The sequence below is a fragment of the Rana temporaria genome, chromosome 3, assembly GCF_905171775.1.
Source record: "Rana temporaria chromosome 3, aRanTem1.1, whole genome shotgun sequence".
NCBI classification, from domain to species: Eukaryota; Metazoa; Chordata; class Amphibia; order Anura; family Ranidae; genus Rana; species Rana temporaria.
The window spans coordinates 94631944-94776122 of NC_053491.1; the positions used below are offsets into that span (position 1 = coordinate 94631944).

The window sequence follows — 144179 nt, forward strand, 5'->3', positions numbered from 1 at the left end:
TTGCCTCATGGCCTAAGGCATTGACCTGGGCAGTCACTTTCCTAAGGATCTCCTCCTTTTTGGTTTTACTTGTGCTGCCACTGTCAGCACCATGGAGTCTTGAATCGTATCTCTCCATGGCAGAGACTACGATGGCCCTCTCATCTAGGCTGAAATTTTTTTTTCTCCTTTCCTTCCTGGGTCCAGGCATTGCAAAGCTAAAGAGCAAAATCTCCACCAACAGAATAAATGGAGTCACTTTGCACTCGTTGGGCGCATGTGGTGACGCTTTTATACACTGGGCCGGCCCAACTCAGCAGGGATTTGCGCCTACTGTTTTGCGCATGCGCAGAGGGCGGGGCACGTCCGGCGCATGCTTCGTTCGGTCTGGACATCATTTGCATGGGGTCACGGTTCATTAGCATTCTTCACGCCCACATCCCTCCTACCGTCACTTGCGCCTACTTACGCCGACACATTTCAGCTCCGCGAGCGCAACGTAGGACGCATGTGGTACGGGAATATGGGAGAGCTCTCTCCAAGTTAAGCCGGCGTAGCGCAACTATGATGCGCTACACCTGAGTAAATATGCGCCGATCTACGAGAATATGGCCCAGTGTCATGCATACATGAATATAAACATTCCAATAATATTTTCTGCCTTCACTATCCCAGATTTGCAGGCAATCTGCAAGGTTTTGCCATTCTAGGCAAATCTAGCTAGGAATGGCCTCATCCATTCACAGCACGAGCTGATAGAGAGCCAGAAGGATACACAGCAAAAAAATTAAATACAAATCTTACTGTGCTCCGACGACTGGCGCGCAGCACAAGCATCTCAACAAAGAGCGTATGAACATGGAAACCTGTATCATGATGTATATTTTGTAGGGCTGTTACTGATTAAAATTTTCGTGATGGATTAATCAATTTTTTTTTTATTGATTAATCACCTAATTTCGATTAATTATAACGCACATACATTTTTCGGATCACCACCATACAGTGGGGCAAAAAAGTTCTCCCACTTAGCCCTTGTTCACACTGGGTACGATTTGGAACGATTTGAGATGCGATTTGACATGTCAAATCGCATTTCAAATCGGCGGCATTTGCCGGCAATGGCACTGTCCTAATCAGTGCGACGCCGCATCTGCGATTTCAAAAAGTAGTTCCTGTACTACTTTTTGCGATTTCGGGCCGCGATTTACATTAAATTGCGGCCGAAATCGTGGCAAAATCGCGGTAAAATCGCGCATTTTACCGCGATTTTGAATTTGCAGCAGTGTGAACCTAGGCTCAAACAGATGAGATAGGCCTGTAATTGTCATCATAGGTATACCTCAACTATGAGAGACAAAATGTGGAAACAAATCCAGACAATCACATTGTCTGATGTGGAAAGAATTTATTTGCAAATTATGGTGGAAAATAAGTATTTAGTCACCTACAAACAAGCAAGATTTCTGGCTCTCACAGATCTGTATCTTCTTCTTTCAGGCCCCGTACACACGAGAGGATCTATCCGCTGGTATTTATCCGCGGATCAGTTCCAGCGGATAGATCCTGTGGTGTGTACGGCCCAGCGGATATTTACCCGCGGATATTTTTCGGGCCGATGGATTTCTAGCGGATAAAAATTTCTTAGCATGCTAAGAAATCTATCCGCTGGAATCCTGTCCAGCGGATTGATCCGGTGGTCTGTACAGACTCACCGGATCAATCCGTCCGATCCCCTCCCTCGCATGCGTCGTAATGATTCGACGCATGCGTGGGAAGTCTTTACCTTCCAGCGTCGCGCACGTCGCCGCGACATCATCGCGGCGACGGCGCGACACGTCACCGCAGATGGATTCCGCGCGGATTTCGATCTGATGGTTAGTACAACCATCAGATCAAAATCCGCCAGAGGATTTATCCGCGGGAACGGTCCGGAGGACCGTTTTCTAGCGGATAATCCTCTCGTGTGTACTAGGCCTAAGAGGCTCCTCTGTCCTCCACTCATTACCTGTATTAATGGCACCTGTTTGAACTTGTTATCAGTATAAAAGACACCTGTCCACAACCTCAAACAGTCACACTCCAAACTCCACTATGGTGAAGACCAAAGAGCTGTCGTAGGACACCAGAAACACAATTGTAGACCTGCACCAGGCTGGGAAGACTGAATCTGCAATAGGCAAGCAGCTTGGTGTGAAGGAATCAACTATGGGAGCAATAATTAGAAAATGGAAGACATACAAGACCACTGATAATCTCCCTCGATCTGGGGCTCCACGCAAGATCTCACCCCGTGGGGTCAAACTGATCACAAAAACGGTGAGCAAAAATCCCAGAACCACACGGGGGGACCTAGTGAATGACCTGCAGAGAGCTGGGACCAACGTAACAAAGGCTACCATCAGTAACGCACTACGCCGCCAGGGACTCAGATCCTGCAGTGCCAGAAGTGTCCCCCTGCTTAAGCTAGTACATGTCCGGGCCCGTCTGAGGTTTATTAGAGAGCATTTGGATGATCCAGAAGAGGATTGGGAGAATATCATATGGTCAGATGAAACCAAAGTAGAACTGTTTGGTAGAAACACAACTCGTCGTGTTTGGAGGGGAGAGAAAGCTGAGTTGCAACCAAAGAACACCATACCTACTGTGAAGCATGGGGGTGGCAACATCATGCTTTGGGGTTGTTTCTCTGCAAAGGGAACAGGATGACTCCCATCAGCAAGGGCATTGAAGATGAAATGTGGCTGGGTCTTTCAGCACGACAATGATGCCAAACACACCACCCGGGCAACAAAGGAGTGGCTTCGTAAGAAGCATTTCAAGCTCCTGGAGTGGCCTAGCCAGTCTCCAGATCTCAACCCCATGGAAAACCTTTGGAGGGAGTTGAAAGTCCGTGTTGCCCAACGACAGCCCCAAAACATCACTGCTCTAGAGGAGATCTGCATGGAGAAATGGGCCAACATACCAGCAACAGTGTGTGACAACCTTGTGAAGACTTACAGAAAATGTTTGTCCTCTGTCTTTGCCAACAAAGGATATATAACAAAGTATTGAAATTAACTTTTGATATTGACCAAATACTCATTTTCCACCATAATTTGCAAATAAATTCTTTCCAAATCAGACAATGTGATTGTCTGGATTTGTTTCCACATTTTGTCTCTCATAGTTGAGTTATACCTATGATGACAATTACAGGCCTCTCTCATCTTTTTAAGTGGGAGAACTTGTACAATTGGTGGCTGACTAAATACTTTTTTGCCCCACTGTATATAGTCCCCACTGTAATATCCACAGATATCTCCCCCACTGTAATATCCACAATCACCCCCACTGTAATATCCACAGACATCTCCCTGACTGTAATATCCACAGACATCTCCCCCACTGTAATATCCACAGACATCTCCCCGATTGTAATATCCACAGACATCTCCCTCACTGTAATATCCACAGACATCTCCCCACTGTAATATCCACAGACATCTCTCCACTGTAATCCACAGTCATCTCCCCCACTGTAATCCACAGATATCTCCCCCACTGTAATATGGTCCACATCTCCCCCACTGTATAGGAAGATTAGTGCTTGCTTAGTCTTACCAGAGAAGCCGGCCGAACAGGAGCAGTTGAGGCCAGGTGATGACACCAGCGTGGCACTTTAGGCTCACCTAGGCCACAGCCGATGATCCCGGACGAGCCCCTACCTGTAGCACTACCCCCACAGGAGCCGCTGTTTGATTCAGGATCGGCTTTCTAAGTTACCTTCTTGACTTGGTCTAGGGGTGAGTCGACTTCTGTGAGTGTGGGAGAAAAGCTAATGTCCAGACACAAATTCAGTTTCAAAACTTTATTCCAAGGCCCAAACTGGCCAACATCAAAAGGCACACGACAGGAAAAAAAGCTGATGAGAGTAGAGGAACTTTAGTATCAGGCCTCCGGATGTTAGGAGAGAGCAAGCCTGCTTTCAGCAATGATGCAAAACAATTTGTCGCCACCCGATCAGGGTGGGTAAAGTGCCCCCGGACAGGCAGTTATCTCAGGCCTGGCAACCAGAGCGCCACTTGCAAAAAGTCACTGGGAGGATACAGGCCTCTGCCACAGGCTGAACAATTTAGGATTTAGAAAGGTCAGGTTGATTAGATCCTCCCAGTTAGTTCAATCAATGTCACCCACTGACAGTCTGAGCATACCTGTCCTACGGTGCGGTGACCGGATCCCCGTGGTTCGCCTAGGTCCTCTGGTTCTAGGTTCTCCCGAGCCAACTTCCACCGCACAGCTCCTAGCTTGGGATCCCTCCAGCAACAGTTTGGAACCCAGCAAGACGCTAGGGTCCCTCTTTAATTAGGGTGCATGGTGCTTGACCTCGCGGCATGGCAGGACGTGGTGGCGGGGCCCATGGATGCGCGTACCCTGAAGGTGGGTACCGCACCTGGAACGAGGGCAAGAATGACCCACCAAAAACGACCTCGCCAGATATATCCCCATTCCCAGCATGCCCAACGAGGGAAAAACCCTCCCGATTGGCTGCTGAAAAAATAGGTGGATTCCCCAGAACCCCTCTAGCGCCAACTGCCGCCCAGGGGTGTCAACACACCCCCTTTGTGCAGACTGACCTACAGGACGATTCTGGAATTGGCAGCAGCCTAAATTCCAAAATTCGTGAATGGGAGTGATTAAGCCTATCATTCCCCACTAATTTTAGTGTAGCGCCCGTACCAAAAGTAGGGGAGTGCTACATAGTGTTCCACCCTAAAAATGAACTTTCTATTAACAGCCTGCCTTTATTCAAAAAAAAAAAAATACAAATTTTACTCACTTCTATCTGGCTGTTACTAGGCAGATTTCGTAATCTGCCTAGTTCCTGGTCCTAGGTTGTTCAACTTCCTGTCCTAAGACCCCATTGCCTCCTGGGAAATTAAGACAGCCGCCGAGGGACCCCAGAAGACCAGGTTCGGGGACACCCTATGCAAAACGAGCTGCACAGTGGAGGTAAGTATAACATGTTTGTTATTTTACCCCAAAACATTTTTTGCCTTTAGTGTTCCTTTAATAAAGCTGTAGGTAATTTTTTTAAATGATAGTAGAAATATGGGCAAAACTTTGTTTTTAATTTTGGGAGGACTATAGCCCCTGTCAGATTTTTCATCTCTATTTCATTGCAGAGATTCCTCTGTCTACTTCCTGTGCCATAATCAAACAGGAAGTGAGAGGAAATCCCTGCAAATTAAGGGAATTTCTTGAGGACCCCCAGGTGACCAGAGCTAGTGTCCCATTGGAAGATTTCCCCTCTATTACTTTTCTGGGGACAACCCAAAATGTGGGATTTTCAATGATAGTAGTAAACAGAGTAAATAGAGAGGGTGAATATCCCTAATGGGGGCACAAAAAGCAATCATTTACATGTATCCACCCCCCCCCCCCCAAAAAAAATGCCTTTAGTTGTACTTTAAATTTCAGCTTTAAACTGAGGACAAACAGCATGCCAAAGTTAGAAGTAATCTTCCCAAACATAATTGATATAAAAGATCCTTGAGTCTGTGTCTGACTCAGCTATGTCCTTGAAAATATAGATTGCTTTGTCTTGCTGGTGTAAGACTGATCACTGTTATTTTGTATACATGCTCATTGTTGGTGTAGCACTACCCCAGGAGGAGCTTCTGGTTTGTTTTGGGTGGCACATTTACCTCGTGGCTCTTCCGAATTCCTAGGGGTAAATGGTGCGTATAGCAGTAGTAAAGGAATGTCCGCAACAAGTGTCTTTGCTGTGCTCTTTATTACCCAGCCGGGTAAAAACAATGAACCTGTGATGAAAGGATAGAGTTTGGAAGAAAAAGGAGAACAGCAGATTCAGGTGTAGTATTTGGAACAGTCCTGCTCCCATATGTAACACTTTCCGTACCACTCCTGCCTGAGTGGGAATAGCGTATCCGGACAGGCCTCTCTCACTGACCTGGCAGCCGGAGTATCACTCGAACCTTTTTAGGACAAAGTCTCTGCCACAGACCCTCCTTTGAAATGAACTTGGTTTTGAGGAAAAGTCTCTGCCACAGACCCTCCTGGAAATGGACTTCAGGGAGACATGTAGCTGGCCAGCTAGAACCTGTCCTAGGTTGCTAATATAACCTACATGTATATACAGCTAAACCTGCTAAGAACCTAAATGTAGTGGACATGTTTATATGTGAGAGACAAAAGGAAAGTTATTCACTGTGATTTTATACTTGAATGTCATATAACAGTTGTATGTTGTGTTCACAGAAGCAAAAGAAAAAAAATATGCCATTAAGAATCATTTATTTATTTTTTCAAATATTTTATTGAGAATTTTCATAGGTAAATACAGAAAATAATACATGCACAAATCGTAAAATATGCATATTATACAAAACATTACTCAGAAGACAAAATTGTGTGTTAAATAGATATACATGAAGTCATCAGAGGACAAATGTAAGGAAAGAACAAGGAGAGGGGAGCGCAAGAAGGGAGGGGAAGGGGAGGGAGAGGGGAGAAAAAAAAAAGGGGGGGAAAGAAGGGGGAAAATTTCAAATGAGATGGAAAATGTATGCAAAGAATCATTTATTTATATGACAGTGAAGGTAAGCTCAAATTACACAGTAGAACTCATACCAGAAAGCATAGAGTTAAGCTTTTGTGACTCATCAGTAGCCTTGCCCAATCACAGCTAATCTCACATTGAGCAGAGTCTTGACCTATCACAGCCACCTTTGCATCCATTCTGTCTGGGAGGTTCCTAATACTGTACATGTGCTGCAAATTCATTCCACATGAAGACAGAGAGCAGAGCAGACATACAGGGCCAGATTCAGATAGGTGAGCGGATCTCCCAGCGTGCATTGCTCTAAATGACGTCGCTAGGACGTCATTGGTTTCGACGTGAACGTAAATTATGCCCATCCGTATTCAAGAACGACTTACGCAAACGACGTAAAAAATGCAAAACTCGGCGCGGGAACGATGGACATACTTAACATAGGATACGCCGCATATAGCAGGGGTAACTATACGCCGGAAAAAGCCGAACGCAAACGACGTAAAAAAAAAGCCCTGGGCGGTCGTTTGTTTCTGAATCGGCGTAACTCCTCATTTGCATATTCGTCAAGTAAAAAAAACGAAACGCCACCTAGCGGCCGGCCTGGAATTGCAGCCTATGATCCGACGGTGTAAGACACTTACACCTGGCGAATCTTAGAGATATCTATGCGTAACTGATTCTCTGAATCAGTCGCATAGATACGACCGGCAGAACTCAGAGATACGACGGCGTATCAGGAGATGCATCGTCGTATCTCTTTCTGAATCTGCCCCACAGAGTTCAGTTTTATAGAAGCAAGGGCCTAAATAGGTACGTTACACAGTTATTATATGTTCTTATTGTAAATAGTGTGATCAGAACTGAATACTGTAGTTCCACCAAACAAAGTCATCTAACCGCCCTAACTGTAGTTCCATCGAACTAAGTCACATCCATCCATCCACTTTAACAAGCTAACCGAACTAAAGCAACCCTGCATACCAAGTTGCAAACCACAGTTATACCTTTCAGAGAAATCCGAGAATGCTTTAATAACTTACACAGAGAGAGAGAGAGTATAAATACTGAAGAAAGAAATATATCCACCATTTTATGTTGAATGACAAGATTGAATATTTAAACCACCATTTTGTGATACTTATTCAACACGTGTTTGTACATGGATTGTCTTCTGCAAAGCAGCAGTGTTATCTATGAAGAAAAGTAAAGTTAATAAAGAAGTTACTTTAAGCATTTGGTGTAAATATTTGTTCGTAGATAATCTATGCATTCTCCATTGGATTTTGTATTTTGTTTTTGTCTATCCTTTGTTGATGTTTTCCGGGTATTCCAACTGGGAGCTTAGGGCATCAGATCCCTTGGTATTGAAATTCCATATGCTGTTATGACTGTACAATGACCAGATATGCTTCTTGTATGTTTATACCATTTTATCCTTTCTAATAAAAACATTGGAACATAAGCATTTGGTGTGCTCTTTAAACCTTACTGCTTCCATAGAACGGCAATAGAGGAATTTCAGAGTAATAGACAGTCTTGTTGGACTGAAAAGTCAGAGATATCACAATTCTTCTAATGCCACAGCGCATGAGGCACTTTATAGTGTTGCGCCTGCCACAAGACACCTCTGCCACAGGCCCTCTCTGGTTGCAAATGCGGAGGCAATCCTCCTCAGAAGAATTACGCCTGGATCTTCTTCTTAACCACTTGAGACCCGCGCTATTGACAAAAGATGTCAACAGCGCGGTTCTCAGGTGCCAACTGGATGTCTTTGGACGTCATTTGAAATGCATTACCCGGGTAACCACTGTGCCGCCGCATCGCTGGGGAGCTGATGCGTGTACCTGGTGGCCGCGATGTCCGCCGGGTACACGCGATCGTCGGTGACACAGCCGGTAACAGCAGGGACGTGGAGCTCTGTGTGTAAACACAGAGCTCCACGTGCTGTTAGAGGAGTGGAGACCGATCTGTGTCTCTTGTACATAGAGACACAGCATCGGTCACCTCCCCCAGTCACCCCCCACACAGTTAGAACACACCCAGGCTACACATTTAACCCCTTCCTCACCCCCTAGTGTTAACCCCTTCCCTGCCAGTCACATTTATACAGTAATTAGTGCATTTTTATAGCACTGATCGCTGTATAAATGTGAATGGTCCCAAATTTGTGTCGAAAGTGTCCGATACGTCCGCCGCAATATCGCAGTCCCAATAAAAATCGCAGATCGCCGCCATTACTAGTAAAAAAAAAAATAATGAAAAAAAAATCATAATTCTGTTCCCCATTTTGTAGGCGCTATAACTTTTGCGCAAACCAGTCGCTTATTGCGTTTTTTTTTTTTTTACAAAAATACGTTGAAAAATACGTATCGGCCTTAACTGAGAAAAAAAATAGTTTTTTTAAAAATAAAATTGGGATATTTATTATAGCAACAAGTTAAAAAAATATATATATTTTTTAAATTGTCGCTCTTTTTTTGTTTATTAAAAATAAAAACCGCAGAGGTGATCAAATACCACCAAAATAAAGCTCTATTTGTGGGAAAAAAAGGACGTCAATTTTGTTTGGGAGCCACGTCGCACGACCGCGCAAATGTCAGTTAAAGCGACGCAGTGCCAGAAGCTGAAATTTCACCTGGGAACGAAGGGAGTTTATGTGCCCAGTAAGCAAGTGGTTAATGTCGCCCAGGTACCGACTGACAGGTGATCAATCCTTCAGTGTCCGCCTACCTTGATCCCTGGTGGTTTGTCGAAATCCTTTTGGATCGCCAGCCTCTCATTGGCGCTCCTCAGACGGACTCCCCACCGAAAAGCTATACCGCTTGGGATCCTCAAAAGTGGGAACCCAGTCGATCACTGGTCCCCGACGTTGCTCAAAAGTTCCGGAACCAACATGGTCCCGGAATCAGGAACACCGCGTGGCACGCACGCCCCGGCCAGGTAGGCCATAACGCCGGGGCGTTGTGATGTGGTCACCCTAAAGGTGGGTGCCACACTGGAAGAAGACCCAGACTCAATGGTGTCTGTCTCATAAGTACCCTCTCCCAGCATGCCCAGCGAGGAAACTCCCTCCTGATTGGCTGCTGGAAAAGAACACCCAAATCTCAGCTCCGCTGCTGCCACCTGTCGCCCCGGGGATGAAATGGCACCCCAGCAACAACAGAATGAGCCCACAGCACAGCCAAGCTGAAACAGAGACCCTATTTGAACATTGTAATTTGGATCAGAGTCATTAGTACTCTGATCACCCTCTAAATTTCAAGAGCACCAGTACCTGGAAGTAACCAGGCGCTACATTGGCATTCTAGGGAATTTTATACACCGAGATGTTCTGAAAGCGGAGTTCCACCCACTTTATAAACTTTTTCTCAATACAAATATTGCTGGCCATATTTTCAGTAATGGGCATTTCTTTATTTATTTTCTGTCAGCTTACCTAGATTGTAAGCTTTTCTATGTCGCTTCCACCTTCTCCCACCCGCGGATATCTCCGTCATATCCGGCGGTGCACTATCTCCTGGGAGCTTTGTGTTATAATTCCCAGGAGTCAGCGTGGATTGCCGCCGATCATCATCGCAAGATTACGCCGACACCTGTTGTGATGGCAACCCGAGAAGGAATACTTCATATTCCAATCACACATGTTCCTGGATGAGCTCTCGGATTGGGTGCTGCAGCAACAACCAGCTGGACACTGGTTCAAGTCACAATAAAGATATTTGCCAGCACACCATGGAACGACATAAATAGAGTCCAAACAGATGATTTATTGCATGATCACAACACAAGGAGAGTGCAACGTTTCGGAGTCACGCAGGACCCCTACGTCAGGCATGTGTTGACGATGCCTGACAAAGGGGTCCTGCGTGACTCCGAAACGTTGTACTGTCCTTGTGTTGTTATCATGTAATAAATTATCCGTTTGGACACTATTTATGTTGTTCCATGGTGTGCTGGCAAATATCTTTACGGCAACCTGAGAAGGTTGCTGTGCTTTTGCGTTTTGCATACTGCGCATGCGCAAGAACAGGGTGGTGCATGCTGGTCATTCAGCAGAACCGTATCCCTGAAGATTATGCTTGTGGGCTTCACATGCCCACAAGCAAAATGGGAACTGCCAACAAAGAAAAATATAGGTAATTTTTTATATAAAATATTAAATGTAGCGGCGCAATTTATAAGAATCATCAGTGCCATTAGTGTATATTATGTTGCTAAGATATGCATTTAAAAATTTTATATATATATATATATATATATATATATATATATATATATATATATATATATATATTGTTGGAACTCCACTTTAAAGACCATTATGTTTCCCAGCAATCTGTCAGCATTTTTATCATCCTTGGCTACAAAATACTGTATAACTGTACCTCAGTCATCTTTAGCACCATACAATAACTATTTTCCAAGCAATTCTAGCAGGGATGATAATTCTTCTATGGGCGGATGGAAAATGTTTCAGTTTCCCACAGTTAGTTGTGGGAAAGCTGGAAATGGAAACCTGTTTTTTCCCTATAAAGCATACGATTATAGATGATACAGATAACTTATGTAGCACTACCCCCAAAGGAGCTGCTGGTTTGTTTTGGGTGGCATGTTACCTCTATTCCTTCGCCGTCTAGGGTATACGATAAGAGTTGAGAAGAACTGCAATGTCCACACTTTAGGTGTCCTTTTCTGTGCTTTATTACCCAACGGGGTAGAAGAATAAAAGTAGTAGCTGAAGAGGTAGAAGGGTAACAGGTAGTAAGTTCAGGTATAAAACTTTGTTCAGAAACAATCCTGCTTCCAGCAATGTAACTTTTGTCGCCACTCTAGCCAGAGTGGGTACTGTGCACCTGTATGGGCCTCTCTCATCAGCCTAGCAGCCAGAATGTCACACGGAAACTTTAGCAAAATCTCTGTCACAGACCTTCCCAAAGGTGGAGATGTATTCGGTCCAGAATCCTTCTCAACACAGGATTAACCACCCGGATCTCTCTAGAATAAACTTGTGAACTCAAAACTGACAGGCGACCATCATCAAGCCTTTCAGCAATCGCGCGTCCTTCGATGAAGTTCAAGATCTCTCCTGAGATACCAGCCTCATGCTCGGTGCTCTCCAAGACAGGTGCTTCATCGGGTGGCTTCCTCCCTCAGGACGGACAGCACAGGACCACTCTGCAATTGTACACCCAGTCTGACTACCAGGCCTACATAGTAGATCACAACCCCGGACCAACGTGGTCCCGGAGCCAGGAACACTTGAACACGCAACCCCGGCCATGAGGGCCACACACGGGGGTTGGTGGGACGACAGACCAACGATCGACGACCACAAACTGATGACGTTGGGCCCTTAAGTACTCTCCCCCAGCATGCACAGCGAGGTGATCAACCCCCACTGATTGGCTGCTGAGGAAAAGCACCCAATACACCCTGACTCAACTGCTGCCACCCTTGGCCTGGGGTGGGACCAACACCCCAGACGACAATAGTGGTCACTCACAGTACAGCCATGGCTGGAACAGAGGCCCAAATTTGGTAAAACAATACAGTCAGAGGTAGTTAAATCTCTGACCACCCTCTAAATTTAAAGCAGTGCCAGCTATGAAAGTAGCAGGCCGCTACACTTACATAACTCAGCCAAACATTCTAGTCTTTAATGACCTTGGGGTAGATTTAGATAGATTAGCGGATCTTTAGATCTGCGTAATCTATCTGATTTACGATCCGCCGGCGCAAGTTTTAGAGGCTAGTGCTGTATTCAGAAAGCACTTACCTCAAAACTTGCGGCGGCGTATAGTAAATCCCCCGGCGGAATTCTAATTCCGCGGCTAGGGGGAGTGTACTATTTAAATCAGGCGAGTCCTCGCCCCGATTTAACTGCGCATGCGCCGCCGGCTAAATTTCCTAGCGTGCATTGCTCCAAATGACGTCGCTAGGACGTCATTGGTTTTGGCGTGAGCGTAACTTGCGTCCGGCCGTATTCTGAATCGACTTATGCAAACGACGTAAAAATTCAAAACTCGGTGCGGGAACGACGGCCATACTTAACATAGGATACGCCTCACATAGCAGGGGTAACTATACGCTGGAAAAAGCCGAACGCAAGTGACGTAAAAAAAAAGCGACGGGCGGGCGTTCGTTTCTGAATCGGCGTAAATGCTCATTAGCATATTTGACGCGTAAAAGACACGGAAGCGCCACCTAGCGGCCGGCCTGGAATTGCAGCCTAAGATCCGACGGTGTAAGTCACTTACACCTGTCGGATCTTAGGCATATCTATGCGTAACTGATTCGTCATATCTCCTATCTGAATCTGGGCCCTTGTTCAAATGTAGATAGGTGGATCTGATAACCTGGCTTAAAAAAATATATCTCAGATGTACAAAATTGTACAAAAAAAAAGCAAGTGCTTAAGCGTAGCTAACCTGCAGTTTTCATGTGGGTTAGCTGCACTTCTATGAAGTCCTATGGTTTGGTGCGATTTCAGAAAGTTTCCAAAACTCCTGCATGCTGCATCTTTGGTGTGCCTTCTGAAACCTCAACAAAACCGGGGGACATCGTAGAAGTCCATGGGAAAGCACAGCTAACCGACATAAAAACCCACGGGTTAACTGCACTTCGCACAAAGCACAGCGCGATCACACTGGGGGAGTGTGAAGCTGCCCTTATATGTCAGAGGTTTCGTAAGCTGTGGTCCAGTTTAGAAAAGTGGAAGCAAAAGAGTATACTTGTGCACGTGACACCATGCTGCTTACATGCTGAAAGTCATGTGAGAAGCACCATATTAAACTGTAATTGACATACTGCCTTTTATTGGACCCTGTGAGTGAACTGCCTTTGGACGCGTTGGAGATTTTATACACATGTATACTCTTTTGCCTTCCCTCTCCTTTCAGCAGGATTGAACAAGCCTTGGTTTACTGTAAGTTTTGTCACCTGCAGCACCAACTAAGTGTAGTATTGAGGCAAGACAAGTTTATTCAGGAATTAATTAACTCACATGTTAAATATCTTGAGTATAGCATGTCATAATAATATCATCCCGCTGTGTCCTTGGTCAGCTTCAGACAAGCCAGCAAAAGGTGCCACGGCTGCGCCAGTGGTTCCCAGCACTTCCCAGCCCGATAGACAGCTGAACGCTGACACTCCAGTGACAGCTCAGACATGGACAAGGAGGGACGTCAGGGGGCGTGACGGGCTCCTTTCTCAGGCCGTCCATCTCTGCCTCCTGAAGAATTGGCTCATATCGCGCAACATGTATGATCATAATTGTAGCGCTACCCCCTCAGGAGCCGCTGGTTAGATTTGGGATCGGCAATTATGTTACCTCTGTGATGTGTCTAGGGGTGATGACGATGATGAGAGCAATGACGGAATGTCCAGACGATTGGTTGACGTTTTATGTGCCTTTATTTTGGGTCAAACATGACCAACAGTCAACATAAGGTAGATAGGATTGGTTGGTGAAAAGGAGAGAACTTTGCAGATTCAGGCTATGGATAAGAGAAGCAATCCTGCCTCTAATGATTAATCTTGCTTCGTCGCCACTCCAGCCTGAGTGGGTATAGTGCCCCTGGACAGGTCCCTCTCACAGACCTGGCAGCCAGGGCATCACTCAGAACCACTGAGAAGGAACAAGTCTCTGCCACCGACTTGGCTGTAATAGAGTTAGGATTAGTAAAGAGCCTCTGCCACCGGCCCAATACTCAGGAACATGGATAGTAGAGCGAATCCTTTCAGTCAATAATTTTCCTGAATCTCCCTCAGGTAGATTTCCTATATTTGGGGCCCACCGACTGGCAGTTTGCAGCATACAACCTGCCAGTGTACGGTCACCCAGATCCCCGATGGTTTTGTCTGAGTCCTATTGGATCACGTGCCTCCGGGGTCACCTCAGACCGACTCCCCACTGAACAGCACAACTTGCTTGGGATCTTCTTAATAAGAGATGGGGGACCCAGTAAGTCACTGGGGCCCCTTTGTAGCATCAGTTGCTCCGGGCCATGAGGGCCCAGAGTAAGGAACTCCGCGTAGCATGTGTGCCCTGGCCTGGTAGGCCATATCGCAGGGGCCCGTGATGTGCGCACACCCTAAAGGTGGGTGCCGCACCTGGAACCAGGAACCCGCAAAGAACCCAAAAAAATGGCGTCTGCCACATAAATACCCTTCCCCAGCACGCCCCGCGAGGGAAACACCTCTCTGATTGGCCGCTGGGAAAAAGGCGCCTCCGCCTGGACCCCTCTGGTGCCACCTGCCACCCAGAGATGGAACTACATCTGTGGAGCACAGAATGACCCACAGGACAGTTCAGGGCTGGCAACAGCCGAATTTAAACAAATCAAACTGGATTAGAGCAAATAACTCTCTCATCCCACTAAATTTGACATAGCACCTGTACTGAAAAGTACACAGGCGCTACACAATATTGTTGGAGTCTGTGTTCTAGGTTTGCCACCTCATCCCTTTAAAGTGGGGGTTCACCCTAAAAAAAATGTCTAACATTACATTAAGCTCCATTCTGACATTGACTTACGCTGATCTTTTTTTTTTTTTGCCGTACATATCGTTTATATTTTTATTTTCCTCCCCGGCTCCCGGGTATGAATCCGTATGGCATAAGTTTCCCCCCAGCGCATACGGCCGCGCCACAAGTTGCCGAAAGAAGCCGGACTGCGAGTCGGCTCTATACGGTGCTATACGGCGCCTGCACCGACGTTCGGATTCTTTTGGCAACTCGTGTTGCGGCTGTAGGTGCCGGGGGGGAAGCCTATGTCAAACGTCAATCAATTTGCCTGTGCATAGGAGCGCCCACTCCCGCGGGATTCATACCTGGAAATCGGGGGGGGGGGGGGGGGAAATAAAGATATAACAGTATGTATGGCAAAAAAAAAAAAAAGATCAGTGTACAGTCAATGTCAGAATGGAGCTTAATGTAATGTTAGAATTTTTTTTTAGGGTGAACCCCCGCTTTAAGCCTGAACACATATTAATTACACAGGTTTTGTGGCCGATTACACTCACTAATTGCTTAGGTTCTAGACTGGGGGTAGCTTTCATGCAAAAATCAGCATTAAGGCATAACTCCAGACTAGAAGCAAGCCACACTGAGCACAGGTAACCCTATAGCACTCCCAAGCTAACTGTACTGTTACACTAAGCACTACAAACACTACCATAATTAAAGAACACCAACTCCCAGGTGCACAGCATTTAGAAACCAGTGTTGCAGGGCTAGCATCGGCATCCACCAACCCAGCAATACCTGTTACTTCATTCCCAGCCAGGGCCGGCCCTATGATGGGATCGGGTGGTACCATGGGTACCAGGCGGCACTTTTAGGGGGCAGCATACGCCCGTTCAGCCCGCTCCGCTGCCTGTGACCAGCGCGGCGCCGGGCTGCCTGAGAGGACACTTGCAGAGGGGAGCAGTCAGCCAGTGAGCGGTGCAGTGAGGAGCCTGGCGCCGCTGCTGTTAGTGGTGACAGGAGCAGGCAGGCAGAAGTGAGCGGCGCAGTAAGGAACCCGGCGCCGCTGCTGTTAGTGATGACAGGAGCGGGCGGGCAGAAGCGAGCGGGGCAGTGAGGAGCCCGGCACCGCTGCTTTAAGTGGTGACAGAAGCGGGCGGGCAGAACACTGAAGGGGGGGGGGCGGGGTGAGAAGCAGTCAGCAAGTGAGCGGCAGAGGAGCAGAGAGATGATGTCATCTCTCACTGCCCGCCCTGCATCACGGCAGTTCTGCCCTCACTGTGCACTGCAGCTGCAGGCAGCAGAGAGATTACAACATCTCTCTGCTGCCTACCTTTATACTGGGACACAGCAAGTGCCAACCCACAACATGTGGCAGGTGATGTCATGGCAATCCGCAGCGTGTGGCAGGTGGCAATCCGCAGCGTGTGGCAGGTGGCAATCCGCAGCGTGTGGCAAATGACAACCCGCAACGTGTGGCAGTTGACGTAAGTGACCATCTGCAACATGTGGCAAGTGACAACCCGCAACGTGTGGCAGGTGACGTAAGTGACCATCCGCAACATGTGGCAAGTGACAACCCGCAACGTGTGGCAGGTGACGTAAGTGACCATCCGCAACATGTGGCAAGTGACAACCCGCAACGTGTGGCAGGTGACGTAAGTGACCATCCACAATGTGGCAAGTGACAACCCGCAACATGTGGCAAGTGACAATCCGCAATGCGTGGCAGGTGACCATCCGCAACATGTGGCAAGTGACAACCCGCAGCGTGTGGCAGGTGGCAATCCGCAGCGTGTGGCAGGTGGCAATCCGCAGCGTGTGGCAGGTGGCAATCCGCAGCGTGTGGCAGGTGACGTGGCAAATGACAACCCGCAACGTGTGGCACTTGACGTAAGTGACCATCTGCAACATGTGGCAAGTGACAACCCGCAACGTGTGGCAGGTGACGTAAGTGACCATCCGCAACATGTGGCAAGTGACAACCCGCAACGTGTGGCAGGTGATGTAAGTGACCATCCGCAACATGTGGCAAGTGACAACCTGCGAAGTGTGGCAGGTGACGTAAGTGACCATTCACAACATGTGGCAAGTGACAACCCGCAACATGTGGCAAGTGACAACTCGCAACGTGTGGCAGGTGACGTAAGTAACCATCCGTAACATGTGGCAAGTGACAATCTGCAATGTGTGGCAGGTGACAACCCACATCTGGTGGTGGAGTCTGAAGCAAAACTTTAAGTACAAACACACATCACAAGTTATATGAGGCATGAGAGCCTGAGAGGAACTTGCCTTGCTCAGCCCTGATTAACCACTTAAGGACCGAAAAGATTTTCCCACAAAAGATTGAAAGCCCTTTATCATTTTCCTTCCACTGCACAATTATGTGCCACTTACTGTTGGTCTATCACATAAAATCTCAATAAAATACATTTATGCAACATTACAAAATGTATGGGGTATGAATAATTTTTCAAGGCACTGTAATCACCTGATAAATGGCTGTTTACAGCCCTAAATTACTATCAGGTTAATTTTTTGGTTTGTTTTCGTCCCCAAAAAATTTGAGCACCAGCCATCACTGCAATGGAGGATATGAGGTACAGATGATTACAGTTACCATTTACCAATTATTTAGCTGAATGTACTAAGGCTAAGTTGGGGACCACTTTTGATGTGTTTTCTTTTTATAAATAATTTTATTAAAACATTTTCAAAACATATTTAGCGCCCCCTTACTTTCTATGCGGGCGCTACACTAAAGTTAGTGGGGAATGGAAGGCTTAGTTTTACTCCCATTCGTGATTTATGGAAACTCAGGCTGCTGCACATTTCAGAATCGGTCCTGTAGGTCAGTCTGCGCTCCAGGGGTATGTTATCACCCCTGGACGGCAGTTGGCGCTAGAGGGGTTCTGACGGACCCACCTTCTCCCAGCAGCCAATCAGAGGAGTTCTTCCCTCGTTGGGCATGCTGGGAGGGGGATATATCTGGGGCAGCCGCTTTTGGCGGTTTGTTCTATGCGGGCTCGAGTTCCAGGTGCGGTACCAACCTTCAGGGTACGCGCATCCATGGGCCCCGCCACTGCGGCCTGCTTCGCTGAGGTTGTGCACCATGCAGAGCCTCATCCTGACATTGAGAGGGGCCCAAGCGACTTGCTGGGTCCCAATCTTCTGTTGAGAGGATCCTAAGCTGGAGGCTGTGCGATGGGGGATCGGCTCAGGGGGAACCTAGAACTAGAGGTTGTCCAGGAGGCCTAGATGAACCATCAGGGATCCGGTCACCACACCATATGACAGGTATGCTCAAGCTATCAGTGGGTGACACTGATTGAACTAACTGGGAGGATTTGCTCAAATTGATCTCACAAATCCCAAGGTGTCCGGCCTGTGGCAGAGGCTCTGAGTCAGGCCTGTGGCAGAGGTCTGTTTCCTCCCAGTGATCTGCAAGTGACGCTCCGGCTGCCAGGCCTGAGATAACCGTCTGTCCGGGGGCACTTTAACCACCCTGATTGGGGTGGCGACGTATTGAGCTATATCATAGCGGAGAGCAGGCTTGCTCTCTCTTCATATCCAAGGCCTGATACTAAAGTTTTCTCTACGCTCATCAACCTTTCTCTGTCGTGTGCCATGTTGATGTTGGCCGTGTTGGGCCTTGGAATAAAGCATTGAAAACTGAATTGAAGTCTGGACACTTGCTCTTTATTCACACTCACAGAAATCACCCCTAGTCAAAAAGGTAATTCAGTAAGCCGATCCCAAACTAATCAGCGGCTCCTTCGGGGGTGAGCGCTACACATACATTACTTTTTTACAACATTCTGCTTAAAAAGTAATGAGAAACATCACATAGGCGGATTACAGAAACTATAGCTTGTGAAAATTATTAAACTGTCTCCCACAACTAGTGGGAGAGGTCATATGTACTTCATAAGAGAAAAGAAAAACAATGATCAGCTTTGTCAGCCTGTACCGGTATGTCGTTAAGAACATTGGGCCAGATCCACAAAAACCTGGCGTAACTTAAAAAATCCCATTTAAGTTACACTGCCTTAAAATTTCTACCCAAGTGCCCGATCCACAAAGCACTTATCTAGAAATTTCAGGCCGTGTAACTAAAATTCCGCCGGCGCAAGGTGTTCCTATTCAAATGGGGCGAGTCCCATTTAAATGAGGCGCGCTCCCGCGCCGGCCGTACTGCGCATGCGCGAAGTTACGTTACGCCGAGTTTTGTGGATCACGCCGGCTTAAAAAAGTTGCGTCGGGAAAAAAAAAAAAATGACAGCGTCGCTCGGCATGCATTCCTGAGGGAGAACTCCATGCCAATTTTCAAAGAAAAAAACGGCATGGGTTCACCCCCCAGGAGCATACCAGGCCCTTAGGTCTGGTATAGGTTGTAAGGAGACCCCCCCTACGCCGAAAAATCGACGTAGGGGGTCCCCCTACAATCCATACCAGACCCGTATCCAAAGCACGCTACCCGGACGGTCAGGAAGGGAGTGGGGATGAGCGAGCGCCCCCCCCCTCCTGAGCCGTGCCAGGCCGCATGCCCTCAACATGGGGGGGTTGGGTGCTCTGGGGCAGGGGGGCCCACTGCGGCCCCCCCACCCCAGAGCACACTGTCCCCATGTTGATGAGGACAGGACCTCTTCCCGACAACCCTTGCCGTTGGTTGTCGGGGTCTTATCGGAATCTGGGAGTCCCCTCAAATAAGGGGGCCCCCAGATACCGGCCCCCCACCCTAAGTGAATGGATATGGGGTACATCGTACCCCTACCCATTCACCTGGAGGCAAAAAGTAAAAGTTAGTAAACACACAACACAAGGGTTTTTAAAATAATTTATTATTCTGCTCCGGAGGCCCCCCTGTCTTCTTTATAAGCTCTATTACCAGGGGGGGCTTCTTCTTCCACTCTCCGGGGGTCTTCTTCCACTCTCCGGGGGGGGGGGTTTCTTCTTCCGCTCTCCGGGGGGGTCTTCTCCGCTCTCCGGGGGTCTTCTTCTCTCTTCGCCGCTCTCCGCTGTTGACTCGGCGAACCCCGGTTCTTCTGCAGATGTCCGGTGCCTTCTTCTTCAGCGCTGGCTGCCTGCTATCTTTGTGTGTTAGCTCAATTAGTAACAGGCAGCCAGCGTGGTCTTCTGTGACGTCATCTTCTTCTCCCCTCTTCCGATGTTGACTCGTCGCCTCTTGTCACTGTAATGATGGAAGCGCGCCTTGCATCCCATTTATATAGGCATCACCGTCCCATCATGCTCCGGTAGGTACCCACGTGGTGGGTGCACGTGGGTAGGCACCCACCACGTGGGTACCTGCCGGAGCATGATGGGACGGTGATGCCTATATAAATGGGATGCAAGGCGCGCTTCCATCATTACAGTGACAAGAGGCGACGAGTCAACATCGGAAGAGGGGAGAAGAAGATGACGTCACAGAAGACCGCGCTGGCTGCCTGTTACTAATTGAGCTAACACACAAAGATAGCAGGCAGCCAGCGCTGAAGAAGAAGGCACCGGACATCTGCAGAAGAACCGGGGTTCGCCGAGTCAACAGCGGAGAGCGGCGAAGAGAGAAGAAGACCCCTGGAGAGCGGAGAAGACCCCCCCGGAGAGCGGAAGAAGAAACCCCCCCGGAGAGTGGAAGAAGACCCCCGGAGAGTGGAAGAAGAAGCCCCCCCTGGTAATAGAGCTAATAAAGAAGACAGGGGGGCCTCCGGAGCAGAATAATAAATTATTTTAAAAACCCTTGTGTTGTGTGTTTACTAACTTTTACTTTTTGCCTCCAGGTGAATGGGTAGCGGTACGATGTACCCCATATCCATTCACTTACGGTGGGGGGCCGGTATCTGGGGGCCCCCTTATTTGAGGGGACTCCCAGATTCCGATAAGCCCCCGCCCGCAGACCCCGACAACCAACGGCAAGGGTTGTCGGGAAGAGGTCCTGTCCTCATCAACATGGGGACAGGGTGCTCTGGGGTGGGGGGGCCGCAGTGCGCCCCCCTGCCCCAGAGCACCCAACCCCCCCATGTTGAGGGCATGCGGCCTGGCACGGCTCAGGGGGGGGGGGGGGCGCTCGCTCGTCCCCACTCCCTTCCTGACCGGCCGGGTAGCGTGCTTTGGATACGGGTCTGGTATGGATTGTAGGGGGACCCCTACGTCGAATTTTCGGCGTAGGGGGGGTCTCCTTACAACCCATACCAGACCTAAGGGCCTGGTATGCTCCTGGGGGGGAACCCATGCCGGTTTTGTTTTTACAAATTGCCGTGGAGTTCTCCCTCGGGAATGCATACCAAATGCCGTCGCTGGAATGGGCTTTTACATGGTGTTACTAGTTTACACTTTGTAACACCAGCCCTAGTTTTACACTTGCAAACTAAAACTTACGGCGAAAAAACGAAGCTGGAAAGCTTTGTGGATCGCCTTAAGTGCTAATTTGCATACTAGAAGCGGCATTTCGACTCGAAATGCCCCCAGCGGCGGATGCGGTACTGCATCCTAAGATTCGGCAGTGTAATTCAATTACACATGCCGGATCTTCTGCCTAACTTTGGAAAACTGCTTCTGTGGATCAGTTCCAAAGTTAGGACAAGGGATACGATGGAGTAACAGCAGTTACTCCGTCGTATCTCTTTTGTGGATCTGGCCCATTATATTAGAACTTATCCACCCAAGAGACTGTTCTCTAATCTAAAAAAGTAGACACACAGATAAAACAGCACATAACTTAACTAATTTTAAACCGCAGAGAATGTGTTACAAAGTAGACAGAACATAACTAAAAAGAAGTAGAAGAAAAGAAGATGTGAAAGGAAAAACAATGATACCACAAAGCTTTCTAGTTCACTATAACAGGACAGTACAAATACTCCCCAAATGACCCCTTTTTGAAAAGTAACCATTCTGAGGTATTTAGTAATGGGCATGGTGGGTTACACAGTTAGTCAGGTTGAAATAAGACACAAGCCCATCCAGTTCAACCAATAAACAAATAAAAAAATATCATACAATCACATATACACAATCCTTCACCCACAGTTGATCCAGAGGAAGGCGAAAAACCCCAGCAAGGCATGATCGAATAAGCTACAGCAGGAGAAAAAATTCCTTCCTGATCCCCCGAGAGGCAATTGTATTTTCCTTTAAATGTCAGTACCCAGTTATATTATGTACATTTAGGAAATAATCCAGGCTTTTTTAAAGCAATCTACTGAGATGGCCAGAATCAAATCTGGAGGGAGTTTTTTTGTCATCATTTTTTGGACAGTGAATTTAAAATGTTTGCCAGTATGTTAAAGAAAAAATAATAATAATTGTTTCTTCAATTTTAAAATTGATTTTCTTTTTTACATAATTTCATCAGAGTAGTGTCACCATAGTGACACTGTACAACTCTTGGTGGGGGTGTAGGTTGGTGATCAGGTGATCAGGTTTTTTTTTCACATGGCACAGGGTCCTGTGATTGGCCCAGGTACCATGTGATCGCTGTGGGCCAATCATTGTATCACTATAGGAATCACAGCTGTTATGAATGAAATTCAATCATAACAGCTTTATTAACATGGTAATCACGATCAAAGCGGTTGGGTACCAGGATATAACAATTTACATTCTTCATATAAAGAGATCACCCATGGTATACATGAGTGAATTCAGCAGTTTATGTAGCGCCCCCCCCCCCCTTTAAAATTAGTGGGGTGTTACGCTAAAGTTAGTGGGGAATGGGAGATTTCAGTTGCTCCCATTCACTAATTGTTAGTTTGTGCTGTTGCCAGTTCAGAACTGCCTCCTGGGTCAGTCTGTGTGTCCAGGGGTGCGCTGCCACCCCTGGGCGACAGTTGGCGCTATAGGGGTTCTGACAGAACCATCCTTCCCCAGCAGCCAATCAGAGGAGTTTCCCTCTTTGGGCATGCTGGCGGAGGTGTATATCTGGGGCACCGGAAATTTTTCTGGGTTAGTCTGCGGGGCCCGAGATCCAGGTGCGGCATCCACCTTCAGGGTGCGTGCATCCGCGGGCCCCATCCTCATGGCCTGCCCGGTTGAGGCTGTGCACCTTGCGGAGCCTTCTTTTGATGAAGAGAGGGACCCCAGCAGCTTGCTGGGTACCAGATCCTAAGCTGGAGGCTGAACGGTGGGGGATTGGCTGAGTGCAGAGGTTGTCTGCAAGGCCTGGATGAACCACCAGGGATCCGATCACCACGCTACATGGCAGTCATATTTGCTGTCAGTGGGTGATCCTACAGAATAAGACTTACTGGGAGGATTCGCTATCCTTATACTCTGATTATACTAAGAAAATTTACTACGCCTGTGGCAGAGGCATTGTTTCCTCCCAGTGATCTGATTATTGAGAGCGACCCTTTGGCTGCCGGGTCCGAGTTAATTGCCTGTCCAAAGGGCACTTACCCACCCTGGCGAGGGTGGCGACTTGTTAAATTATCTGTGCTGAGAGCAGGCTTGCTCTCTATGCTTCTGATATCCAAGGCCTGATGCTACAAGTTCTTCCTATTCATCAACCTTTTTCTCTACTGTGTGTCCTGTTGATGTTGGCCTTGTTGGCTTTGGAATAAAGCATTGGAAACTCACGCTACCGGCTGGACACTTGTTCTTTCATCCACTCTCACAAGTATCACCCCTAGACAGAAGAACTTGGTAACTCAATACGCCGATCCCAAATCAACCAGCAGCTCCTTCGGGGGTAGTGCTACATTTACATTTACAAATATGACAGATAAAGGTCTCCACATTCAACGTGTATCACAGGCCAACGCATGCTTCTTCAGGAAAACAAATATTCTTCACTTATGTGTAACATAAACAGATAAGATGTACACAGCGGCAGGTCCGTTTTTAAGGCAGGGCAAAAGGGGAAGCTGCCCTGGGCCCCATCATGGTTGTGGGGCCCAAAGCAGCTGCCTCATACTTGCCAACTATCTGTCACAAGAGCAACGTACCTATGGTGAGACCGAAGTGGTGGGGAGGCCTCCCTTGCACCTCGGGTCCTTGAAGCCTCTGGAGAAGGAGACAGAGACTTGGTGGACACTGAGTGGCACAAGGGGCAGGGTTGCGGACCACCGTGTAAGCCTTAATCCGAGATCCGAGCCGAGGTCAAGTCCACTCTGGCAACGAAGTACAAAAGGGTTAATCAGAAGAAGAATGGCCGCGATCCAATGCGTGGTCGGTTCCTATCTGGCAGCTGAGTATAAAAGGGGCAAAGAAGTAGAATGATCAAGGTACAAATCCGAGGTCAAAGGCAGGCAGCAATCAAAAGTAGTCAAATAGGTTTCCAGGTCAAAACAAGTTCAGACAGATCACACACTAGCACAGGAACAAGGGGGATCTGAAGATAATCCAGCAATTTGGCAGTGTCTGGGCTGGGTGTATATAGGGAAGTTTGAGGTCACTTCTTGTGCACCTTCTGGGCATTTTACCGCCCTTTTTCCATCAGGTTAAGGCCACTTCCTATGCGCCTCCTGGGTATTTTCCTGCCTTTTTCCATCAGGTTGAGGTCACTTACGGTGTGCCTCCTGGGCATTTTCTTGCCTTTTTCCATTAGGTCTTCTGCACAGGTGTGGGTTTGTGGACTGAGGCGTCTTTGGCGCATGCTCAGTTGGCACGGATTTCCTCTTTGGGCAACGCACCATTGGTGCATGCGTAGTAAGCCCTGAACTCTTACACTATCTCAGTTTATATTCCCTTTTCCCTTGGAGTTTTAGACCCGTGCTGTGTCCCCATATTTCAGTGCCCTATTGTCATGTACAGATGGGATAGACGCAGGGATATGCAATTAGCGGACCTCCAGCTGTTGCAAAACTACAAGTCCCATCATGCTTCTGCCTCTGAGTGTTATGCTTGTGGCTGTCAGAGTCTTGCTATGCCTCATGGGATTTGTAGTTCTGCAACATCTGGAGGTCCGCTAATTGCATATCCCCGGGATAGAGGATTGGGGCCAGGACACCCTTAAGTAAGGCAATGTTAATTTGCAGACTCCAAGACTTCTATAGGCAGACAGCTATACAGGTGAAGGCCTCCAGCCAAACACTACTTCTGTATAGGTAGGACCGCTGTCTCCTATGGCAACAATCTTGTAGCTGTTACTAAAGTTAAAGGTATTCAACTATCTACAACACAAACAGTTCTCTTTACCTCACACTCACTCACTGTGGGTCTTCACTCAACAAGCTCCCAGTCTCTCTCACTACACTTCAGATCCACTAACTACTGGATCCCCTGAGCTCTTTTCACTGTAGCACTCAGTATCTTCCTCAAGCGTCACCCCCGCTTCACTGCTGGCTTGGCACTTACAGATACTCTTCAAGCTTCACCCCTGACGCTTGGCACTCCACAAGCATTACCTCTGCTGTCCTGCTAGGTCCCTGACTTGGCACTTGTTGATGCTTTCCCACTTCTTCACCGTCCCTGGTTGGTGAGAAGTCTGCTCTGGTACTGGCCTCACCTCACTCACTGTGGTCTCCGATAGCAAGGTGGATGGTCTCTTTGTAGCGTCAGCTTCCCATCTACTTCCGACCACGACGGGTTCCCCGGCCGACGGAACCGTCACTTCTGGTTGGACTACAAGCCCACATTCCCAACCCTGCACTACTTTTTGATAAGCTCTTAGATAGCCTAGAAGCCAGATGTCACCAGGATAGGCCTTAGGTTCCAGACCTAGCAGCCGGGAGCAACACGACACATATCAACCCAGACAGCCGTCCAGGTGGCACAGCATCCTGATCACCTGACTACACCCAAATAAATAAGCTCTTCCAGCAGGCCAAGGGTCCCAAGAAAACACCTGCCCATTGGCTGAGACACCCCATTCATTCCTAATCTGTTCTTGCAGCATTCTTGTCTTATCTAATGACACCAGATACCCAGCCATCTAGTGACAAAAGAGAGAAGTACAGCAATTCCAGAATTAGGGTAAAATCAATTGACCTCCTAACAATTAGCCAAAGCAACTATCACTTGGCAAGTAGATGTAATAGGAACCCTGCCTAAACATCAGGGTGCTACACACTACATGATCGGTGAATTGACAGAAAATGAAAGCCTGAACTGCTTTGATGAGCTCAATTGTTCAGCGATCCATGGTCCCCCATTCTCTCCCCTCAGCTCCTACATTCCATTTGCGGGATACCGCACAGTCTCTCTTAGATCTTTGATCAGGAACATTGCTGTATACCACAGAAGTATAATGCCGCGTACACATGGTCGGAATTTCCGTCAACAAATGTTCAATGTGAACTTCCGACAACAAAAATTTGAGAGCTGGTTCAAAAGTTGTTGTCGGAAATTCCGACCATGTGTACACAATTCAATGCACAAAAATCCTACGCATGCTCTGAATCAATTCGACGCATGCTTGGAATAATTGAACTTCATTTTTCTCGGCTCGTTGTAGTGTTGTACGTCACCGCGTTCTTGATGTTCGCAATTTCCGACAACATTTGTGTGACCGTGTGTATGCAAGACAAGTTTGAGCGAACATCCGTCTGAAAAAAATCCACGGTTTTGTTGTCAGAATGTCCGATCATGTGTACGCTGTATAAGAGTTTATTATTAGTGGTAGCGCAAATAAAATTTGTTGATGAACATCTTCCTTCAGTATAGGCTGCATATCCACATTACTACTCCATGGACATTATTCTTTTCATTAACAGCCATCATACACCTACAGCTCATCTTCCTATCCCTCTTATACCATCACCCATCCATCCTTCAGTGGCTCGAGTCCCCAGGGACCTCTGCACAGGCAGTCAAGCCATACATTTTATCTTTTATTGCTATATACAGCGGGTAGCCCTGGCATGACCACCTGGGCAAAGATTATCTGGCGTCCAGACAATTGTATACATGTTTTATGTGTTATTGTTTTTGTGGTGTGTGTTGCCCTATCCATTGATTATTTAGCACAGTAGCCACTGGATTTACATTTTGCTTCTGTGCTTATCAATTTACGGTACCTTCAATGGAGGATGTTATATGTATTTTAATCATACAATAAATAAATAGTTCCTTTCTTAAATCCCTACATTGTATGCCGTGTTGCTCATTTGGTCATTCATTTTTTCACTACTACAGTGGGAACAACTTTTTGGTCTATCTACATAAAGATGGCCTAGGCTATAAGAAGATTGACAAGACCCTGAAACTGAGCTGCAGCACAGTGGCCAAGACCATACAGCGGTTTAACAGTACAGGTTCCACTCAGAACAGGCCTCGCCATGGTCGACCAAAGAAGTTGAGTGGACGTGCTCAGCGTCATATGCAGAGGTTGTCTTTGGGAAATAGACGTACAAGTGCTGCCAGCATTGCTGCAGAGGTTGAAGGGGTGTGGGGGGGGGGGGGGTCAGCCTGTCAGTGCTCAGACCATATGCTGCACACTGCATTAAATTGGTCTGCATGGTTTTCATCCAAGAAGAAAGCCTCTTCTAAAGATGATGCACAAGAAAGCCTGCAAACAGTTTGCTGAAGACAAGCAGACTAAGGACATGGATTACTGGGACCATGTCCTGTGGTCTGATGAGACCAAGATAAACTTGTTTGGTTCAGATGGTTTCAAGTGTGTGTGACGGAAACCAGGTAAGGAGTACAAAGACAAGTGTGTCTTGCCTACAGTCAAGCATAGTGGTGGGAGTATATGGTCTGGGGCTGCATGAGTGCTGCCGCCACTAGGAGCTACAGTTCATTGAGGGAACCATGAATGCCAACATGTACTGTGACATACTGAAGCCAAGCATGATCCCCTCCCTACAGGGACTGGACCGCAGGGCAGTATTCCAACCTAGAAGACAACTACTGCCTTGCTAAAGAAGCTGAGGATAAAGTTGATGGACTGGCCAATTATGTCTCCAGACCTAAACCCTATTGAGCATCTGTGGGTCATTCTCAAACAGAAGCTGGAGGAGCGAAAGGTCTCTAACATCCACCAGCTCTGTGATGTCATCATGGAGGAGTGAAAGAGGACTCCAGTGGCAACCTATGAAGCTCTGTGAACTCCATGTCCAAGAGTGTTAAGGCAAATAATGGTGGTCACACAAAATATTGACATTTTGCGCCCAATTCAGACATTTTCACTTAGAGGTGTACTCACTTTTGTTGCCAGCGGTTTAGACATTAATTGCTGTGTGTTGAGTTATTTTGAGGGGACAACACATTTGCACTGTTATACAAGCTGTACACTCACTACTTTACATTTTAGCAAAGTGTCATTTCTTCAGTGTTAAAGGAAGTAATGTCACCAGCACAACAGGATCTCCAAAAATGGGTCCAAAACTTTAATCAGCAATCACATAATTACAGCAGAAATCGACGTTTAGGAGCTACGCAGGACCCCTTCATCAGGCATGTGACCTACACACTGTGTGAAAAGCATACAAATTGTATAATCGTAAAGGTAGTATGTATATGAACTACATTCCTATTTTGTTTTCTATATAATTTTTTTTAATTAGTTCATGATTTTTTCTTTTCATTTATATATTTTTTAACCATCAACAAAATTGTTAGTTATAAAAAGTTATCTATAATTATAGGAAGAGAATGTTGGTTGACCAAGAGTTGTAATTTACAGTACATGATTTGTGAGGAAATATTATTTTTGGCTGATTAAAGGGAGGAAGTTTTAACATCACATGGCAGTATACAAACGACTGATTGCTGGTAAAAAAAAAAAAAAAAACCCGTGAACCAGGATAAGGTACATAAAACAATGCAGTCATGTATACCAAATGAAAGAGACAAAAAGGAAGGGTGGGGAGGTGTACTTTTACATACTTATTAGGTACCACATCAAATATTGAACATTGTACTGCAATCCCTTCAAGAAAAACTAACAGGACTTTAACGGTACCTCAACGATCTAGAAATTATAAAAATATAAAAAATTCTTTATTTTTTTAATTAAAACAGTGTAATATATATATATATATATGTGTAGCACTACCCCCGAAGGAGCTGCTGAGTATTTTTGGGTGGCACATTACCTCTATCTTCTCGCCATCCAGGGTGAAAGGAGAGTTCGATGAATTTCAATGTCCACACAAGGCACTTATTTTCCCAAGATTTATTTGCAGAACTTCAGTAGAAAAGAAGTAAAGGGGTGGGTGGAAGGGTAGGTAGGTTCAGGTGCATAATCACAAATAGTAAACAATCCTGCTTCCAGCAAACAGTTCTCATCGCAACTCTAGCCGGAGTGGGTATTGCTCACCCGGACAGGACCTAGGGTGACCACGTGTCCCGGGCAATTGCCCGGGACTGTCCCGCAATTGACATGTCTGTCCTGGGTCCCGGGCACCTTCATTCCGGGACAATACAATGTCCCGGAATGAAATAAAGGACACAGCCAGCCCCTGCTAATTAATAACTAAATTTCCGGAACTGGTTGCTAGGGTCAGCGCTGCCTGGCAACTTGCAACCAGTGACAATTTACTCTCAGACAGTGAGACCAGGAGCAAGGCCTGCGCTTGGTGCAGCACTGCTGTCCCCACCCACCTCGGCACCTCCTCCTTCTCCAGCACCCAGCAGCATGCAGCAGGGAACTGGTGTGATCTTCACCCTCCAGATAGTGACGCCACTCATTTCCTTCTACGCACGTGGCTCATGCAGAGGGAGTGACAGCAGCACTGCATCTGGTGGCAGGCTTTGGGTGGCAAGCGGCACTGCATCTGGTGGCAAGTGGCACATTCACCTGACAAATAACCCGCCGCCAAATTCCCTATCAACCCCGAGACTACATTTCCCCCCGCCCCCCTCATCTTTTTTGGGGGGAAGGTGAGAGAGGGGGTGTGTCCCTGAATAACAGTTTGGAAATGTGGTCATCCTAACAGGTCCCTCTCAGTGGCCTAGCAGCCGGGGTGGCGCACGGAATAAAGTACAGTCTCTGCCACAGACCTTCCTTTATGAGGAGACAATTTGGTCCGGAATCCCCTGCCACAGGATTCAGCACCCGGATCTCTCCAGATTAACTTTTGTAGAACTTCGATCTGACAGGCGACCACCATCGAGCCTCTCTTTCGATGAATATTCCAGGCCTACTCCCAAGATACCAGCCTCTTGCATGGCCCTCTCCAGGATAGGTCCTCCCCTGGCTTTCTTCATCAAGTGGCTTCCTCCCGCAGGACGGACAGCACAGGATCACCCTTTCAGAAAACAGGCCCCAGTCTGACTACTGGGCCCACCAGGCAAAGTCGCAACCTGAGTCAGGATTCAGAACCCGCACCTCAAGCCAGGCGTGCCACGAGGCGCGAACGACGACCCCCCGCCAATGGCATCTGTCCCTTAAGTACCCCTCCCCAGCATGCACAGCAGGGCGACCACTCCCACTGATTCTCTGCCGAGGGGGACACCCAATGCACCTTGACCTTGCTGCTGCCACCCTTGGCCTGGAGTGGTAATGACACCCCCAGGCAAACAATGGTGGAAACTCCCAGCACCGCCATGGCTGGAACAGAGGCTAAATTTGCCATTAATCACATTAGTCTGAGCCCAGATAACAGCTCAGACCCCAATAAATTTAAAGCAGCGCCTGTTCAACAGGAGCAGGCCGCTACATATATTACCATATCTTTTCATGTGACAACACTGAAAAAGTTGATGTTAGAGACCTTGCGCTCATCCACCTTCCGTTTGAGGATGCCCCACAAATGCTCAATAGGGTTTAGGTCTGGAGACATGCTTGGCCAGTCCATCACCTTTACCCTCAGCTTCTTTAGCAAGGAAATGGTTGTCTTGGAGTTGTGTTTGGGGTCATTATCATGTTGGAATGCTGCCCTGCAGCCCAGTCTCCTAAGGGAGGGGGAATCATGCTCTGCTTCAGTATGTCACAGTACATATTGGCATTCATGGTTCCCGCAATGAACTGTAGCTACCCAGTGCTGGCAGCACTCATGCAGCCCCAGACCATGACACTCCCAACACCATGCTTGACTGTAGGCAAGACACACTTGTCTTTGTTCTCCTCACCTGGTTGCCACCACACACACTTGACACCATCTGAACCAAATAAGTTTATCTTGGTCTCCTCAGACCACAGGACATGGTTCCAGTAATCCATGTCCTTAGTCTGCTTGTCTTCAGCAAACTATTTTCAGGCTTTCTTGTGCATCATCTTTAGAAGAGTCTTTCTTGTGGAACGACAACCATGCAGACCAATTTGATGCAGTGTGCAGCGTATAGTATGAGCACTGACAAGGTGACCCCCTCACCCCTTCAACCTCTGCAGCAATTCTGGCAGAACTTATACATCAATTTCCCAAAGACAACCTCTGGATATGACACTGAGCATGTGCACTCAACTTCTTTAGTCGACCATGGCAAGGCCTGTTCTGAGTGGAACCTGTCCTGTTAAACCGCTGTATGGTCTAATGCCCTGTACACACATTGGATTTTCCACCAAAAAAAGTTGGACATGAGCTTTTAGTCGCAAATTCCAACCGTGTGTATGCTCCATCCAACATTTTCTGTCAGAAGTTCCGCCAGCAAAAGATTGCGAGCAGGTTCTCTATTTTTATAACGGAAAAAGTTCTTGTCGGAAATCTGCTCATCTGTATGCAATTCCGACGCGTAAAAAAACATGCATGCTCAGAATCAAGCAGAAGAGTCGAACTGCCTATTGAACTTCATTGATCTCGGCTCGTTGTACGTCTTGTATGTCACCGCGTTCTTGACGGTCGGAATTTCAGACAAGATTTGTGTGACCGTGTGTATGCAACACAAGTTTGAGCCAACATTCCGTCAGAAAAAATCCACGGTTTTCTTGTCAGAATTTCCGATCGTATGTATGGGGCATTAGCCACGGTGCTGCAGCTCAGTTTCAGGGTCTTGGCAATCTTCTTATAGACTAGGCCATCTTTATGTAGAACAGTTCTTTTTTTCAAATCCTCAGAGAGTTCTTTGCCATAAAGGTGCCATGTTGAAAGTGAGAGGGATAACACCAAATTTAACACACCTGCTCCCCATTCACAGCCAGCACTGATTCAGCTGACAGGGATCGGTGAAACCGGCCAGGGCAGCGCGGCCCATCTCCGAACTACACTCGTCTATGGTATTACATACTTTACAAGGCTGTCATTTTCAAAGATAAAGGAGGAACACACCCTGGGACTTTGAATCTGTGGACTTTATCACAAGCTGATAAGTATACCTAAGAGACACACATCACCTTATTTAAACACATACACCACCCCACTTTCTACCTCCTCTTGACCACTGTTACCCAGCAAGGTTGCCCCCTTTCATCACAGTCTTTTTATACTTCAACATACAATCATCCACTTGTCCACAGTTTGCCAATGCAGATTGGGAGAACTATTGATATTCCTTTATAGTTCCAAACTTGTGGTTTGACTTCATTCATCCTCCCCCTTTCATTACTAGTTCAACCTTGATTCAACACCAGGGTCACTCAGTGGTGTATTTAGGTTTTATTCTGCCCTAGGCTTGACTAAACTCGTGCAACCCCCAATTTAAATATGATCCACCCTTTCCTGTCAAGGTCACGCCCCTTCCTGTTTAAGACCTACCGTGAAATTTTCCAGTGGGGACATTAGTTCTGAGGGCCTTGGAGGGGGATTCCCTTAATCTGCAGATATTTCCTCTCATTTCCTTTTTGGCTATGGGGCAGCAAATAAAGAGAAATGGACGGATGGCAAAAAAAATTAACAGGGGCTATAACCATCCCTTACTTAATCCAAAATGGGGAAAAAAAACTGTATAGTTCTACTTTAAGCACACATTTCAGCTAAATATCTAAAGGACTAAAAGGCTATAACTATGCCAGTGGTGCAGGAGAAAACATGTGATGCACATATGTGGTCCAGGCAGTGAGCAAAAGAAGGATCGGGGGCAGGAACAAATAAATCTGTTTATTTTCCTCATCAGCAATAAACAGAAATAAAATTAAGTTTCCTTAATATGTACAACCGACACAAGCAAATGATCGCAGGAGAGTCCTACTACCTACCTGCCAGGTATAGGTGACCATGTCAGTGTCCCTTGTGTCTGTGCCATCCCTATCATACGGACAGCAGTGCAGCCGCTTTATTGGGGGGCCAGACTGATTTGTCTTGCGGCCCAGTCCACCTCATAAGACTGGCGCTACCATCTGTGTATAATACATATAAATAGAGGTGAGTCAGCATGCCGCTCGTGCCCCAGGACGAAGTCAATTGTGACGAAACGGCGTAGGGTAGCGGCCTGCTGACGTCATCACTACATACAGTGTCCCGGAGTGAACGGGCTGTGTTAGCCGGCCGGCTACAAATTTTCACATGCAAATTTTTATCTACTCATTGTAAGTGCGATTTTAAATATTTTTATTAAATGATTTTACTGGATTACGCTATGTCAGGTTTTTCCTTCCTCACCTTGGCTTTAATCAATTTTGATCAACTGTGAGCGGTGAGAGATCCATTGGACATCGGATATCTTGCTACATAGACCCCTAGGCTGGGTAGAAAGCCACACGCCAACAGAAGATCTCTGATTGGGATCTTCCCTTTCGGTAAGAGGCAGTGTGTTTGGAAGGTGGAGGATTTCCTTTCTATCTTTTCACTATTCTGTGGTTCCCTTGGTTTGATGTTGTCATCATTCATTTGAAGGAGAGCAGTATAGTTCCAGTCACCTAACTACCATCTGATGTGTCCTGTTTTTTTGAAAATAAGACATTGATTTTTTTAGTAATTTTCAATTTTGTGTTTATTCACTGGGACTCATTTAAATATATTGTGAATGGGGTAACCCATTTGCTTTAAGTGATTTCAATCTAACAATGTCACTACGTCTTAATTTTGTATGCTAGTTGATTTGATGTTTTAATTATCACGATTTTTGCGTGGCTTGTTTACTTTACATTGATTCTACTTGTGTGTGTCTCACATTTTAAGCTGCTTGCATAATTGTTTTCTGGTTACTTACTTGATAGCGCAGTATTACCACATTTTTTCACTAAAAGTGTAGCGCAAGCCGGAGGGGACTCTTTTCATGCTGCCCCCTGCATGTGCCTTGTAGGCCAAGATACAGAATTACGTTACATCAGGGAAGACAGTACGGTCACAATACAATTCAATACAGGAGGCATCAGAGGGCCCTGCTCATTAGCGCTTACAGTCTAGAAGGGAGGGTCAAGTAGAACAAAGGGTAGTAGCTGTGAGGGATGATCAGATGGACAAAAATGAAAATACAGTTGTTAGGTGTGGGTAGGATAGTGTCACGATCAGGCTTGAAGGCCAATAGCTACAGCAGTGGCAGGTCAGGCAAACAGGCAGTCACTTCTGGCAGATGACACAGGCTCACCTTAGGTGCAGAGTCTAAGTACTAGCTGGTGTTCACCAGAGCTCCCGATGGTGGAGATAGATTTAGCTGCGAGCTAGTACCAGGTCGCGGGCCTCAAGTTTTCCCCACCAGGGTGTGAGCAAGCCGGGGTACAGTAGCGGATAAGCAGACAAGGCTGAAACAGCAGCGTGGTCAGTAAACAAGCTAAGGGATCAATCGCGAGTGGCTGCAGGATGGGATCAAGCATAAGAGTAGTCAAAGAACAGGCTGAGGGTCAAACACAGGGGGTTGCAGATTGGGATCAGGCAGTTGAGTAGTCCAGGAACAGGCCGAGGGTCAAACACGGGTGGTTGCAGGTACAAATGGCAGCAGGCACGACAACAGCAAGGCAATGGCAGGGAAGGCACAATGACCTGGCTAGGAGGAAGCGTTAAGGCAAGGCTTTTATAGGAAGTTCATGGGAGGAGCAAGGGGTTCAAGGTTCAGCTGCAATCAAGACATCAAGACATCACATCAGAGTAGTCTAATGGATCATACAGGTTTATCCAGCAGATCAGACAGGGAACTGTCCAGCATCCCAGATAGCTCAGTGGGAAGAGACAATGCCAGACACAGAAGAGGTCCCAGGTTCAAGCTCAGGTCCTGACAGATAGGCTTCTCTGAAGAGGAGGGTTTTCAGGGATCCTCTAAAACAGGGGTGGGCAATTATTTTTTCAATGGGGCCACATGAGAAACTAAAAATATTTTGGAGGGCCGGGCCAAAAGGCTAAACTCAATACTGCATAAAATCAATTGTATTTCTTTATAAAAAGCAGTAAATATCATTGTTGGAAAACTGGGGGACAGAGGCTGGGGACATGGCACAGGAGGGGGACAGAGGCTGGGGACATGGCACAGGAGGGGGACAGAGGCTGGGGACATGGCACAGGAGGGGGACAGACGCTGGGGACATGACACAGGAGGGGGACAGACGCTGGGGACATGACACAGGAGGGGGACAGACGCTGGGGACATGACACAGGAGGGAGACAGACGCTGGGGACATGACACAGGAGGGGGACAGACGCTGGGGACATGACACAGGAGGGGGACAGACGCTGGGGACATGGCACAGGAGGGGGACAGACGCTGGGGACATGACACAGGAGGGGGACAGACGCTGGGGACATGGCACAGGAGGGGGACAGACGCTGGGGACATGGCACAGGAGGGGGACAGACGCTGGGGACATGACACAGGAGGGGGACAGACGCTGGGGACATGACACAGGAGGGGGACAGACGCTGGGGACATGACACAGGAGGGGGACAGACGCTGGGGACATGACACAGGAGGGGGACAGACGCTGGGGACATGACACAGGAGGGGGACAGAGGCTGGGGACATGACACAGGAGGGGGACAGACGCTGGGGACATGACACAGGAGGGGGACAGAGGCTGGGGACATGACAAAGGAGGGGGACAGACGCTGGGGACATGACACAGGAGGGGGACAGAGGCTGGGGACAGGCAGCCACTGTTTAATCAATAACAATTGATTAAACAGTGGCTGCGTGTGATGGCACAGTGGCTGCGTGTGATGGCACAGTGGTTGCGTTTGATGGGCACAGTGGCGACAATTGATGGCACAGTGGCTGCGTGTGATGGGCACAGTGGCAACAATTGATGGCACAGTGACTGCGTGACTGCGTGTGTTGGCACAGTGGCTGCATGTGATGGCACAGTGGCTGCGTTTGATGGGCACAGTGGCTGCGTGTGATTGGCACAGTGGCTGCGTGTGATTGGCACAGTGGCTGCGTGTTATTGGCACAGTGGCTGCGTGTGATTGGCACAGTGGCTGCGTGTGATTGGCACAGTGGCTGCGTGTGATTGGCACAGTGGCTGCATGTGATTGGCACAGTGGCTGTCTTTGGGAACAGTGGCAACAATTGATTGCACAGTGGCTGAGTGTGATTGGCACAGTGGCTGCGTTTGATGGGAACAGTGGCTGCGTGTGATTGGCACAGTGGCTACGTGTGATTGGGACAGTGGCTGCGTGTGATTGGCACAGTGGCTGCGTGTGATTGGCACAGTGGTGACAATTTATGGTGGCGAAGTGGCTGCGTGTGTTGGCACAAGTGGCTGCGTGTGTTGGCACAAGTGGCTGCGTGTGTTGGCACAAGTGGCTGCGTGTGATGGGCACAAGTGGCTGCGTGTGATGGGCACAGTGGCTGAGTGTGATTGGCACAGTGGTTGCGTGTGATTGGCACAGTGGCGACAATTTATGGTGGCGAAGTGGCTGCGTGTGTTGGCACAAGTGGCTGCGTGTGTTGGCACAAGTGGCTGCATGTGTTGGCACAAGTGGCTGCATGTGTTGGCACAAGTGGCTGCATGTGTTGGCACAGTGACCCCTCCCGGCCCTGCCTACTGTTATCACCGCGGCGGGGAACATAACAGACAGCGTTCGTTTTAACAGCTGTTTTCCCCGCTGCGCATAGACACTCCCCCTTGGACGGATCTGTCCAATCGCGAGCAAGGGGGAGTGTCTATGTGACTCCCCCTTGCTCGCGATTGGACAGATCCGTCCAAGGGGAAGTGTCTATGCCATAGACACTCCCCCTTGGACGGATCTGTCCAATCGCGAGCAAGGGGGAGTGTCTATGTGACTCCCCCTTGCTCGCGATTGGACAGATCCGTCCAAGGGGAAGTGTCTATGCCATAGACACTCCCCCTTGGACGGATCTGTCCAATCGCGAGCAAGGGGGAGTGTCTATGTGACTCCCCCTTGCTCGCGATTGGACAGATCCGTCCAAGGGGGAGTGTCTATGCGCGGCGGGGAAAACAGCTGTTCAAACGAACGCTGTCTGTTATGTTCCCCGCCGCGGTGATAACAGTATGTTGCGGCGGCGGGGGTGGGCCGGATTAAAAGGTCCGCCGGGCCGTATACGGCCCGCGGGCCGTAGTTTGCCCAGGTCTGCTCTAAAAGCTAATAGAGAAGGAGAAAGGTGGACAAATCTGGAAAAGTCCTGGAGATGAGCAGGTGATAAGAGAGCTAGAGAGCAGGAGGTCTTGAAAAGAACGAGGTTGGTATTTAGAGACCAGGCCAGTTATGTAGCTGGGAGCAGAGTTGTGGATGGCTTTGTAGGTAATTTTTTTTAGGGGACAGCACATTTACACTGTTATGCAAGCTATACACTCACTACTTTTCATTGTAGCAAAGTGCAATTCCGTTGTCACATGAAAAGATATAATAAAATATTTACAAAAATGTGAGGGGTGTACTCACTTTTGTGAGATACTGTACATTACATCCTATCTGTTCATGTTACAGATAAGTGAAGAATATTTGTTTACCTGAAGAAGCCGGTATTGGTCTGTGAAACACGTTTGAGACCTTGTCTGTTACTTTCATGAATGTAATCAACTGCTGGATTCACTCATGTATACCATGGGTGATCTTTTTATATGAAGTATGTAAATTGTAATATCAACAATATGTGCTTGACATGCATTTTAATACATTGTTTTAATTTAATAAAATAAATAATTGTTTTTATTTTTATAATTGCCAGATCATTGTGGTACTATTAAAGTCCTGTTAGTTTTTCTTGAAGGGATTGCAGTACAATGTTTAATATTTCAAGATGTTACCTAATAAGTATGTAAAAGTACATCTCCCCACCCTTCCTTTTTGTCTCTTTCATTTGGTAAACACGACTGCATTGTGCAATGTACCTTGTTCTGCTTCACAGGTTTTTTTGGTTTTGTTTTGTTTTTTACCAGCAATCAGTCGTTTGTATAATGCCATGTGGTGTTAAAATGTCCTCCCTGTAATCAGCCAAACATAATATTTCCTCACAAAATCAAGTACTGGAAATTACAACTCTTGGTCAACCAACATTCTCTCTTTATAACTATAGATACCGTATTTGCCGGCGTATAAGACGACCCCCTAATTTTCCAGCTAAAATGTTGGTTTGGGATATACTCGCCGTATAAGATGACCCCCTTCCTACTAGTCATGCCTCGCCTCACTGTGCCATTACATGCCTCACTGTGCCATTACATGCCAGACTGTGCCACCATTACATGCCAGACTGTGCCACCATTACATGCCAGACTGTGCCACTACATGCCTCACTGTGCCATTACATGCCAGACTGTGCCACCATTACATGCCAGACTGTGCCACTACATGCCTCACTGTGCCATTACATGCCAGACTCACTGTGCCCCATTACATGCCTCACTGAGCCACTATATGCCTCACTGTGCCATTACATGCCAGACTCACTGTGCCCCATTACATGCCTCACTGTGCCACTACATGCCAGACTCACTGTGCCCCATTACATGCCTCACTGTGTCACTGCATGTCTTGACGATCCCTTACCTTATCCTAAGACATGCAGTATCTGTCAGACCGCGGCCGTCCATTTTTTCAAAAGCCGCACCTCCTCCTCAGACGAGAGGGCCTGCGTGATAGACGGAACACTGAACACAGTGTCTCCTGGGAAGCTGAGTGTTCCGCCTATCACGGAACAGCAGAAGGAGGAGGCGCGGCTTTTGAAAAATGGACGGCCGTGGTCTGCACGTTAGGTTACCGATGTATAAGACGACCCCCGACTTTTAAGAAGAATTTCAGGGGTTAAAAAGTTGTCTTATACGCCGGAAAATACGGTAACTTTTTTAACTAACAATTTTGTTGATGGTTAAAAAATATATACATGAAAAAAAAGTAATGAGCTAATTAAAAAAATTATATAGAAAACAAAATAGGAATGTAGCTCATACACATATTGCCCTTACGGTTATACAATTTGTGAGCTTTATAGTTTGCATGCTTTTCACACAGCATGTTGGTTAACACATACACTAACAAGTACCATATGTTGTATTTATTTCTTGTCAATCTTCCTGTCAATGGTATTGTTCCTGTGTGATAATGTGAAGCCTTAAAGCTGTTTTCATGCCTTATAAAGCTTAAGCAATGGGTTTTATGGATTATAAATGATAAATGAATGCATATTGCCAAACTTGTGTCATTTTATCATATTAAACACCATTGTTGGGGGCCTGATGTGTCCTTCCTAACCTGTTTCCCCAGAGAACTATTTTTTTTTCCATTTATCTTTTTTTTTTCTCTGGCAGGTAAACAATTCAGTATTAAGAATACAGGGGTAACACATTCAAGTCTTTCAACATAGTTAAATGACTCCCATTAGCGGAACAGTAATATTGGGGTTGATTTGCTAAAATGGGAGAATGCAAAATCTGGTGCAGTTCTGCATAGAAACCAATCCGCTTCCAGTTTTTTTTTTATTTGTCAAACCCTAATTGAACAAGCTAAAGCTAGAAACTGATTGGCTACCATGCAAAGCTGCACCAGATTTTGTACTCTCCAGGTTTAGTAAGTCAACCCCACTGTGTCTAATTGAGGAAGACAGTAAGAAGGAACCCAATTGCAATGGGCACTACAGGCTTAGGTTATCCAGCTCAAGGCCAGTAAAACTAATGCCGTGTACACACGATCGTTTTTCGGAATGAAAAAAACATTGTTTTAAAAAAAATGTCATTTTTTTTCATTATCAAAATTTTTTATTAGTTTTTCAACATTTCCATTTAACAATATATTACATTATATCACACCCTTGTACAATAAACATCCTTATCTGTATCCCATACCCCCCCCCCGGGGGAAATAAAGAGAGAAAAAAAAAAAAAGAGAAAAAAAAATTAAAAAATAAAAAGGGGAGAAAAATTACCCCCCCCCACCCTCACTTATTCCCTGTGGCTCTCTCCCCCCCTCCAAACAGCAAACAGAAAATAAAATAAATAAATAAAAAAGTGATCCCTTAGATATGAGGTTTCTAAAAAGCCATTCTATAGCTTATCGCTCATTATTCCTTGTTACCCCCTCCCCTAAAAACATTTTTACCAAGTGTTTGAAATCTGAGGCCTCTGTCAGGCCATAAAGCCACTAATGACTTAAACCCCCCCCCCCCCCGCTTTTTTATCTCACCCTTTCTCCCTTCCCTATTCCACACACCAACCCCGAAAGAAAATAAGTAAAAAAAGGGACCCCTTATTATGTAGTATATCCCAATCCCACCCTCTGTGCCCACCCTATGTCATTTGTCATTTGAAATGATAAAAATTATAAAAAAAATTATGGAAAGATAGATATATATATAAAGAAAAATAATTACAAAAATGGGGGGTTGCCATCCGGGGCCCTGGGGACCTCTGGGCCCCTTACAGGTGTACTGCCTGTACCCCCCTGATGACGTCGCTGAAATTTACAAACTATCATTCTGACCCCAGCATTTTTTATTCTTGTCCCCATCATGTTTGGCCACTACTGTCTATTGATATGTCCAACACTTTTTGTTCAATCCTTTTAAATTTGGAGCACTAGTAACATCAATTTGACATCATTATACTTTGATTCCCAAACATTGTTAGCAAAATGCAATACCTGGCTCCATGGGTCACAATCAGGCTCCTCCAGGAACTATGGCTCTTCCTCTGAGGATGGCTGCTCTTGCCTGCAGGGAAGGCTGAAGGGTTGACTGCAGGGAAGTCTGGAGCTCCCTCTGGGGGGAATGGTCGAAAGGGATGTCCTGGACTCCAGGTAGTCATCCAGGAACTGGAGCCGACTATAGTACCACAGGTTCGGCCTATAGATACTGTCAGCTGAAGCTCCAGACCTCATCGAGTTCAGGACTTGTGCTCGTTGAGTCCTGTAGGTGCCCCTAATCGTCGCAATTTTTTTTTCACAGTCTTGACTGTTGCTGTGGGGATCCTTGTCTTTACAAAAACAAGCAGGGTCTCCAGTGCCTTGTTCCTGGCCTCTTTGTTTTTATTAATGTTGCTTTTAGTTTGCCACAATATAGGGAGATCCCTCCACCTTTGAACAAATTCCATGAAAAAGTAATGTTCTTTGAAGGCCTCCATTATTTCTGCAAGTCAAAATTAATCAAAAAAAGCTAATGTCAGTCAAGCCTCTACTAATAAGCTTTCTCCCCATATATAGGCCACAAACTCATCCACTGATCACTAAAGTCCAAAATCAAGTTATGTACCGTCGTTGTACACAGTCGTTTCTTCCTCCTTCTTCCACAGACTGTGAATGTCGTATTCACTCATGCGGTATCCCTTTATACACTGCGCATGCGTGAAGCTCCGCACGTTTCGCCACCCCTGACGTTCGTTCTAGTACTTTCCCTGCCCCTTCTCGGTCGTTTAATGCAATACAACATGGAGGACACTCAGCAAGTAGCAACCTCAAGCCAGGAGCGAAGCCAGGCGGTAGCACACACCAGATCTAAGACCAGGAGATACAAGGCCACAAATATGGCGTTTGAGGAGATGGTGGAAATGGTGGCAATATTGAGGAGGGAGGATTATGATGGAAAACATGGCCCTTAAAATATCTAAATAAGGTGAAGGCCCAAATCATGGACAAAGTGGTGAAAAGTCTCTACCAAAAATGTGGGGTGCGCAGATCTAAAGAACAGCTCCGCAAAAGATGGTCTGACCTAAAATTGAGGGAGCCGGAGCAATTGCAGAAAATAAAAAAGAGTCATTAGAAAAAGTAAGTAATTTTACTGTGTACTCAGATTAGTATTTTATTATCATTGTGCTGCATGTGCTTTTTCTTTCATGTTGTACATACAGTTCAAAATTAGAGTTGAGCGAACCCGAACTAACGTTCGGGTTCGGTACGGACTTTTTCCCCGAACCTGGACCCGAACCCGAATAATTGGAAAAAGTTCGGGTCCGGGATCGGAGTTCTGGAAAAAAAAATGCGCGGAGGTCCCCGCAAATTCAATAACCAGACCCTTTAGGTCTGGTATGGATATTAAGGGGAACCCCGCCGTCAATTAAAATAAAATAACGTGTGGTTCCCCCTAAATATCCATAACCAGACCCGTTATCCGAGCACGTTGACCTGGCCGGCCGCAGAAAAGAGGGGGGGACAGAGTGCGGCCCCCCCTCTCCTGAACCGCACCAGGCCACATGCCGTCAACATGGGGAGGATGTCTCACGCAAAATATTGCATAAAATCAGCCAACTATCATCTGCAATTATTACGGAAAATTAAGAATCTCTTCACTCAGCACAACCGTATGATCTTAGTTCATGGACTTATCCACTCTAGGTTAGATTGTTCTAATGTTTTCTTTCTAGGGCTCCCACAGAAGTGGATAAAACGATTGCAGATTACACAGAATCATGCTGCAAGACTAGTCACAAACTGCCCAAGGCGGAATCACATCTCCCTGGTGCTTAAGAATCTACACTGGCTCCCGATAGCAAAACGGGTTGAGTTCAAGGCACTCTGTCTGGTGTTTCGGCCTATTGGCAACTAGGTCCGATGTACTTATCGAATATTACACAACACTACTGTCCACCCAGAGAGCTTCGCTCGACTGACGCCCTGTTAGCAATTATTCAATCTAGTCGATCAGCTTCAAAAGGTGGCCGCCGGCTCCAAACACTGGGGAACTCTCTTTGGAACCAGCTCCCTCATCAGCTCTGAGCATCCTCCTCCTTGATGGCCTTCCGTAAGGGGTTGAAAACACTTCTTTTTTCACAAGCCTACAGATAGAGACTTGGCCTTCCAAGCCCTTAGCAGGACGCTGCCTTAATCCCAGGCTGCGGTCCATGGTCAGGGAGTAGGGATAGGCTTTTTGTGCCCTGACACCCCCCCCCCCCTTCTTTTTATATTTCTGTTTATTTCTTGTCTGTTCCCCTCTTTTACTTAGATGTCCTAGTTTCTTCTTTTTGCTCTTGGGAACTGGATACCCCCAGCTTGTTGGTAAGCGCTTAGACGCGAGTTTCACAACTCGCATTCGGCGCTCTATAAGTATTTATTCCAATCCAATCCAATCAATCCCCACAACCCTTGCCCGGTGGTTGTGGGGGTATGCGTGCGGGAGGCTTATCAGAATCTGGAAGACCCCTTTAACAAAGGGGACCCCCAGATCCTGACCCCCCCCTGTGTGAAATGGTAATGGGGTACACTGTACCTCTACCATTTCACGAAGGAAGTGTAAATTCTTGTAAAAAAAAAAAAAACACACACACACCGTAGAATAACGTCCTTTATTAACAAAAAAAAAAAAGAAAAAAACTACAGCGGTGATAATCCACTCGTTCCGGGCTTCCTGCTCCAACGTTGTCCTGATCCAGCGACGAGTGCGGGTGATCTCCAGCGATGAGAAGATCCAGCGACGGGTGATCTCCGGTCCAGCGATGAGAAGATCCATCCATCCAGAGAGCAGCATCGCCGACCTCCTCTCATCGCTGGACACAGCCCAGCGAATGATGCGCTGAAGCTGTGACATTACTTATATAGGGAAGGCAGGGCCACCCGTCACGAGACCCCGCACCCTCTGACGTACCCTCTGCTACGTCACTGGGCTTCCCCATTGACGTAGCAGAGGGTACCTCATTACCATTTCACACAGGGGGGGTCATGATCTGGGGGTCCCCTTCCAGATTCTGATAAGCCTCCCGCTCGCATACCCCCACAACCACCGGGCAAGGGTTGTGGGGATGAGACCCTTGTCCCCATCAACATGGGGACATCCTCCCCATGTTGAGGGCATGTGGCCTGGTGCGGTTCAGGAGAGGGGTGGGCCGCACTCTGTCCCCCCCTCTTTTCTGCGGCCGGCCAGGTCAACGTGCTCGGATAACGGGTCTGGTTATGGATATTTAGGGGGAACCGCACGTCATTTTTTTTTTTAAATTGACGGCGGGGTTACCCTTAATATCCATACCAGACCTAAAGGGTCTGGTTATTGAATTTGCGGGGACCTCCGCGCATTTTTTTTTTCTAAAAGTCTGTGTCCCATTGACTACAATGGGGTTCGGAGTTCGGGTTCCCGAACCCGAACTTTTTTTTTAAAGTTCGGGTTCGGACCCGAACCCGAACATCCAGGTGTCCGCTCATATCTATTCAAGATGTCTTCTCTAAAAAAATTAAAAAATAAAAATAAAAAAACTTTTAGACAAGATATTTTGGGAATAAAAACTAAAAAATGATATCTAGAAAAAATATATATATATATTTAAAAAAAAAACTAAAAAAATATTTCTATCCAAATATATATATATATATATATATATATATATATAAAAAAATATATATATATATATATGACACATTTTAAATGTGAACCAATATCATTTTTTGGATACTCAACAATGTGTGGCTTCTTATTATATCGATGCTGCCTAAAAGAACAAATCTATATTTGTGGTGTTTACATTGACAATGATGGGTATTTAGTAAAGGAAAATAAACATGACAATATGATAACCTAGGAGAAAGATAAAATAAACCCAAATTAGAAAATAATCAAACTAAGAAAAATAACAGACTTTTTCTTTCAAAAACACATTTTTATTTCAGTCAAGATCTGGCATTGGAATGGCCCCCCCTACCCATAAAATAGTCGACATAATGTTGCCGCACAGCACGGGTGCTTTGGGGGGAAAGCCTGTAGGGCCAGCCTCACGGGCCGCCACTGGTACAGGATCAAAGGCCTCATCAGGCACAAGTGTAAGGTAATTCAATGAATGTCTCTTCAAGTAGTTATGCAAGATGCAGCAGCAAACTATCACATGATTCCATTTATATTCTGCCAGGTTGATGGCAGTTTGAAATAACCGGAATTGGCTGGCCATGATGCCAAAGGCGTTCTCGACCACCCTGCTGGCTCTGGCCAGCCGATAATTAAAAACCCTCCTCTCAGGGGTGAGGGTACGTTGGGGAAAAGGCCTCATGAGGTGGGGACCCAAGGCAAACGCCTCATCAGCAACGAAGACAAACGGCAGCCCATCTTCATTGTCCTCCACAGGTGGCAATCCAAGGTCATCCGACTGAAGCCGTTGGGCGAACTCGGTCTGGGTAAACACCCCGCCATCCGACATCTGCCCATTTTTCCCCATCATCGACAAATAAAAATTCATAAGTGGCCGACACCGCCACCATCAGCACTACACTGTGGAACCCTTTATTAATTAAAGTAATAGGATCCCAAACGGGGTGGTGGCACGATGCGTACGTGCTTGCCATCAATGGCTCCTCCACAGTTTGGAAAGTTCCAACGCTGCGCAAAGTCCGATGCCACAGTTTGCCATTCCTGTGGCGTGGTGGGGAACTGTAGAAAAAAAAACTAAATAAAATTCAAACAAACATTGCAATCAGATTAGCCAAAAACAATCTTGCCAAAAACAGGATATTATTAATTTGAATGAGTATTTTAAGAGCCACAAAAAATAATGGATCACTAATCAGATTCATCACCACCTCTGATGGCCCAAAAAATGAATGCTTATGGGGAGGGGGGGGGGGGGGTCAAGATGAGTTGGGGACCTTGAAAGAAAAAGCTAGCACTGGGCAAGGCAAGGACTACAATGGAGCCGACAAAATACTTGGGGATATAGGGAGACACCAAATGGAGCACTACAATGGAGCCAGCAAAATACTTGGGGAAGTGACTAGACTAGGTGTGTTTGGGCCCAGGATAGAATGTTGGAGAGGTTGGCTATTGGAAATATGCATGTAGGCCAAAAAAGAAGCATAAAAAGCTTACAGCATGCATGGGGACAAAGGGAACATTCACAGCATATTACAAACATGTTAATTAGGGACTGATTGAAAAAAAAAAAAACAATAGCAAGCATTAAATACATACATTGTGAGGTTAAAGGACAAAACTTACCTTAATATAGTCCTCCTGCAGAACCTGTATAATAGCAGAACAGGTGTCCGGGATTATGACGCCCAGAGCCTGGGGGGAGATGCCTGTCGAGAACTTCAAGTCCTGCAAACTTCTCCCTGTTGCCAGGTATCGCAACGTAGCAACTAGCCGCTGCTCAGCAGTGATGGCTTCCCGCATAACGGTGTCCTGCCTGGTGATATACGGAAACCCCGAAGCCAAAAGCTGCTGGAATACGGGGTCAGACATCCTCAGGAAATTCCTGAAATCATCAGGGTTATTTTCCTGGATTTCCCGCAGCAGAGGCATATGAGAGAACTGGTTCATGCGGAGAAACCAATTCTTGACCACAAACTCCTCCTCACCCTGTTCATGGACCGGAGCCAAGATAAAGCAGAAATCCCAGCACTGAGCACATCACGATCTCGGTGACGAGAACATACCCGTAACATGGCTAGATAATGGTCGTCTAATCAGATCGAACTAAAAGAACGCACTGAAGAACAGCAAGGCCTCTGAAGAACGACCTGAAAAACAGTAACGAGCGGACAAGAACGCACTGCAAAAACAGATACGAACTGACTACAAGCACTGAAAGACAGATACGAACCCACAAGCACCCATTGAACAACAGAATAACAAACTTTTACTAACACGCAGTAACACGAAATCAGCAAAAGCAGCCCCAAGGGTGGCGTCATCCGCATGGAACTGCCCCTTTATAGTGCCGTCGTACATGCTGTACGTCACCGCGCTTTGCTAGAGCATTTTTTTAAAACGACCGTGTGTGGGCAACGTCGTTTTAATGATGAAGTTGGAAAAAACGTTGTTTTTCGACATGCTGAAAAACAACTTTTTTTTTCATGCCGAAAAACGATCATGTGTACGTGGCATAATACATCTGCAAAAACAATAGGGCGATAGCCTAATCAAGATATCAAATGGAGGGTTTTAGGAGTTGTCAGAGTAGAAGAAAGAAGGGAAAGCCATGAGGAGGAAAAATGAAGAAGGAGAAAAACAGGGACATAGGTACATAGGGTGGAGGAAGGGGTTATGAAGGATCACTCCATCATGGCCAGCTTTTTTCAGGGAGTTCACCTTCCAAGATCCATTCTGGAATGTCGATTAAAATTGGAACATAGACTAGGAGGGCTAGTTTTATTTTAACTTTGCCATTTTCCTGCAACAACAGATGCTCTAGGTCCAAGATAGTGTCAAGTTTGCTCGCTTTTTCAGCAAGGGACGGTATGGTTTTAGTTTTCAGTGACAGGAAATAACCATTCTGGCAGATGCCAGGACATATCAGACCTCTTTTTTTGGCAAACTTATTAGGTCCTGGAATCATGGAGAGGAGCGCAGTGGTGGAGGAGAGTGGATTTTGGGTTGCCATGAGCTTAAAATATGGGTTGAGGATTCATGTCCAGAATGCTTGAAGAGGGGGTCATTTCCACCAAATGTGGACTATAGTGCCTTTAGAAGTATGGCATCTCCAACAGATATCCGGAACTGTGTAGTGAAACTGATTAAGGTTGGGGTGATATTTGTATTAACTTTTGGTGAGTTTGAACCCTTTTTTTCCTGCACTATTGACAGTTTGTGGGTCAGTATAAAACATTCTTCCCAGTCCGCCAGGTCAATACTGATCAAGAGTTATTTTTCCCACATTAGTGCGTATGAAGGCGGACAGAGTACAACTGGGAGATGGTACATGTTGGGGGATCGTTCATCCTGCAATTATGTATAAGTATCTATTTTTATATGCCATTGCTAAACATTTCTAAAACTTACATAGTTACAGTACTGCTAATCTGGTTGAGAAAAAGTCCATTCAGAGAAAGAAAAAAAAAAAAAACACACACTATCCTATACCCACAGTTGATCCAGTGGAAGCCCCCCCCCCCCCCCCCCCCAATAAAGCATTATCCATTTTGCTCCAGTGGGGGGAAACATTCCTTTCCTTTACTCCCTGGATCAACTTTACCAATAAATATTAGTATACATGTATATTTTGTGGATTTAGGAAAGAATCCAGGTCTTTTTAAACAATCTACTGAGCTGACCAGAACCAGCTCTTGGGGGAGTCTATTCCACATTTTCAGAGCTCTTACTGTAAAGAAGCCTTTCCGTATTAGGAGAATACATCTATTTTCCTGTGATGACCTTATAGTAAATAACTTCACACCAAGTTCACTTTACATATACCACTGATGTATTTATACATGTTTATCATATGCCCCCTTAATCTCCTCTTCTTAAAGCGGAGGTTCACCCTTAGAGAGCACTTTTTAGCCTTAGATTCCTGCTCGTTTTGTCTAGGGGAATCGGCTATTTGTTTTAAAATATGAGCAGTACTTACCCATTTACGAGATGCATCCTCTCCGTCGCTTCCGGGTATGGGCTGCGGGAATGGGCGTTTCTTCTTGATTGACAGTCTTCCGAGAGGCTTCCGACGGTCGCATCCATCGCGTCACGATTTTCCGAAAGAAGCCGAACGTCGGTGCGCAGGCGCAGTATAGAGCCGCACCGACGTTCGGCTTCTTTCGGCTACGAGTGACGCGATGGATGCGACCGTCGGAAGCCTCTCGGAAGACTGTCAATCAAGAAGGAACGCCCGCTCCCGAAGACCCATACCCGGAAGCGACGGAAGAAGATGCATCTCGAAAACGGTAAGTACTGCTCATATTTTAAAACAAATAGCCGATTCCCCTAGACCAAACGAGCAGGAATCTAAGGGGAAAACATTTTTTTTTTAATAAATGGGTGAACTCCCGCTTTAAGAGAGGCTACATTCAGTTCCTCTAATCTCTCCTCATAGCTGAGCTCCTCCATGCCTCTTATCAGTTTGCTTGCCTTTCTCTACACCTCCTCCAGATCCCCAATATTATTTTTGTGAACTGGGGCCCAAAACTGAACTGTGTATTCCAGATGAGGTTTTACTAATGATTTGTACAGGGGTAAAATTATGTCTTTCTCTCTGCAGTCCATGTCTCTTTTAATACAAGAAAGGATTTTGCTTGCTTTGGATGGAAACCGCAGCTTGGCATTGCATTTTATGATTAAGCTTATGATCTACCAAAACACTCAGACCCTTCACCATTTATTCCCCCAGTTGCACTCCCCCTAGTATGTATGATGCATGCATATTCTTAGCCCACAAGTACATAACTTTACATTTATCAACATTGCACCTCATTTGCCACACAGTTTCCCAATTAGACAGAGCATTGAGGTCGGCTTGTAAATTGTAGACCTCCTGTAAGGACGTTATTCCACTGCATAGCTTGGTGTCAAAGCCTGAGATGACACTTTCAATTCATTACACCAGGTGGTGTGAAGCAAAGCTCTCCTATCCCATACTCCACCGCTGGGGGTATGTGTGACTCCTTATTTCTTCCATATGAATGTTCTGATATGTATTCTTCAGTTATATATGCCCTGCTGGATTAACCTGCAGTACTGGCATCCCAGACTACCCCCAACAGTATGCAGGATAGGTGTAACCAGATTTCACAGTTCAGAAACATCTTCATTAGAAAAAAAACATGTTGCCTTCCAACACAGACCCTATATAATTTATAAATATATTAAAATTAAGGGTCCCAACACTGAACCTTGGGGTACACCACTAATAACCTTAGACGATTCAGAGTAAGAATCATTAAAGTGGTTGTAAACCCAATATAGAAAAAAAAAACCTGCAAGACAAAGGCATAATGTGCATAGCATACTAGCTCATTATGAATTACTTAGCTTAGGTTGAAGCCCCCACAGCGGTCCTCGTCCCCCCCTCTGGTGGCGACATCTCTCCAGGGGGTTACTTCCAGGTATCGCGGCTCTGGCGCGGTGATTGGCTGGAGCCATAATGCGCGGGAGCCGCCCGTAACGGCACACGGACTGAAGTAACGGCACATAGGTGCCATTGCTTCAGTTTGCCCCAGTGCGCATGTGCCAATGACATCGGCACATGCAGGGGACAAGGGATATCTCCTAAAGTGAAAGGGTTTACAACCATACAACCACGTTTTATAACACATTCTATGCATTGAGATAAAAAAAAACTTCTGTGTGCAGCAGCCCCCGTCAGCCCCCCTAATACTTACCCGAGCCTGTCTTTATCCAGCGATGTTGCAGGAGTGTCTAAGCTGCCCAGGTCTCCCCTCCTCATTGGCTGAGACATCAATGTGGCACAATTAGTTCCTGCTGCTGTCAATCAAAATCAGTCAGCCAATCAGGAGAGAAGGGGGCTGGGCTGGGGCAGAAAAACACACAGAGCTGTGACTTGGCTTGGGTGCCCCCATAGCAAGCTGCTTGCTGTGGGGGCACTCAACAGGAGGGAGGGGCCAGGAGCACTGAAGAGTGACCCGAGAAGAGGAAGATCCAGGCTGCTCTATGCAAAACCATAGAGCAGGTAAGTATAACATGTTTGTTATTAAAAAAAAAAAAGACTTTACAATCACTCTAACCACTACTCTCTGAATACGATCTTTTAGCCAGTTTGCTATCCTTTTTCCAGGCCTGTACCTCTTACCTTCCACATTAGCTGTGTGTGGGGAACTGTGTCAAACGCTTTTGAATAATCCAAGTATACAGTGGGCTAGATTCAGTAAGGGCAGCGTATCTTTGTGCGGGCGTAGCGTATGTTATTTACGCTACGCCTCCGTAACTTAGACGGGCAAGTGCATTGGGGTAGATTCAGTAAGCAATTGCGTCTGCGTATCCATAGTTACGCAGCGCAATTGCTTAGTTGCACCGGAAAGCTTGTTACGCCTTGTTAGTTGTATTCAGAAAGCTTGTTACGCCTAAGATATGACTGGCATAAGGCTCTTATGCCGTCGTATCGTAGGCTGCATTCTTACGATGGCCGCTAGGTGGCGTTCCCGTAGTGGTCAGCGTAGAGTATGCAAATTGCATACTCACGCCGATTCACAACCGTACGTGCGCCCGGCGTAAGCATTTTACGTCGTTTGCGTTCGTCGGTTTCTGCGTAAGGCTGCCCATGCTATTAGCAGGGGCAGCCAATGCTAAGTATACCCGTCGTTCCCGCGTTGCAATTTTTAAAAATTACGATGTTTGCGTAAGTGAATCGTGAATGGCGCTGGACGCCATTTACGTTCACGTTGAAGCAAATGACGTCCTTGCGACGTCATTTACCGCAATGCAAGCCGGGAAAGTTTCCCAACGGAGCATGCGCACTACGTTCGGCGCGGGAACGCGCCTGATTTAAATGATCCACGCCCCCTGCGGGATCATTTAAATTACGCGCGCTTACGCCAGCCAGTTTTACGGAGCGCCCCCGCAAATTACGGAGCTACTTCGTGAATGAAGCGTAGCGCACGTAATTTACGGAGGCGTATCGTAAAAACGGTACGCGGCGCCTCCGTAAGAGGGCGCAAATGTACCTGAATCTACCCCATTATTCACAAAGCACTTGCTCCGTAAGTTGCGGTGAGCCGGCGTAAGCCCGCCTAATTCAAATGTGGAAGGGGGGGGCGTGTTTTATGTTAATGTATGATGACCTGATGTGATTGAAGTTTTTTACAAAAGGCGCATGCGCCGTCCGTGTACATATCCCAGTGTGCATTGCTCCCAAGTACGCCGCAACGACGTATTGGTTTCGACGTGAACGTAAATTACGTCCAGCCCTATTCGCGAACGACTTACGTTTTGTGGTTGAACTGGATGGACTTGTGTCTTTTTTCAACCTGACTAACTATGTAACTATGTAACGCAAACGACGTAAGACATTCAAATATCGAAGCGGGAACGACGTCCATACTTAACATTGCGTGCGCCTCATAAAAGCAGGAGAAACGTTACGCCGAAAAAGCCTTACGCAAACGATGTAAAAAAATACCGCCGGGCGCACGTACGTGAATCGGTGTATCTAGGTCATTTGCATATTCTACGCCAAAAACAACGGAAGCGCCACCTAGCGGCCAGCGTAAATATGCACCCTAAGATACGACAACGTAAGAGACTTACGCCGCTCGTATCTTAGCCTAATTTAAGCGTATCTGGTTTCCAGAATACGCTTAAATTTACGACGGCGTAAATTCAGAGTTACGACGGCGTATCGACTGATACGCCGGAGTAACTCTTACTGAATCTAGCCCTAAGTCGACAACCACTCTTTCGGATAAAGTTTTGCTTACCTCATCATAAAAATAAATCTTTGTCTTTTATGAATCAATGCTGGCTATTGGTAAAATATGCTTAAATCATTTTTTTTTCTAGCAAAATCTCATCTCAGTGCTTTTGTTGTCATTTTTAGGATAAAAGGCGAAGTGCCCCTTTAACTGTCTATGAAGACAAAAGGTATCTGTCAGTATGTTTGAGTCCATATAGTTTCAGCATTCTATGCAAACAGTAATCCTTTTACTGCTATGGACTATTCCAGACTAGAGGTCAAGCCCATAATAGAATTGCATTTCATCTGCTCAGCATCAGCTACCCATTTCATTTTAGCTACATCTTCAGCTTTCCTCCATCACTAACCATTACACGTAGATATTCAGTAAGCTTTTTTTTTTTCTTTCCATTATATTAAATTACCTAGTGAAGCAATAAAAATAAAGCTGATTTCTAACATTTCATGTCACTAAAAATAGCACATCTCCCTAGATAATAACATGCAGCAATTTATTATCTTTGCTCCCGTGAGAATTTCACAGGGAACCAATAAAAGGAGACATTTTCTGGAGCATTTCATGCCATTCATAGGTGTTATAATTATATCATAGGCTCAGTTCACAAAGCTTTATTTTAACTCATGTGACTGTAATTTTCAAATCTCATTGAACTCAGCTGAAAATAACTAACTTTTCTGAAAATAAGGATAATATCCTTATCCTAGCGGGTTAGCTTTGTGAATTAAGCCTCAGTATCTACTCATCCTTTTATGCTGGCTGAGAAATAACCATGATTTAAAATCAGTGGCACTAAATTCTGATTTTAAAATTACATTCAAGTACGAATTTTAACTAAAATATCTTCCAGAGCTCCTGTAATGGACTAGGGACTATAGGATGTGTTCATAGAGCAGTACACATGACCACAACTAATGTACACTGCTTGCTCCAAACAAATAGACGTGAAGGGGAAAAGGAGAAGCTCGGGAACTCATGGAGGATGTTACAAAGAGGCAAAAAAGCACAGTAGGAAACAATTTAATTAAACATTGATTACAGGACCATTAAGTAGTGTATGTGGATGGGTTTTGTAGGGAGAATAAGGTGTCACTTTGACCGCTTGCCAACTGCCTAACCTACATTTACATTGGCAGAATGGCACGGGCAGGTAAGGCAATGTACAGGTACGTTGCTTTGCATCTGCCGCCTAGCGGGCGCACGCCCACCAGGGCTCCGTGACCTTGCCTCGATATCCGCAGGGGGCCTGCAATCATGTCACGGAGAGGCAGAATGGGGGGATTCCCTTGTAAACAAGGCATCTCCCTGTTCTGCCTAGTGTCAGGACACTGGTCTACTGCTCCCTGTAATTGGGAGCAGTGATCAATGTCACTGCTAGCCCAGCCCCCTCACAGCTAGAATCACTCCCTAGGAAACACTTGACCCCTTCCTCGCCCCCTACTGGTGTGGTAGATGTGAAATAAAATGAATATTTTTGTGTTATCATTAGAACCACTGAAATTAAGTGTATATTTTTCTTGAGATGATTTTTCAGATTTTGTTTTAAAGTTATGAATCCAGCATTATACAAGAACATATGCTGCTATCCTCCATTACATGTGTGTCTCTATTCACCCATTCCCTGCATTCCTGGATAACTTTCAAGAGGACGTTACCCTTCCCCCATCATCCTGTCTTTACAGACCCCAGAAGGAATTTCTGACGTCGAAAGGAACTTTAAACTTTGTAACAAGAACTGATTTGACCTATATGGAGAGGCCCTTATATGAACTGGCCAATGACAGCCTCACAAGGGGAGTGGGAGGATTGATGGGTGTGCATATTTTTGTGATGTTGTATTTTCAATAAAGCTAAAGAGAGGAGGATTTCTCCTTCCTGTTGGGATTGAAGTCGAGAGAGGTGCGCATGTGTTCTGTTCATAGATTACATTGTTTCACCCATAGTAATTTGGGTCTTCCGGCAGAAATGGTTAGCCCTGAGTTTATCAGGATATCAATTAAGTAATGAGTCTACATCACTGGTTAACCCCTTCACTGCCAGTGTCATTTACACAATAATCAGTGCATTTTTATAACACTGATCACAGTATAAATGACAATGGTCCCAAAATAGCGTCAAAAGTGTCCGATGTGTCGGCTGCAATATTGCAGTCACAATTAAAAATTGCTGATCGCCACCATTACTAGTAAACAAAAAAATTATAATAAAAATGCCATAAAACTATCCCCTATTTTGTAGATGCTATAACTTTTGAGCAAAAAAATAAATATACGCTTATTGCGATTTTTTTTTTACCAAAAATATGTAGAAGAATACATATAAGCCTAAACTGAGGAAAATAATATTTTTTTTATATATTTTTTGTGGATATTTATTTTAGCAAAAAGTAAAAAATATTGCTTTTTTTTTCACATTTGTCGCTCTTTTTTTGTTTATAGCGCAAATAATAAAAAACGCAGAGGTGATCAAATGCCACCAAAAGAAAGCTCTATTTGTGGGGAAGAAAAGGACACATTTTGTTTGGGTGCAACGTCGTATGTCAGTTACGCAGTGCCGAATCACAAAAAATGGCCCGGTCATTGGGAAGCCAAATCCTCCGGGGCTGAAGTGATTAATTAGGTTTGTATTGTCTTGACAAAACAATTATCATGTACATGTTCCTTCTATAGGTTTCCTGCATCCTAGAAAACACCAGGTGAGGCTGAGATAGAGGTGTATAGAACAAAATCAAGTTCACCCCACCCCACCCACATTAAAAAGAGACTTTATGGGCCCCAAGGTTAAAAGTCCCCAATGTCTTTCTGTATGTACAGGGAGCTGTGATCCTAAGTTGTTCAAATAGCACCATCTCAGACTCTGTATGAAGTCAAATAACGTAAAACAGTTAGCATATGCAAGCCCTAAAGAAGAGAAAAGGTATCACTTATTAGTGAATTACATTTCTATGATTAAGTTTGATTTATTTAAATCAAACTTTATTGGACTTGGATATATACAAGAATATATTCGGTTACCAACATTAATGTTCCCAAGACTGCCTGCATGTCCCTCTTAAATGAAGTAGTTTCTGGTATTTCCGGATGCTCTTAGGCACCACTCATTTTTTTCATATTTTGGCAGCAAAAACTTCCATCCCTAAAGCATGGAAATTACCCATGGTCACACATTACCACGATAGAAAATAGTATCTACTTATATACTCATGAAAAACTGCCAATCATTTTGCAGGACAAACAGGAGAGGTACATTAAATACAGTCCTCCATTTATGCTCAATACTGGGGATGGGGGTTGGGTGTGTAGGCAGGTTGGAGTTGGCGGGCCTAGGCTGGTAAGAAGTTAAATCTGTTTCTGCAATTTCCCGCTTTTTCTGGACTCTGTCTCTCTCCCTGTGCTGTAAATAAAAAGGTGGAAGGGCACTGAACAGTGAGCAGTCTGCATAGGAAAATGCCTTTCTGGACTTTCATTCTATGGACTTTACCCTTAATGACTCTATCTGTGCAGGTATGCTAGGGCAGCCACAACTAGAGATAGTTAGGGAAAGCATGTTTATTCTTGTTATGCTGAATTCTCAGTAAAGATTATTGTACTGCCTTAAATCTGGTCTGAAGTTATTCAAAAGGGTGCATGTTGGAGTCCTGGCATACTCCTAAGTATCTGGGTTCGTAAAAGCACCATGGGGTATGTGTAACACCACCACAAAAGGGTTAACCTTCAAGGCAAATAAGAGAAGGTAGTTGCCATAGGTTATCGCAAGGAAGACCAGCTAAAGACATGCTGGTAGGTTAATCGGATCCTGTCTAAATTGGCCCTAGTATATGTATGAATGTGTGTTAGGGACCTTTGGTAGTAAGCTCCTTGAGGGTAGGGACTGATGTGAATGTACAATGTATATTTAAAGTGCTGTGTAAATTGACGGTGCTATATAAGTACCTGAAATAAATAAATAAATACAGTGCCCAGTCCTTGGAGTGTTACCTGGTTAGGTGACAGGTCCTCCAGTAGCGAGGGAGTCGTTGCTCTGTATGTCTCCTCTGGTCACCGGGAGCAGACTAGCGTTACAAAGATCTAAGGCCTGATCACTAGGTATGGGAAGGTAAGGGGAAGACAACGTAAGCATGCATGGGGCCCGCTATGGGCATGGTGGGACTCCATTCTGTTACTGGAAGTGAGGTAACAGAGATACGTTGGACTGATGGAGTGGGTATGCCTCTGTATGTCCCCCCGAATGCAACATATACATCTACGCAAGTGTGTAGTGACATTGGAGAGAACATCTTTAGGAAGAAAACCTTGCACACTCATTATACACAAGTGGCTCATCTCTGGGTTCGTGGGTTAAATTCTTCATATGACCACAGTCTCAGACCGGGGCATTGGTGAGCACGCCATTGGGCAAGGTGTTACCCCACGTGCATGGGAGCAGCCAGACCCTGCCTACAGATGGGTCTTTGGCTTGGAGGAGATCCAGACCCCCTTAAAATGTGATTTCAGCTATACACCTAACTAGCCTTAAAACTGTCCCCTCCCCCTCCCAACATCTATGCTAACTTACCTCGGCAAGAAAGGTGTAGATAACTATTTTCAGGCCGTTCTAATCTGGTCACATGATCTGGCTCCTCTCTCTGTCAGCCAGCACGGCTGTAGGAGAGTGAAAGGAGTACCAACATCGGGTGGGCTATTGAAGCCTATGGGTGACTAGCCATCTTATCTTGACAAATATATTTGTATTATACTTTAACCTCTTCACGCCTGCGCCTCCTGACCCTTTAAGAGGTTTAGGATGCCAGGAGGCGGGGCAGAGCTTAAGATCCTGTGATCGCTGTGATTGGCTGTCACTGTGATCACATGATCTAAAAACTCCCAATTGCAGGCAGCAATCAGGGGTTTTCGGTCATGTGGCGGTAACTGTGCAGGGAGCACGCAGTTCACACTCTTAGTGCACATGTATTGGCCGCAATTCACGCAAATATGTGGCCTCTCTCGAATTTCTTTAATAAATTCAATAAAACTACTGAAACAAGAGATCGTATTTCATCTTAGCTTTATAGAAAGAATATCACAATGCTATGTAAATTCATTTGTGCAATATTGCTAAAGTCTCCTGCAATATCCCCATTTTAACAGTCCATAAGGAAATCCAAATGTTACACATACTAGCTGCAAATGGTTTCAAAAACACTGCAATTTCCTGAGTCTCTGTGCAACCCTGACCTGTAGGCAGATCATATTTTAGATTAGATCTTACTTTATTATAAAAATGACTTACTAGTAGTAACACTGTTGGTAAAAATAAGTTGGGCTGCATATATTGGCAGCCAGTGAAAATTTCTTGTTTGCATGATTGTTTCAGGTATTCAACTATTAAAGTATTAAAGCCTAGGTGTAGCTAAATCATTCAACTATTAAAGTATTACGGCCTAGGTGTAGCTAAAACACCCTGCCATCAGGTTCCCCCAGCGGAGTCCCTCCGCTCCTTACATCAGGTGCCCCCAGCGCAGTCCCTCTGCTCCTTACATCAGGTAACCCCAGCGGAGTCCCTCCACTCCTTACATCAGGTGTGCCCAGCAGAATCCCTCCGCTCCTTACATGAGGTGTGCCCAGCTGATTTCCTCCACTCCTTACATGAGATGTGCCCAGCCGAGTCCCTCCGCTCATTACATCAGGTGTGCCCAGTAGAGTCCCTTCACTCCTTACATCAGGTGTGTCCAGCGGAGTCCCTCCGGTCCTTACATCAGATGTGCCCAGTGCAGTCCCTCTGCTCTTTACATGAGGTGTGCCCAGTGGAGTCCCTCGGCTCCTTACATCAGGTGTGTCCAGCGGAGTCCCTCCGATCCTTACATCATGTGTGCCCAGTGCAGTCCCTCTGCTCATTACATCAGGTGTGCCCAGTAGAGTCCCTTCACTCCTTACATCAGGTGTGTCCAGCGGAGTCCCTCCGGTCCTTACATCAGATGTGCCCAGTGCAGTCCCTCTGCTCTTTACATGAGGTGTGCCCAGTGGAGTCCCTCGGCTCCTTACATCAGGTGTGTCCAGCGGAGTCCCTCCGCTCATTACATCAGGTGTGTCCAGCGGAGTCCCTCCGATCCTTACATCAGGTGTGCCCAGTGCAGTCCCTCCGCTCCTTACATGAGGTGTGCCCAGTGGAATCCCTCCGTTCCTTACATCAGGTGTGCCCAGCGGAGTCCCTCTGTTCCTTACATGATGTGTTACCAGTGGAGTCATTCCACTCCTTACATGAGGTGTGCCCAGCAGAGACCCTCCGCTCCTTACATCAGGTGTGCCCAGTGGAGACCCTCTGCTCCTTACATGAAGTGTGCCCAGTGGAGACCCTATGCTCCTTACATGAGGTGTGCCCAGTGGAGTCCCTCCGCTCCTTACATCAGGTGTGTCCAGTAATGTCCCTCCGCTCCTTACATGTGGTGTGCCCAGCGGAGTCCCTCCGGTCCTTACATCAGGTGTGCCTAGCGGAGTCCCTCTGCTCCTTTCATCAAGTTTGTCCAGCGGAGTCCCTCCGCTCCATACATCAGGTGTGCCCAGCGGGGTCCCTCCTCTCCTTACATCAGGTGTGTCCAGCAGAGTCCCTCCTCTCCTTACATCAGGTGTGCCCAGCAGAGTCCCTCCTCTCCTTACATGAGGTGTGCCCAGTAAAGTCCCTCCGCTCCTTACATATGGTGTGCCCAGCGGAGTCCCTCCGGTCCTTACATCAGGTGTATCCAGCGGAGTGCCTCCGCTGATTTCATCAAGTTTGCCCAGCGGAGTCCCTCAGCTTCATACATCAGGTGTGCCGAACGGATTCCCTCCACTCCTTACATCAGGTGTACCCAGCAGAGTCCCTCTGCTCCATACATCAGGTGTGCCCAGCGGAGTCCCTCCGCTCCTTACATCAGGTGCTCCCTCTCGTCAGACACACAGTGCAGAGGGTTGGCGACACCTCCATTTACAGGTCTCGTTCCGAGGGGAGGGGCCTCTGGTCCTTGCAGCTAACCGGCTTCAGTGTACAAGTAAATTGTCTACTTGTACACTGAAGAGAGAAGCCGATTAGCTGAATGTATTGGAGGCCCCTCCAATCTCATCTCCACTAAGCACACAGGTGAAGGAGGCCTGCTAGGATCTGAGTCATGGCCATGTTTTCGCAGCACGCTCGCTGCGGTGCCAAAAACAGTCCGGACTCTTAGGACAAATGCAAAATTTCAGGATTTTGATCGGGACGAGCTCCGATTGGGACGAGGGTCCAATTATCGGGATTGTCCCAAGAAAAACGGGACTGTTGGCAAGTATGTTGTAGGTTCCACTAAAGGAGCAATTTTTTTAGAGCCAGAAAAGAGCAGAGTCTTGGAGGCCAAGGGAGTTTTTGGGGAGGAGTGGGCAGTCAACTGTGTCGAAGGCAGCAGAGAGGTCTAAGACTACTGAATAGTGGCCATTGGTTTTAGGAAACAGTAAGTCATTAGTAAGTTTTAGAAAAGCAGTTTCTGTGGAGTGTTGTGGGTCAAATCTAGACTTTAAGGGGCCGAGAAGGTTTTATTAGTGAGGTTGCACATCAGGCAGTTGTAGTTGTAGTTGCAGGTAAATAAAAGCAAGGAGATGGGTCTTAAGTTGCTCAGACTAGTATGGTCCAGTGAGGGTTTTTCAAGTATGAGCATGCTTAAGAGGGGAGGGAGAGGTGCCAGTAGAGAGGGAGAGATTGAAGTTCTAAGAGAGCGTGGAATTGAGCAAGGGGGTGACTGGAGTAATTTTGGGAAATGGGGTCCAGGTGGCAGGTGGTGAGGTGGGTGGCAGAGAAGAGCTTAGCAACCTCCTCTTTAGTAATAGGATCAAAGACGAAAGTATTGAATGTGGTGGTAGAGATAGTATGTTACTTGGGGGAGATAAGACAAAGGAGATCTCACATGTCTATCATGTTTTTTAAATGACTAGCAATGTCCTTCACACTGATTGAGTTAAGCCTGGTACACACAGTGAGATTTTATTCCTTCAACCCAGCGGGCTGAACAAAAAAAGACAGAGGAGCTCACCAGGAGCTTGCTAGTTAAGTGATCTCTTTGCTGAGTTATTGTGTCTGGACCGGAGGATACCCCATCCCCCCAGACAAAACACACCGGCCAATGGCTGCAATCGCTGATCAGATGCTGGTTTTCCAGCGTGCCCGGTTGACAGTTGCCGGTTGTTAAGCCGGCTTCTGTAGGACAGACTGGTGTACACACAAGCCGAATGTTGGCCGGTTTCTGTTGAACTGGACAATATTCAGCCCCTGTGTACCAGTCTTTAGTTGGTGGCAGTGGGGAATGAAGTAGGAAAGAAGTTGATGAGGACTGGATAAAAGGGTGTTAATGGGAGTGATGAAATAGGTCTGTTTGGCAGCATGGAGGGAGGAATATAGATTAAAGCGGAGTTCCAAAAGTACAAAAAATGTAGCTGAAGACTTTTGATGCCGCGTACACACGATCATTTTTCGGCATGAAAAAAAACTATGTTTTTAAGCATCTCGAAAAAACGTATTTTTTTCCAACTTCATCATTAAAACGGTGTTGCCCACACATGATCGTTTTTAAAAAATGCTCTAGAAAAGCGCGGTGACGCATAACACGTACGACAGCACTATAAAGCGGAAGTTCCATGCGGATGACGCCACTCTTGTGGCTGCTTTAGCTGATTCCGTGTTAGTAAAAGATGATTCGCGCTTTTCTGTCTGTTACAGCGTTATGAATGTGCTTACTCCATTACGAACGGTAGTTTTACCAGAACGAGCGCTCCCGTCTCATAACTTGCTTCTGAGCATGCACAGGTTTTTAACGTTGTTTTAGCCCACACACGATCATTTTTTACAACCCGAAAAACCACATTGTTTAAAACGTTGTTAAAAAATGCAGCATGTTCGAAAAAAAAATTGTCGTTTTTCAGAACCCGAAAAATTATGTGAAGCCCACACACTATCATTTTAAATGACATTTTTTTTAAATGTTGTTTTTTTAATGCCGAAAAATGATCGTGTGTACGCGGCATGATAATCAGACACTAACCTGTCCACGGTCCAGCGATGCGGGCGCATGAAGCCCCAATCCTCTCCCCCTCCTCTCCTTGTAACTGTGGGCGCCCAGTCGTGGCTTTACAGCCGGCGCGCGCTGTGCATACGTGAGCCGCGCTGTGCCCTGTGAATGGCCTGGCAATCTTCTGGGACCTGTGACTTGTCCCAGAAGATTGCAGGGAGGGGGAAGAGGTGAACTTCCTGCCCGTAAAAACAGGGTACCCACTCCTCCCTCAAATGTGGCATTTTTGGGTGGAACTCCGCTTTAAGAAGGGAGCTTTAGTCTTGAGGATTAAGAACAAAAATGGAAATAAATATTTCAAAATGATTGCATTTGTGAGAAAATCCACTTTTCTGTATTCTTTAAAAAAGGAAGAAAAGTGAGGGGTTCCTCTAAGGTCTTGGAATTTTAGGCTGTCACAATAATTGATACAGCTAAAAAAAAAAAAAAAAAAATCACTCAGTTACTGTTTTATGTCATTCCATCACATTGGCTGGAAAGATATAAAAGCACTATGAAAAGCAATCATGCAGTGTTGCATTAAGGGAAGTGAAAGGAAAACCTCCAATTTCTACACATATTCTATTGTTATTTGCTAAATTGAATGTGAAAATCAGCCATATGCAGTGACTTAAAATAACTGGGCCAGATTCAGGTACCGCTGCGCACTTCTTACGGAGGCGCAGCGTCCCGTTTTTGCCCTGCGCCCCCGCAAATTATCTGCTTCACGAAGCAGTAGCCACGTAATTTGCGTGGGCGCTCCTCAAAAATGCCCGGCGTAAGGGCGCGTAATTTAAATGATCCCGTAGGGGGCGTGGATCATTTAAATTAGGCGCGTTCCCGCGCCGAACGTAGTGCGCATGCTCCGTCGGGAAACTTTCCCGATGTGCATTGCGGCAAATGACGTCGCAAGGACGTTATTTGCTTCAAAGTGAACGTAAATGGCGTCCAGCGCCTTTCACAATTCACTTACGCAAACGACGTTAAATTTAAACTTTGCGATGCGGGAACGACGGGTATACGTAGCATTGGCTGCCCCTGCTAATAGCAGGAGCAGCCTTACGCGAAACCCGACGAACGGAAACGACGTAAACTGCGTACACAGGGCTCGCGTAGGGTAGTGAATCGGCGTTAGTATGCAATTTGCATACTATACGCTGACCACTACGGGAACGCCCTCTAGCGGCCATCGTAAGAATGCAGCCTACGATATGACTGGCATAAGAGCCTTATGCTAGTCATATCTTAGGCTGCAGTCGGCGTAACGAGGTTCCTGAATCAGGAGCATTCGAAACGCCGGCGCAAGTAAGCAATTGCGCTGCGTAACTATGGTTACGCAGACGCAATTGCTACCTGAATCTGGGCCAGTATTTACATTACATCTCTAAAGTTTCCTATTAAGTAACTGAGATTTTGGAATGGCGATTTGTAAAATGTTATGTGTATGGTCTCTCACTAATAGAATTACCAAATATAGACGCCATAAATGATACATTTGTTCTATGAAAAGAGTTGTATTTTATTAATGTAAATAGTGCAGAGCAGAGTTTGCTTTAGGACTCAAAAACCCCGGCTTTCAGGGGCATCGTTTTTGTTATGCCTCTGAACACGGGTCTATTTCAGCCACTGTGTCCCCAAACCTGCTTTCAGGGATGCGCATGCTGGCATCATTTTCAGTTTTTCACACATACGCTGAAAAAAACGTAAACGTGTGTGTATGCATGTGAATGAATTCCAGTGCCCAGAAAAAAAATTATATTCTAGCCAACAGAAGGAGTTTATCCTAAAAAAACACATTGGGGTTGATTTACTAAAGCTGGGGAGTGAAAAATCTGGTGCAGCTCTGCAAAGAAACCAATCAGCGTACATTTTTTTTTCCCTCACTGAACAAGTTGAAGTTAGAAGCTGATTGGCTACCATACAGAGCTGCACCAGATTTTACACTCTCCAGTTTTAGTAAATCACCCCCCAATGGTTACAATTATTCTCAATTCACAAGCCATAAATCTTTAATAGCCTCCTAACACTAGAGTGCGCTGTACTATAATATCCACTCTATAGAATACTCTATTGTATACTCTGCGTGTCCTCGTCACGGGGAGGCTTTCCTGGAGCTAGTCTGGTAAGCATGAACAGAAGTCTGTCTTCAACAAAATGGACGTCTCTATACTTTTCTATTGGAGGAACTGGAGACACTTGCTGGAGTTGTCATGTGACGGTGCTGTCATTGGTGTTATGGAAACATTTCCCTGCAGCCAGGAAGAGATGGTGGAGAGTTCGTTATTTGCAGTTCTGTCTGTTCAGATATGATTGTTATCCTGACTAATGAGGAGTTGTAGCCCCTTCTGTGGTAGGTATGATCTCTATGGGTGAGCTCTTCCCCCTCTTGTTCCATGTTCTCAGAGATCCCAGTGTGTGGACTGATATAAAATAAAGCATTGGACTGTAATCTGCTCTGACATGTTTGTAATTGTTCTACAGACTGTATATAGGAGGTCCTCTCTATCCATGATGTGGAATCAGTACAAATACACCACTCTGCCCCTGAGCCTGGAGCCCCTGCCATCCAATGCTGCAAAATCAGGTAATGTTCTTACATGAGAATTTCACCTTTCAAAAAAATATTAATAAATGCACATGTTTTTTCAGGCAAATAAAAAGGTGCATTTTGTCTATTTTATTTTTTACACTGGAGCCTGTAAAGCATTGCACCCATGATCAGCGGGTGCAATGCCAGTATCCTGCAGGCTCTCAGTCAGTTACTGAACTGCAGGAAGAATCAATGAACTATGAGATTGCTTACCAGTGCCATCACAGTTCATTGACAACTACAAGCCATCTGCCACAGGAAACTGAATGAATGACGCAGCTGTGTTGGCAGAGCCCCACACAGCTGGACTGTTGGGTGGGAAAAGATCCCCCGTCCGCTGGCAGTGGGAGGTAGGTAAGGATTAAGGATGAGCTCTGGCGTGTTCGCATGCTACACGTGCAGAGCCCGCCAGGAAGTGTGCACGGCGCTGCGCTAATCACAGCCAGGGAGACATTGTCCCGATGCTCGGCTGCAGAGATCGGGACAATGTCTCCCTGGCTGTGATTAGCGCAGCGCCGTGCACACTTCCTGGTGGGCTCTGCGCGTGTAGCATGCGAACACGCCAGAGCCCATCCTTGGTAAGGATGAGCTTCGGCGTGTTCGCACAGTCCACGTGCAGAGCCCGCCAGGAAGTCGGAACCACGCTGCGCTAATCACAGGTAGGAAGACATTGTCCGATGCCCAGCTGCAGAGATCGGGAAATGTGTCTCTGCCTGTGATTAGCGCGGTGCCGACTTCCTGGCGGGCTCTGCACGTGGAGCGTGCGAACACGCCGGAGCTCATCCTTAGAGGTAGGTGTATAGGAGCATGTTACACCCTAAATATAAGTGTTAAAATGTTTCTGTGATGTAAAAAAAAAAAAATGAGACAAGATAAATCAGATGTGATTGGCGGTCACGTTTTTAATTTGATATAAGAAAGGAAAATAAAATAAACATCAAATTTACACCTTACTGTACAGTACAGAAGGTCTATTCATGAGTGCGGTATACATCGTGTATAATTAATTACACTTGCTTGCCCTCATTTATCTTTACATTGCCTTATGGATTAAAGGGTCACTAAAGGAAAATATTTTTTTTGCTGAAATGACTGTTTACATGGGATAGAGTCATAAAAGTTAACGGATTCCTTTTAAAAATGATTACAAATAGATAAAAAAATCAATCCTATAATGTGCCTGCAGGTTAGTTTCACTTTTAAACTGGTTTCATGTTCCTGTGAACTAGAGAGACACACAGAACAAAAACAAACAAATCCAGGGCAGTGTTTTGTTTTTAAAATGAAATGAAAATAAAACTTCTGAGCAAAAACGAACAATGAGGAAGTGAAAAGAGGAATGTCTGCAGATAAAGGATGCTTATTATGAAAAAAAAAATAAAAAAATGCCTTTAAAAAACCGATAGAAAAAAAAACGATCGTCTGTGGGGAAATCCATCAGTCAAAAATCCACGCATGCTCAGAATCAAGTCGACGCATGCTCGGAAGCATTGAACTTCATTTTTTTTTTCTGCACGTCGTCGTGTTTTATGTCACCGCTTTCTGACACGATCAGATTTTTAACCGATGCTATGTAGGCAAGACTGATGAAAGGCAGCTTCATCGGACATCTGATGAAAAAATCCATCGGTCCGTTTTAAACAGATGAACCGATCGTGTGTACAGGGCATTATAGTAAATCTGTCTCATAAACTGTCTCTCTGCTCCTTTTCATTGCTGCCTTGCTGTGCGACAGAACTGATAAATGCCCCCCTATGTATCTTATGTCGCTCTTTTACTATGACTTATGTACACAATTTTGAGTAAACTTATTTAAACCCTTGTCCCCTACAGCTAAATCCGAAATATGGCTGATGAAGTTTTGTCACACAGCGATCACCTGCCTGTGTTTTCTGATCATGATCATCACCTTGCCTGTTTCCATCTGGTTTTCCATAAAGGTAAAATATTACTTAAAATCCTTCCCTCGTCACACCCAAGAACAAACATTTTCTATATTACATCTTATCTTATTTAGAGGTGGTGGCTGCGTTTGTTTTCTTCAATCTGGCTTTTTTCCTTAATTTTCAACTTCCAGTAACACACATCCTGCCCTAGGGTGACATCATATACACCCCGTTCTGTAGTTATGGAGGCGCAGTGTTGTCAGTCTAGGACAAGGCTACAGAATACCTTCCCCTCGCCTCTTCCCCATATCATAGAGGGCAGGTGTTTTGTCGTCCAGAGATAGTTGGTAAAAATGCTAACTGACAACAGCCCATATAGGGTATTGGTTCACAAGAGTTCTAGCAGGACAGAATTAATGGGTATTTGCACTTATCAAGCAGATGTAGCAAACCTCATTCTATGGTATACTTAGAGTAACAAAATATTATAGCATTTACAATTGTGACTCAAGTCCTATTGTAGTTGAATGTTATTAAAAATTACCTTTCTATTTCAATCTGCAGTTCTAATTTTCTGTAACATGCAATGCATTATGGCTACCTGGAGGTGCTCTCTACACAGAAGGTGTACAGAACACCCCCCTAAAACATTATTTCCTGCTTGTGTGATTGGCTCACTGATTTTCCCAGAAGTCTGCACTAACATACAAGTCAGATATCGGACATCCCCTGCAACAAAAATAAAATTTTTAGTGATATACTCTCAAACGAAAATCACATCTAAAGGAAGGCCGACCCGGACACTTTTCTCATTAGAGCCCTGCTGGTGCAGCAGCTAATTGATAATTATGAAACCACTCCCCTTAGATTCACTCTGAACACATGAACACAGACAAACACACAGGGGTTGCTTCAGAATAACAAAAGGTAGGAATCTGCAATAAAGTTTTATGCCGCGTACACACGGTCGTTTTTTGTGATGAAATAAAACAACGTTTTTAAAAACGTAATTTAAAATGATCGTGTGTGGGCTTCACATCGTTTTTGTCTTAAAAAAAACGACCAAAAAAATAATTCGAACATGCTTCAATTTTTTATGTCGTTTTTCAAAATGACGTTTTTTGTGTCATAAAAAATTATCGTGTGTGGGCTAAAACAACGTTTTAAACCCGCGCATGCTCAGAAGCAAGTTATGAGACGGGAGCTTGAATGGAACAGAGTGCCGTCGTACGTGTTGTACGTCACCGCGCTTTGCTAGAGCATTTTCAGAAAACGATGGTGTGTGAGCAACGGCGTTTTTTATGATGAAGTTAGAAAAACGTCGTTTTTTTTCATGATGAAAAACTTTGTTTTATTTCATCACAAAAAACGACTGTGTGTACGCGGCATTAGAATCCCGGCAATGTACAAAGATCACCCAGAGGAAGTTAATATAAAAGTGTATGATGAGCGCAAAGGAATAAGACAAATGGCGTGAACAATAAAGCAAATTAAAGTTTACGATCCTCTGAAGTAGAGGAAAATAACTCAAATCCACATGCAGTGGCGTGAAACAAGTGCTAAACACAGATTGTCCAATGGGGTGATGCAAATAAGAAACTGAATGAATAAAACAATTAAATGTCCCAAATAACAACAACCAATAATGAAGTGATTCGTGTAAACGTGCTGGCAGCGATGGAGTGATTCAGTTGCATATGGTGAACAACACCCGATGATCGGGCTCACAAAACGCTTGCCTCCCTCACAGGGAAAAACAGCATCGGAATCATCAGCTGGACTGTCCCACAACTTCTCAAAAGAGCGACCGCCGTCCTCTAGATTATTCTCCAGGCGCGTGTCCACCACTCTGTGTATGGTTCCGGGCTTCCCAAAAATGGCGACTCCGTATCCCAGCAAACACAAGGTGATTCAAAAGAAGAAAAAAGGGCTCCAATAGTGAAGTAATTCTCAACGAATATTTAATTGATAAAAGAAATCTGGGTGCATAGCAAAAAACTTTTCAGGATAAAAACGAGATAACATACAGCGGTAGTACGGACGAGATGCCACGTCACTTCCGGTAATTCTAGATACGCCTTACGCGTTACGTCACGACATGTGACTTCATCAGAGTCTACTACCGCTTCATCAGAGTCCGTACTACCGCTGTATGTTATCTCGTTTTTATCCTGAAAGTTTTTTGCTATGCACCCAGATTTCTTTTATCAATTAAATATTCGTTGAGAATTACTTCACTATTGGAGCCCTTTTTCTTCTTTTGAATCACCTTGTGTTTGCTGGGATACGGAGTCGCCATTTTTGGGGAGCCCGGAACCATACACAGAGTGGTGGACACGCGCCTGGAGAATAATCTAGAGGACGGCGGTCGCTCTTTTGAGAAGTTGTGGGACAGTCCAGCTGATGATTCCGATGCTGTTTTTCCCTGTGAGGGAGGCAAGCGTTTTGTGAGCCCGTTTATCGGGTGTTGTTCACCATATGCAACTGAATCACTCCATCGCTGCCAGCACGTTTACACGAATCACTTCATTATTGGATGTTGTCATTTGGGACATTTAATTGTTTTATTCATTCAGTTTCTTATTTGCATCACCCCATTGGACTATCTGTGTTTAGCACTTGTTTCACGCCACTGCATGTGGATTTGAGTTATTTTCCTCTACTTCAGAGGATCGTAAACTTTTATTTGCTTTATTGTTCACTTAATTTATTTTGTTTATGCCATTTGTCTTATTCCTTTGCGCTCATCATACACTTTTATATTCACTGTTTTTGTTGTTAGCACCAATTAGATTTGAGCTGCATTGGGGTTTTATTATTTATATAGATTGTTAGCACATTTTCACTTCATTTGGTTAGTATTAGCCAGCGCTTTAGTTCCCCCCTTTATTCACACCCAGAGGAAGTGTTTTTCTTTTTCTCAACAAAAGTGGAGTTATGTTTTAACAGAGAAAAGCAAGTGAATAGGAGATGTTTACTGTTGGTGAAAGGAGAACTGAAGCCTATTGTACATTGATTTTCCATATTAGGGGAAATTGATAGCTGGAACAAGAGCATTACTCTTCATCTGATTATCCAATTCCATGTACTGAAGTGAATTCTCAATTAAAACAACATGTTTATTGAGGGAACATCACGCTGTTATGTAAAAATAAAAAGTGGAAGTATTATTCATAGGATCCGACGCCAGCTATTCCTCTGTTCTGTACATCAACCCCACAGATGACTTCTTAGTGAATTCATTTGCTTAGATCCATTAAAATCATACTGACTGTTTGTTTTAAAAAAAACGAAATAATAAAATATTTAGATAATTGTCCAAATGATATTAAACACTTAAAGCGGTGGTTCCCCCTTAAAAACAACTTTTTTTTATTCCACTGCCCCCCCCCCACATTCCATCACGATTAAGGCTCTTAATATTTTTTTCCTGCTGTACATTACTTAGTACAGCATATTCACCCGTGCATCCGGGTTGCGAGTCCCGCGGGAGTGGGCGTTCCTCACATGCTGTTGATTGACGTTTTGCCCAAAAACTAGCTCCCCCTGTCGCGTAAGCCGCGTCACGGTTGGCGAAAGGAGCCGAACGGCGAGTCGGCGCTATACTGCGCATGCGCATCGCCGTTCGGCTCCTTTCGCCAATCGTGACGCGGCTTACGCGACGGGGGGAGAGCTCGATTTTGGGCAAAACGTCAATCAACAGCATGTGAGGAACGCCCACTCCCGCGGGACTCGCAACCCGGATGCACGGGTGAATATGCTGTACTAAGGTATGTACAGCAGGAAAAAAATATTAAGAGCCTTAATCGGATTGTAATGTGGGGGGGCAGTGGAATAAAAAAAAGTTGTTTTTAAGGGGGAACCACCGCTTTAAGGACTGCCGTACGATGATGGCACAGCTGGGCACAAGGGTGTACAGGTACGTCCCCTTTAAGATGCCCAGCCGTGGGTCACGAGTGTGCCGCCGGCGGTGCACTCGCGTCCCGGTCCGAAGCTCCATGACCGTGCCCGCAGGATCCGTGGACCCGATTGCCGCCGGTGTCCCACGATCGGGTCACGGAGCTGAAGAACGGGGACAAGTGAGTTTAAACAAACCTTCCCCGTTCTTCCTAGTGGCTTGTCAGTGATCGTCTGTTCCCTGTCACAGGGAACGATAATCAGTGACGTCACAAGCCCAGCCACTACCTACTGTGAGAATCACACACTAGGGCACACTTAACCCCTACAGCATCCCCTAGAGGTTAACTCCTTCACTGCCATTGTCATTTTGACAGTAATCAGTGCATTTTTATAGCAATGGTCCCAAAAATGTGTCAAAAGTGTCCGATGTGTCCGCCATAATGTCACACTCACGATAAAAATTGCTGATCGCCGCCATTAGTAATAAAAATGCCATAAAACTATCCCCTATTTTGTAGATGCTATAACTTTTGCGCAAACCAATGAATAAACGCTTTTTGTAATTTTTTTTACCAAAAATATTTAGAAGAATACGTATCGGTCTAAACTGAGGAAAAAATATTTTTTTTATATATCTTTTTTGTGGATATTTATTATAGCAAAAAGTTAAAAATATTGAATTTTTTCCAAAGTTGTTGCTCTATTCTTGTTTATAGCGCAAAGAATAAAAACAGCAGAGGTGATTAAATACCACCAAAAGAAAGCTCTATTTGTGGGGAAAAAAAAAAAGGACGTCAATTTTGTTTGGGAGCCACGTCGCGTGACCGCGCAATTGTCAGTTAAAGCGACGCAGTGCCGAATCGCAAAAAGGGGCCTGGTCCTTTAGCTGCAAAATGCTCCGAGGCTAAAGTGGTTGTAAAGGGAGAAGTTTTTTTTTTTTACCTCAGTACATTTTCTGCCTCAAGGCAAAAAAAAAAAAAAACTTCTGTGTGCAACTCCCAAGCCCCCCTAATACTTGCCTGAGTCTGATCTTGATCCAGCAATGTGCACAAGAGCAGAGGCTCTCTCCGCTCTCTCTCTCCTCACAGGGCAGATTGATAGCAGTGGAAGCCATGGGCCAAATCCTCAAAAGGGATACGCAGGCGGAACTGCTGTTCAGCCTGCGTATCCCTGTGCCTATCTTTGGAACTGATCCTCAGAAGCAGTTTTCCAAAGATAGGCAGAAGATCTGACATCTGTAAGACACTTACACTGTCAGATCTTAGGATGCAGTACCGCATCCGCCGCTGGGGGCATTTCTCATTGAAATGCCGCTTTGCGTATGCAAATGAGGACTTACGGAGATCCACAAAGCTTTTCAGCTTTGTGTTTTCTGCGTAAGTTTACGTTTGCATACGTAAAATTAGTTCTGCTTTTACAAAGTGTAAACTAGTAACACCTTGTAAAAACAGATCTTTTTTTCGATCGCCGCGTTTTTTTTTAAATTTAGAATTTTTTTTCCCGGCGCGTAACTTTTTTTTTACCCGACGCAACTTTATTGTCCCGTCGCAATCCACAAAGCCCGACGTAACGTAATTTCGCGCGCTGCCCGTCGGGAAAATTACGTCACGAGCATGCGCAGTACGGCCGGCGCGGGAGCGCGCCTCATTTAAATTGTCATCGCCCCCTGCAGAAGAGGACTGCCTTGCGCCGGAGACATTTAAGTTACACGGCCTGAAATTTCTAGGTAAGTGCTTTGTAGATCGGGAACTTAGGTAGAAATTTTAAGTCAGTGTAACTTAAATGGGAAAAGATAAGTTAGGCAGGATTTTTGAGGATTTGGCCCCATATGCTCCCACTGCTGTCAATTAAATCCTGTGCCAAGGTAGTGAGGGGCAGGGCAGAGCCGTGCTGCTCGCAGGTGTGCCACAACAAGAAGTGGTTTCATATGGTGGCACACCGAGAGGAGGAGGGGCCAGCCTACACACTTCTAAAAGAGGAATTACCAGCTGAATTTAATTTAAGCAGGACTAAGCCCTCCCATCTTTTACAATCAATGGAAGTAAAATGAAAAAATTAAAAAAAGTTGCGCTACATGAAACACTAATGTGAATAAAGTCCAACAGATGATCTATAATTCCATCAGATCAAAATGAAACAGAAGGTGCTGTATATAGTGCTAGTACAAATGAAATCCACCGAAATCCTCCACCAGGTGACGTCACCAACATATAGTTAGGATGTACTCTTACCCCACTATGTGGACCCTCCATTATAGAAATAGAAGATCAAAAGTGCGCTTTGGGATATATCAGCTCCAGGCATCAATAAGGAAGTAGTGCAGGTGTAGTGTCACCGTTTGCTCCCTATCACAGAATGCAGCCTAAGTCACGTGGCGGCGAACTGCGCATGCGCAATGCGTTCCAACGCCAAATGTGATGCGTTCCAGGGGATTCACGACACTACCCCTCAGTGAACCCATCACAATTTGTCACGGAAGTGACGAGGAACCATAACGAGGAGGCATACACAGAGCGGGGGGGCGGGACAGAACATGCAGATTAAATGAGAAACATGTTGTGAACTTTGGGGGTCTTTAAGCTCCGCGAGACAAGTGCGTAAAACCGTGTCAGTAAAGCAAAGGGTCTTTATTGGTGACCAAACAAAACAAAATAAAGCTTTTCTTCAGCATCCAAAACGTCACAACAAAAGTCCTGCTTGTTTCCAGCATAAATTAGGAAAAAAGTCTTTCTTCAGAAAAAACAACCAAAAGAAAGGCACATACGTTTTTAGTAAGAAGTCCTCCAGACCTTCCCTGCAGACACAGCTTCACTTCCAAACTACTCAAAAGTCCTCTCTGAGCAGCTAGCAGACTTCCATCTTGTCCTCACAGGTGCACTCTCCCAACTCACTCACTCCCTCCAGCATCACTTCCTGCTTTAATGGGTGGTTGTCTGAGAGATTTTAACCCCTTGTGCGCTGGCTTCCAGGGTTTAGGAGTGGAGGCTCCATCCCACCCAAATAACACTTTGGAGCCTCCAAAATTCCAGGCCCCAAACTACTTTATTAAGATAGAGAAGACTGCAAGCCAGTCCTCTCTGAATTAGCGCCTGCCTGGAATTTTCACCCACTTTTGGGTGACCCCCTGAACCTTCTACCTCTATTTAAATGGACCATAGTCCAAACAGTGGTGCCGTATAGCACCCGCCCAGGACCCACCCCCGGTGTCCTGTACAATACAAAGAGCGGGGGAGGGGAGACGGAGGAGAAAGAGTCATGCAGATACATTAGGCTGCATTCTGTGATAGGGAGCAAACGGTGACACAGCACCGCCTCCAGCCCCGTCCCCAAAGCAGAGGCTTATTAAGGTCCGTAAAAAACAGAGACTCGGGTGGGCGGGCGGAGGCTTTTAAAACATCCCCCATGTATAATAAAATGTCACATTGTTTTGGTGTGCGCAATAAAGACTGTCAAGAAAATGGGTATGTAGGAGGAGAGCTTCTGAATACCTGAGCAACAAACACATTTCCATTTTATTCCTCATTTCAATGGAAAAGTTTAAGGTGGAACTTTAGGTTTGATTAACTTTGAAGTGAAACGTTACCCAAAAAGTAAAGTTCCGCTCTTCTGTATTTTTTTAGGCTCCATGTACACGGGACCATCCTCCCAGCTGTAGGGATCACCCCCCCCCCACCGCCATCCTCCCAGCTGTAGGGATCACCCCCCCCCCCACCGCCATCCTCCCAGCTGTAGGGATCACCCCCCCCACCGCCATCCTCCCAGCTATACGAATCACCCCCCCCCCACCGCCATCCTCCCAGCTGTACGAATCACCCCCCCCCACCGCCATCCTCCCAGCTGTAGGGATCACCCCCCCCCCCCCAGCACCATCCTCCCAGCTGTAGGGATCACCCCCCCCCACCGCCATCCTCCCAGCTGTAGGGATCACCCCCCCCACCGCCATCCTCCCAGCTGTAGGGATCACCCCCCCCACCACCATCCTCCCAGCTGTAGGGATCACCCACCCCCCCACCACCATCCTCCCAGCTGTAGGGATCACCCCCCCCACCACCATCCTTCCAGCTGTAGGGATCAGATCTGTAGTAAAAAATCCTCGGACCTGTGAAAAAATCGTACCGCGTCACTTCCGGTGCTCGTATGCCAGGAGCACAGCTGATCGCGGGTCCACGGCGCATGCGCAGCTGCTTTTTCTTTGGTCCGTGAATATCCTAGACTGGGGTAGGTCACTTGTGCCCGTCATACGCAGCCAGTGTGCCCACTATTTGCAGCCACTTGTGCCCATCATACACAGCCAGTGTGCCCACCATATGCAGCTACTTGTGCCCATCATACGCAGCCATTGTGCCCACTATATGCAGCCACTTGTGCCCATCATACGCAGCCAGTGTGCCCACTATTTGCAGCTACTTGTGCCCATCATACGCAGCCAGTGTGCCCACTATTTGCAGCCACTTGTGCCCATCATACGCAGCCAGTGTGCCCACTATTTGCAGCCACTTGTGCCCATCATACGCAGCCAGTGTGCCCACTATTTGCAGCCACTTGTGCCCATCATACGCAGCCATTGTGCCCACTATTTGCAGCCACTTGTGCCCGTCATACGCAGCCATTGTGCCCACTATATGCAGCCACTTGTGCCCATCATACGCAGCCATTGTGCCCACTATATGCAGCCACTTGTGCCCATCATATGCAGTCAGTGTGCCCACTATTTGCAGCCACTTGTGCCCATCATACGCAGCCAGTGTGCCCACTATTTGCAGCCACTTGTGCCCATCATACGCAGCCAGTGTGCCCACTATTTGCAGCCACTTGTGCCCATCATACGCAGCCAGTGTGCCCACTATTTGCAGCCACTTGTGCCCATCATACGCAGCCATTGTGCCCACTATTTGCAGCCACTTGTGCCCGTCATACGCAGCCATTGTGCCCACTATATGCAGCCACTTGTGCCCATCATACGCAGCCATTGTGCCCACTATATGCAGCCACTTGTGCCCATCATATGCAGCCAGTGTGCCCACTATTTGCAGCCACTTGTGCCCATCATACGCAGCCATTGTGCCCACTATATGCAGTCACTTGTACCCGTCATACGCGTCACTTCCTTCTTCTTCTGTAGCGGCGGCTGTGGCTCCTGTGTCCGCTCGGCTCCTCAAGCTTCCTCCGTCATGTCTCCTTTTCCGCCAATGCGTTAGGCATCCAATAGGATCGCCTAAAGCTTTGGCCAATCGGGAGACAGGTTTTACTGACCTGCCTGCTGATTGGCAAGGAGGAACTTTAGTGTGAAAATAGCTTCTGGCTCTTATCACGTGCTTCGAAATACACACCCCGCCTATTCCCGCCATAGTATTTCATGTGTCCGGCATCCTGAAAGGGGCCAGGCACATGAATAGGGAGGGCGGCAGAGGTGACGGGGGCGGTCCACCATGCAACCATGCAGGGGCCACCACTGGTCTTTGATCTCTGTCAAGTGCTGGGGTCTGGATCGCCTCCGCTGCTTTTCCTCCAATCGGGCCAAAGAAGCTGAGAGCGAGTTTACCTATAGCCCTCACACTGGAGACTTGTACACCATCATCATGGCATCCCAGGACAGTGGGTATCAGGTCACGGGAGGGCAGAGCGCATGTGTGTCCCGCTTTGGGGTCACTGGTGGCTTAGGGAGAAGGAGAGGGCCCCTGGGTGTCCGTGGCAGAAGGAGAGGGCACCTGGGTGTTTGGAGGAGGAGAGGGCCCCTGGGTGGCCATTTAGTGAAGAAGAGAGCCCCTGGGTGGCCGGGGGAGAAGGAGAGAGAACCTGGGTGGTTGGCAGAGAAGGAGTGGGCCCCTGGCTGTTTGAAGGAGAAGCAGATGGGCCCCAGTGTTGGCCAAAATTGGAAGAGCTGATCCTTGGGTGGTTGGAGGAGGAGAGGGTGCCACCCTTCTCCCCTTAGGACGGGGACAGACACCCTTCTCTCCCCCGGAGGACGGGGACACCCTTCTCTCCCCCGGAGGACGGGGACACCAGTCTCTCCCCAGAGGTAGGGGCAGTGCCGATCCTGACCTAACCGGGAGCCCTAAGCAAAATTTGCTAAGGGGCCCTCTACCTGACCTGTGATGCCGTCACCCATAACTCTTCACCAATCCCCTTGGAGAGCGCCCGACCACATAAGAGGGACAGACCTAGAGTGGTGATAGGGTGACCTGTGGCCCCCAGATTTTAGTATCACCCCACCAGGAGTCAGGACTAGTACCACAGTACGAGTACAGAATGCTCTGCCTGGGGCCCACATCACATACATTAGTGCCTATCCTGACCTCCCTGGGGCCCTAAGCAAAATGACATTAAAGTTAAGAAGCGGGGGGGGGGGGGGGTCTGCCGAAAATGACATGTCACATGGTGTCACAAAGATTAAAGTTGAGAAGCGGGGCGGGGGAGGGGGTGTTCTGCTGTCGGAAATGACATCTTACATTAAAGTGGGAAGCGGGGGCTCTAGTAATTTGGGGGGCCCTAAGCGTCCTCCCCCGGAGGACGGGGACAGACACCCTTCTCACCCCCGGAGGACGAGGACACCCTTCTCTCCCCCGGAGGACGGGGACACCCTTCTCTCCCCCGGAGGACGGGGACACCCTTCTCTCCCCCGGAGGACGGGGACACCCTTCTCTCCCCCAGAGGACGGGGACACCCTTCTCTCCCCCAGAGGACGGGGACACCCTTCTCTCCCCCAGAGGACGGGGACACCCTTCTCTCCCCCAGAGGACGGGGACACCCTTCTCTCCCCCAGAGGACGGGGACACCCTTCTCTCCCCCAGAGGACGGGGACACCCTTCTCTCCCCCAGAGGACGGGGACACCCTTCTCTCCCCCAGAGGACGGGGACACCCTTCTCTCCCCCAGAGGACGGGGACACCCTTCTCTCCCCAGAGGACGGGGACACCCTTCTCTCCCCCAGAGGACGGGGACACCATTCTCTCCCCCAGAGGACGGGGACACCATTCTCTCCCCCAGAGGACGGGGACACCATTCTCTCCCCCAGAGGACGGGGACACCATTCTCTCCCCCAGAGGACGGGGACACCATTCTCTCCCCCGAGGACGAGGACACCATTCTCTAACCCGAGGTAGGGGACACCATTCTCTCCCCCCGGAGGACGAGGACGCCCTTCTCTCCCCCGGAGGACACCCTTCTCTCCCCCGGAGGACACCATTCTCTCCCCCGAGGACGAGGACACCATTCTCTCCCCCTGAGGACGGGGACACCATTCTCTCCCCCGGAGGACGGGGACACCCTTCTCTCCCCCGGAGGACAGGGACACCCTTCTCTCCCCCGGAGGACAGGGACACCATTCTCTCCCCCGGAGGACGGGGACACCATTCTCTCCCCCGGAGGACGGGGACACCATTCTCTCCCCCGGAGGACGGGGACACCATTCTCTCCCCCGGAGGACGGGGACACCATTCTCTCCCCCGGAGGGCGGGGACACCATTCTCTCCCCGGAGGACGGGGACAACCATTCTCTCCCCCGAGGACGAGGACACCATTCTCTCCCCCCGAGGTAGGGGACACCATTCTCTCCCCCCGGAGGACGAGGACACCCTTCTCTCCCCCGGAGGACACCCTTCTCTCCCCCGGAGGACACCATTCTCTCCCCCGAGGACGAGGACACCATTCTCTCCCCCTGAGGACGGGGACACCATTCTCTCCCCCGGAGGACGGGGACACCCTTCTCTCCCCCGGAGGACAGGGACAACCCTTCTCTCCCCCGGAGGACAGGGACACCATTCTCTCCCCCGGAGGACGGGGACACCACTCTCTCGCCCCCGGAGGACGGGGACACCATTCTCTCCCCCGGAGGACGGGGACACCATTCTCTCCCCCGGAGGACGGGGACACCATTCTCTCCCCCGGAGGACGGGGACACCATTCTCTCCCCCGGAGGGCGGGGACACCATTCTCTCCCCCGGAGGACGGGGACACCATTCTCTCCCCCGAGGACGAGGACACCATTCTCTCCCCCGAGGTAGGGGACACCATTCTCTCCCCCCGGAGGACGAGGACACCCTTCTCTCCCCCGGAGGACACCCTTCTCTCCCCCGGAGGACACCATTCTCTCCCCCGAGGACGAGGACACCATTCTCTCCCCCGAGGACGAGGACACCCTTCTCTCCCCCGGAGGACGGGGACACCATTCTCTCCCCCGGAAGACGGGGACACCATTCTCTCCCCCGGAAGACGGGGACACCATTCTCTCCCCTGGAGGACAGGGACACCAGGGCTGGACTGGGACAAAAATATTGCCCTGGACTTCATACACTTTGACAAGTCTCTCCAATGGCGGCCGGCCCCCATGCGCCTCTGTCCCCCTCTCTGCTCCTCTGGTTCTCCCCCTGCTTCTCTGTTCCCCCACATGCTTCTCTATCCCCCCCCCCCCCATGCTCCTCTTACCCTCATGCTTCTCTGGTCCCCCCTGTGCTCCACTGATAACCCCCCCCCCCTGCTTCTCTGTTCCCACACATGCTTCTCTGTTCCTCTCCTGCTCCTCTATCCCCCGTCCCTCATGATGCTCTGTTTCCCCGCAGCGCTCACCTCTTCTCCTTGTCCAGCCCTGGTGTCCTCGTCCTCCGTGGGAGAGAACGGTGTCCTCGTCCTCCGGGGGAGAGAACGGTGTCCCCGTCCTCCGGGGGAGAGAACGGTGTCCCCGTCCTCCGGGGTAGAGCACGGTGTCCCCGTCCTCCGGGGGAGAGCACGGTGTCCCCGTCCTCCGGGGGAGAGAACGGTGTCCCCGTCCTCCGGGGGAGAGAACGGTGTCCCCGTCCTCCGGGGGAGAGAACGGTGTCCCCGTCCTCCGGGGGAGAGAACGGTGTCCCCGTCCTCCGGGGGAGAGAACGGTGTCCCCGTCCTCCGGGGGAGAGAAGGGTGTCCCAGTCCTCCGGGGGAGAGAAGGGTGTCCCCGTCCTCCGGGGGAGAGAAGGGTGTCCCCGTCCTCCGGGGGAGAGAGGGGTGCCCTCTCCTTCTGCCACAGACACCCAGGGGCCCTCTCCTTCTCCCTAAGCCACCAGTGACCCCAAAGCGGGACACACATGCGCTCTGCCCTCCCGTGACCTGATACCCACCGTCCTGGGATGCCATGATGATGGTGTGCAAGTCTCCAGTGTGAGGGCTATAGGTAAACTCGCACTCAGCTTCTTTGGCCCGATTGGAGGAAAAGCAGCGGAGGCGATCCAGACCCCAGCACTTGACAGAGATCAAAGACCAGTGGTGGCCCCTGCATGGTTGCATGGTGGGCCCGTCACCTCTGCCGTGAAGCACGTGATAAGAGCCAGAAGCTATTTTCACACTAAAGTTCCTCCTTGCCAATCAGCAGGCAGATCAGTAAAACCTGTCTCCCGATTGGCCAAAGCTTTAGGCGATCCTATTGGATGCCTAACGCATTGGCGGAAAAGGAGACATGACGGAGGAAGCCTGAGGAGCCAAGCGGACACAGGAGCCACAGCCGCCGCTACAGAAGAAGAAGGAAGTGCCGCGTATGACGGGTACAAGTGACTGCATATAGTGGGCACAATGGCTGCGTATGATGGGCACAAGTAGCAGCATATGGTGGGCACACTGGCTGCGTATGATGGGCACAAGTAGCTGCATATGGTGGGCACACTGGCTGCGTATGATGGGCACAAGTAGCTGCATATGGTGGGCACACTGGCTGCGTATGATGGGCACAAGTAGCTGCATATGGTGTGCACACTGGCTGCGTTTGACGGGTACAAGTGACTGCATATAGTGGGCACAATGGCTGCGTATGATGGGCACAAGTAGCTGCATATGGTGGGCACACTGGCTGCGTATGATGGGCACAAGTGGCTGCAAATAGTGGGCACACTGGCTGCGTATGACGGGCACAAGTGACCTACCCCAGTCTAGGATATTCACGGACCAAAGAAAAAGCAGCTGCGCATGCGCCGTGGACCCGCGATCAGCTGTGCTCCTGGCATACGAGCACCGGAAGTGACGCGGTACGATTTTTTCACAGATCTGAGGATTTTTTACTACAGGTCTGATCCCTACAGCTGGAAGGATGGTGGTGGGGGGGGTGATCCCTACAGCTGGGAGGATGGTGCTGGGGGGGGTGGGTGATCCCTACAGCTGGGAGGATGGTGCTGGGGGGGTGAGTGATCCCTACAGCTGGGAGGGTGGCGGTGGGGGGGGGTGACTTGTACAGCTGGGAGGATGGTGGTGGGGGGGGGGTGATCCCTACAGCTGGGAGGATGGCGGTGGGGGGGGGGTGATTCGTACAGCTGGGAGGATGGCGGTGGGGGGTGATTCGTACAGCTGGGAGGATGGCGGTGGGGAGGGGGTGATCCCTACAGCTGGGAGGATGGCGGTGGGGGGGGGGGGGTGATTCGTACAGCTGGGAGGATGGCGGTGGGGGGGGGGGTGATTCGTACAGCTGGGAGGATGGTGGTGGGGGGGGGTGATCCCTACAGCTGGGAGGATGGCGGTGGGGGGGGGGGGTGATTTGTACAGCTGGGAGGAAGGTGGTGGGGGGTGTGATCCCTACAGCTGGGAGGATGGCGGGGGGGGGGGGGGGGGGATCCCTACAGCTGGGAGGATGGCGGTGGGGGGGGTGATTCGTACAGCTGGGAGGATGGCGGTGGGGGGGGGTGATTCGTACAGCTGGGAGGATGGCGGTGGGGGGGGGGTGATCCCTACAGCTGGGAGGATGGCGGTGGGGGGGGGGGTGATCCCTACAGCTGGGAGGATGGTCCCGTGTACATGGAGCCTAAAAAAATACAGAAGAGCGGAACTTTACTTTTTGGGTAACGTTTCACTTCAAAGTTAATCAAACCTAAAGTTCCACCTTAAACTTTCCCATTGAAATGAGGAATAAAATGGAAATGTGTTTGTTGCTCAGGTATTCAGAAGCTCTCCTCCTACATACCCATTTTCTTGACAGTCTTTATTGCGCACACCAAAACAATGTGACATTTTATTATACATGGGGGATGTTTTAAAAGCCTCCGCCCGCCCACCCGAGTCTCTGTTTTTTACGGACCTCAATAAGCCTCTGCTTTGGGGACGGGGCTGGAGGCGGGGCTGGAGGCGGTGCTGTGTCACCGTTTGCTCCCTATCACAGAATGCAGCCTAATGTATCTGCATGACTCTTTCTCCTCCGTCTCCCCTCCCCTGCATGTTCTGTCCCGCCCCCCCGCTCTGTGTATGCCTCCTCGTTATGGTTCCTCGTCACTTCCGTGACAAATTGTGATGGGTTCACTGAGGGGTAGTGTCGTGAATCCCCTGGAACGCATCACATTTGGCGTTGGAACGCATGCGCAGTTCGCCGCCACGTGACTTAGGCTGCATTCTGTGATAGGGAGCAGAATATGACACTGCACAGGCAGTACTACCAATGGAAGTAGCCATCTTAAGTCGTCCATAGATAGGCAGGGCAGGCTGATTGTACAACCAGCATGTTGCATATTTAAATGCAATTATTGCCATTGGCTATCACAAAGTTCTCCCGGAAAGCATGGCTCCCCTCCTCCCCCCCGCCGGGAGAACACAATGTCTCTGTGGGGGGGATTCCCCCATCAACACAGTCAGTCAATCAAGCAATTTAATTTTACACAGGTTAGTCATAATAGGTGTTAGGAGGAATCTGAATCTTCTACCGTACAAATCTAAATCCATCCAGGGGCTACAGATTCATCCAATTCTCATTTTTAATATACAACGTTGTATTTTTTTAAGTGCATTTTTCAGTGTATATTTATTGTTTTTCATGCTTTGGAGGGACATTGCTCCCTGGGTGATGCTTGTGTATATATACACATATAAAAAAATGTGTGTGTGTGTATATATATTATGACATAGGGGGGTTGTTAGCTCTCGTGGTAGATGCGTTTTCGTGTAGTGAGTCCATGCCAAACAGGCGTATATCGTTAAGGGCGTGGTAGCCCACGTTTATTAACCACTTGCTTACTGGGCACATATACCCCCCTCCTGCCCAGGTGAAATTTCAGCTTCCGGCACTGCGTCGCTTTAACTAACAATTGCGCGGTCGTGCGACGTGGCTCCCAAACAAAATTGACGTCCTTTTTTCCCCACAAATAGAGCTTTCTTTTGGTGGTATTTGATCGCCTTTACGGTTTTTATTTTTTGCGCTATAAACAAAAAAGAGCGACAATTTTAAAAAAAAATACAATATTTTTTACTTGTTGCTATAATAAATATCCCAATTTATCCTCAGTTTAGGCCGATACGTATTCTTCTACATATTTTTGGTAAAAAAAAAGAAATCGCAATAAGCGACTGGTTTGCGCAAAAGTTATAGCGCCTACAAAATAGGGGACAGAATTATTATTTTTTATTATTATTTTTTTTTTACTAGAAATGGCGGCGATCTGCGATTTTTATTGGGACTGCGACGTTATGGCGGACACTTTTGACACATTTTTGGCACCATTCACATTTATACTGCGATCAGTGCTATAAATATGCACTAATTACAGTATAAATGTGAATGGCATTGAAGGGGTTAACACTAGGGGGTGAGGAAGGGGTTAAATGTATTCCCTGCATTGTGTTCTTACTGTAGGTGGAGGGGGGTGTGACTGGGGGGGGTGACCGATCTATGTCTCTATGTACAAGGGACACAGATCGGTCTCCTCTCCAGAGACAGCACCGCTGTCTCTGTGTAAAACGGCAATGAGAGATGATCTCATATGTTTACATATGAGATCATCTCTCATTGGCCGCACAGATCGCATCGCAAACGGCCACTCTGATTGGCCGTTCGCTGCGATCTGTAATTGGCTGTGTCCAAGGGACACGGCCAACACAGAGTTTCCCCGCTGCGCGCTCTGGAGCGCGCACGGGGAACGCGCAAAGGGGCGGACGTCAATTGACGTCCACTTGAATTTTGGGATCCGCGCTGTAGCCGTCATTTGACTTCAGTGCGGATCCCAATCGGTTAAATGAGGAAAAACAAAAGTCCACTCAGGAATCCCACGCAGGGGTTTAAACGATGTTCAGACATAACTAAAAATACCAGCCCACCTGGCTACTCTTCGACAGCACTGCTGCCATAGGTACTGGTCCCTTAAACCACCAGCTCCTCCAGGCCTCCAGTCTTGGATGCATACTGTCTTAGGGGTCCTTAAACGCACACAGCTTCTGGCTCCTTGGACGCACACAGCTTCTGGCTTCTTGGACGCACACAGTTTAAAGCCCTTCAACGCACACAGCTTTGAACTTCTTGATGCACACAGCATCTATCTTCACACAGAGACACTCAGTAACAGCCACTGCTCCAACTCCACCTTCCTCTCACTTCTGCTCTCCCCAGCCCTTCATTATATGAGCTGTGTGCACCTGGGCACACACCCTGCAGGCTGTCTTTAAAACCCGGACACAGGGTTGGAGATCCCGTCCCACCCAAGACTCTGAAGGATCTCCAAGCCACAGAGCCCCATGCAGGAATAGAAACATCTGAGAAAACTGCCAGAGCACTCTGTAGCTCTGCACTCAGCCGATATGCAGCCTCTGTGTCCACTTTAATCCCATTTTCATTGGGACAGAGCCTTGCTCTGCCACAAAAAAAAAAAAAAATTAAATATATATATATACACATTTTTTTTTACTATAATATATTTGATTTATCGGAACTAAATTTGGCACTAAATGCTGATGTTGTTTTGGGAGTTATTTGAAAACATTTCAAGTATTAGGTGCAGATCTCATGCAATAGTTATATAGCTTCTTACCATTCATAAGGTGTTATAATTAAGTCACGCTTCAATGTTTTGTAACTTTAACAGATTGTTTATGATTATGAGCGGATGGTGATATTTCGTCTCGGACGTGTACAACCACCCAAAGGTCCAGGCCTGGTTCTGGTTGTCCCACTTATTGACCAGTTTCAGAGGGTGGACATGAGATCCAGAGCATTCAGTATACAGCCCTCTAAGGTGAGTACAGGTTTGCAGTTTAGCACTGTAAATTCGCTGTTCGCACACCTATCTACACAGACTGTAATTCTACAATTAATATTGAAGTTCCTTTGTGTTTCTTAGGGCTTGTTCTCACTTATGGCTGCCCTTGCTGCCCCTCTAAATCTGTGGTAGACCATTTTTCAGAGGCGGGGATATGTTGCCTCCTCACTGCTTGTTTTAACCCTAAAAATGCAGATCCAAGTCGCCGCAACCTTGTGCCTTGCCTTGGTTGTGCGGCCCTATTCCTTTGAATAGGTTATGTTCAGCAGCTGTACCTGAGAGATTCTATTCAAGACAGAGATGTTTCAGTTTAAGTATTCCTTTTTGCTTACTGCATTCTAGTCTCATGATGATCTGTTTTTTTTTTTGTGGTTTTGGAGATTAGATGCATCATCTCAGATTAATTAGGTCTCACAACCCAACCTAAGATAGAATATGTGTCATGTGTTGTGACCGTTATCGGTTATTTGGTTATATTCTCACTGAAGACATACTTTTGGCCTGCATCTGAGAACAATTGTTTAGCACATTATTTCTGCTAGATGCAGGTGCTGTGAAAACAGTCATTTTGTGCATAAAGGGATTGGTTTGTTTGATCAGTATTGACACCGACATGCTTCTTTTTGAGTCAAAATCAATCTCTCAAAAATAACTGGAATGCCCCTAAACCAATTCTCCTCTTCTTCGATATAATTCCACAAAGTCAGTTAAAAGACTGGATGTTATGAAAAAAACTCTAATATTGTTAGTTTTGCTTAAAATTTTGAAACAGTTTGATACATAAATATTCTGCATCTTGTAAATGATGCCATAAATGTATTAATAAGAATGTTCGATGAGCCAGCTGTTTCAATATTTCAAAAATATTTTTATAAATAATGCAAAATATTATATAAAATATATAACAAAAAATATATTTCATATATTAAGCAAACATTTTATTTTGATCCATTGAGACTCATTTCATTAGATCAGACCTGGGCAAACTACGGCCCGCGGGCCGTATACGGCCCGGCGGACCTTTTAATCCGGCCCACCCCGCCGCCACTGCCACGTTAATCACCGCGGCGGGGAACATTACAGACAGCGTTCGTTTGAACAGCTGTTTTCCCCGCTGCGCATAGACACTCCCCCTTGGACGGATCTGTCCAATCGCGAGCAAGGGGGAGTCACATAGACACTCCCCCTTGCTCGCGATTGGACAGATCCGTCCAAGGGGGAGTGTCTATGGCATAGACACTCCCCCTTGGACGGATCTGTCCAATCGCGAGCAAGGGGGAGTCACATAGACACTCCCCCTTGCTCGCGATTGGACAGATCCGTCCAAGGGGGAGTGTCTATGCGCAGCGGGGAAAACAGCTGTTCAAACGAACGCTGTCTGTTATGTTCCCCGCCGCGGTGATAACAGTAGGCAGGGCCGGGAGGGGTCACTGTGCCCATCACACGCAGCCACTTGTGCCAACACATGCAGCCACTTGTGCCAACACATGCAGCCACTTGTGCCAACACACGCAGCCACTTGTGCCAACACACTTCGCCACTTCGCCACCATAAATTGTCGCCACTGTGCCAATCACACGTAGCCACTGTGCCAATCACACGCAGCCACTGTGCCAATCACACGCAGCCACTGTTCCCATCAAACGCAACCACTGTGCCAATCACACGCAGCCACTGTGCAATCAATTGTTGCCACTGTTCCCAAACACAGCCACTGTGCCAATCACATGCAGCCACTGTGCCAATCACACGCAGCCACTGTGCCAATCACACGCAGCCACTGTGCCAATCACACGCAGCCACTGTGCCCATCAAACGCAGCCACTGTGCCCATCAAACGCAGCCACTGTGCCCATCAAACGCAGCCACTGTGCCAATCACACGCAGCCACTGTGCCAATAACACGCAGCCACTCTGCCCATCAAACGCAGCCACTGTGCCCATCACACGCAGCCACTGTGCCAATCACACGCAGCCACTGTGCCAATCACACGCAGCCACTGTGCAATCAATTGTTGCCACTGTTCCCAAACACAGCCACTGTGCCAATCACACGCAGCCACTGTGCCAATCACACGCAGCCACTGTGCCAATTACACGCAGCCACTGTGCCAATCACACGCAGCCACTGTGCCAATCACACGCAGCCACTGTTCCCATCAAACGCAGCCACTGTTCCAATCACACGCAGCCACTGTGCAATCAATTGTTGCCACTGTTCCCAAACACAGCCACTGTGCCAATCACACGCAGCCACTGTGCCAATTACACGCAGCCACTGTGCCAATCACACGCAGCCACTGTGCCAATCACACGCAGCCACTGTTCCCATCAAACGCAGCCACTGTGCTAATCACACGCAGCCACTGTGCCAATAACACGCAGCCACTCTGCCCATCAAACGCAGCCACTGTGCCAATCACACGCAGCCACTGTGCCCATCAAACGCAGCCACTGTGCCATCACATGCAGCCACTGTGCCAACACACGCAGTCACTGTGCCATCAATTGTTGCCACTGTGCCCATCACACGCAGCCACTGTGCCATCAATTGTCGCCACTGTGCCCATCAAACGCAACCACTGTGCCATCACACGCAGCCACTGTGCCATCACATGCAGCCACTGTTTAATCAATTGTTATTGATTAAACAGTGGCTGCCTGTCCCCAGCCTCTGTCCCCCTCCTGTGCCATGTCCCCAGCCTCTGTCCCCCTCCTGTGCCATGTCCCCAGCCTCTGTCCCCCTCCTGTGCCATGTCCCCAGCCTCTGTCCCCCTCCTGTGTCATGTCCCCAGCCTCTGTCCCCCTCCTGTGCCATGTCCCCAGCCTCTGTCCCCCTCCTGTGCCATGTCCCCAGCCTCTGTCCCCCTCCTGTGCCATGTCCCCAGCCTCTGTCCCCCTCCTGTGCCATGTCCCCAGCCTCTGTCCCCTCATGTGCCATGTCCCCAGCCTCTGTCCCCCTCATGTGCCATGTCCCCAGCCTCTGTCCCCCTCCTGTGTCATGTCCCCAGCCTCTGTCCCCCTCCTGTGCCATGTCCCCAGCCTCTGTCCCCCTCCTGTGCCATGTCCCCAGCCTCTGTCCCCCAGTTTTACAACAATGATATTTACTGCTTTTTATAAAGAAATACAATTTTATGCAGTATTGAGTTTAGCCTTTTGGCCCGGCCCTCCAAAATATTTTTAGTTTCTCATGTGGCCCCATCGAAAAAATAATTGCCCCCTGCATTAGATTGAAGATGAAAGCGGTTAAAAGATGTAAACTTTTCTGGTACAATAATTTTTATTGTAAAAAAAATAATACAATTTAACAAACGTTCACCCGCGCAGGGGTATAGTAAGTAAAACAGTGAAGTAACTGTTATTGGTATTGGCTATCCACCGGGTGACCATGTGGGAAAACCCAGGAGTCCATGTGAATTTCTGTGCCTAAGGGCCAGCTAGATGCAGGTGCACAGAGTATCAATGAAGGGAGTTGCGTGTACTGGTTCCTTGGATACGCCTGATACAGGTCCAAGGGGAGAGAGTTGGTCCTGCAGGAGGGAGTGGCAGCCAGTTAGCTCTCAGGAGAGGCCCATACTGCTCGGGGACGCTGAGAAGCCTAAACGAAGGATAGGATCTTATAGCTAGATCCACAGAGATGGCCGCAACTTTAAGGCGGCGTAGCTTATGGCATTTAAGCTACGCCGCTGTAAGTTAGCGAAGCAAGTACATGATTTTACAATGTACTTGCCTGCTAAGTTACGGCGGCGTAGCCTAAAGCGGGCGGGCGTAAGGGCGCCTAATTCAAATTTGTCTGAGGGGGCATATTTTATGGTAATGAGGCTTGACCCGACGTGATTGACGTTTTTTTTTTTAACTGCGCATGCGCCGTGCGCCTACATTTCCCAGTGTGCATTGCGGCTAAGTCCGCCGCACGGGCCTATTGATTTTGACGTGGACGTAAACAACGTAAATCCCTATTCACGGACAACTTACGCAAACAATGTAAAATTTTCGAATTTCGACGCGGGAACGGCGGCCATACTTTAACATTGGCTACGCCACCTAGGGGGCTTCTTTAACTTTAGGCGGTCTATCTCTTACGTAAACGGTGTATCTGTACTGCGGCGGCCGGGCGTACGTTCGTGAATAGGTGTAAGTAGTGATTTACACATTCTACGCCGACCGCAATGGAAGCGCCACCTAGCGGTCAGCCTAAAAATTACACTTTAGAATACGAGGGTGTAAGACACTTACGCCGCTCCTATCTGAGCCTAATTTAAGCGTATCTGGTTACCAGAATACGCTTAAATTAGCGCGGGCGCACATTCAGACTTAGGCTGGCGTATCTACTGATACACCAGCCTAAGTCTCTCTGAATCTAGCTATTATTCTGCAATACCTGAAGGAAAGAGCATAGACTGGGAGGGTACGAAAATAGTAGAAAACTTTGGGGAGGATAGTCATCATGACTGCATGGATGTGGCCTATCCATGACAAAGAAGGGAACTGCCAAGATTGCATTAAGGATGTAAGTGAACGCAGTCGCGGATAGTAATTGGTGGCAAAAAGAGATGAGTAGTGGGAGACAGCTTGATGCCAAGGTAATCGTGGGAGGAGGTGTTCCTGCGTTATGGGGAAAAGGCTTGCAGCTGCACCACTGTAGGGGGGGTGGTAAGGATATGTTCAATGCAGTAGTCTTGTGGGGGTTGACTCGAAGACCGAGAATGCTGAGAAACAGGAGAAAAGAGATTGGAGATTAGGGAGAGTGATCAGGGGATTGGTCAGAGTCAAGAAGGCATCATCGGCAAAGTGGCTGATTTTATCGTGAATACCAGAGATATTGGGGTAATTTCTTAGGGCAATGGCCAAGGGCTCAAGCGACAGAATGAAGAGGGACGGCGAAAGAGGGCATCCCTGCCTAGTCCCTCGGTAGATCGTAAAGGAGGCATAGAGTTGATCAGCATAGGTAACCTTAGCTGAGGGGGAGGAGTGAAGTACCGAAATCCACTGGAGAATTGACTCCCCAAAGCTCCAACGCTTCTGGACATACCGCAAACAGTCCCAAGAAAGCAAATCAAAAACACTTTAGAGATATCAAGATGTTGTAAACTTTTAGGGGGCATTTATCAATTCTGTTGCACAAGAGAAATATACTGATGGCACAGGTAGGATGGGTAAACCACTCCACTAGGCACCTCCTGAGACAGGAAGAAGAAACACAAGGGGGCGTCAATTCATTGCAATATCATTAGATGTTTAATGGGATAAAAAAACAAATACACACCTACAGGAAAAAAGTGTAAAAACTGCATGTAAATAGAGCGGTATCACTAGATGGGAAGCCAAAACTACTGAGCACGGAAGTCCGGAGAACCATGCGCTCTGCCGGGGCAGTCTCTCGTGGCTCCTCGGGTGGATTTCCCCTTTTTTCTTTTTTTTAACGATTTTTATTGGCTTATACATCAAGGTTAACGCAATAAGAAGAGAGGGAAAAAAAATATTCTGTAATATATTTGCGTTGGTAGAAGTCTTATAGTACTATATAGCTAAACAAAGTAATACACTTAACAGTGGGAACTTTTGGTTCAGATTAATACTGGACAAAAAAAAACTATTTACCCCTAGGGGAACAAACTGTAAACAGGGTGTCTGTCAGAATATAACACATTTCAAACCGTTAAAGGGAAGGAAGCAGATACAGTAGTGTATGAAGCTGTTAAATCAATATGTAACTTCTCAGTAGAAAAGACTAAGAATTACACTAGTTAAGAGTGGAGATTTAAATGCAGTTTTTACCCTTTTCTCTAATGCCGCGTACAGACGGTCATTTTTTGTGATGAAAAAAAACGACGTTTTAAATCATGAAATAAAACAACGTTTTTGAAACATCATTTTCAAAGACGAAGTTGCCTACACACCATCGTTTTTTCACAATGCTCTAGCAACGCGAGGTTACGTTCACCACGTTTTTCCATTGAAGCTCGCTTCATAACTAGCTTCTGGGCATGCGCGGGTGTAAAAACGTTGTTTTAAACTACGTTTTTTGCTACACGCGGTCAATTTCTGTGAAGTGAAAAACGACACATAAGATTGAAGCATGCTTCAATTTTTTTTTGTCGTTTTTCACAAGACATAAAACAACGTTTTCCCCCACACACGGTCATTTAAAGTGACGTTTTTAAAAACGTAGTTTTTTTTCATCACATAAAGTGATGGTGTGTACGCGGCATAAGTGTGTATTTAGCTTTTCGTCACATTAAACATCCTATGATAATACACTGAGTTGGCGCCCCCTTGTGTTCCATCAATTCTGTTGCATAGCCAGGTAATGCTGAACAAGAGCAGTGAGACAATTTGAGACAAACTTGACAGATAATTGGGCGTCTTAATTCATAAATTCTTTCTTTAGCTTCTTTTAAGAAGCACTGCAGCAGAAACAAAAACTTCCTCTGACCATGTTTTAATTATGCATCTGTTTTGAGTTAAATCAGTCGCAGTCCTGTACAAATCTGTCTTAGTTAAGCTTACTATACAATATTTAATGGTTTCATTCAATTTCCTTTCAATTTACCTTCAACTATGTAGTTCAAGGGCCTTCCTGATTGCATGCAAACTGAAAGTGTTTATTTTTGACCCCATATTATATGATTTTGGTAAATCTAAAGGACAATTGTACAAGAAAATTGTATAATATATGGCCAGTCTTGGCTGTCCAGGATTATAGGTGCAGGGGTTGCAAATACACAGACTGTTGCAGAGAATTTGCATGTTACTATGCAGCAACAGGGGGAAGGGTGTAACCCGTTACTATGCAGCAGCCCTCATTTCCCCCGGAGCTCCATGTTTGACAGCGGGCGGGGTATTCTCTCCCCATCAGTCAATGTCACATTTAAAAATCAGCACTCCGCCCACACAGACACATTGTTATTCATTCACAGGGACTTGTGAGAGAAGAAACCATCTTCCACCGCGTCAACCGGATTGAAGTTTTCAATGGACCTGCAGGGCGCTGATGAGCGCCCTTGTAGTCCAGTCACTCTTCCTGCAGCTCTGAAACTGACAGCTCATACAGAGGTACTGGCGCAGAGCTGTAGGAAGAGTCTGCAGGAGCCTGACATTGCACTTGCGATCCTCTAATCACAGGTGCAATGCTCTGCAGGCTTCTGAGAAAATAAAATGTGTAAATGCATATTTTTTTTACCTCCAAAACTATGTGCATTTTTTAAATTAATTTTATATTTTAAAAGCTAAGTTCACCTTAAAAAAAAAAAAAAAAACAGGGTTCACACTTTCTAAAGCTGGTCATACATGGATCGGAATTCAGCCAGTTAAGTAGGAACCAGACGAGTTTCAATCTGTGTGTAGCCTTGTCTGTTCAATAGAATTTGGTCATTAACGCTAAGCTCACACCTATGCGTTTTTTTTAGTGCGTTTTGCAGTTTTCAGAAACGCACTGCAGTCAATTGAACATTGTTTCCTATGGTACATTTTCACATCTATGTGTTTTTTAGCCAGTGTGTTTTTGGAAAGGGTCAGGGACTTTTTTTTTCCTCGTAGCAGCTTGCATTTTGAGTGTAATAGACTTCAATGGACCTGCACAAAAACTAAAACTAAAATGTTGCGTTTTTTATGTGTTTTTACATGTGTTTTGCTTTTTTTCCTCTCCATAACACACTGTGTATAGCTGGTTGTTAAGGAGCGGGCCAGGAAGCCGGCCACCGCATCCTTAATGACCGATGAGTATTCAGCTGTCAGCGGGCTTCCCTGCTGACAGCTGAATGTAAAAACAAGCATTGTTGGCAATAAAAAAATCGGCACAAATAAGGCATGGTGTTCCCCCCTCAATCCATACCAAGGGTCTGGTATGGATTTTGAGGGGAACTCTATGCTAATAATTTATTTTTTAAATGACGTGGGGTCCCCCCCCCCCAAAATCCATACCCAAATCCAAAATCCCTTATCCGAGCATGCAGCCTGGCAGGCCAGGAGAGAAAGGGGAAGAGCGAGCGATCTAAACGCCCCCCCCCCCCCCCCGTTCCAGTGAACAATTTTTTATTTTATTTCTTTTTTTAATTGCCCAGCAATGCTTGTTTTTATATTCAGCATTCAAGCATTTTGAATGACAATTGCACGGTCATACAACACTGTACCCAAATTATATTTTTATCATTTTTTTCCCCACAGATAGAGCTTTCTTTTGGTGGTATTTGATCACCTCTGCAATTTTTATTTTTTGCGCTATAAACATAAAAAGACAGAATTTAAAAAAAAAAAAAACACAATATTTTTTACTTTTTGTTATAATATTATTTGTTATAATATTATATAATATCTTTAAAAAAATAAAATAAATTCCCTCGGTTTAGGCCGATACGTATTCTTCTACATATTTTTGTTAAAAAAAATCGCAATAACAGTATATTGATTCGTTTGCGCAAAAGTTATAGCGCCTACAAAATAGGGGATAGATTTATGATTTTTTTTTTTTTTTACTAGTAATGGCGGCGATTTGCGATTTTTTTTTTTTTGTCAGGCCTGCGATATTGCGGCGGACTTATCGGACACTTTTGACACAATTTTGGGACCATTCACATTTATACAGCGATCAGTGCTATACAAATGCACTAATTACTGTATAAATGTGACTGGCAGTGAAGGGGTTAACACTAGGGGGTGAGGAAGGGGTTAAATGTATTCCCTGGGTGTGTTCTTACTGTGTAGGGGGGAGGGGACTGACTGGGGGAGGTGACCGATGCTGTGTCCCTATGTACAAGGGACACAGATCGGTCTCCTCTCTCCCTGACAGGACAAGGAGCTCTGTGTTTACACACAGAGCTCCACGTCCCTGCTGCCACCGCGGCCGCCAGGCACACGCATCGGCTCCCGAGCGATGCGCCGGGCACGTTGTTTCCCCGCTGCGCGCCCCCAGCGGTGCGCACGGGGAATGACAACAATAGGACGTCCAAAGACGTCCACTCGGCACTTGAGAGCCGCGCTGTGGACGGATCCCAAGTGGTGTGGAGTGTCATGCTCGCCCCCTCCCTTGGACTACAGGAGAATCAGGACTCTCTCTACATTGCAGATAGAGAAAGGAGCTGTGTGTTAGTGGATGTCCTGACTCTCCTGTAGTCCAAGGGAGGGGGCGAGCACGACACTCCACACCAGGGAGAAAGCCTTGCATTACTGTGTGAAGTTACAGACAGAAGAACAGGAAGTGAGGATTTCTAAGAAGAAATAAGGACATTTAAAAGCAAAATGGAAGGATGAGGTAAGGGACGGAGGACTGCACTAAGGTAAAGGAAGCTATTTAGGGGGAAAAAAGTTGTACCTTTACAACCTCTTTAAATGTGGGTGGGAAATTGGCTCGGTTTTTTAAATTCAGCCATCTGGCCAGCTTCAGTGGTTTTAGATTGTAAGAGTTTAGTAAATCTCACTAGCCAGGTAGCCAACAGCCCCAAAAGATCCTTTTAAAGTACTTATTTTGATTATAAACGGCGGTGTATAGGTTCTGAATGTTATCTTACCTGATAATATACACAAAAAACAGAATGGACGTGGCAATCGCTTAAATTCCATCTTGCTGTGTGTCTGCATTAAAGACACTTCGGACTCCATGTTTATTATGTCTATAGGAAGAAATCCAGCTGGTGTACCCGCACTGCAATGCTTTTTTGTTAATTTGTTGTTACTGCTTTTACACATTAATGTTTATTTCTAGGTGAAATCTCGAGATGATGTGCTGGTGTCACTGAAAGCAGATGTCCATTTCAGGGTGTGCGACCCTATTCTATCATTAATGTCTGTCCAAGATCTAAACTTTGTAATCCAGCACACAGCAGAGAACCTCCTGGCACAGAGCCTGGGGCGCAAGTATCTAAAGGAAATCTATGGAGGTCGGGTCCAGATTGCAGAACATCTGAAGGTGAGCAGCCATAAAATCTATTTAATTCTGTCAGGCTGACACAAATCCTTCCTGTCCTTGGAAATATTTTGTTAGGGGGTTGTGATGCTGTATTTATGTTCTGTATTGCCATGCTGTTTAATTTTTATGTATGCATTCTACTACAAGTGTAGTATCCATGCAAGCAATAACAGGAGGATTAGGCATGGAATAAAAAAGGGTTCACTTTAAAGGAGTTGTAAAGGAAAATGTTTTTTCACCTTAATGCAATCTATGCATTAAAGGAAAAAAATTTCAGTGTATACCGCCCCCCCCCCCCCCGAGCCCCCGTTTTACTTACCTGGCCTGTCAAAAGTCCCTCGCGCTGGCCGCTGATTGGCTAGAGCGGATGGATTGAGAGCAGCGCAGCCATTGGCTGGTGCTGCTGTCAGTCACATCCAGTGACGCGGCGCGCCGAGGGGCGGGGCCGAGTGATACAGTGAGCGGCTATGGCCGCTCGCTGTATCACGGGAGCGCGCCCGCAATTACTCACCACCATGCGAGCTCTCTCGCATGACTGTGGTCAGTACTTGCGGGGAGGACCAGAGACAGCCACCGAGGGACCCCAGAAGACGTGGATCGGGGCCACTCTGTGCAAAACGAACTGCACAGTGGAGGTAAGTATAACATGTTTGTTATTTTAAAGCAACAACTTTTTTTCCTTTACTAACACTTTAAGGTAGTGCCTAGAAGTAGTCGGTACTTGCCTTCCCTGCTGCCATGAACTGCCATCACACTGTCAGAGAGATCATTAGATAAAGAAAAATTACCACGCTACTGGTCGTGCAAAAGCTGCTAACAGCACAAATGACAATTATTGTGCAAAATACAAGGATCATAACGTGAGCATACAGTGGAACCTTGGATTACGAGCATAATCCATTCCAGGAGAATGCTCGTAATCCAAAGCACTTGCATATGAAAGCGAGTTTCCCCATAGAAGTCTATAAGTCTATAGCAGTGGTCTCCAAACTGCGGCCCTGGGGCCAGATGTGGCCCGTTGCTTGCCTCTATCCAGCCCTTGGAGCACTATTCCATCCACAACTGACACTACTGGTGGGGCATCATTCCTCCCATTAACACCAGTGGTGGAGCACTATTCCTCCCACAGATACCAATGATGGGGTGCTACTCTGTCCACTGATATCAACAATGGGGCACGATTCCTTCCACTGATGCCAACTAAGGATGAGCTCCCAGCGTGTTCGCATAGCACACGTGCAGAGCCCGCCAGGAAGTTTGCACGGCGCTGCGCTAATCACAGCCAGGGAGACATTTCCCGATCTCTGCAGCCGAGCATCGGACATTGTCTTTCTGGCTGTGATTTCTGCACGTGTGCTATGCAGACACGCCTGAGCTCATACTTAATGCCAACAATGGGGCACGATTCCTTCCAATGATGCCAACAATGGGGCACTATTACTTCCACTGACGCTGGGGCATTTTCTACTCCCACTAGCCGCAGTTCGGCCCCCCTAAACACTAAAGGATAGTAAACTGGCCCTTTGTTTAGAAAGTTTAGAGACCCCTGGTCTATAGGAACGAAAATAATTTGTTCCGAATTGACTTCTATGGCATGCAATACCGCATGTGGCCAGAGGTGGGGGGGGACAGAGAGTCTCGGAAATACGTGGGACAGCTCGGCTGAACTTGGAACCCCTCGGAAAGGCTAGGGAGCAGCGTATTTCTGAACGACTCCGAATAGCTATGATCGGCTCTGGCACCCCCGCACCTCTGGCCAAATGCGGTACTGCACACCGCTCTGGCTTGAATCCTACTCGTGTTTCAAGACAACACTCGCAAACCGAGTCAGGATTTGAAAAAAAAAATGCTCATATTGCGAAACCCTCGTTTACCGTGTTACTCGCAATCCGAGGTTTCACTGTAGAGTAAACATGATCATATGTATATAAATAGATCATAATGAAACAAAAGCTAAAATGAAGACAAGAGTGAATGTCTCACAACCCATATACAGTACATACATATCAAGTCAACACAAGTGCTTGAGACGTTGATCAAACAACAAGAGACAGGATGACCCCTATGGGAATGTCATATTTGACGAAATGCGTCAGTCTAACTATTGCCCAAGTCATTGCATTATTCCAACCAGCGCTTTTACATCATATTTTTGTGTTCTTTACCTTTTTTAATAACTGTGTCCATTTATTTATAAATGCGTCAAAAATACAATCGCCTTAGGAGGCGTCTGGGGGAATCTATACAGACTGCATTTGTATACCAAGATCATGTGTTTGTTTAAACAGTTATGGATGGTTAAAGGCCTCCCAATGACACGCTAAGTAGATTAATGCAATTCTTTTTTGGCATATGAGGGAGGGACCAGAGGAGCACACATGGGGCCTGGGCAGCAGTAGAAATGGGTGCCTAGACAGGAGTGGGCGGCAGGGGTGGCATTTACTAGAGCTGATCCCCTGTATTTCCCCACTTTGGCAGCTGAATGCCGGCGGGAGGGAGAGGAGGAAAACAGGCTTTCTGCTGTTGCGGGAAAAAAATACAGGGGGATTAATTGCAGTAAATTCCACCCCTGCTCCTGTCCAAGTTCCAGCGCGATTGACGGGTTGCCGATCTCATGCTTGAGCCATTCCACCAGAAGTGTTCTCCCCTCTCTGCCTGCAACAACCTCCTGGGAAACGACACAGATCCCAGGAGGCTGCAAGACCATTCATACAGTGTGGCTCGCGCATGTGCAGTGGGGAGCCAACTATGAAGCCACAGGGAGTCACAGCCAGCCTCCCACAGTTGGCATGTCCATGCCGGGGACCTAAAGACTGGCAAAGAACTGGCCCGGGTGAGGATGGCGCTGGATCCCTGGACAGGTAAGTTCTATCTTTATTAAAAGTCAGCAGCTACGGTATGTGTATCTGCTGACATAAAAATGTTTTTTTAAAAGGACTGAAGAACCACTTTAGGTTTGTGTCTGCAGTCCCCTGCTTTCAAGTTCTAGTTCCAGAACCCTCTGAGGACCCTTTGGGCCAGATTCACAAAAGAGATACGACGGCGTATCTCCTGATACGACGGCGTATCTCCTGATACGCCGTCGTATCTCTGTGATCCGCCCGTCCTAACTATGCGGCTGATTCATAGAATCAGTTACGCATAGCTAGCCCTAAGATCCGACAGGTGTAATTGAATTACACTGTCGGATCTTAAGGATTCAATTCTAGGCCGGCCGCTAGGTGGCGAGGCCATTGCGGTCGGCGTAGAATATGCAAATGACCAGTTACGGCGATCCACGAACGTCCGCGCTGCCCGTCGATCTAACTTTACGTTGTTTCCGTCGAGTTACGCGGCGTAAAATTAGGGCTGAGCCCTAGTTGTTCTAAGCCATGTTAAGTATGAAATTTAAAAAACAACGTCGTTTGCGTAAGTCGTCCGTGAATGGCGCTGGACGCCATTTACGTTAACGTCTAAACAAATGACGTCCGTGCGATGTCATTTAGCGCAATGCACGTCGGTTAATTTACCTGACGGAGCATGCGCAGTACGCTCGGCGCGGGAACGCGCCTAATTTAAATGGTGCCCGCCCCATTTGAATTGGGCGGGCTTGCGTCGAGCGCATTTACGTTACACCGCCGCAAGTTTACATGTAAGAGTTCTGAGAATCAGGCACTTACCCTGTAAATCTGCGGCGGTGTAACGTAAATCACATACGTTACGCTGCCGTGGAGCAACGTAATTCTATGTGAATCTGGCCCATAGTGTCTTCCACAGAAATTACATACATTTTCCAGCCTGGGCATTTTGCCTCTACTTGTTATATAAACTTCAGAATTATGTTCTTGGTAGCTTTTTTTTTTTCTGGTCAGGAAATACGCACAATTTATAATGGCTGTAATACATGCTAAAAGTCATGGGTCTTGATATAGGCCGGTTCATAAAAGAGGAGCTGTCACTTTCTATGAAATGTTTTTCCTGGTGGGTTACTCCACCCCAGATAACTACAGTATGGCCCTTTTTGTCTCTCTAGGTCAACCTGTGGCTTGTTTTCCAGCATGTTCCTGTATCCCGTAGTATCCTAATACCATATGTTTGCTTTTTAAAAAAAAGAAACAAAAAAAAAAAAAAATTCTGTCTTATAGTCAAGATGTCAATGATGGAATAATCTTTTGAGAGGCTGGAATTGTGAAATGCCATCAAGAGTGACGATAATAAAAGTCTGTAAGGCTTAATGTTCTGTACCTTATCACAGCATTGAGATAAAAAACAGCCCAGTAACTGTGATCCCCCGACCCGTCCCCGATTACTGCTATCCTCACCATTGCTGCTGGCTTCGGGATCATCCAACAGTATTTCCCGAGCCCCTTTGCTCCACATCATGCCGCGTACACACGACCGTTTTTAATGACGTGAAAAATGCAATTTTTTTAAATGGTCATTAAAAACGATCATGTGTAGGCTCAGGGAGCATTTTTCTCGACGTGAAAAATGGGCATTAAAAATTTAGAACATGCTCTAAATTTTTGCGTTGTTTTTCACTTTGTGAAAAACGGTCATGTGTAGGCTTTAACAACGTGAAGTTATGAGACGGGAGCACTCGTTCTGGTAAAACTAGCGTTTGTAATGGAGATATCACATTCGTCACGCTGTAACAGACTGAAAAGCACGAAGACTGAAAAGCGCAAATCATCTCTGACCAAACTTTTACTAACACAAAAGCAGCCCAAAGGGTGGCGTCATCCGAATGGAACTTCCCCTTTTATAGTGCCGTCATATGTGTTGTACGTCACCGCGCTTTGCTCAAGCTTTTTTTTTTTTTCGCAATTGTGTGTATGCAAGGCAGGCTTGACAAGAATCACGTCGAAAAAAACATTGTTTTTTCTAGGACATTAAAAATGGTCGTGTGTACGCGGTTTTAGACTCTAAGGGAGTAGAATGCTAGGCTCCTGCTGCCATCAGGGAAACTGCTGGAAGGTGGAGGGGACTGGGCACTGTGTGTCTGTGGATGCACACAGCTAGGCACAGGTCCAGGACAGGCGCACGCAAGCAGGGGTCTCTCCTTGACACCGGTCAGCTAAGGGAGACACCCACAAACAAAAAGGGCAGCAGCTTTAGTAGCCCCCAGGACATGATAAATGGATAAGGACTACATATAAAAGGAGAGTTTGAACCTTATCTTAATGAATTAGAAACAAAAAAAGTTTAACATCACTTGAAGGAGTCAATTAGCTGCTGTTTCTGAGTGATGTTGGCATAGCAGTTACAATACATTTTTTTTTTTTTTGTACGTTTTGCATTCAGTCGGTCATAAAAAGAATGCATTTCTTTACTCATGTTGCATCCTGATATATTTAAATGGGCTACCTGGTGGCTCAAGCTGGGACTGGGCTTTAACACCCGTGTGAAAGAGGCATTGGGAGAACAATGTGAGAGAAGAGGACAACGCTGGATCCAGTGGGCTTGTAAGTACAGTATATTCATGCAGCATAAAAAGGGCACCAAAGGTAAAGAGAAAACCTGGTTAACAATCTTTGGGAGGTGGAAGTTCCTCCTTATAAAGTATCTAAGGAAACAACTTCATCAGACACATTATAAACTTTCCAGAATTATTTTTTTGCAGACAAAGTGTTAACGGAGGCTGTTGACATTCTTGGGGAACCTAGACTGGTTGTGCATAAACAGTTTGTTTTCTTCAGCAGTATATGTTTCTCTAATGGCTTTACAGATCATTTTGATATTTCCTTCTCATGTATTACAGGAAGATATTAATGAACAGGTGAAGGTATATGGGGTATGTATTGATCACACAGAGGTGCAGCTGGAAGCTGTACTACGACCCCATGAAGAGAATGTGAATGTCCCCGTCCTCTCACCAGCATTGGGTCCCACTGGTGGATTGGAGCAAATGGTGGCCCAGCTTGTATCACTGGCCCAGCAAACCGTAGCAGCAACAGACTCATCACCATCTCCAGGTGAGGAGCTTCAGTAATGCAGAGATTTAGAACCCCTTTTACACGGAGGCGCTTTACAGGCGTTTTTGCACTAAAAATAGCGCCTGTAAACTGCCTCTTCTGCATTGGCGGTGGAGGAGTAGTATATGCACAGCTCCCGCACCACCCCAAATATGCTGCTTGCAGGACTTTTTTCCCTGTCCTGCAAGTGCACCGCCCCAGTGTGAAAGCACTCAGACTTTCACACTGGGGCGGTGCACTTGCAGGACAGGGAAAAAAGTCCTGCAAGCAGCATATTTGGGGTGGTGCGGGAGCAGTGCATATACCACTCCTCCACCGCCCCTGCCCATTGAAATTAATGGGCAGCACTTTAAAAGCGATTTGAAAGCAGCACTAAGCGGGCGCTTTTAACCTTTTCTGGGGTTAAATATGCTCTGCTAGCAGTGCCAAAGCACTAAAGCGCTGCTAGTTTTAGCGGCGCTTTACCGCTAACGCCCGCCCCAGTATAAAAGGGGTCTTAGGGATGTTGTACTTTAAATAATATATATGATTCATAAGCAAGAACACCTTAAACGAAAAAGTCCACATTATTCATATCTTTTAGCTCTTTTGTACACAGATGCAAAAAAAATAAAACGTCATGTTTTTAGGCATTCATGCTTTATTTTTTACTGATCTAAATGCAGCCCATGTTTTTTTTTATTTTTTATATTTTTACTGTATATAGATAAGTAAAAAAAACTGTGTTGCTGAACAGTATTTTATGTACTTTATGTACAATACAAAAAAGCTAGAAGAACTTTTACATGTGTACATACATACGTGTAATACATGTTAATACACAGGAACCCTTCGCCCTTTCTTTCCCTTTCTTCTTGCATTTTTCTCTGCTGTCACGCACTATTACATATTAGGTATACAGGTTATCTTTATTATTGTATTTCTGCCTTATCAGCCTCCTGTTCCTTTGCTGATTAGCCCTGCTGTCACTTCCTTGTACTGAGGTATGTCACTATATTTTTGGATGTTGTGGCACCAACAACCTTGTTGTTCTTCAGGTCCCTTTCACACGGGCTTGTCAGTTTGACGGACTCTGCTTGGTCATCGGGGTATCGATCTGCTGAGCAGGCGAATGACAGGTCTGTCCCCGCTTACTGTGCTGAGACAAAACTGTCAGAGTGCAGCTCTCCTCTTTGGGGAGATCAGATGAAAACAGACAGTCTGTCCGTTTTCATCTGATTCGGATGTAAAATAGGACCACCATCCATGTGGATTTGGTAGACCGGATCGCATAGCAGCGAGCGTCAGTGAACATGTCACCGCTGACATCCGCTGCACTATAGGAGTGAATGGAGCGTCCAATCAGGTCCCCTGAATAACTGACAGACGGACCTGATCGGAAAGCCTGTGTGAAAGGGCCCTAAAGCTTGTATACTTTATTTTTCTCCAAAATAAAAACTGAACTGTAGCAACTTTAAATGATAAAATGTTGCAGTTTGAAAAGATATGGAGTCCCTGGATCCAATATCTAACAGGGGAGTCGGGCCGGTGGGGGATGGAGGTTGGGGTGTGAGGGTCACTTTCTAAATTTCAACTTCTTTCCTTATTCTATTCTTTTCTTTTCTTCTTAAACTACCTCTTGTTGGGTGCAATTGTCCTCTTGATTGTACCCGATTAGGATGATGGAGCTATGAAGAGTGTCAGGCTGTAGCCTAAAAATGCTTATCTAGCTTAAATTCAGACCTAGTAACTTGTTTGTAGTTGTTTTATTAATATACATTGCATCCCTGAAGGCATTATGTCAGTACTGTATCATAGGAGGAGTATGGTTGCCTTAATGCAGGGGTGCCCAACCTTTTGAAGAGTGAGGGCCACTTAAGCGGTTTGAGAACCGGTCTTGGGCCACAATGAGAAGAGCGCGTGGATGGCAGCCCACTCTACTTTTCCATAGACTTGTATTATATCTTGTAGGTGTGGTGCACTTTCAGGAAGCACATTGAACTTGCAGGTAATAGAAGTCCATGGCTGACTGCAGCTAACCTGCAAGAAAAGCCAGATGTGAACTGTGCTGCACCTGCGGTGCAGGTAAACAACCATGCATCAGTGTGAAAGTAGCCTTAGGCCCCTTTCACACAGTCAGTCGGACCCTCCATTCACCTCTAAGGAGTGGCAGATGTAAATGGACTACCTCGCCTACCTCCAATCCGTTCCACTTAAAAATAGTAGAGTTTTTCTGTAAAAAAGTGGAGTGGGCTCTATAGAGTAGAGTGGGCTGCCATCCACGCGCTCTGCTCATTGTGGCCCGCGACCGGTTACCAAGTTGCTTAAGTGGCCCTCACTGCTCTGCACCTGCGGATCAGTTTAAAAGCAGCCCAGTAACCACTGCAGAACAGATATGCCCATATATACACTGTAATTTTAGTAACAAACTTACCTTTAATAACAGTATTCTATTCTATTGTATTCAATCCCAGAGCAGGAGGTCGCGGGCCACATCAGAGGGCTCTGCGGGCCACATGTGGCCCCCGGGCCACTGGTTAGGTACCCCTGCCTTAATGAGAAGAGTGGTAATTTACTGCCACAAAATTGTATATATGTTTTGTATTCTTTTCCATTATAAAAATTTGAAACTTCAAATAAAAACCATTGAAACGGGATATAAACTGAACTGTATTTACACAAAATCAACACGCGAGTCTTGATGAACAGAACTTTTACACCTTTAAATTAGAACTATAGGCATTTTTTTTTCTTTTTTGGATATAATAAGGGAGGGTCATAATCCCTGTCGGGTGTTTCCCCCCATCTGTGTCTCATTGGGGAGATTTCCCTTCACTTCCTGTCCAATAGCCAAAACAGGTGTGAGAGTTAATACCTGCAAATTAGGGGAATACCTTGGGGACTCCTAGGTCACCAGAACTAGTGTCCCCATTAGAAAATATCACTTCTATTACTTTTCTGGGGACAACCCAAAATTATGGCTTTTCTTGTACTGTTAGTGATGACAGTAAACAGGACAAATAGAGAGGATGAATCTCCCTAACAGGGACACAGACAGCAATAAAAACCTAATCTGTGTTCTAATCCATCCCCACTCTGTCCCAAACTTTTAGTTATACTTTAATGTGAGAAAACGGCTCAGCAATGCCATGTCCTGTGAGTCCTCATAATATATGAAATATTTATATCTAGTACTGAGACTTGAGATGGAGAAAGCTAGTAGTGAATTTGGTGGGGTGATTCCTATCTAGCACCATTTCTATAGGCAGTAGGCCCACCTACTTCCTATAAAGCTGCTAGACCTAAAAACAAAAATGTAATGTATTGCCGCTATGATGGCTGCTTATTTTTGTTTTTTTGGCCAGTGTGCTGTACACACTAGCCAAATGTTGGCCGGTTTCTGTTGAACCAGCTGATATTCGTATGTACCAACCTTAAAGTGGTCGTAAATGTAGAAGGTTTTTTTATCTGGATGCATTCTGTGCATTAAGATAAAAATGCTTCTGTGTGCATCAGCCCCCCTAATACTTACCTGAGCTCCGTCCGATCCAGCGATGGTGCACTAGAGACTTGGCTGTCCGGGACTCTCCCTCCTCATTGGCTAAGACAGGAGCGAAGCCCTGCTGTCAATCAAAATCAGTGAGCAATAAGGAGAGAGAGGGGGCATGCGGAACTGCGCCTCGGCTCGGGTGCACCCATAGCAAGCTGCTGGCTATAGGGGCACTCAACAGGAGGGAGGAGCCAGAAGTGCCGAAGAGGGACCCGAGAAGAGGAGGATTGGGCTACTCTGTGCAAAACCAACTGCACAGAGCAGGTAAGTATAACACGTTTGTTATTTTGAAAAAAAAAAAAAGAGACTTTAGTATCACTTTAACACTCTTCCTGTCCTAGGATGACCACTCTCAATCACCCTTGTATATCAGGAAAACAGAACCTTACCCTTTTCCTATTGTTCGCAACCAGCATGCCGGATTTCTAGCCTGGGATTAATGGCAGCGGCTATAGCTGCTAGCAAAAGTCACTGGGGTAGATTCAGATAGAATCGTCTATCTTTATGCCCGGCGTAACGTATCTCAGATACATTACGCCGCCGTGATTTAGGGCGCAAGTTCTGTATTCAGAAAGAACTTGCGCCCTTAGTTACGGCGGCGTAACGTATCTGTGTGTAAGCCCGCATAATTCAAATGTGGATGATGTGGGCGTGTTTTATGTATATTAACTGTGACCCCGCGTATTTGATGTTTTTTACTAACGGCGCATGCGCCGTTCGTGAAAAAATCCCAGTGCACATGCTCGAAATTCCGCCGCAAATCGCCATTGCTTTCGACGTGAACGTAAATTACGTCCAGCCCTATTCGCGAACGACTTACGCAAACGACGTAAAATTTTCAAAACTCGACGCGGGAACGACGGCCATACTTAACATAGGATACGCCTCATATAGCAGGGGTAACTATACGCCGAAAAAAGCCTAACGTAAACGACGTAAAAAAATGCGCCGGCCGGACGTTTCTGAATCGGCGTATCTAGCTCATTTGCATATTCCTTGCGTAAATCTATGGAAGCGCCACCTAGCGGCCAGCGTAAATATGCAGCCTAAGATACGACGGTGTAAAACACTTACGCCGGTCGGATCTTAGGGAAATCTATGCGTAACTGATTCTATGAAGATAGATACGACCGGCCGGACTCAGAGATACGACAGCGTATCTGGAGATACGCCGTTGTATCTTCTATCTGAATCTACCCCACTGTGTTCACCAGGCAGGAGTGACTCCCTGAACCACACCCACCCTCCGCAAGGAGAACATAATAGCACTGCGTTCTGGTGTGAATGAGCCCTAAAAAAATGTAAAAGATTTGGGTATTTATTAAAACGGTTCCAAAAATATTTAGGTAGGCCTGTTAGTCAGAGTTATTGTCAAGTTATCTGACCTGGGGATTTAGCCATCAATGACATTTGGCTATAAATGGGGTTACGGCTAAGTGATTGAAAACAAAGGGGCAGATCCACATACCTCCGCACATCTTTCCGCCGGGCGCAGCGTATCCAAGATACACTACGCCGCCGTAACTTTTTTTTTCCGAATCCTTAAAGAATTTGCGCCGTAAGTTACGGCGGCGTAGTGTATCTTTGGCGGCGTAAGGGCGCGGGATTCAAATGGATGTAATGGGGGCGTGTTTTATGTAAATACGTCGTGACCCGACGTAAACAATGTTTTTTTTGAACGGCGCATGCGCCGTCCGTGGGGGTATCCCTGTGCGCATGCTCGAAATGAAACCGGAACAAGCCAATGTTTAAGATGGTGACGTCATTCTACGCAAATCCCTATTCGCGAACGACTTGCGCAAACAACGTAAAAAATTCAAAATGCGAGGCGGGAACGACGGCCATACTTAACATTGAGTACGCCTCATAATAGCAGGGGTAACTATACGCTGGAAAAAGCCGAACGCAAACAACGTGAAAAAATGCACCGGCCGGACGTACGTTCGTGGATCGCCGTAACAAGCTAATTTGCATACTCAACGCGGAATTCGATGGAAACGCCACCTAGCGGCCGCCGAAAAATTGCACCTAAGATCCGACGGCGTACTAAGACGTACACCTGTCGGATCGATCCGAGATGCCGTCGTATCTTGTTTTGTAGATACAAAACAAAGATACGACGCGCAAAATTTGAAATTACGCGGCGTATCAAGAGATACGCCGGCGTAATTCTTTCGTGGATCTGCCCCAAAATGTTTGCTCACTATAGTGGCTAATCTACAAATCTCTGTACATAACAAACTGACAACAATATGACAGAAAATACATGTAAAAAAACGTCCAAATTTGCTTTAAACAATTTATTAATAACTAATTTCTAGCAGAGTAAAAATACAGTGGACGTTGCCTTTAAATACAAATTGGTAACCTTATTTACTTAAAAAAAGACCATCATTAATGGAAGGGAGTACTTCCCTATCACTTCATGAGTAATACATCTCCCTACTAAATCATGCCAAGGTCAGCACATCAATTACGAATGTTCATCCTGTTCGCCATGACATCGACTGACCCGCTGTTATCGCTCACGTGCGCTTGCCAGAAAAACGTTTCCTTATAGTTTCTGATTTATGAGGAACCTTCATTGTCCTGGAATACTCTGATGGTCTCATAGACAGTGAGATAGTGTATGGAAAACATAAGTTACTGGAACAGCTCTTTAACCACTTCATGCCCAAGCCTGTTTGTCATAGGTGGAAACACAAAGGCATGCACTTTTTGTTTATAGATATTAAATCAGTAAAGGAAGACTGGATGGGGATGGAGGCTGCCGATGTTGACCTCCTTCTGAAAATGCTAGTTGGTCTAACACAGGTATGTCCAAAGTCTGGCCCGGGGGCCAATTGTGGCCCCCCTGGTGATTTAATATGGCCCCCCTGGGGATTTGGATATACATAGCCATGGCAGCCTCACATGTGCCCTGTGCCCTGAGGGCCACAAAAGATATATACCGTATTTATCGGTGCTGCCTCGGAGGGGACAGGACGTGTGCCATCAGATTTCATGAAGAGAATCTCCTGTTTACTCGGCGGCTTCTGTAATAGTAAGTCCCGTTTCCTGGGATGCCATTGGATGACTGTTCTGTTTATCATAGGAGGCGGGACTTTGTATAAAAGAGGCCACAGAGTAAACAAGAAATTCACCTGTTTGTAAATCTGACGGTACTTGTCCCTCCCCCTCCCTGTCCCCTCCGGGGCTGCAGATGGGCATTGATCAGGTTGCACTGATGGCAATGTTAAGGCTGCATTGATTGCAATCGTAAGGCTTCTTTCATGGCAAAGGTGAGGCTGCATTCATGGCAATGGTAAGGCTGCATTCATGGTAATGGTGAGGCTGCATTCATGGCAATGGTAAGCCAGTGCGTGTTAGACGCTGATAAATACGGTTTATCCAAAAAACACGCCCAAGCTCATTATTAGTCCTGAGCAGCGCTTGGGGATTCGTTGGGGCCACAAAAGAGATATATACAGTATATCCAAATAACACGCCCAAGCTCATCTCTTCATCACACATAGCCACAAAGGCAGGAGAATTCTTGTTGGGCCGTGTATTAGCGCTCGGACGAACACACTAAGATCAAATTTTAATGGTTCAAAGAATGTCAGGCAAAATGGTCGGCCCTCGAGCATGTTCACTTCATCAAATGTGGCCCTCTTTGATAAGCTGTTAGACCAGGGATGTCCAAACTTTTAAGTATTTTCCAAGTGTGTAGATCAGGAAGTCTGGCTGTATGGAGTGTATGCATTTTGCAGCGCTGTGACTCAGAATGTATTGAAGTAGAAGGGTTAGCATGGTTGACAGGCAACTGCAATTTTCAAAGGAGGTCGGCGGTGGTAGACTTCATGTTTCTCTCAGTACGGGTTTCCTTTCAGGAGAAAAAAATGGATCCAGAGAAATGGATTTAGTGGAAGGACAGGTTAAACCAACGGCAGAGGTGTCTGCACCATGCCTTCCCAATCCTGCTATGTAGGCCTCAACACAAATAATAGCTGCATGTGCTGGCCCACACAACCAACCATTGTTTTGGTTTCTATGGCCAGCTTGAAGGTAATGTTTTCCAGGAAATGTATTACTAACGAAAAAGCTATGTATTCCTTCACTAATCTTTCTTTGTGTCCTAGGGACAGTAGGCTGAGCAAACCATCTCTCATATCACATTGCCTTCATGTATTGCCTCCTTTCCGGATACCATAACAAGTAAATTGCTGGCCTCCTTTTGAAAAAGCAAATTTCCTGACTTGAAGCCATTGCTTTCTGTGGTTTAACCCAAAACATAAGAATGCAGATTGGTAAAGCCAGAGTGATGTAGGAAATCCCAATCTGTACAGGGGTTGGACAAAAATATGAAAACAATACATGATTTTCTGGTATGGAAAGGGTTGACATGTTTCGAGTTTAAAGCAGAAGTGATGTAACATGGGACTGTAGGCAGCATAAACTCCAAACATACAAAGGACACTAGACAAACCAAACCAGATTAACCACTTCCTAACTGGGCACTTAAACCCCCCTCCTGCCCAGACCAAGTTTCAGCTTTCAGCGCTGATACACTTTGAATGACAATTGTACCTAAATGACATTTTTATCATTTATTTTCACACAAATAGAGCTTTATTTTGGTGATATTTAATAACTGCTGGGGTTTTTATTTTTTTACTAAACAAACAAAAAAAAATTGAAAAATAAAATAATTTTTCATAGTTTGTTATAACATTTTGCAAACAGGTAATTTTTCTCCTTCATTGATATGCACTGATGAGGCGGCACTGGTGGGGACAGATAAGGCGGCACTGGTGGGGACAGATAAGGCGGCACTGGTGGGGACAGATAAGGTGGCACTGATGGGGACAGATAAGGCGGCACTGGTGGGGACAGATAAGGCGGCACTTGTGGGGACAGATAAGGCGGCACTGATGGGGAGAGATAAGGCGGCACTGGTGGGGAGAGATAAGGCGGCACTGGTGGGGAGAGATAAGGCGGCACTGATGGGAGGCACTTATGGGGCACTGGTAGGTGACACTGATGAGCACTGGTAGGTGACACTGATGAGTACTGGTAGTTGACTCTGGGCGGCACTGATGGGTGGCACTGATGGGTGGCACTGGCACTGTTGTGCACTGGCAGGTGGCACAGATGAGCATCGGTCCCAGTCTCCTTGATTGGGACCGATGTCCCTCTGACAGCCACCAGCACCAGCTGATTGGCGAGGAGAGACACAAGACTGTGCTCTGCATATGTAAACAACGCAGAGCTCCATCCTGTCAACGGGGATATGGCAGACTTTGTTTACCTGCAAAGCAGGGAATAAAATCCAGCATATCCCTTAGTATAAACACTGGTTAGGCACACATTTAACCCTTGGATCACCCTAGATGTTTAACCCCTTCCCAGCCAGTGTCATTAGTACAGTGACAGTGCATATTTTTAGCACTGATCACTGTATTAGTGTCACTGGTTCCCACAAAGTGTCAGTGTCACATTTTCTGCAGCAATATCATAGTCCCTGATTGCCACCATTACTAGTATAAAAAATAAAATAAATAAAAACTCCTGTATGTATGTATGTATGTGTATGTGTGTGTATATATATATATATATATATATATATATATATATATATATATATACTATAGTTTGTAGATGCTCTAACTTTTGTGCAAAGTGCAATCAATCAATATATGCTTATTGGGATTTTTTAACCAAACTTATGTAGCAGAATACATATTGGCTTAAATTTTTGAAGAAATTTGTTTTTTTTTTTTTTTTTTTTTTTATTGGATGTGTTTCCTAGCAAAAAGTAAAAAAATATATATATATATATATATATATATATATTTGGAAATTTTTCGTTTTTTTATAGCGCAAAAAAAATAAACGCAGTGGTGATCAAATACCACCAAAAGAAAGCTCTATTTGTGGGGAAAAAATTACATTCATTTCATTTATGGACAGCGTTGCATAACCGCGCATTTGTCAGTTAACATAACGCAGTTCCGTATAGCAAAAAATGCCTTGGTCATGAAGGGGGGGTAAATGTTCTGGAGGTCAAGCGGTTAATCAATGAATACTTTAAAACTGTAAACAAAATCAGTAGGGTGCTCTTTAAACATCCCTCTGGCGACTGGCAAAGACACCCCCCCCCCCACCAGCCTCCTGCTTAAATAAGGGTCCTGGGAATTTCTGGAATGTTCTGGGGGTCAGGTGACCATAAATGACCTATCCTAGAGGACCCCCCAGAATTTCCAGACCAATACCAATTTTTGACTTATCTAAAAATCCTCCATTCAATGGGGGGCTTGAAACTCCTACTGCCACCATCCCATGAGGGAAAGTGTCTATGTAAAATGTTGGTCGACCGTGTGCATCTCATGGTGCAAACATTGTTTCCCGAAGACAGCGCCATTTACCAAGACCATAATGCTCTGATTCCCACAGCTGGAGTTGTCAAATTGTGGTTTGACGAGCGTGCAGATGAAGTCTCGCACCTTCCTGGGCTCTGTAGTTGCCAGACCTCAATATCGTTTTATGCCGCAGGCATCTCTGTGAGAACTGGAACAATTTTTGCATGAAGAGTGGTATCCGATTCCATTAGTCACAATCCAAGACTTATATGTCTCAATTCCTAGGAGAATTCAGGCCGTCTTGGATGCCAAAAGCGGTCCAACCCCATATTGGGTAACAATTTAGTTTTTTTACCTGGTGGTTCCATAACTTTGTCCAATCCCTGTATCCTTGTCTGAGTCTGTGATTTAGGAAGAACTGAAACCAGATGATTAGCATGTTAGTCAGGTAACTAGTACAATTGGAAGACAAGGTCAGCCTTCATATTTCCTAGCAGAGTTTTTTCTTAAAGCGGAGTTCCACCCAAAAGTGGAACTTCCGCTTAATCCACTCCTTGCCCCTTTACATGCCACATTTGGCATGTAATTTTTTACATTTTCTTGGGGGGGGGGGGGAGTGGGGGCTTCAGGAGGAGTGGGACTTCCTGTCCTACTTCCTCCTTCCGCCGAGGGCCTGCTAAGGCGAATAAGCCTAATCGCCTTTCTGCAGCCCCTCCCTGTAGGCGATCACCTGGGACACGTGACAGGTCCCAGGCGATCGCCTGTCCAATTGCATGGCGCGGCGCCGCTCGTGCATGCGCAGTGACGCTCGCGCATGCGCAGTGGGTTCCCGGCCGTGAAGCCAAAAGCTGTCACGGCCGGGTGCCCACACTTGGAATGAAGACACCGGCCAGAGAGGGCGGGGGAGAGGAGCGGAGCCCCGGCCGGCGCATCGCTGGAACGCGGAGCAGGTGAGTGTCTGTTTTTTAAAAGCCAACAGCTACACTTTTTGTAGCTGCTGACTTTTAATAAACATGAAAACTGACTGGAACACCCCTTTAAAAGAAAAAATGAAAAAGTGAACTAACGCCGTATGCCTTCCCCCCTTTATTTTTTCTGTAGCCATGAACTATTCTGTTTAACATTTATACAACATACAGCTACAGCTTCTTGTTTCAAAATTTTGTGAGCAGTTGTTTGAGGGCATGGTCAGTCGGATGTCCCTGGATTTAATTTTGAAAATGTGGTCACCTTATCCTACATGGCCTTATGGCTATAATTAAATATGCATAGGAAAGGTCATACTCCAGTTATATTGTACTAAATCTAATATCTTTTTGTTTCAGTTGCTGATTTCTCATTACAACAAATGACTTCCCAACTGGAGGGGATACTTTCAGAATCACTGGTGTCTGAAGTGGGTTCTTCCTATCAGCTGATTGTAACCAGGAATTGTGGAGAGAGCGTTTCCTATTTTATTGACCTGACATCAGGTAATGCTTCCTATAAACAGTAGAGGAGAATCTGTTCTATTTATTCTTTCTTCAGTTCACCTGTTTTCTTCAAAGGCCAGTACAATCAACTGATATTGTCGTTTTTCGATATTAGTTTTTTGTTTGTTTTATGTCTTTCAGGGACAGCATTGATGAGGTCACTGCTTTTTAAAGTGGAACTTCACCCAATAGGGGAAGTTCCACTTTAAATCCCCAAACCCCCCCCTTTCTCTCCCATATTTGGCATGTCATTTATTTGGGTGGGGTGTCTAGTTTTGACAGATACCCACTCCCCTGTTCCTCTCAGATTGACTAGGCAATACAAGCAGAAGTCTTCAAGCCCGCTGTCAGCTGACGTCACAGAGCCAGTCCAGGCTGGGTCAAGATCGTGACATTAAAGTCAGAATCCGCCCACAACCCTGGACCGGCAACTGGCTCAGCCTCACAGCCAGGCCGCTCCCATCCCCTCCACAGCCCTGCGCTCCAGTGAGCACAGGGGCTGAGGGGGCAGAGCAGAGCAGAGAGGCAGTCATTAGCTCTCTTCTCACGGAGAGCTTATCGGACCGATGCTGCATCCACCTAGGTAAGTATGATTTTGAAAAAAACGAACTTCTCTTTTAAGCACACTTTTTGCACTTTACTCCCCTGATGAAGCCTTGTTTTAAGGTAAAATATGTTGGGTTTTGTGGTTTTAAATTATTTCTCTTTATTTTCTGTTGTGGGCGCTTAGATTTATTGGGGGAATGTGGCTTTAGTGGTAATTAAATACCACCAAATGAAAGCTCTAATTGTGTGAAAATAAACGATAACAATTTTGTATGGGTACAGTGTAACATGACTACGCAATTGTCATTCAAGTGTGGCAGCGCTAAAAATTGGCCTGAGCAAGAAGGGGGTAAAAGTGGCCAGTAGGAAAATGGTTGAACCAAAAATGTATTTCATTGAAGCTTACCAATCGTTAGACAGTGTCCCTCGATGTAAATCGATCGTCAATCAGGCCTCCCGTTGCACGGCCAACCCGAAAAAAAAAAAAGGCTTCTGCCGTCCATGAAGGTTTGCCATCTACTGCAGGCTCTGCCATTTGACAGTTCTTATATAGGTAAGGGGTGGGCCACCTGGCTACATCACCTGGTGGCACCGCCCCCTTGTGACGTCATGGATTGGTGCATGCTGGGTCCGTGACATCACTAGAGGGGGCGGTGCCACAGGTGACCCCGGTTTTTTTTTTTATCATTTTTAATTGTTGCCATTTGTTTGTTTTTTACATTCAGCTCTCAGCAGGAAACCCGCTGACAGCAGATGAGTCATCCGTTGTTACGGATGCAGCGGCCGGCTTTTCAGCCCCTTCTTGGCAACTAGTTCAATGCAGTAAATTACTGCATTAACTAATGCGGTAATTACCGCTAAATCGAACAAATACTGCTTTCGGTTTTTAATGCAAAATTCTTAATGAATGAAACACTTGCACAATTGTTACCGCATGCAGTGTTTTACCGCATTTTATTATTCATTGTTTAACTGTTAGTGAGTTGACCGCATTATGTAGAACAGCAACAGATGGATTAGGAACACACTGGTCCCTTCCTTTGTAGCTGGAGAAAAGAGACTCCAAGGTAGGTAGTATCTTGGAAAGTATGGTGGGTAGATCAGCCCTCAAGGGATAGAAGAAGCCATTGGAGGAATAAATACAACATAAACCTCCTACAACTCCAATATCTTGGTTAAACAGACCCTATATGATGTTTTCTTATTTAAGTTGAAATCAAACTTTTTTTTTTTTACAGGGTCGGGCAGCTCTGGCTGGGGAGTTTTTCCTGGAAACCCTGATGTTACTCTAATGATGACAGAAGCTGATCTCATGTGTCTCATTAAAGGAGATTTGAGTCCTATGACTGCGTATGCAGCAGGCCGCTTACAAGTCATAGGAGATCTGAGGACTGCTTTACAGCTGGAGAAGGTTTTACAGAGGATAGCGGGGAGATAACATGAGGGCACTCTTTTATCACTTCTGTTCATGTAGTTTGCTATTTTTATTTGTTGTACTTTATTAAACAGTAGAATATTATACCTCTGGGTAGTTCTATACCACTAAACTGATTGCCCAATACAAGCATGAAAACAGAATCTACCAAATATCTGTTGGAGCTATGATAACATGATTGGAATGGAACAAGAATATACAAGATTATCTGAGTAGTTTGGAACAATGTGTTATGGTCACAAAGAAAAAACAATATCCAAGAGGCATACATGATTACAAGCATAATACTGTGTGTGGATGCTGAATCCAATCAATAAATGTCCACCAGTCAATCTGATTATCCAGATGAGAAATCAAATGTATTGGAAACTCAAGAGAAGCACAACGATATATGGAAAGTGAAGCGTCGCGGTCTGTAAATCACAACCTTTTTAAAAAAAATGGATAAAAATGAAATTACCAGAGGCTAAAAATAAATATAAAAAACACAATAAAAGACAAGCAGGGAAAACACTGGGGATTACAGAATAAAATGCTGCATTAGTTATATCAGATAAATCAATACAAGATGATAATACATACTTTCCTAAGGACTCACTACAGACTCTTCATTTAAATCACATTTTATAGGCAAAACATATACTGTGTACTATATTTAACCACTTAAGACCCGGACCTTTAAGCAGCTAAAGGACCCGGCCAGTTTTTGCAATTCGGCACTGCGTCGCTTTAACCACTTAACGACCGCCGCATGTAAATATACATCGGCAGAATGGCACGTACAGGCAGATGGACGTGCCTATACGTCCCTGCCTAGACGTGGGTCTGATCGGGACCCCCCCGGTACATGCGGCGGTCGGTAATCGTCTGGGAGCGATCCGGGATGAGGGGGCGGCTATTCGTTTCAAGCAACCCCCCGCGATCGCTCCCCGGAGCTGAAGAACGCGGAGAGTTGTGTGTAAACACGGCTTCCCCGTGCTTCACTGTGGCGGCTGCATTGAATGTGTCATCCCTTTTATAGGGAGACACAATCGATGACGTCAGACCTACAGCCACACCCCCCTACAGTTGTAAACACACACTAGGTGAAACATAACCCATTCAGCGCCCCCTGTGGTTAACTCCCAAACTGCAACTGTCATTTTCACAATAAACAATGCAATTTAAATGCATTTTTTGCTGTGAAAATGACAATGGTCCCAAAAATGTGTCAAAATTGTCTGAAGTGTCCGCCATAATGTCGCAGTCATGAAAAAAATCGCTGATCGCCGCCATTAGTAGTAAAATGTTTTTTTAATAAAAATGCAATAAAACTATCCCCTATTCTGAAGGGGTTATGTATGACCTCATCTGTGTTTCTAACTGTAGGGGGGTGTGGCTGTAGGTGTGACGTCATTGATTGTGATTCCCTATATAAGGGAACACACGATCGATGCCGGCACCACAGTGAAGAACGGGGAAGCTGTCTTTACACACAGCTCTCCCCGTTCTTCAGCTCCGGGGACCGATCGCGGGACTCCAGCGGCGATCGGGTCCCGCGGTCACGGAGCTTCGGACCGGGTCGCGGGAGCGCGCGCCCGCGACCCACGGCTGGGCACTTAAAGAGGACGTACCTGTACGTGCTTGTGCCCAGCCGTGCCATTCTGCCGACGTATATGTGCAGGAGGCGGTCCTTAATCGGTTAAGAAATAGATTATTGTGTACAGCTCGAAAATATTGGAGCTAAAATCTGTATTTGATTGTGATGTTTACTTAGACATGTCTGTTAATTTAAGTATGACATAATCATACAACTGAGTCACACAACATTATAATTTCTTGGAAATGATTGAGAATAAATGTACTGCCATATGTCTGTACAGAGAAGATTTCTTAGAACAGTCTGACCTCACAGAAAAAATTGCTATAATGAAATGTTCAGTCTAATAGCCCCGTACACATGATTCAAATATCGTACGAAAACTGTCATCCGAGGAAGAATCGTACGCTAATTGGATCGTTTGTACAGAGTTTTCGAGAGCCGATCACGACAATTCATCCGATATTATTAGATCGGAAAAAACACAAAAAAATTTCCCCGTACGATACCAGATCGTACGGTTTTCGTTTAGTCAGTATAGTTGTCATCCGAAAATACAATACAAATGCATTACAACACATGACATCGTACAAGAATTTTTGTGACTTTAGTAACCTATTCATTTTCTATTTGCGACTATTAAGCGAAAAAAGTCAGACGATCTGTCGTCCGATTTTCGGATCGTGTGTACGGGGCATAACAAGAACATAGTAGCCCATAGTCAAGGAGGGGGAAGCAGATTGTCAGTATGGATGCTCCTGGCTTACAAACTTGAAGGTGTTTTAGTGTGTTTATTTAAAGCAGAACTATACCCACCATTTGCCAAATAACGTAACTGTATTCAAAATACACAATTCTATACTGTATGCAATATAAAAGTGAGTACACCCCTCATATATTTGTAAATATTTTATTATATCTTTTCATGTGACAACACTGATGAAATTACACTTTGCTACAATGTAAAGTAGTGAGTGTACAGCTTGTATAACAGTGTAAATTTGCTGATTTTACCCCTCTCCTGACCAGAGCATTTTTTTGCAATTCGGCACTGCGTCGCTTTAACTGACAATTGCGCAGTCATGCAACGTTGTACCCAAACAAAATTTATGTCCTTTTTTTCCCCACAAATAGAGTGGTATGTGAGTGGTATTTTTCCCCCACAAATGGTGGTATGTGATCACCGCTCAAAAAGAGCGTCAAATTTTGAAAGAAACAGCAATATTTTTTGTCTAAAAATTTCTAAAAAATGTATTCTTCAACATATTTTTGGTAAAAAAATCATATATTGATTGGTTTGCGCAAAAGTTATAGCAAAATAGGGGATAGATTTATGGCATTTTTATTATAATTTATTTTTTTACTAGTAAAGGCTGCGAACTGCACTGTTTTTATTATCGGGACTGCGACATTATGGCGAACATATTGGACACTTTTGACACTATTTTGGGACCATTGTCAGCGATCAGAGCTACAAATAGCCAATGATTTCCCTATAAATGACACTAGCAGGGAAGGGGTTAAACACTAGGGGGCGAACAAGGGCTTAAGTGTGTCCTAGGGAGGTGTTCTAACTGTGGGGGGGTGGTCTCACTAGAACATGACAGAGATCACTGCTCCCGATGACAGGGAACAGTAGATCCCTGTCATGTTGCTAGGCAGAACAGGGAAATGCCTTGTTTACATCTCCCCATTCTGCCTATCCTCGCCGTAATCGCGGGCTGCCGGTGAACATCGAGTTTGCGGGACCCGTGGACACGCGCCCACTAGGTGGCACATTTAAAGGGTAGTACATTTGCCTGCCCCTGCCATTCTGCCGACGTAGATCGGCGTGCGGCAGTCGGCAAGGGGTTAATGTCTAAACCGCTGGCAACAAAAGTGAGTACATCCCTAAGTGAAAATGTCCAAATTAGGCCCAATTAGCCATTGACTCGTTAGTGTTTCAAGGTCTCAGGTGTGAATGGGGAGCAGGTGTGTTGAATTTGGTGTTATCGCTCTCACGCCGCGTACACACGATCATTTTTCGGCATGAAAAAAACTTTGTTTTAAAAATATGTAATTTAAAATGATCGCGTGTGGGCTTCACATAATTTTTTGGGTTTTGAAAAATGACAATTTTTTTTTCTCGAACATGCTGCATTTTTTAACAACGTTTTAAACAATGTTGTTTTTCGGGTTGTAAAAAATTGTCGTGTGTGGGCTAAAATGACGTTAAAAACCCGCGCATGCTCAGAAGCAAGTTATGAGACGGGAGCGCTTGTTCTGGTAAAACTACTGTTCATAATGGAGTAAGCACATTCATCACGCTGTAACAGACAGAAAAGCGCAAATCGTCTTTTACTAACACGGAATCGGCTAAAGCAGCCCCAAGGGTGGCGCCATCCGCATGGAACGTCCCCTTTATAGTGCCGTTGTACGTGTTGTACGTCACTGCGCTTTGCTAGAGCATTTTTAAAAAATTATGGTGTGTGGGCAACGTCGTTTTAATGACGAAGTTGTAAAAATTTCGTATTTTCTACATGCTGAAAAACATGTTTTTTTTCATGCCGGAAAATGATCGTGTGTACGCGGCATCACACTCTCATACTGGTCACTGGATGTTCAACATGGCAAAGAACTCTCTGAGGATCTGAAAGACAATGTTGCGTTATTTTGAGGGGGCAGCAAATTTACACTGTTATACAAGCTGTACACTAACTACTTTACATTGTAGCAAAGTGTCATTTCTTCAGTGTTGTCACATGAAAAAATATAATACAATATTTACAAAAATGTGAAGCTCCTGCTGCTATCAATCTAACCAATGAGGACCCAAGACAGCGGCAGCGGCAGAAGCTGCTGTGCCCGTCCCCGTCGCTGGAAAGATCGGTTTCAGGTAAATAAAAGGGAGTTTCTGGGGGTAGCTGTACTATAGAAGGTTTTTCACCTTAATGCATAGAATATGTTAAGGTGAAAAACCTTAGAGGGTTTACAACCCCTTTAAGGCAATACATTTAATAAATAATCAGATGTTTTACATTCCATTCTGTCTCCTTTTATAAATAGTTTGTTTTGTTTTGAGTGGGGAGGGCCTTGAATTCTCTGTCTGTCTTTTATTTCCATCTTTGTAGCCTTGGGGAGATTTCCCTTCAATTCCTGATGCAGTGATGGAATATTCTAGTGAGCTCTCCTTCTTGTCCTGGGGTCACAGAGATGGAAAAAAATTAAACAAAGGGAAATATCCCCAATTGATTCACAGATAACAACAAACAAATAAAAAGTAAAAAAAAATATGGCGTGCTGCATTGCTAATAATGGTGCATATCCATAATTTGGAAATTCTGGTGCAATGGCAGTACTTTTAATTGAATGGACTGCCTTATAACAATGCCAATGTCTTAGTATATCTAGGTCTTTGCTCATCATCCTGCACTCCCAATAGGGCCAGTTCAGCCGTCAAAGGAATATCCAATTGAAGATGGACAGTAATAGATTCTCCCACCGCAGCCCAGTAGCTCGACAGTCTGGGACAGGTCCAGAACATGTGGAAAAAGGTGCTATCAGGCGAATGGCACCGTGGGCAGTCTGGCGACCACGACAGGTAAATTCTGTGCAGTGTAAAAATGTTGCCTGAATCAGCTTATCCCTAGATGATATTACCAGTTTAGAACTATGCTCAAAACATTCCTCCCAGGTCTCTCTATCAAGTTCAGGTAGGTCCATTTTCCACTTATCCCATAGGGCCTCCATCTTAAAGCGGTTCTCCACCCTAAAGTGGAGTCCCGCTGATCGGAACCCTCCCCCCCTCCGGTGTCACATTTGACACCTTTCAAGGGGGAGGGGGGTGCAGATACCTGTCTAAAGACAGGTATTTGCACCCACTTCCGGCCACACGCTATGGGCAAAAGACGGGCATTCCGTCACATCCCGTCTGTCGCCCGTTGTGTGCTGGGAACACTCGGCTCCCAGCACACAGCGTGTGAGCCAATCGGCGGGCGCAGCGCGACTCGCGCATGCGCCGTAGGGAACCGGGCAGTGAAGCCGCAGCGCTTCACTTCCTGGTTCCCTCAGCGTGGATGGCGGGGGGAGCAGCAGAGTGACGAGCGATCGCTCGTGCTCTGCTGCGATCGGCGCTGGACTCCAGGACAGGTAAGTGTCCTAATATTAAAAGTCAGCAGCTGCAGTATTTGTAGCTGCTGGCTTTTAATATTTTGTTCCCATGGCACATCCGCTTTAAGCGAGCCTTTCCGTAAAAGGGCCAGATACAGCGAAGACAGAGTTTTAGCGAAAGACTCCTGTGCCAGCAGCTCCTCAATAGGGCCCGCCCTAAGACTAGGGGGCATCAGGAACTGTGCCCCGGCTGCATGATGCAGCTGGTAATACCGGACCGTCATATAAGCAGGAAGGTTAAATTTGTCCGCCAAAGCCCGAAACGAAAGGAGGGACCCCGCCTAGAAAATGTCCTGCAACACCCTGATGCCAAAGCGGGCCCAAAGTTGTGGGTCTGGTATAGTCCTGAAGTGAGGAAGGGAAGGATTCCCCCACAAGGGGCAGTATGGGGACCATCTGCCAGGGCACAAGAACCGATGCCTGACCATCCCCCAGACTCGCAGGGTTGTTCTTGATGAAGTCGGGAGAGACGGGTACGCCAAAAGGCCCCTGTACACCAGGTTACTCAGCTCCGCAAGAGAACCCACCATGGCCGCCTCCAGACAGACAGCCGCATTGGCCCTGGACTGCTGAAACAACCACCGCACCGTAACAAGTATAGCCACCCAGTAATATACAAACAGGTTGGGGAGGGCGAGGCTGCAACAACTCACAGGGAGCTGAAGAGTCGGTCTAGCCAACCGGGGGGAAGACCCCCACCACAAAAAAGAGCCAATGCAACTATCTAAATCCTGGAAGGACGGGGGTATCCACACAGGGCAGTTCCCGAAAATATAGGTACATTTGGGAAGATAGATCATCTTTAAAATATTGATACGCCCTAGGAGATTAAGTGGGAGATTAGCCCAGCGGGAGCAATGATTCTTCAGACGACGAACTATGGGCTGGAGGTTGAGGCGCTGAAAGGGCTGCAAGTCTCTACACCCTGATCCCTAGGAAGACAAATTCTTCCACCCTTTGCAACTGAGTCTGTTTCCCAGAATCCCTCACCCACACATCTAAGGGGAACAGGTCAGATTTAGCCCAATTAATGCGAATCCCTGAGAACCTCCCAAATTCATCTAAGGTCTCCAAAGCCTCACTTAGCGAGGAGTCCGCATGCAGGTACAACAAGGTGTCGTCTGCGTATAAGGATATATTCTCCTCCAGAGGGCCCACACGTAAACCCACAATACGGCTAGATTCTCTAACCAAAACCGACAGGGGCTCCAGTGCCAATGCAGATAAACTAGGCGAGAGCGGGCACCCCTGGCGGGTCCCCCCTCTGAAGGTGAAAACATTCCGAGAGAGAATTGTTTACCCTAATTCTAGCCCTGGGGGCCTGGTAAAGCAGGCCCAGCCAGTGAAGGAACCTTGGGCCAAACCCGAATCTCCGCCGAACCTCCCACAAGTACTCCCACTCTACGGAGTCAAAAGCCTTCTCCACATCCAGAGAGGCTATGACTCTTGTCTCACTATTACTATGGGTAGTAGCGAGATTGAGAAATAAACAACGGATATTGATATCAGTGCCCTTTCCCGCCATGAACCCCGTCTGGTCCACATGGACAGGGTCATTCATCACCTTCCCTAGCCGCATGGCCAGTATTTTCGCCAGCAATTTCGCATCAGCATTTATTAGCGAGATGTAAGAGGCACACTCCTCAGGGTCCTTACCAGGCTTGGGCACCAAAACCACTATCGCGTCATACATAGGGAGAGAGCCCAGTGTATCAAACTGTTTCAATAATGCAGTCAATCTAGGGACCAGCAGCTCCTGATAGATAGGGTAAAATTTAATGGGCATCCCATCCAGCCCAGGAGCCTTCCCAGCCTGCATAGATCCTAGCGCCTCCTGCACCTCCTCCAGGGAAATATCCTCATCAAGTTTCCCACTTTTAGCTGCGTCTAGAAAGGGGAGCGGAACCCGGTCCAAGTACTGATGAAGCTACGAGCTGCTATAGGAGACCCTAGAGGAGCATGAAAAACCTTCTAATAAATATTATAAAGGAGAAGAGTCAAGGGAGAGAGGGAGGGGGGAACAATGGATGGAATCAGCGCTAGATATTCACAGAACATAAAAAGCTGTAGGCTGTTAAATAAAGGTATAAAAACGATCCTGCACCAATCAGACTTTCAAAAAACAGACCAAGCTCTATGCAAAAATCATCATGGTAAGATCACTACAAGCATGTGGTAATAAATTGTTCCACTGCAGCTAAAATCCATATAACTTGGAACAAACACTTACTGCTGACATTTTCAAATATACATACAGGATTAGAGAATGGAAACACCTGTGATTGGGTGCGGAGATGTTTCCTGCACACAGTTGACGATAATCCGGGTTAAGTACCGTAGGCCTACACTGGCGATCTTTTTTTTGCTGCTGAGAGATTTACCTACTTGTCACCCATTATGTCCTAAGCAGCACATTGATTTAAAAGTTTTACAAATTAGGATACTTCTAACAATCTTTGATCAGTAAAGAGACAGAATCATCAGTGCAGCCCTAGCCTTATAGTATACTCCAGTCTAAAGTAACAAAATAAAAATACAACGATTTTGCTGCAATATGCAATATTCATCTTCTATCCAGAGATTTCCCCTGCCATACATTATTTAAGCAGCTAGTGTTCTCCTCACTCTGATGGGCAGAATTATTTAACTTGCTTTCCCCCCTAAAATAACAAGCATGTTTTACTTACCTGCTCTGTGCAATTGAATTGCACTGAAGGGCACGAACCTCATCTCTTCGGGTCCATCACTGAAACTCTCGGTTCCTGCTCTTCAGTGTCTGCCATTATAGCAAGCCGCTTGCCATGGGGCAGATGTGCTGGTGTGCATCCATAGACACACGCAGTACTGCTCGGCCTCAGCTCCCCACTTTAATTGACAGTAGCAGGAGCCAATGGCTTCTGCCTCTCTGTCCTGTGAATGCAGGTAGAGAGCCGCTACAGACGGGTACCACTCTGGATTAAGTGAGAACTCAAGTAAGTATTTAGGGGAGCGAGGGGGCAATATTGCTACTGGGACATTTTTTAACTTAATGCCAATCTTCACCCATAAACAGAAAGTGCCTTCTGTTCACCCCTCCTTTGCTCCACTACCTGTATAGCGGGGGTGGGTGTTTTACCCCCCTTTTTTTTTTTCAGAAAAAGGTTTCACACCCACTTCCAATACATGTTATTCACCTAAGCCAGTGATGGCAAACCTTGGCACCCCAGAAGTTTTGGAACTATATTTCCCATGACGCTCATGCACTCTTCAGTGTAGTTGAGCATCATGAGAAATATAGTAACAAAACATCTGGGGTACAAAGGGTTGCTATTACTGACCTAGGCGAATGACGTGTACATTGCTCACTGTGCCTCCTGGGATATGTACGTCACATATCCCAGAAGGCCTTTAGTGTTTCATTCACAGAGGGAGGGGTGTGGGGCTAGTAACGATGATGTAACACACAAACATGGTAGCGTGGGACCCAAGTGGTGGCTGCTAAGAAGAGGATCTTGGCAGAACAATGCTGGATAGGTGAGTATCCAAACTGTGGAGAAACTGGCAAGGTAAGCAGGAGTGAGAAAAAAAAAGCTGGGAAGCTGAAGATCCACTTTAATGCAAGAAATGCATTGCCCACTTCCATACCGGGCCTATTCTGGCACTCCTCTCCTACATGCAAGAAATTGGCTAGAAATTTGGCTAGAAAATTACTCAGAACCCCAAACACTATATAATGTTTTTTTAGCAGACACCCTAGGGAATAAAATAGTGGTAATTGAAATTTTTTATCTTGCACGGTATTTGCGCAATCATTTTTCAAATGCCTTTTTTTTGGAAAAAAATAAAACGGTTTCATGAATTAAAAAATAACAAAACAGAAACGTTACCCCAATTTTTTTGTATAATGTGAAAGATTATGTTACGCTGAGTAAATAGATACCCAAACATGTCATGCTTTAAAATTGCGCACACTCATGGAATGGAAATTTTTTACAGGTTACCAGTTTAGAGTTACAGAGGAGGTCTAGTGCCAGAATTGTTGCTGGTGCTCTAACACACGCGGCAATACCTCACATGTGTGTTTTGAACAGTGTTTACATATGTGGGCGGGACTTGCGTGTGTGTTCGCTTCTGAGTGCGAGCTAGCGGGACAGATGCGTTTTAAATATTTTTTTTTACATTTTTATTTAACTTTTTTTTTTTGCACTTTTTTTATTTATTTATTTATTTTTGATCACTTTTATTCCTATTACAAGGAATGTAAACATCCCTTGTAATAGGAATATATCGTGACAGGTACTCTTTATGAAAAAAAAATAACGTATTTTTTCTCAGCTCATCGTAGTGTTTTACGTCACCGCGTTTTGGACAGTCAGAATTTAGTCTGACAGTGTGTATGCAAGACTGAAGAACAGCTTGAACAGAATTCTGACAGAAAATTCCATCAGATTTTAGCCCATAGGAAATTCCTATCGTGTGTACAGGGCATAAGGTGACTAGGATTCCTGATGATCTGTAACTCTCCCCGCACCGGAGACAGACCGAGATGCGCTCTGTCATCCTGATGAACTGTAACTCTCCCCCCACTGGAGACAGATGGTGGGCGGGTGGTGGAGGCGGGAGAACGGGGGCGGTGCTAGCAGGGAGGAGTTGGAGAGGGACAAGAGGAAGAGGACACCACCTCTAAGGGTGGCATAGCCCGCCCACTCTCCCGCCCACTCTCGATTTTCAACTGCGGCGATAGTTCAGCCCAGCCTCCTGGGATTGATGACACACATCTCCCAGGAGGCATAGCAGCGCTGGATGCGGCGGCGAGGCCATTCCGCCGCGACAGGAGAAAGAAACTCACAGGAATAAAACCGTGAGTTTTAAAAAAAAACAAAAAAACATGTCAAATATATTTAAGGGGGCAGTGTTAAATAAAATGCTGTTTGGGTTGTAAAATAGGGTGGAACTCCGCTTTAAGCCAAGGTAGAAGAAAATGCAAGTAGAGCTGAATGGGCATGCACCCCAAATGAAAGAAATATTCCCTCCACACCGACCAGCCCATGATCATCAGAAAGGGGCACAGATAATGGAAAAAAAATACACCCTAAGCTAGTAGGAGTGGCAAAGCTGGGGTGTGTAATTCAGATTTTTTTTTTTTTCATTCGGCACTGTCTTTGAAATTGTCCCAGCCCCTGTTCAAATCCAATTCGGGAAAAAAAATCGGGGACAGACTTGGTCTGGGGACAGTGTCCTCAATACGGGGACTTTCCCCGGAATCCGGGGATGTCTGGTCACCCTACACTAGAGTGAATTTTCCTATAAGAGGCATTTGCAGCAAGACCATTTGTTAATGGACCCTCTCAGGTACTGTTGACTACCCACTGTCATGGTGGGTTAGAGAACCTGCCCCAGCAGTTTTGTTCCTTCCTGCAGTGAGTGACATTTTGGCAAAGCCAAGCTAGAAGACTTGTGGAGCAGTGAGCACTCCACAGACTTGTTACTTTTCTTGCTTCCATGGTGGTCATATCATGTCTGCATATCTTACTGGCTGCTAATGTATACAGAAAGCCCTAGGCAATTTTTTTTTAAACATCTAAGAACAAGTTAACAACATATATCAAGGCTATAGGGTAATATTTTCATCAGGAAAAAAAATACTGGTGATAGTCTAATGGACTCTTGAGTGTTAAAATATTCATGAGTGGAACACCTATGTGTTAGAGTGTCCTTCAGAGAGAAAAGCAGATGTTCTACACAGACCAAACAGGAAAAACCTGTGCTCTGCCAGCATGCTGTAGACAGGGACCCCTGCTCTTTGTGTTGAATCATTGGTCTCTTTTGTGAGTCAGTCCTATAGTAAGCAGGGGCGGACTGACCATTGAGTCACTCGGGCACTGCCCAAGGGCCCCATGCCACTAGGGGGCCCCATCAGGGTTGCCAGCAGGGGCGTTGCTAGGTGGCAAAAAGACCAGGGGCTTCAGCCCGAAGCCGGAACCGGGGGGGGGGGGGGCGACTTACCTGACCTACACGCACGTGTGTCAGTACACACAGACACACAAGTGTGTATGTATGTCAGTTACACACTGCATGAGATCAGCATGTAAGGAAGCTCTTAGGCACACTAGCATGTCTTTCAGGGTTGTTTCTGACACATGACCTACATACACCCCTGACCAGACCTACTGACACTGGCCTGACCTGTCCTACATACACTGGCCTGACCTGTCCTACATACACTGGCCTTACCTGTCCCACATACACTGGCCTGTCCTGACCTACATACACTAGCCTGACCTGTCCTACATACACTGACCTGACCTGTCCTACATACACTGACCTGACCTGTCCTACATACACTAGCCTGACCTGTCCTACATACACTGACCTGACCTGTCCTACATACACTGGCCTGACCTGTCCTACATACACTGGCCTGACCTGTCCTACATACACTGGCCTGACCTGTCCTACATACACTGACCTGACCTGTCCTACATACACTGACCTGACCTGTCCTACATACACTGACCTGACCTACATACACTGACCTGACCTGTCCTACATACACTGACCTGACCTACATACACTGACCTGACCTGTCCTACATACACTGACCTGACCTACATACACTGACCTGACCTGACCTACATACACTGACCTGACCTACATACACTGACCTGACCTGTCCTACATACACTGACCTGACCAATATACACTGACCTGTCCTGACCAACATACACTAACACTGACCAACTAACACTGACCTGCTGCTAGGAGCATTAGTCAGGTATATTATATACATAGTGACATTGGTCCAAGCTGGACTAATGCAATTATGGAATGCCTGGAAATATTCTTTAAGTGCAGTTGTTAGATCACAACAAATATATGACATATTGCACATACCTCCACTGATCTCCTGAGGGGTGGCATCAAGAACCTGGCAGCCATCATATCCTGAGCGAAGATCCTTCCTAGCCATCCAGCATTCATTCCATACATGAAAATTCCTACAAAATAAAAAAATCGGTCTTCCAGAAAGAATAATTGGGTGCTATGTGTTAGTAGAGAGTTGGGAGTAAAAATACTTGTAAAGGCAGCTCTCTGTCAAACAAGGTAGCCTCAAGGGTCCCTGGAGCCGTCTATAGGGCATTGGAAAGATTGTGGCACCACAAAGCTTAATTCAGTCCATCAAATTTTTTTATGTGTGTTGCAATCAAAAAGCCAATTCATTTTGGAGGCTGAAAACTCCCACTTTATCAGAACTTTAGTGCTGTCAGTAAATTCAGGACTCTACTTAACATTAATTGCAAACTGATATGTATAGCATGAGATTCGGGTCAACGATTATAAGCCCCCAATACACACCTGAAGAAATTGCCAGCACACAAGTCCTGATTAAGGGGGAGTTCTGGACCTCTGAAATGTGTTGATTTTTTGATTGAGTCTTGTGAAAAATACAAATTCTTTCTGGACTAAATCAAGCTTTGTGGTGTTCGCCTTCTTTTAATGCTCTACAAAAAAGAATATTTTTTTATATTTTGTCTCCTGAAAACCTGAGTTTGTTTAGAATTGTTTGAACAAGGACTTGTATGTATTTCCTTGTCAAAAGCTTTTTATTGATTGAACAAAAATGTCTATTACATAGTGGGTACAATAAATAATATAAATATAAGAAAAATGGTAAAACTCAATGGCATACAACTAATCTACAGATAGGTGATGTGTACAATATCTTCAATTTAACATTTGGTTATTAACTGATCAAAGGTATGAGAGTGCTCCTTTACATTAGGTTTGCCCATCCGAGTGCCCTTTTACATCAGGTGCCCCTTTTTCCTCCTCATTCGTCCTCCAAAAGCTCTGGTCTAACAAATAAGACAACCTATATGGACATATATTCGGCCTACACACACTGTGACTGACCTGGCTGGTAGGCATACACAATCAGTGACCTACCTCAGCGGTGGTGTGCCCGTCAGACTGGTGCTACCCGGATGGATGGGCAGGCCAGGCAGCCGTCATAGTGCAGTCAGGGAGGCTTAGGACCCGAGGGGGAGAGCCGCTGGCAAGGAAGCGGGGATGCGGCAGGCAGCTGTGGTGTGCGATGCTGGAGCCCTGTGCCATCATCAGGAGCCGTCCCGACGTGGAGAGCCGCCAAACCAAGCAGGGAGCGGAACGGGCATGTTGCGCAGGGCGGGATTGTAATTCCCGGCTTCTAAGCTTGCGATGGACGTCACAGGTCCTGTGGTCTCGACCTTGGATCAGTGGGACGTCCATCATAGGCGTTGGGCTCCAGAAGGTGGGACCAGCCAGCCTGCTATCGCAATCGGCAGGGACTCGGCGGCACTCGGCAAGACTCGGGGCTAGCAATGTCAAGCTAAATCCCCGGGACTCGGGGCTTTACGGGGACCCATTCGGGGCTCCAGCCCCCTTAGCCCGGGCCTAACGACGCCGCTGGTTGCCAGGTTCAGTAAAACAAGGGACAGTATGTAAAAATCTATGTTTTTTTTTAGATCTTTTCCTGATTTGTCCGAAACCGACATGCTTTTGATGTGAAAATCCCGAGATTTTAGCTGCCCCGCCTCTGCACTGCCTCCTGGCGTGGTGGCCATCTGGAAGCCCAGGGGCCCCATAATCTTCTATTGCCCGGGGGCCCCATGAGTTGTCAGTCCGCCCCTGATAGTAAGTCATAAAAAGGGAACTCTATGGCCTCATCCACACGATCGGATTATCTGCAGACAAAGCCTCAGACTTTTGTCCGAAGGGCGTTAGCCAGGAAATTGTCTTGCATACAAACGGCACACAATTGTCGGCCAACAAACACGAACGTAGTTACGTACTGCGTAGTTTTTCAGCTCTTTAGCGCCACCCTTTGCGCACCTGCTAATGTTGTGTTTGTTGAGCATCGCTTCCGAGCATGCGTGTTTGTACTATTGTCCGACAGACTTGTGTACACACACTTGGAAAATCCGACAATAGACCGTTGTTCGCGGAAAATTTTAAAAGCCTGCCATCCAACATTTGTCCGGAAAATACGACGACAGTTGTCCGATGGAGCATACAAATGGTCAGATTTTCCGCCAACAGCTTGTCATCACACAATTCCCATCGGAAAATCTGATCATGTGTACGAGGCTTTAGGGCGTCAGCATACCAAGACATTTTAGAACAATTTCATGCTCCCAACTTTGAGGAAACAGTTTGGGGATTGCTCCTCCCTTTTCCAACATGACTGCGCACCAGTGCACAAAGCAATGTCCATAAAGACATAGATGAGCGAGTTTGGGGTGGAGGAACTTGATTGGCCTGCACAGAGTCCTGACCTCAACCTGATAGAACACCTTTGGAATGAATTAGAGTGGAGACTGCGTGCTAGGCTTTCTCGTCCAACATGACCTCACAAATGCGCTTCTGGAAGAATGGTCAAACATTCCCATAGACACTCCTAAACCTTGTGGACGGCCTTCCCAGAAGAATCAAAGCTGTTATACCTGCAAAGGGAGGGCCAACTCAATATTGAACCCTACAAACTAAGACTGGGATGCCATTAAAGTTCATGTGCGTGTAAAGGCAGGCATCCCAATACTTTTGACAATATAGGCCCGGATTCACAGACATCGGCGCACATTAATGCCGCCGTAGCGTATCTCCTGTACGCTACGCCGACGCAGCGCAGAGAGGCAAGCATGGAATTCACAAAGCACTTGCTCCCAAAACTGCGCTGGGTTTCCTAGGCGTAATCCGGCGTAGGTGGAAGTTAGCGTAAGCCATGCAAATGAGGTGTGACCCCATGCAAATGATGAGCCGTGCACCAGACAGATACGTATAACGAACGGTGCATGCGCCGTCCCGTGGACGCATCCCAGTGCGCATGCTCACAAACACGTTGGAACAACTACCTAAGATACGCCGGATCACTGCCTACGGCGTGAACGTAACCTACGCCTAGTCATATTCACGTCCTACGTAAAATACGTCGGCTTGAGTTCCCTGATGCAGACCTTTGCATGTCTGCTGCTGAGTTACACCTCTTTTATGGGGCATAACTTTACGCCGGACGTACAACTTACGCGCACATCGCGTAGCCTGCGTTGGGCGCACTTAAGTTTGTTAATCGGCGTATTTCCCTCATTTGCATATTTGAATGGCTAAACAATGGGAACGTCCAGCCTAAATGTGCACCTATGCTACGCCGGCGTAGGCAAGTTACGTCGGCGGGTTGAAGCCAGTTTTTAGGCGTATCTTAGTTTGTGGCTCCGGCGCACAGATACGACGGCGCATATTTGCAGTTACGCGGCGTATCTCGAGATACGTCGGCGCAAGTGCTTTGTGAACCCGGGCCATAGTGTATATCAGGCAGAACTTCTTTTTTTTTTTTTGCTTGAGTAGGAAATAGATAATGCATTTTAGAGATGTTTTTTTTTTTTTTTGCTGTCTTTGTCCAGACGGAGAGGTACATCTTCTTAGGCCGGGTTCACACCGTAGCCACATGTAGCTCACAGCAGGGGTCCAGTGCGTGCTGGTTCACTGTTTCAGGTCTAATTTCAACCCAAAATTTGGGCTGAAATCGAACCTGAGACACACCAAAAAGGGCACACGTTTTTCTGGCACACCGCTCCGGACCTGCTGCGGAGATATGTGAATCGGCTCCATAGAGAGCCAGTCACATTCTATGCGAATTGAATGCGGAGAAACGCGCATTCAATTCGCAAAGGTGTGAACCCTGGGCCTCATACAGTTGTCACTGAAGTATGTATCCCTATTATACATTTTTCTCTATTCCTGCTTGGGTAACAACTCAACATTTTGGAATCTTCCTACTTTTTTACCCGTGACGGTCACCAAGATAAATAGAGAGAGGGCATCTCTTTAGGTAAGACGCAATAAAAATATAATAGGAGTTTTAACTCCTCGCCACTCTATCGAGACGTAAATAAAATTTGGAGTTTTAGATATATTTCAACAGCTTTTATTGATCTTCTCAGTAATATAAAGTTCATAATGTTACCACCAGGTGGCTGCAAAGACTAGCTAAGCTGTTTGCAAAGTAAACAGTTGTTTTCTCAATTGCACTTTAGCACTGAATGCAACTATGGGCGTTACCACTAGATGGCAGAAGAATGCTTGAATTTAAAAGCAAAAATCAAATCTTCACTTTAATTCATATTTAAATAAAGCAGGCTGTACTTTAGTGGCCCATGAGCTGCACATAAGCAGCAAGTGCTGTTTTTGCCATCAAGAGTGATAGCAAAAATCTTTAATGCTCATTTTAAATCCAGTGTCAGTATCCTCTGGTCTGATGAAGAGAGTGCAGAGCTTAGATTTCAGAGGATTTTATGCCAATTAGCCCCTTCAGGGTTCAACAACAAACTAATTAGAGAAGCAGAATGGATATTAATTGGTGTAACATTTTTAAATGCTTTTTGTGTTGCAAATAAGGTCACTGCTTAATGAAAAATGTTTTTCAAGGACATGTATGTTTATATATATATATATATATATATATATATATATATATATATATATATATATATATATATATATATATATATATATATATATATATATATATATAAAAGCCTTATATAGCAACGCTTAAATGGAATGGGTTTCAAATACATTTTATGCTTATTTAATATGGTGGGGGCAAAAGTTGTTTATAATATGCAGAAAACAGTAAACCAACCCGCCAATCATATTTTTTAATTCCACCAGTTATGCCGCGTACACGCGATCAGTCCATCCGATGAGAACGGACCGATGAAGCTGACTGATGGTCAGTCGTGCCTACACACCATCGATTAAAAAAACGATCGTGTCAGAACGCGGTGACGTAAAACACAACGACGTGCTGAAAAAAACGAAGTTCAATGCTTCCAAGCATGCGTCGACTTGATTCTGAGCATGCGTGGATTTTTAACCGATGGTCGTGCCTACTAACGATCGTTTTTTTCCCATCGGTTAGGAATCCATCGGTTAAATTTAAAGCAAGTTGGCTTTTTTTTAACCGATGGTTAAATAACCTATGGGGCCCACACACGATCGGTTTTGACCGATGAAAACAGTCCATCAGACCGTTGTCCTCTGTTTAACCTATCGTGTGTATGAGGCCTTAGAGGTAGATGACTGCAATATGATAGCTAGCTATGGCTTCAATTATAGCGTGCTTTGCTTCTTAGTTTATTAAATAAGCCCGAAATGTTCCATCGTAGTTATCAGTTTGTCTTTACATCAGTAATATTTTGTCCACTCAGGGTTATAGTGACCATGGATGATAATATGTAGCAGTGTGTCTCCGTTGCACATAAGCCTGGCAGACAACAGACTGCATTATTCCTACATATATTCCAATTAACACTTTTCACCCTGAGCTCAGCGTCCCACAGGAGAGGGTCTGGAGAGCAGGCAGGTTGGAAACGAAGGAAAAGAAAAAAGCTATTAGATTATAGCAAAGGGAGATGGATTAAATTAGAAAAAAAATAAGTGGAAAGGAAAAGGAGAGGCAGGCTAAATGGAAGGAATAAAAAAAAGATTCACAGTGAAAGATGCAAGAAAATCCTTTATCGGCATCATCTCTTAGAGTATAGCTTAGGAGGCCTGCACTAAGCATTGTCAGAAATATATGCATGGCAATATGCCAGTCCATCCCTCATATGCATATGGTATAGTTCAGCTGTACTGTGTGCATATAATAAATTCCCCCTAAATGTGTATATGGCTTTTAGGTGAAATAATGTCATTACAGTAATATTTTAAAGTGATTGTACAGATTACATTTTATTTTATTAAAATAATAAGCACGTCATACTTTCCTGCTCTGTGCAACAGTTTTGCACAGAGCAGCCCCAAACCTCTGCTTCTAGGGTCCCCTGTAGGCAGACTCGGCTCCTCTTTTCTTGCTATGGCGGTCTCATTCCTGAACCAGGCTGTGCGCGTCTATTAACGCACACATCGCGCCCGGACCTCGAGATTGCATTAAAGGGGTTGTAAAGGTAACAGTCTTTTCACCTTAATGCATTCTTAGCGGCCCCCCGATCCCCCCGTTTCGGCCAGGCTTCTCGGCTCATCCATTGGTTGATTGAAAGCAGCGCAGCCATTGCTGCTGTCAATCACATCCAATGACCCGGGGGGCAGGGCCGAGTGATACAGTGAGCGGCTATGGCCGCCGGCTGTATCACAGGAGCACGCCCGCAAGAACTCATCACCATGCAAGCTCGCTCGCATGAAGGTGATGAGTTCTTGCGAGGGGGAGCCGAGACAGCCGCCGAGGGACCCCAGAAGACCAGGTTCGGGGGCCACTCTGTGCAAAACAAGCTGCACAGTGGAGGTAAGTATAACATTAAAAAAAATTCCTTTACATACCCTTTAAGGTAGTAAACCTTTAGCCTTTAGAACCACTTTAACCACTAGCTGCCCGCCCACCATCATATGGACAATACAGCTCTCGTTCTGGCCGGACGTCACATGACGTCTTCGCCTTCCCGAGCCACTAGGGGGCCTGCCACGTCACTGGGCCCCAATGCGCGTGCCCGGCGGGCGCGATGTCCGTGCAAAGCGCCCTGAAAGAGCCGCTCCTTTCACTCCAGTGTGAAAGCCTGAGGGCTTTCACACTGGAGCAGTGCGCTGGCAGGACACTCCAAAAAGTTCTGCCAGCTGCATCTTTGAGGCATTGTAGGAGCGGTGAATACACCGCTCCTAAAGCGCCCCTTTGCGGGCGGTTTTAACTCCTTAATCGGCAACTAGTGGGGGTTAAAAGCGCCCCGGCTAGCGGCTAAAAAGCGCTGCAAAAACTACGGTAAAGCTCCCCTAAAAATAACCGCGCTTTACCGCTTTTCCCAACATCCTGGATAGTGGTCACTAGGGATGGGCGAACGGTTCGGCTCGAGAATAAGTTCGGGCCGAACTTTGGTTGTTTGGATGTTCTGGCGAACACCGAACAATATGCTAAGTTTGGGGAAAATTCGAAAGCCGCGGAACACCTTTAATGTCTATGGGACACTAACATGAAAAACCAAAAGTGCTAATTTTAAAGGCTTATATGCAATTTATTGTCATAAAAAGAGTCTGGGGACTGAGTCCTGCCCCAGGGGACATGTATCAATGCAAAAATAAGTTTTAAAAACAGCTAATTTTTTCGGGAGCAGGGATTTTAATAATGCTTAAAGTGAAACAATAAAAGTAAAATATTCCTCTTAATTTCAACCTGGGGGGTGTCTATAGTATGCCGGGAAAGTGACACATTTTCCCGTGTTTAGAACAGTCCCTGCAGCAAAATTACATTTCTAAAGGAAAAAGGTAATTAAGGGGGACCCCGAACCAAAATTTAAAAAAAAATTGTGGAGGTCTCCCCAAATTCCATACCAGGCTCTTCAAGTCTGGTATTGAAATAGTACTGCACACCTTTTTTCTGGAGGATGGTCAAGAAGTTAGCCCGCTGGATGTCGGGACAACCCTGGGGGCCTATAATTAGAATACGTCTAGCTTCAGGTCCAAAGGTTCACACAATTGGAACAGTTCCGCAAGTAGAGGTATTGCTTCCTGGCCTGTTAAGACTATCTCCTTCGCATATAAGGTTGGCACTTCAGGAGGATATAACAGCTCACTCCTCAAGGAATGTTCCAACAGTAGCTGACTGCCAACTTTTGGTCCAAAGGGCAAGTACAACCCAGAGGCCCATGGTGCAGGGGCTCAGCACCCCTCACACTCTCCTCCTTCCCTGCCTTCTCCCGACCCCACAGCTACATAGGATGCTGGGAGGAAGTGATAGTAGAGGTGTCATTTCTGCCAGCACTACTGTGGAACCAGCCAACACCGCTGGAAAAACTCTGCTCCTCCCACCTCCAGCCAGATCATAGTGTATTCATGTCCTGCATACTGCGGCCATGAGAACAGGTGAGTTCATGGTCACATGGCTGCTACATGCGCTGTTTCAGTATTAATGCTTGTGACATACGCACTGTCTATGTAAAATTACATTTATGGTCAGAGCCCTCCAACCGATATAGACCTGAAACCACATTAAGACGCCACAAGACTCACAACATAACATAGACCTGAGGTGTGCCCTGGTCAGCTGGTCTGTACGCCAACAAGGGGGCAAAAATACCAGGATAAAGAAAGCTGTTTTATTGGTATATGTAGCACTACCCCCGGAAAAGCTGCTGGTTGTTTTGGGTGGCACATTTACCTTATGGCTCCCCCGAATTCCTAGGGGTGAATGATGCGTATTGCATTTGGTAGAAGTAAAGGAATGTCTGCAACAGGTGTTCTTTGCTGTGCTCTTTATTACCCAGCCGGGTAAGAACAATAAACTCGTGGTGAGGAAATTAAAGTTGAAGAAGAAGAGAGAACAGCAGATTCAGGTGTGATGATAGGGAAACAGCCTTGCTTCCAAGCGTAACACTTCTCTTCGCCACTCCTGCCTGAGTGGGTTTAGTGTACCCGGACAGGCCTCTCTCACTGACCTGGCAGCCGGAGTATCACTCGAACAATTGTAGGATAAAGTCTCTGCCACAGACCCTCCTCGGTGAACTTGAATTTAAGGAAAAGTCTCTGCCACAGACACTCCTTGGTGAGCCTCAGAAAGACACCTCTGCCACAGGCCTCTTCTGGATTATAATTACGGAGGTAATCCTCCTTAGATGAATTACGCCTGGATCTCTGGATCTCCTTCAACTTGTTGCCCAGGTACCGACTGATAGGTGATCAATCCTTCAGTGTCCGGCTACCTTGATCCCCGGTGGTTTGTCGAGGCCCTTTTGGATCGCCAGCCTCTCAATGGCGCTCCTCAGACAGACTCCCCACCGAACAGCAGTACAGCTTGGGATCCTCAAAGTTGGGAACCCAGTCGCTCACTGGGTCCTCTTCACTGTTCAGATGCTCCGGGCCAACATGGTCCCGAAACCAGGAACAGTGCGTGTGCACGCCCTGGCCAGGTAGGCCATAACGCTGGGGCGCCCTGATGTGGTCACCCTAAAGGTGGGTGCCAACTTTGAAGAAGAAGACCCAGAACCAATGGCGTCTGCCTCATAAATACCCCTCCCCAGCATGCACAGTGATGTCAAACCCTCCTGATTGGCTGCTGGGAAAAGCTGCCACCTGCAGGACCGGGGTTGGAAGAACACCCCAGCACAACAGAATAGCCTACAGCACAGCCAAGCTGAGACAGAGACCCTGTTTTGTACTCAACAATTTGGATCAGAGTTTAACTACAATCTGATCTCCCTCTAAATTTAACTAGCATCAGTACCATAAAGCACACAGGCGCTACATATACATGCCATTTATTGGGCAAGCTTGGTGAAGGCTTGCAATATCTCAACCTGGGGAATCGAAATGTACCGGGTAAAGCAGGCGGATTTCCATCTGCCTAATCTTCTGATGACATGACCCGACACCTCGTACCAGGAAGTGCTCAGATGAGTGTGGCAGTAAGACAAGAAGGCCAGGATGTGCTTGATGTGACCTGTACGCGTCCTGGGGCATGTGGCCTTGAATTTTCAGTAGGCATTCCAGGCCAGTTGGGCGACAGTGACAGGTTTATGAGCAGAGTAGCGTTGTGAAGGTGGTCTCTTAGCCCATCGTTATCTGGTGGAATAGGAAATGAGGTTGGGTCGGCTCTGGGTCTCTGTAAGAAATACAAAGGAAAATTGAGGCGGGACAGTGCATCTGCTGCGAGATTGCACTTGCCAGGTATGTAAGTACAGTGCACATTGAAATTGTAGTGAAGGGACATCTGCACCAGCCTGCGTAGGAAGGACATGATGGCCAGGGACTTGGACCTGCCTATGTTGACAATCTCAGCTGCGACTAAGTTTTCAGTGAAGTAAACCACGGTCTGTCCCACCCAGGTATGTCCCCAGACCTAAGCTGCTGGGATGATAGGGTAAAGCTTGGACAATGAGGACGTCTGGCTGAATCCGGGGACCAGGAGGATTTCCTTTGGCCATGGACCTGCAAACCAATGGGTGCCAAAAATGACAGCGAAGCCTGTGGAGCTGGCTGCATCTGTTACAATATGAGTTGAGGAGGATGAAGCTGCTGGGATGAACATGGATACACCATTCCAGTTCTCAAGGAAGTTGTCCCACATTGCTAGATCTGCAGCAGCTGCCTGGTTTAGCTTGATGGTTCAGAGTACTGTGTGTGGGAAAGGAAGACCAGGAGGACGAGAAATTAAGGAACGCCCCTGAGGGACAATCCTCATAGCAAAGTTCAACATGCCTAACAGGGACTGCAGCTGTCTCTTGGTGCAACTGTTGTGAGGTGGTGAAGGCGTGAATGACCGCCCTAATGTTGGACAGCTTGTCAGGGGGTAGGCTGGCCTGCATAGAGTAGGTGTCAAGGGTGATTTCTAGTAAGGTGATAGACTGCGCTGGGCCTTCCACTTTGTGCCCTGCTATGGGCATGTTGAGGTTGCCGAACACTACCCTTAATTTGTCTAAACCTGAGGGGGGCTCATCGGGCCGTTCGATCAGCAGGAAGTCGTCCAGGTAATGGATGACTTTCTGGCACTGCGCCTGGTAAATTAGGATCCAGGTGAGGGACTGAGCGAAGATCAGTTTGGTAGCAAAGTAGTATGAATCTCTCTGTACTGTATGATGCCATTGCCACACAAGGAAGGTTCAATGGGTAAGAGCTTAAAAGCATCTGAAATTATACTGAATGCTGATGTCAAGAGTTTATCTGGCGCATTGTGTCTATGAGATGGGAGTTGGCTTGAAAGCAGACAGACACTTTTTGTGTCTAGCCTGGCATTAAAAAAAAAAGGAAACATACAGTAGTCTTTCACCAGCAAGAGATCAGTGTTCCTGCATGGAAATGTCACATTGTATTGTGTTAACAGATTATACAGGGCCACTGAGATTTTAATTTATTTAACTAGCTGAACATTACCCACAAACACTGCCTGCAGCTATTTTTACAAAAGATCTGCCAACATGTTCATCTGGCACAGTTTCCACTGATCATATTTCAGTATGTTTTAGAGAAAAAAAAGCTGTAATGAGAGTGGTAATTCATGATTAAAAAGATTCAGTACCACAAGCTTTCTCACCTGTACAGTAAACTGCAATGGGTACCATCTATACCTCCCAACTTTTTAAGCTGGGAACGAGGAACACCTATTAGCAAAAGTATGTAGGCATAGGAAAAAAACCCTGCCATGCCCCCCCCCCCCCATAAAGGAGAATTATAACATTTCTACCACTACTATTTCTTTATTCTGGCTTTTCACATATACAAAATACAGCAATTTAGAAATTGGATGAAATGTTTAGCACTGGGAAACACTTTTTGAAAGATAAAAAGTGAATTTTTTATACAACTATATAGATCAGACCAAATGAGGGACAAATGAATAGGACAGAGGGACATTGTTCCAAATCAGGGAAGTCTCTCTAAATCAGGGATTGTTGGGAGCTATGTAAATCCAATTTGTAGGTACTAAGGGCCAGATTCAGGTAGAAGTGCGGCGGCGTAACGTATCGTAGATACGTTACGCCGCCGCAAGTTTTCATCGCAAGTGCCTGATTCACAAAGCACTTGCGATGAAAACTACGCCGGCGGCCTCCGGCGTAAGCCCGCGGAATTTAAATGGGCGTGTGTCATTTAAATTAGGCGCGCTCCCGCGCCGGACCTACTGCGCATGCTCCGTTTCAGAATTCCCGCCGTGCTTTGCGCGCAGTGACGTAATTTTTTCGAACGGCGATGCGCGTAGCGTAATTCTGTATTCCCGGACGGCTTACGCAAACAACGTTAATTTTTACATTTCGACGCGGGAACGACGGCCATACTTTATACAGCAATACGATTGCTGTGTAAAGTTAGGGCAGGTCAAATAATGACTAAAATTGCGACGGGAAACTTGATTACGGACGATGTAGCGAACGCGAAAATCCGTCGTGGATCCGCCGTAACTGCTAATTTGCATACCCGACGCTGGAATACGACGCAAACTCCACCCAGCGGCGGCCACGGTATTGCATACTAAAATCCGACAGTGTAAAACAATTACACCTGTCGGATCGTAGGGCTAGCTATGCGTAACTGGTTCTATGAATCAGTCGCATAGTTAGAAACAGAGATACGATGGCGTATCTCCATATCTCTTTTGTGAATCTGGCCCTAAATGCCTTTTTTAACCCAGTTATCACCTTGTAAATGTAGCAGTGACATCCACACTGTGCACTGTGCAGGGACCCAGCAGGCTTTATTTGTTACATGCTGGCTGCAGAAAACTACAGGAGGGGCGGAGACAAGACCAATCACCCTGCACATGTAGAGAGAGCAGCACTGACTGGTCTTCATTATAGGAAGCTCATAGACAGAGGCAGGCAAAGTTTCACACTGGATCACTGCACAGATCTGGAAGAAATACACAAAGCACACCAAGATTTAAAGCGGGGGTTCACCCTATAAAATAAAAAAAAATTTTTTTTTCTTCTAGCCTAAAATTCGGCATTGTAGCGCGAGCTACAGTATGCCAGTCTTAATTTTTTTATCGCCGTACTCACTGTGTAATCGTACATCGTAGATTCCGACTGCCCACGGGGAATGGGCGTTCCAATCCAGACGGAAGGTGATTGACGGCCGGCTCTGGCGCGTCACGCTTCTCCGGAAATAGCCGAAATAGGCTTGGCTCTTCACGGCGCCTGCACATAGTCTGTGCGAAGGCGCCGTGAAGAGCTGAGACCTACTCCGGCTGTCTTCGGGGAGCGTGACGCGCCAGAGCCGGCCGTCAATCACCCTCCCTCTTGAAAGGAATGCCCATTCCCCGCGGCAGACGGAATCTACGATGTACGATTACACTGTGAGTACGGCGATAAAAAAATTAAGACCGGCATACTGTAGCTTGCGCTACAATGCCGAATTGTATGCTACAATGTTGTTCTGCAGGGTGAACCACCGCTTTAAGTAAGAATACACATGCCCCTTGTATTTTGACAACATTTGCTTATAGCTAAGTTCAGCTTTAATTAAAACATATAGTTAGATCCATTAGTATTTAGGTAAGTATTTGAAACAATTTCATAATTTTGGCTCCATACACCACCACAACAGATTAAACATACATATATCATTATGTGACTAAAATGTAATGTTCAGCTATAAGGCTTCATTCAGACGAGGCGGACTCGTCGCTACAGAGTCCGCCAGCTCAGCGGGAGATCTCTCTGCTGATCTCCGCTGAGCTGGCGAATGACAGGTCCCTCTCTGCTTACTGAGCGGGGAGGGACTTGTTATCTTTTATGGAGAGATTTGATAAAAACGGACAGCATGTCCGTTTTCATCAGATCTCACCCGATCCGCCATGGACGGATGGCGACGTATCGCCATACGTCTGATTTTAGCGGATCGGGTCGGATGTCAGCGGACATGTCACCGCTGACATCTGACGCTCCATAGGCTTGCATGGAGCGGCCGTTCAGGTCAGCCGACAAAACTGACAGGTGGACCTGAACGGTCCGACCGTGTGAAAGGGGCCTAATTTGAGGGGGGGTTTAAAAAAAATATAGTAGGAGCTGTTTATGGGTTTTAGATTTTGATACATTGTCCCTCATTGTCGTAAATATAATTTTTTTTTACTTACTTGAAAATCCCTTGAAGTCAATTATTGCCTGAATTCTGAAACCCATGGACATCACCAAATTATGTGTTTCTTCCTTAGTGATGTTTAGCCAGACCTTCACTGCAACTGTCTTCAGTTGTTACTTGTTCATTGGTCATTCTGCTTTTAGTTTTGTCTTCAGGAAGTGACGTTTTGGGTTATGGTGGGAAGACAGACTCAGCCACTGAAGAATGTTACATTTCTTTGCCTACATAAGCGCTTGGGTTTATATTTTGGGTCACTATCCTTATGTACTGTGAAGTGCCATCCTATCCATTATGCAGCATTTTGGTTAAATATGAGCAGATAGTATAGCCCTATATGCATTCATGCTTTGCTTCTGTCAGCAGTCATATCGTCAATAAACACGAGTGACCCAGTTCCACTAACAGCCATACATGTCTATACCATAATGCTGCCGTCCACCATGCTTCAGAGATAATTTGGTATGCTTCAATTCATGAGCTGCTATTTCCTTTCAATGTACTCTTGCCATTATTCTGGTACATTGTGATCTTTTCTCCATATAGCTAAAGAATAATGTTACAAAACTGGGAAAGTTTTTTAAATGTTTTCTAGAAAAATGTAATTAAATTTACCATTCCCGTTCTTAAGGCTTACCATGCTATAAGCTGAAAGTTCTGGAATGTGCGTATGGCATCATATAGTCCACACAGGTACATGTGCTATATGGATTTAAGGTTTATAATGTGGAGAACACCAGTGCTCATCTTAGTGCAATATATTAAAACGATTAATGATGAATTTATTAAGATAAAAAATGTAAATAAGAATTAACTCACAGGGTTAAAAAGGCTAGTCCCAAGGGGAGGCTCGCTGTGTAGTCCTGATCCAGATAGCTGGCGGTGTGGGGTGCTGCTTCTGTCTCGCTAGCTGCAGGGGTTTCCAAGGCTCCTCATCGGCTGTGACTACACTGGTTGTAGGACACAGGGCCGGCAGGCGTGCATTTGGACCATGCATGCTCCTTCTTCAGGCTTCCTCCCTATGGATTTAAGGTTGTTTGCTACACTGTCCTGTTTTATGAAGATCTGAAATGTTTACTAGAATCCTAACATTCTGTTCATTTTATTGATAGTCGACCAGTCTTCCATTTCCTCTCTGGACTTGAGTTTGAGTTGTACTCTTAGCTTCAGTGCTTTTGGCTACCCAATCTTTGGCTTGTCCTACTCTTACCTGATTACCAGATTTTTCCAACCTTTGCCTTATCTTCTTGATTTTAGGAGTAACTATCTGTCCCAACCTAGACCAAAGCATTATCTGCTATTCTGTATTCCCTGTCTCAGATGTTTTATTAATGGTGCTTGGCTTCATCTACCGGATTGATACATTTAGTGTTTCCTCTCTATAAGCCTTCCAAGTGGACCTGCCACTAATGGGGCAATCCAGAAAGTTTTGACCCAAGAGCTTCATACAAGTAAGTGCAATACTTCCATGTGGGATGTCCCTAGTAAAAACCACATACCCCAGATTCCTGCCTCAACTACCTGTGGGTTACACCATCTGAGATAGCAGAAGCCTTCTGTCATCATATCATGTGTTTTTTTTAGTTACGGTCTAAAAAGAGCTTCCCCTCATTTCAGAGCTTTCCCTCAGATCTACAGTGCCTGCACTTCCAATAGCACTTGCAGTGCACTTGTAGTATACAGTGGATATGCCTTTAGTAAACCAACCCCCCTGTGTCCTAAATAATGTAAGTTGAAACATTGGTGTGCTTTAAGTGCAGTTATGCTATATTCATCCCCCCTCCCCCCAAAGTGTTATACTTTCCTGTCCCTGTTCTTCCAAGACCTCTGCATAGCCATACTGTACAAACTCAACTCTCCGAATTCTTGTGCGCAAAAGAATCTTAGTACATTAGTACACTTAAAGCGGAGGTTCACCGCTAAAATGCTGTTTTTACCCTTAGTCTGATGCTCATTTAGTCTAGGGGAATCGGCTAATTGTTTTAAAATCGAACCTGTACTTACCTTTTTAGAGAGCGATCTTCTCCGCCACTTCCGGGTATGGGCTGCGGGACTGGGCGTTCCTTCTTGATTGACAGTCTTCCGACAGGCTTCCGACGGCTGCATCCATCGTGTCACGATTTTCCGAAAGTAGCCGAACGTCGGTGCGCAGGCGCAGTATAGAGCCGCACCAACATTCGGCTTCTTTCGGCTACTCGTGACGCGATGGATGCGACCGTCGGAAGCCTGTCGGAAGACTGTCAATCAAGAAGGAACGCCCAGTCCCGAAGACCCATACCCGGAAGTGGCGGAGAAGATCACCCTCTACAACGGTAAGTACTGCTCGGGTTTTAAAACAACTAGCCGATTCCCCTAGACACAACGAGCATCAATCTAAGGGAATCGATGTTAAAAAAAACATTTATGGGAGAACTCCCGCTTTAAAGAGTTAATACCATAATTTTGGAATGTCTTCTTAAACTGTTAATACATTACTGCGACATTTCTCGGAGCCTAACATTTTCCACCCAGACCTGTTGACACCCAGTGAATTCTTTTCACCTTTTGCGCATATCAGCCCATTTTTGACCCTCTCTAAGTAAATTAACTGTTTTAAGAAGAAATAGCTATATTTATTTATATATGTGTTTGAAGTCCTGTTCACCTATCTTTTTTGTTGTGCTTCCAAACAATATACCTGTACCTCCTCCTCCTAAAGCTCAGTAACTAGTAAAGGCTTTTCCCTGGGTAGCATCTGTACAGTCAGCCTTCGATTATAAAGCGGCATTAAAATTAGTAGATTCATTATTGATTTAGCTCTCATAGACCCTGTTAGGTGTTAAGACTGTTCTCCGTTAATGAGCGCCTCATGATCTTCCATTATTGGTCAAAGCTTAGTTGTTACTGCTTAATATTCCTTCTAGGCACAGAAGATCTTATCTTCTACATAGATATATTTACCACTCCACCATCAGCCTATGTCATATTGAATTCTCCTATATGGACTGTTTATATCTTTATCCTACTGAGTGATTTAACCCCTACTGTGCATTCCTTCTGTCTGCACCACATTGAAATCAAAGAGGTATATAACGACAGGTGTATAAACCACCCAATATTAGACATTTAAAGCTGGCATAAGGGTGCAGATAAAAGCAAGATAAAGCTTTAGAAGCCTGACGCATAGAATGTATTTTTTTTTCTGTGTACCTGGCTGGGATGCATTTTGATTAGATTGATTTGTTGTGTTCATGGAAACAGCTGCCCTTAAAGGACAAAATATGCGTGTTATTTTTCTATCTTTTGCTACATGCCATGCATTCTTATGTGTTCATCATGTGTAAAACATCTCCTGTAGCTGTGCTACTATCCTCTTGTTTACTACCTTATAGCTTTGAGACCTTCCTTTCTCTTTACCAGAAGTAAAAACACTTGCAGCTATTAAAATGGTCAAAAGTCTCTGTGGGTTACCCACCCGCAGGGCTGCTATTAGAAATCCTGGGGTCCCAAAAAGCTTGCCTGTAATGATTGGATAGCGGTTCCCGCCAAACTGGTCCACATCCTGCCCTGTTTCTTCTCTGGATAGGATCACTCTCAGGGCCTGAGGCCCACCTTCTTACATATTCCTGGCCTGAGGCCTGTTACTTAGAAAAAAAATGTCCAGTCCAAAATCATTTTTAATGCTTAACTGCACCAACTCAGGTTCAGTCATTCAGTCAGCAACACATCTTATGCATCCTTACCAACAGCCCTGCCCACCCGACCAGAGTGTATGTGCCCCTTGCTGTTAGTTAGCTAGCAGCTCCATAGACTAACCTCTTTATTCCTTATTAAAAAAGCCCAAGATATTTTTATATTTACCTAACATTATGTTGAAGTTTTGTAAGGTTGAAAATGACTATTAATTAACAGGTAGTTTTAATTATGAATGCACATATAACTGTATATATTAACATATATATGTATATTAATAGAAAAGAGAGGAATTGGAATTTGGGACTTTAAATGAGGAAATGGCTTGAGTAAATATTTGAGTAAAATTCATATTTAATAGTTCATAGCCAGGGTATATTATGGTAATAATACATCAGAACCCAGTTCGATTCATACATGGTAATGATACAAAATCAAACAAAAATATATAGAAGATTATATTTCGGCCTAAACTGATGAAGAAATTTGTTTTACAATAAAAATTGGCATATTTATTATAGCAAAAACGAAAAAAATATTGTTTTTATTTTTCAAAATTGTCACTCTTTTTTTTGTTTATAGCACAAAAACGCAGAGGTGATCAAATACCATCAAAAGACAGCTCTATTTGTGGGGGAAAAAAGGACATCAATTTTGTTTGGGTACAGCGTCGCACGTGCAATTCTTAGTTAAAATGCCACTGTGTCGTATCGCAAAACAATGCCTGATTAGCAAGGTGGCAAAAACCTTTCCGGGGCTGAAGTGGTTAATATATATAAGATATCCTTTCGACATCATCCTAATAGAATCACAGAGCTGCCGATGTCTGCCTGTTTTACTGCAGCTGGAGCCACTGTCATTTGTATCCGTTAAACTAGGCAGCATGATGCATTTGGCTGTCAACATTTTGGACCAGTTTGTCTTCACTAAACAACAAGTACATGTCTGCTGCATCCCAAACTAAGATTAAAATAGTAAAGTATTCAAGGGGCTCAAAGTTCCTTTCACACAAGCCTTGTTCAACCATGAACAGATTCCTGCGCAGGATTTTTGTGATAACTGTTTCTTCATTTTTTTATTTTTTATTTGCTGAATTAAAAAAACTGAGCTTTCCAAACCAATAATACATCTAAAAAAAAACAAAAAAGAGCAAGCGATTTACATCAGCCATCGCCCCGCTACTCGCATAGCAATCACTGATCGCAATTCCAGTTCCAACATTTAATAGCCCTCTTCAAAATCTTGAGCAGCCAGATCAAGCTGTCTTATAGACCCAAAAAAGGAATAACCAGAAATCAATATTCACTCCAAAGGAACGGCTGACACAAAAAAACTCATGTTTTTCTGTTTCTTTTCACTACAAAAAAAAAATTCTACAACATATGTATCAATCCTGCATGCCGCAAAAGCATCTGTGAATGAAAAAAAAAAAAGGTCTTTGAGAATTAAAAACAGTTCTCCAATATTACACAACATCTAAAGATCTGGGTGGTAGCAAAGAGACCCAAAGAGATAGAAAATAGTAGGCGCCACA

At 46.1% G+C, this 144179-nt stretch overlaps 1 protein-coding gene across 3 annotated transcripts; it reads left to right on the forward strand.

The window, feature by feature from the left end:
• The first annotated feature begins 63352 nt into the window (after nucleotides 1-63352).
• On the forward strand, nucleotides 63353-113020 carry STOML1 (stomatin like 1). Of its 3 annotated transcripts, none has more exons than XM_040343008.1 (8): nucleotides 63354-63514; nucleotides 63642-63744; nucleotides 65584-65690; nucleotides 83329-83478; nucleotides 93203-93406; nucleotides 99147-99360; nucleotides 110556-110702; nucleotides 112487-113020. In XM_040343008.1, the coding sequence occupies exons 2-8, from the start codon at nucleotides 63669-63671 to the stop codon at nucleotides 112684-112686; spliced, it is 1098 nt and encodes a 365-aa protein (XP_040198942.1). In that variant the 5' UTR covers nucleotides 63354-63514; nucleotides 63642-63668; the 3' UTR covers nucleotides 112687-113020. The 3 variants fall into 3 exon arrangements, with proteins under 3 accessions (XP_040198943.1, XP_040198942.1, XP_040198941.1); XM_040343007.1 differs by having other exon boundaries at nucleotides 63354-63510; XM_040343009.1 differs by lacking the exon at nucleotides 83329-83478 and having other exon boundaries at nucleotides 63353-63510.
• The last annotated feature ends 31159 nt before the right edge of the window (nucleotides 113021-144179 follow it).

What these genes read in the sequence shown, in the direction of transcription:
- STOML1 (XM_040343008.1), top strand. Translation starts at nt 63,669, where the DNA reads ATGATGTGGAATCAGTACAAATACACCACTCTGCCCCTGAGCCTGGAG. An exon ending in TCAGTATACAGCCCTCTAAG is followed by an intron (nt 83,479 to 93,202) that starts GTGAGTACAGGT and finishes GTTTATTTCTAG; the next exon opens with GTGAAATCTCGAGATGATGT. An exon ending in TTTTATTGACCTGACATCAG is followed by an intron (nt 110,703 to 112,486) that starts GTAATGCTTCCT and finishes TTTTTTTTACAG; the next exon opens with GGTCGGGCAGCTCTGGCTGG.